Source organism: Doryrhamphus excisus, linkage group LG17 (genome assembly GCF_037039965.1).
Source record: "Doryrhamphus excisus strain RoL-2023G ecotype Guam linkage group LG17, RoL_Dexc_Guam_v1.1, whole genome shotgun sequence".
NCBI classification, from domain to species: domain Eukaryota; kingdom Metazoa; phylum Chordata; class Actinopteri; order Syngnathiformes; family Syngnathidae; genus Doryrhamphus; species Doryrhamphus excisus.
Genome location: NC_136373.1, coordinates 4,835,597 through 4,979,775, shown reverse-complemented (window position 1 = coordinate 4,979,775; position 144,179 = coordinate 4,835,597). Strand labels below are relative to the sequence as shown.

Here is a 144,179-nt window from a genome sequence, read left to right as displayed (position 1 = left end):
TATATTTCATATCAAAATAGAGTCGATTTAGACAAGTATTTCCAAACAAATGGCAGAATTTACTACTCACTACTTTCAGTGATAGATTCCTTTTCCTTCCAACACATAAATATTTATTTGCACAAATAAAAAAAAAATTCAGAATAAGAAAAGCTTCTTTCGTGCCTGATGGATGGAGAGTGTTCTACAAAGGAGAATTAGGGCCAAAACGAGGGCGGGGGGGGGGGGGGGGGCACAATTAATTTTTGTCTTAAGTATTTAAAAGGGAACTGCACTTTTTGTGGTGCATCATTGTGCGAAACATGAACACATTTCTTTCCCTTTTCTGTGCATTATGAAGCCAGTTAATATGAGCTAGCTAACAATGCATGTCATTGGGACACACCTAGTTTGACATTACGACGATATTCCCATTTTGTTTCGTTTGTTTTGTGTGTGACCCTAACACTCCTTTTGTAGCGTTTTGGTGTGAAATTGGATATGATTTATTTCAGTGTATCCGTAGATGCGCATACACACACACACACACACACACACACACACACACACACACAATGTGCTGCAGTAAATGCTGCTGATGTTGTAATGAAGAATGATCGCCATTGAAAAAAATGAGTCTAACAAGTAAAAAAAAACACTACCGACGTTATATACTGAGTCATTCAAAATGTCCACATTTGCAGAGTCAGCACATTGTTCACCTCAGCGAGTGAGTCCAGTAGACGTCCACATCTCGTACTGCCTCATAAGCTCAAAAAACAGAAACGGATGTTGAGCGAGGAGTCCATATCGAGTGATGTTTGTAAAATCACCTTGGAGGATGAAGACGTGAATCTTCCTCAATGTCCTCCAACATCTTGCAATAAATGTGTTTGCACTGTATTGTCACCTTCTGGTTACAAAAAAAAAAAAGTACTTGAAAGTGAAGGCATGGTGTTGAGTTTGTGAACCTTTTTGTTGTTGATGTCGTGATCAAGCACAGGTCATCTCCTAGCGTGGAGCCTGTGGAGGAAGAACAAGAAGATACAGACGAGTGAGCATCCTAACCTTGAAAGGGGATGTCTACTACTGCTTGATAGTTTGGTAATGGTAATGGTTTTATTTCATTTGAACATGCATCAGATTACAAGTGAATGCATCACATAATCAGTTCACAGTTCCACATGTCCAAAAGGAGTAGGAAGAAGCAAAGCTTATTAAATCCTACCCCTCCATCTGGTACTTTTACTTTCACTTCCTGTTTTCCTAATAAATTTTTGTATTGTTTTTTTAAATTTATTTTATTAATTTTCATTTTATTAATTTTTATTTTATACATTTTTATTTTATACATTTTTATTTTATACATTTTTATTAATTTAATTTTTATAAATTTTTATTAATTTAATTCAATTTTTTTGTCACGTAGCAAAGTATGAGGTGATATGAGCATCCAATGACATAATGGGTACCATAGTAAGTGTCAATATAGTGATATATATAGCACATCATGACTGGTTCAAGACTCTTCATCCTTGTATTTAGCAAACATCAACTGCTTGTATTGTTTCTTGAATTGGCTCATCGTTGTGCATTGTTTGACTTCCTTACTCAATCCATTCCATAGTTTGATTCCACATACTGAAATGCTATGGCTTTTTAACGTAGTCCTAGCATAGAAGTGTTTCAAATGTAGTTCTTCCCTGAGATCATATTTCTCCTCTCTAATTAATTCATTCATTTAATTATTTAATTATGAATTAATTAATTCATTCTGCTGATTGAGTTCACTGTATACAACAAGCAAACCAGTAGTTGTTGTGGTACATTTTAAAGTGCATGCAGAGGTAGATTAGCGTAACTCATTTAATTCCAGTCAAAAGCCGTCCCTTTTGGTACGGGCCACTTTCAATGATTTTGACTGGCACATGGGCTTCATTCTTTAGCCAAAATGTCTAAACAACGATGCCACAACATAAACAATGCATGCTGGATGCTGACTGCTAATGATACTTCAAATCTATTCCACTTCCTGTGAAGTTAATTAAAAAAAAAAGATATGAGAGGGTTGACTATATCCACGGTTGTCAATTATTTCTGATGTGGGGCGGCATGGCGGTCTAGTGGTTAGCGCATGAATGTGAATATATAATATAAAATATAATATATGAATGTGAGTGTGAATGGTTGTTCGTCTATATGTGCCCTGTGATTGGCTGGCCACCAGTCCAGGGTGTACCCCTCGCCTCTTGTCCGAAGACAGCTGGGATAGGCTCCAGGGTACAGGCTACAGGCTTGCACGGTGGGCGAGTGGTTAGTGCACAGGCCTCACAGCGAGGAGACCCGAGTTCGATTCCACCCTCGGCCATCTTTGTGTGGAGTTTATGCGTGGGTTTTCTCCGGGTACTCCGGTTTCCTCCCACATTCCAAAAACATGCTAGGTTAATTGGCAACTCCAAATTGTCCATAGGTATGAATGTGAGTGTGAATGGTTGTTTGTCTCTATGTGCCCTGTGATTGGCTGGCTGGCCAAGTGAACTGGTGAATTTCTGATGTGACGCTAATTAGAGACCCCATGGGTTATTTGTTTTTGTAGACCGCTATAGGACGACTTAAGTTCATTCCACAAAGGATGTGCTTCAGTGGTCAGCTAATAACTTCATTTAGCCAATCAAGAACGTCATCTCAATGATAATAGAACTCTGTCATGTAATATAGATAAATCTATAAACGGCTGACGAGTGTGACGTTCTGGATCGCCGTCTATAAATCATCACGACATCTAAAAATGTGTTGGCAAATCCATGTAGAATGATACAAATTCCCAGTGCTGGTAAAATACATATTTATGGTGCCCCCGGCTTCCCTTCTCTTTGTGTGTGTCCTTGGTAATTGTGCCTGATTCAGTTTTGTTTTCTCAGCACAAGAAAGGCCAATCAATCTTCAGAGGCAGCCACACACATTCTAATAGCCTCTGGATTTGCCCAAAATAATCTAAAAACTTCACAGACACACACAACACTAAATGTCTAATGTGTTTTTTTTTATGTAAAGCTTCCAGCAAAGTCAAGCTGAGTGAGTATAGAGACTATTTCGATATGACTTTCAGTTATATGATGAATTATGTGTCTGGGAGGAATGTGAGATGGACGATGAGAACAGTGGAACCTGTTGACGGTCGTTGGACTGGCTGATTTACGTACGTCGACATCAGCATTTGTTGACATTCATTCATTCATTCATTTTCTACCGCTTATCCCAGCTGTCTTCAGGCGAGAGGCGGGGTACACCCTGGACTGGTGGCCAGCCAATCACAGGGCACATATAGACAAACAACCATTCACACTCACATTCATACCTATGGACAATTTGGAGTCGCCAATTAACCTAGCATGTTTTTGGAATGTGGGAGGAAACCGGAGTCCCACAAACTCCACACAGAGATGGCCGAGGGTGGAATTGAACTCGGGTCTCCTAGCTGTGAGGCCTGCGCGCTAACCACTCGGCAGCTGTGCAACCCTGGACTGGTCGCCAGCCAATCACAGGGCACATATAGACAAACAACTGCATTTGTTGACATAACATCAACTAATGATTACTTAGCACATCTACTTGGAACCAGTGGCGGGGTAAGGGTCCTTCGGGGCTCAAAGCAAGAAATTCATGGGGCCCGTGTGAACAATAAACAGACCTTGTGGCTGATTGACGCGCTGAAGGCAGATATAATCGTGTAGAAGGCCCCCTGTTGACTTGGGGGAACCAGTCTTTCAGTCTTTAGGAGGACCCCCCATTGTTGTTGTTTCGTTGACTTGGTGAAGCCGGTCTTTCAGTCTTTAGGAGGACCCCTATTGTCGTTGTTTTGTTGACTTGGGGAAGCCAGTCTCTCAGTCTTTAGGAGGACCCCCCCATTGTCGTTGTTTTGTTGACTTGGGGAAGCCAGTCTCTCAGTCTTTAGGAGGACCCCCCCATTGTCGTTGTTTTGTTGACTTGGGGAAGCCAGTTTCTCAGTCTTTAGGAGGACTCCCCCCAATGTCGTTGTTTCGTCGACTTGGGGCAGCCAGTCTTTCAGTCTTTAGGAGGACCCGCCCATTATCATTGTTTCGTTGACTGAGAGACCGGCTGCCCCAAGTCATGGAAACAACGACGACTTGGGGCAGCCAGTCTCTCAGTCTTTAGGAGGACCCCCCCATTGTCGTTGTTTCGTTGACTTGGGGCAGCCAGTCTCTCAGTCTTCAGGAGACCCCCCCATTGTCGTTGTTTCGTTGACTTGGGGCAGCCAGTCTCTCAGTCTTTAGGAGGACCCCCCATTGTCGTTGTTTCGTTGACTTGGGGCAGCCAGTCTCTCAGTCTTCAGGAGACCCCCCCATTGTCGTTGTTTCGTTGACTTGGGGCAGCCAGTCTCTCGATCTTCAGGAGACCCCCCCATTTTCGTTGTTTCGTTGACTTGGGGCAGCCAGTCTCTCGATCTTTAGGATGATCCCCCCATTGTCGTTGTTTCGTTGACTTGACTTGGGGCAGCCAGTCTCTCAGTCTTCAGGAAGACACCCCCATTGTCGTTGTTTCGTTGATTTGGGGCAGCCAGTCTTTCGGTCTTTAGGAGGACCCCCATTGTAATTTTTTCGTTGACTTGGGGCAGCTAGACTTTCAGTCTTTAGGAGGACCCTCCATTGTTGTTGTTTTGTTGACTAGGGGCAGCCAGTCTCTCAGTCTTTAGGAAGACCCCCGCCCCCCATTGTTGTTGTTTCGTTGAATTGGGGCAGCCAGTCTCTCAGTCTTTAGGAAGACCCCCCCCCCCCATTGTTGTTGTTTCGGTGACTTGTCGTTGTTTCGTTGACTTGGGGCAGCCAGTCTCTCAGTCTTTCGGAGGTTCCCCGAAGGGGGCCCCTCCTAAAAGCTGAGGCTCCCCCTAGGGGGGCCCCTCCTAAAAGCTGAGGCCCCACTCAAATGCCCGGTTTGTCTGCTTGTAACTTTGCATGGTTCAATGTTGTCTAACTTGATAGTCGTTATATTGCTGTTGTTTCACGCTGTTTATCCATAATGATGAAATTATAATTCTACAGCACATCCTGACATAATCTGACAGATTTTCCGTACAAACATTCACCTTATTGCCCCAAAAGCTGTCAACCATTTATGCTGATGTCGACTTGTCCACTTTTTAGTAATAAAACCTTGACGTAACGCATAGACGTGTTGTTGACATACACTGGTTTTCACTGTTTACACTTGATGAATAAATGATAATAAAAAATAACTTACTATATAGTTTTGGTGTTCTGCCGCAGCGTCCTACGATGGCTCCTTGGGCAAAGGCTACAAAAGACAAACAGTAGAGAAAGCTTTTATTGAATGTTTTCTTCAACATATTGGCCTTTTTCTGCCTTTAAAAAGGACAATGTCATCCGAGGTAGCAAGATGAAGGTTACTAAGTAGTACTTATCTTTACAAGAACATGCTTTTTTTTCTTCCCCTTGACAAGTGGTAAAAAAGCAGCTTCCTTGTCGTCTTAATGTTGGTGAATGAGCCACTTTTGTGTAGATAATGGCTCTGCTAATCATAATCAGGAAGCTAATGGGGTGTTCAGGAAATCAGACGAGCTGCAGCATTGACAGTCCGCTGCTTCCCCAATGCTTGGGTTGTCTAGCGGGGAATCAGACACGTGTTGTCGCCCTTACGATCCGTCACTCGGACCGTCTATGGCAGGGGTCTCAAACTCAATTTACTTGGGGGCCACTGGAGCTAGGGTCTAGGCGAGACTGGGCCGCACATCAGGTTTTCCCCAAAAAACGCATTTATTAAAAACAGAAAAATGAATAAACTTTGCTTTGGTTTCGATTTTCTACAATAAAAGCTCTGATAAAACATTCCACTGTTCTCAAATATCTTACTTTTTTTTTTTTTACTAATTTTTTTGCACAAAATAAGATGAAAAATAAATAAACAAATCAATCAATCAGTAATAAATAAATAAATATAATAATAACAATAAAACGGCAAATAATAAAAACTTAAGAAACCACATATAGTTGGTGGGTAGACAAATTATTTTTTTCAGATTAAAATGAACAAAGCATTATTAGAGCCCTGTAGACATGACAAAACACGACTATAGTCACATTTATACTTTTTTTATTTACAACATATTGCGCAACTGCAGGGTCTTGAGACACATGCTAACTCGCAAACTAGAGAGCTAGCGACCTAAATGGCAGCCTTCAAGTTATTTCCTTTAAACTTAAATTGCCAAAAACTTACCACTTCCACACTGATAGGGAGGATAACTATTAACAGTTATTTAACCTTTAACATGAACATTAATCAAATGTAATAATTTTTTCTGGGTACATGATACCATACAGCATGCGGGCCGACTAACATTAAACTTTCATATCAAACTACTGTCCTGCGGGCCACATTTGGCCCGGGGCTGTGTGTTTGAGACCCCTGGTCTATGGCGACGAACGCCTGGCTGCTGACGGAATTCAGTCTTCTTAAGAGCCATTGATCTATCACACCTCTCTGGCGGCGTGTCATCTAAATGCTAAGTACTTCCACCGCATCTTTAAATCAAAACAAGGAAAAGAAATGAGGTCCGCCCAAAGGGATGCGGGCCGTCGAGGCCACAATGGAATCTTGCAAAGCAAACCTCGGCTTTATTATTACATTCATTTCCGAGGAGGACATGCTTGGAAAAACAAAAGCTGAGCAAGAAAATCAAACATGATAAGGTTTCGGGACCTTGATCTCCCTTATCCTGTGCATCAGGGGTCTCAAACACGCGGCCCGCTGGCCAAATGTGGCCCGCAGGACATTAGTTTGAGGCCCCCGCCTTGATATGAAAGTTTAATGTTAGTGCGGCCCGCGCAAGTTTGATATGGATGCTGTATGGTATCATGTACCCAGAAAAAATTATTACGTTTGATTAATGTTCATGTTAAAGGTTAGTTATCCTCCCTATACGTGTGGAAGTGGTAAGTTTTTGGCCATTTAAGTTTAAAGGAAATAACTTGAAGGCTACCGTTTAGGTCGCTAGCTCTCTAGTTTGCGAGTTAGCATGTGTCTCAAGACCCTGCAGTTGCGCAATATGTTGTAAATAAAAAGACTATAAATGTGACTATAGTCGTGTTTTGTCATGTCTACAGGGCTCTAATAATGCTTTGTTCATTTTAATCTGAAAAAAATTATTTGTCTACCCACCAACTATATGTGGTTTCTTAAGTTTTTTATTTTTATTTGCCGTTTTATTATTATTATTATATTTATTTATTACTGATTGATTGATTTTCTTTATTCTTGATTTGTTTATTTATTTGTCATCGGAGTTGGGCAATATGCACTAAAACTAATATCCCGATATATTCAGATATCAATATATGATATATATCTCGATTTTTAGTCTTTACTTAAAACAAAAATCTGAAACAAAATCACAGCCAGCCTGAAACGGATTCTGTTGGGCTTCGGCGGTTCTGCTAGTCTGACAATAGAAGGTCTGAAGCCTTGGCTATCGACCGATACTCCTTGAAGTAGTCTCAGAGTGCTGAATCAGCAGAAGAGGGCACCACTATGAAGTGGTCCCACTCATTAAAAGGCTAACAAGGTGAGCGTGGCCCCATAGGACGAGCGCACAACCGTAGCTCATGGCCCATGGCTGCTAACGAGAGACGGGAATTCAAGGACGTGGAAGACATATTTATTTCTAGGGGAGTGCAATGGTAAGCACTTTTTGCAGTGTGATGCAACAGACCTCCCCTCTGGAACTGGACGTGCCCCAAATTGTAACATGACTTGTAAACACGGCGCGGCGTTAATAGATGATAATGCCTTGCAGTTCAAATGAGGTGTGTTGATAGGAACTTTCACAGGGCTCAAAAACAAAGATATTGAATTACATGCAGACGAACGAGTACAACGTTCTGGAATGGCCGCCTCAGTCCCCAGACCTGAATATTATTGATGATATTATTGTGATTTAAAGTGGGCTGTCCGTGCTCGGAAACCCAAGTATTACTCATTCATTTTGTACTGCTTATCCTCATGAGGGTCGCGGAGGTTGCTGGAGCCTATCCCAGCTGTCTTCAGGCGAGAGGCGGGGTACACCCTGGACTGGTCACCAGCCAGCCAATCACAGGGCACATATAGACAAACAACCATTCACACTCACATTCATACCTATGGATAATTTGGAGTCGCCAATTAACCTAGCATGTTTTTGGAATGTGGGAGGAAACCGGAGTACCCGGAGAAAACCCACGCATGCACGGGGAGAACATGCAAACTCCACACAGAGATGTCCGAGGGTGGAATTGAACTCGGGTCTCCTAGCTGTGAGACCCTTGTGCTAACCACTTGTCCGCCGAGCAGTCTTACACATTTATTTTTTTGGATAAATTTGTTATGTAAGTCATAAAAATAACAAAATAGTCATATTCTCACATATAATAACTTAATAATTTATTTTGTTAATATGCAGGTAGATGACTATAATTTAGGATTGTTCATTTTAATTTTGGAATGTGGGAGGAAACCGGAGTACCCGGAGAAAACCCACACATGCACAGGGAGAACATGCAAACTCCACACAGAGATGGCCGAGGGTGGGTGGAATTGAACTTGGGTCTCCTAGCTGTGAGGCCTGCATGCTAACTCCAAGTATTACTGAAAACAACAAACTTCAAAGCTTATTAAATCCTACCCCTCCATCTGGTACTTTTACAATCAGTAACTGTTACATTTGATCACTTCCTGCTTTCCTAATATAGTTTAAGGTTTTCTTAATTTGTATTTTTTATTTTTATTTTTTTGTCCTGTACCGAAGTACGAGGTGATATGACCATACAATGACCATTGACCATACAATATGTGTAAATAAATCATTAAAACAACATTTTGAGGTGTCATAAAAGCCAAAAAAATGTGTCAACATGAAAGTTACGCTTTAACTTTTTTTAAATTTTTTTGTACTTTTTTATTTTAATTTTATTTTTTGTCACGTACCAAAGTAGGAGGTGATATGACCATCCAATGACATAATGGTTACCATAGTAACTGTCAATATAGTGATATATATACGTATATAGCACATCATGACTGGTTCAAGTATTTTACAAACTACTTGACCAAAACAGACATTACGTCATCTTGGAAGGCAAGTTCTAACAATAAAAACAAAAAAATAAGAACAGGCTGAATAGGTGTAAGATATGCTAACACAATGGTTATTCAGCTACACAAAAAATAAACATAACCAGAAAAGGTATCCAGTGTTTATGTAACATATACAGTTTTTTCATTTATAAGTCGCTCTGGAGTATAAGTCGCAGGAACAGCCAACCTATGAAAAAAAAGTGCGACTTATAGTCGGGAAAATATGGTACATATATTAACTGCTGCATTATAAAGTGGACATAAAGTGGAGCTTGGTCAAAGTCAAGCTTGCCTGCACCAAAGAAAACATGACAAAGGAGAAAGTGTAGCATGTTTCAACCTTTTTTTCCCTCAACCGTGATAAAGAGTCAGTGTTGAAATGTGGCCTTTTGGCTCCAACAATTTCACACCAGATGAAGCGCCGGAGACAAGCTACAACACAAATGGTGGTTCGGGGCTGCTGATGACAGGGCTTAAAAAAAAAAAAAGAAGAGGAAAGTGCACTCCATCGCTTGGGAGCACATACATCCTCACTAGACACGCTAGCTCCAGGGAAAAAGGACAGAAAATAACAACAAAAATATGTAAATAAAGAGAAAAACTGAACATTTTGTCATAGTTGCTTTTTCTCAACACACGGTATCTATCACTGGATCTTATTTGAATTTATTTTCCACACGGCTACACACGCTGTCTTGCCGAGAATGACGAGCACGCCACAGCATCGTGCAAATGGATGAGAGGAAACCTGACAGCGTATTTTTCCTTTGTGTGTGATAAACAACAACAGAAGGCTTGGATATTGTTTACATATTATCCGATACCGGTGCCAGATCGCTACTTTTGAAATGATACTGGTGCTCGCATCAATCATTCATTCATTCATTTTCTACCGCTTTTCCTCACGAGGGTCGCGGGGGGTGCTGGAGCCTATCCCAGCTGTCTTCGGGCGAGAGGCGGGGTACACCCTGGACTGGTGGCCAGCCAATCACAGGGCACATATAGACAAACAACCATTCACACTCACATTCATACCTATGGACAATTTGGAGTCGCTAATTAACCTAGCATGTTTTTGGAATTGTGGGAGGAAACCGGAGTACCCGGAGAAAACCCACGCATGCACGGGGAGAACATGCAAACTCCACACAGAGATGGCCGAGGGTGGAATTGAACCCTGGTCTCCTAGCTGTGAGGTCTGTGCGCTCGCATCAATCAATAACAAAAAAAAAACAACATACAAATGTGATCTATTCAAGCATCCGATATTGTCGTGTCGTGATGGTGCTTAGATTCTGACTCCAAAAATAACTTGAGCTCATCATCACCATTGCTGATGTGAATGGAATCATTTGTGCGCTGCTGTTAAAATAACTCGCACAAAATGGAATAATTCCATCTGCAAATGAGACTGAAACTCGGCCGAGCAGAGCGTTCGGAGGACGCGATGCATAACATACATATCTAATATTGCAGGCCTGACTTTTTTCCTCCATTCATTGCATTTTAAATACATAAAAATTCTTCTAATGACTTCCGGTGCAAATCTTTTGAGAAAACTAACTGACCCACGGGACTGCTTTGATCGTGTCTCATTGATTTCAAACAATGGACTGAACTCATGAACCTCGATGTTGATTATTGGCCCTGCTAAACAGAGTTGAAATACAGCTGAATAGGTGCAGATTCTGGAAGAACTAGAAAGCCTTCTGAGCTGGTTATTGTGTGTAGCTGCTCTATAGGAGTCCACAACTCAATACTTCTTCTTTCTGTTTGGGCTTTTCTCCTCTGGACATGTACAAACCATCTCAGTCTGGCCGATATGACTTTATCCCTAACATGTAATGTCCTTCTGATGGATTGGTTCCTGATCCTATCCATCCTGGTCACTCCCAATGAGAACCTCGGCATCCTCATCTCTGTACTCCAACATGTACTGTGACTCTGGACATGTCCCAACCATCTCAGTCTGGCCTCTCTGACTTTATCTCTAACATGTAATGTCCTTCTGATGGATTCATTCCTGATCCTATCCATCCTGGTCACTCCCAATGAGAACCTCTGCATCCTCATCTCTGTACTCCAACATGTACTGTGACTTTGGACATGTCCCAACCATCTCAGTCTGGCCTCTCTGACTTTATCTCTAACATGTATTGTCCTTCTGATGGATTCATTCCTGATCCTATCCATCCTGGTCACTCCCAGTGAGAACCTCGGCATCCTCATCTCTGTACTCCAACATGTACTGTGACTCTGGACATGTCCCAACCATCTCAGTCTGGCCTCTCTGACTTTATCTCTAACATGTAATGTCCTTCTGATGGATTCATTCCTGATCCTATCCATCCTGGTCACTCCCAATGAGAACCTCAGCATCCTCATCTCTATACTCCAACATGTCCTGTGACTCTGGACATGTCCCAACCATCTCAGGCTGGCCTCTCTGACTTGATCTCTAACATGTAATGTCCTTCTGATGGATTCGTTCCTGATCCTATCCATCCTAGCCACTCCCAATGAGAACCTCAGCATCCTCATCTCTATACTCCAACATGTCCTGTGACTCTGGACATGTCCCAACCATCTCAGTCTGGCCTCTCTGACTTTATCTCCAAGGCCTATAACATGTAATAGCTCTATGATGTACTCGTTCCGGATCCTATCCATCCTAGTCACTCCCAATGAGAACCTCAGCATCCTCATCTCTATACTCCAACATGTCCTGTGACTCTGGACGTGCTCCAACCATCTCAGTCTGGCCTCTCTGACTTTATCTCTAACATGTAATGTCCTTCTGATGGATTTGTTCCTGATCCTATCCATCCTGGTCACTCCACTCCACTCCACTCCACAACTCCATACAAAGGGCCGAAAAATGAGCATAATAGGTCCCCTTTAAGGGCTATATAAATAAACTTGACTTCAACGCTAGCACGTCGCAGTAGCTGCTGGTTAGCTATATACAACATTGCTTGTACTGTACAGTTAATAAAGGTTGTATGCTGGCAACAGACTGGATTTGAAACAGAATAGTTCTATTTCGGTTATTTCCATTAATAGATTTGTTGTGAACATTTTATCAAAGTCAATCAGCATCCTGGAAGGGCTTTGGTAAATTCTTCCAAATGAAAAGTCATTTATTAGCCTCCTTAGTGCATCACATAATGTGTTTAATCAAAGTGAGTGATACATTTCATTTGCTCACAAAAGCCGTAAATCATCTTCCAAGGAAGCTTGCGGACATTAATTCAAAGGCTGGCTGCACGTAACAGATGCCGGCGTGAATGAGGAACGTGCTCATTAACATCTTTCACAAGTCGACATTGTCCTCCCGAAGGCTGCCATGTCATTTGATGGGGTTCATTCCAGGATAGGCTCTTTATCAGACAGATGCTGACGCTCGTCATTTTGCTTTAACAGGCCCGTGTCCTAACACACCCGGCAGATAGCGTAGTGTAGTAACACACACATCCATTTGATTCCTTCTTCTTCTCGAAATTGGGATGCTTTATTACTGTCACTGTTAGTGTGTAACAGGAATTGACTCGATTTTCCACCTTGATTTTGGTGTGTAGATGCATTGGTATACCATATGATGGTCTCCCCCTCAACTCTAAATCCATGATTTGTCAATCATCTTTCCTCTCAAATATGTATCAATGTTGTTTTAATGTCAACATGTTAAGTTTGGTTTGGTTTAATTTCATGGAATTTAACTCGGGTCTCCTAGCTGTGAGGCCCGTGTGCTAACCACTTGTTCGCCGTGCAGTCTTACACATTTATTTTTTTGGTATAAATTTATTATTTCTCCTGGCACTCTGGTTTCCTCCCACGGCTTTCCTAATATACTTTAAGTTTTTTTTTCACGTAAAGGAAGTCTATCTATCTATCTATCTATCTATCTATCTATCTATCTATCTATCTATCTATCTATCATCCATCCATCTATCTTCCATCCATTTATCTATCTATCTATTTATCATCTATCATCTATCTTCCATCCATTTATCTATCTATCTATTTATCATCTATCATCTATCTTCCATCCATTTATCTATCTATCTATTTATCATCTATCATCCATCCATTTATCTACATATCTATCTACATATCTATCTACATATCTATCTACATATCTATCTACATATCTATCTATTTATCATCTGTCTATCATCTGTCTATCATCTGTCTATCAATCTTATCTGTCTATCTATCTATCTATCTATCTATCTATCTATCTATCTATCTATCTATCTATCTATCTATCTATCTATCTATCTATCTATCTATCTATCTATCTATCTATCTATCTATCTATCTATCTATCTATCTATCTATCTATCTTCCATCCATTTATCTATCTATCTATTTATCATCTATCATCTATCTTCCATCCATTTATCTATCTATCTATTTATCATCTATCTATCATCTGTCTATCATCTGTCTATCATCTGTCTATCTATCTTATCTATTTATCATCTGTCTATCATCTGTCTATCTATCTTATCTATTTATCATCTGTCTATCATCTGTCTATCTATCTTATCTATTTATCATCTGTCTATCATCTGTCTATCATCTGTCTATCATCTGTCTATCATCTGTCTATCTATCTATCTATCTATCTATCTATCTATCTATCTATCTATCTATCTATCATCAATCTATCTATCATCAATCTATCTATCATCAATCTATCTATCATCTATCTATCATCTATCTATCATCATCTATCTATCTATCATCTATCTATCATCATCTATCTATCTATCTATCATCATCTATCTATCATCTCTCATCTATCATCTATCTATCATAATCAGTTCACAGTTCCACATGTCCAAAAGGAGTAGGAAGAAGCAAAGCTTATTAAATCCTACCCCTCCATCTGGTACTTTTACAATTAGTAACTGTTACATTTATTCGCTTCCTGTAGTTTCACTACTTTGAAAATGTTGATTCAGCATGTTTTGCACTGAATGTCAATGTCAACCATTGTGATGGAAAATCAACAACAATCAAAACTGTTTCAATGTTATTCAGTGTTGATTTAAATAGCCTGCAATATATTAACATACTTGGATTGGTTTTAGCATCTGTAATGCCCCCCCCCCCCCCATACTCAAATTCCTTCTTGTAGACGGCCCTCGACGGAAAAAGTTTGGACACCCGTGATGTCGCCTATTTCTGGCTTCCGACAGTTGCAGTTTCTAACCTCATTTCCCTGAAAACAGCACCAGCATCATTTGTTATTAAGTGAACCCGTCCTCGGCCATGCTAATTGAAAAGATGCAAAGGAGCACACAGTCTGCATGATTAGAAATGTAGCGTACACACACATACACACACACACACACACACACACACACACACACTTGGCTGAAGCTAAGTATGCTGTCAGCAGAGATTACGCCACAAGTGCAAAGCATGCGTGAAATGTGCGGCAGACGCCTGAGGCGGCCGAGCGAAAGACGCGACCGGACAGCAAGTGAGAGAGAAATGAAGAGAGAGAGATGATAAAGCACGAGAGCGATAAAGAGAGAGAGAGAAATGTAGCTTGACCTTTGACCTTGTGCACCTGTCTGCAGCTTCCATCATGTCAAATCTCGTCATGACACCAATTTGTTGCTAAATCATCACAGACCGTATCCTGTTGTTGTAATTCAACTGTATTGTGATTGTAGTCAACAATAATAATGGATTGGATTTCATGTGGGCGGCACGGCGGTCGAGTGGTTAAGCGCGCAGACCTCACAGCTAGGAGACCAGGGTTCAATTCCACCCTATTCATTGTCATGGAGCTATGTGAATAAAAATTAAAAACAATTACTTCCTAACACTCACAAATACGAGTGGAACTGAAGGAGAAGAGCAGTAAGAAGACGGAGCATGAAGGCATGCATTGCTCTTTGTGGATCGTAAAAAAATAAGTTTGGACAAATGTGTTTTTTGTATAGCACTTTTGTGGGGTTGCTAACGAGTGGTTAGCACGCAGACCTCACAGCTAGGAGACCCGAGTTCAATCCCACCCTCGGCCATCTCTGTGTAGCGTTTCCATGTTCTCCCCATGTATGCGTGGGTTTTCTCCGGGTACTCCGGTTTCCTCCCACATTCTAAAAACATGCTAGGTTAATTGGTGACTCCAAATTGTCCATAGGTATGAATGTGAGTGTGAATGGTTGTTTGTCTATATGTGCCCTGTGATTGGCTGGCCACCAGTCCAGGGTGTACCCCGCCTCTCGCCCAAAGACAGCTGGATTTCATGTTGTGTTTTTCAAGGCAGCCGCAGCGCTTCGCAATTAAGGTGAACCCATCATTATGTGGTAAACTACATCCGTAGCCTCAGCTGCAGAAATTCGTGCCGACAGCCTCTCTAAATGCAAACACCACCAAACATTCATTCATATTCATACACCATTGTAAGCAAAAATGGACAGTTCTGGATGACCTGTTATGTTGTATACATGCCTTACAAGTGGCCTGCAAGCTAACAAGGTAAGAAATGACATCATGTATTGATTTAATGTAAGCCTTAAACACACAACGCCATCTTGGCCAATCTATGAAACAGACATGGTTTTAATGTGCGCTGTAAATTTACCGTGACAGTCTTGATGCGTCCGCTGCCTCGGGTGCAGGTCCAACCCGAGCGGTTGAAGAGGAGGCTGCAGACCTCGCCGTCCATGCAGGGTGTCATCTCACACCACTGACGACTCCGCACGATTCGAGCTGAGAGAATGTAAGAATATAGCAGTGAGAGACAGCATCTCTGACCTCTGACCTCCCACAAACTCATAGCGGTTAACACAGTGTTGTTATAATGTTGTATTCGTGTGTTAAAGGGGACCTATTATGCTCATTTTTCGGCCCTTTGTATTGAGTTGTGGACTCCTATAGAGCAGCTACACACAATAACCAGCACAGAAAGCTTTCTAGTTCTTCCAGAATCTGCACCTATTCAACTGTCTTTCTTTGGATTCCGTGCTTCCTGCAAAAATTGTGTGTTTTTAACTGTATTTAACGGTATTCCACCTATGGGCCGCCTCCAGGCACGCCCACTCCGCTGTGGTTGGTAATAGGACTTGCTGCTAGCTGCGAACCCATTATAGTAGTAGTAGTAGTTCATTCATTCATTTTCTACCGCTTACCCTCACGAGGGTTGCAGGGGGTGCTGGAGCCTATCCCAGCTGTCTTCGGGTGAGAGGCGGGGTACACCCTGGACCGGTGGCCAGCCAATCACAGGGCACATATAGACAAACAACCATTCACACTCACATTCATATTCAATTTGGCGTCGCCAATTAACCTAGCATGTTTTTGGAATGTGGGAGGAAACCGGAGTACCCGGAGAAAACCCACGCATGCACAGGGATAAACATGCAAACTCCACACAGAGATGGCCGAGGGTGGAATTGACCCCTCGTCTCCTAGCTGTGAGGTCTGCGCGCTAACCACTCGTCCGCTGTGCCGCCCCATTATAGTAGTTGATAAACGGTATTAGAGTTGAAAATAAACGCTGATTCAGATCCCAAATCAGATCTGGACAGTCTGACGTTTCTCAAGAAAAGAGGTTACTCCAAGACTTCTCTCAATGGCAAGTAGCTTTAGCATTTTAGCATTAGGTTTTCTTCAGCATCGGCAACGTCACATTTTTGCGGGACTACCAGTGTTTAAAAAACTATTAGCAACCCCGTAACAACGAGTTTGACGCAGTGGTGAGTTGTGCCGCCCTAACTAGAACAAATACCAGAAAAGTCCCAAAAGTCAAAGAAAAAGCAAAAAGGTGTTAATGGTTAGCAGCAATTTCTGATCATACATTGTTGACATTTGTCATCTGGAAAACTATTTACATTCGTTAGTAATTTTTTTGTTAAAGATAACTTTTTTTTTTTACAAACAGTTCCCATGTGTGTCATGGCAAAAGTAGCAGATTAGAAAAAAAGCCGTAATGGAAAGACGGAATTCCAGCTATCAGTCCGCCGCAGATGTCGAGTTTGGCTATCATCTCTCCAGCGACTGTCTGTGTATGACATTGAATTAGCATCCACCTGTGGTTCACCACGATAAGCGGTAATTATTCTTTACACAGTGTGCTAAAGCAACACGCTAAAGGTTATCGGCTCTCAAAGGACCTGGTCAGGGCCAATACTACTGCCATCATACCTGTCACTAACACTGCTAGCTCCTGGCTATTGGCAGGATGTTACTAATGTTACTAATCTACAACTTTATTTACCTCTGCGTGCACAAGTTTCTGCGGAGTTGTTGTTGTGAAACTCATGCATGTCACACGGTTTGTTGAACATAATTTCATTATTCTAAGAGGTTGCACAAAATAATTTGATCTGAAACTATATATTTTTATTACGTATGTTGACTGAACTAATATGTTTTAACTAATAGTTAGCCAAGTTAGCCAAGTTAGCCAAGTTAGCCGAGGGTGGTAACTATTGTCAAATAAATTATATTATACTTACTCAAACTCGGGCTGCACGACGGCCGCGCAGGCCTGACAGCTAGCAAACCCGAGTTCAATTCCACCCTCGGCCATCTCTGTGTGGAGTTTGCATGTTCTCCCCGTGCATGCGTGGGTTTTCTCCAGGTACTCCGGTTTCCTCCCACATTCCAAAAACATGCTAGGTTACTATAAAAATTTTGAATAATTCAGTCACAGGGCTGTACGGTGGATGAGTGGTTTGCACTCAGGCCTCACAGCTAAGAGACCCGAGTTCAATTCCACCCTTGGCCATCTATGTGTGGATTCTGTGGGACTCCGGTTTCCTCCCGGAGTTTGAAGTTTGTTGTTTTCATTAATTGAGTAATACTTGGGGTTAGCGTGACGGCCTCACAGCTAGGAGACCTGAGTTCAATTCCACCCTCGGCCATCTCTGTGTGGAGTTTGCATGTTCTCCCCGTGCGTGCGTGGGTTTTCTCCGGGTACTCCGGTTTCCTCCCACATTCCAAAAACATGCTAGGTTAATTGGCGACTCCAAATTATCCATAGGTATGAATGTGAGTGTGAATGGTTGTTTGTCTATATGTGCCCTGCGATTGGCTGGCCACCAGTCCAGGGTGTACCCCGCCTCTCGCCGGAAGACAGCTGGGATAGGCTCCAGCATCCCCGCAACCCTTGTGATGATAAGCAGTAGAAAATGAATGAATGAATTACTCAAACTCAACTATTTTGAGTAGATTTTACTAATTTTACTAAATCAAATTAAACCAATTTTAAATGTATTTAAATAAGCTAAATGGGACCTATTATACTCATTTTCCGGCCTTTTCTTTGGATTCTGTGGTTTCGGGAACCATGATTTATAGATATTGCTATGTTTTGCTTTATTTACAGTATGTTACCATCTGCTCGCTAATTTGATTTTGGGCACATAATTTGTTGCTCATATTGCCCCCGTAATAGAAGAAGAATAAATCCATCAAAAGACGGGTCATCTCATCAAACTTTTCTTAACAGGATGTAAATGTGCACGAAACATTTTCGCAGAGCAAAAAAACTCAGTGACCTTCCTTCTCTCTGACTTCTATACTCCACTGTGACTTCTCATTTTCACACATCAGAGCGCAAATTTAGTCAGTGGCACATGCAGTTTAGTATAGAAAAAAAACTCAGTGTGCAGGTTATACGCTAAGTAAAAAAAAAAAAATGGCTGAGTTGGCAAAGCAACAGAGTGCTGACTAACAATGGAGTACTCGTGACTCACTGCCACTGAGTGGCGGAGGTCAGATTAAATAAATGTGTCTTCAAGCGGCTGCCGCTGTGCGTTGACCTTGTTACTTCCACCGTGCCAAAGCGAGACATTTGATCCAGGTTGGAAGCTGTGAAACACTGGACAAGTTTAGTGGTGCTGTTATAGGAACAAACAAATGGGAAAGGGAGGTAGAGAAAGAAAGATGGCTCTCACATTTCGGCCAACATTTTTAGGACGGTACATCTTTTTCAATGGACAAGACTATAAACATTTGGGATAATTTAGTTACAGGGCTGCACGGTGGACTAGTGGTTAGTGTGCAGGCCTCACAGCTAGGAGACCTGAGTTTGATTCCACCATCGGTCATGTCTGTGTGGAGTTTGCATGTTCTCCCCGTGCATGCGTGGGTTTTCTCCGGGTACTCCGGTTTCCTCCCACATTCCAAAAACATGCTAGGTTAATTGGCGACTCCAAATTGTCCATAGGTATGAATGTGAGTGTGAATGGTTGTTTGTCTATATGTGCCCTGTGATTGGCTGGCCACCAGTCCAGGGTGTACCCCGCCTCTCACCCGAAGACCGCTGGGATAGGCTCCAGAACCCCCCGCAACCTTTGTGAGGATAAGCGGTAGAAATTAATGAATTACAGGGTTGCACGGCGGTTGAGTGGTTAGCGTGCAGGCCTCACAGTGAGGAGACCTGAGTTCAATTCCACTCTCGGCCATCTCTGTGTGGAGTTTGTGGGAATCTGGCTTCCTCCCACATTCCAAAAACATGCTAGGTTAATTGGCGACTCCAAATTGTCCATAGGTATGAATGTGAGTGTGAATGGTTGTTTGTCTATATGTGCCCTGTGATTGGCTGGCTGGCCACCAGTCCAGGGTGTACCCTGCCTGTTGCCTGAGGGCATCTGGGATAGGCTCCAGCACCACCGTGACGCTCGTGAGGATAAGCGGTTGAAAATTAATGAATGAATTTAGTTACAGGGTTGCACGGCGAACGAGTGGTTAGCACACAGGCTTCACAGCTAGGAGACCCGAGTTCGATTCCACCCTGGGCCATCTCTGTGTGGAGTTTCTGGGACTCTGGTTTCCTCCCACATTCCAAAAACATGCTAGGTTTATTGGCGACTCCAAATTGTCCATAGGTATGAATGTGAGTGTGAATGGTTGTTTGTCTATATGTGCCCTGTGATTGGCTGGCCACCAGTCCAGGGTGTACCCCGCCTCTCGCTCGAAGATAGCTGGGATAGGCTCCAGCACCCCCTGCGACCCTTGTGAGGACAAGCGGTAGAAAATGAATGAATGAATGAATTTAGTTACAGTCAAGCAAGGTGGTGGCATGAGTGCTGCTAGTATTGGTGTAGCTGCGGTTCATTCATTTTTCAAGTTCAAGCAAAGTTTCATTTCTATATTATTGTACTTGAGAAGATACTCTGTCTTTGTTGATACTTTGTTTGATAACCCAAATTAATTTTCTTACTCTGTTTGAGAAATTACAAGAAACAAAAAGTAATATAGTCACATCATATTTTGGATGAATTATAAATACAACAGATGAGCACCAACAGGAACATAAAAGCAGCATTCAAGCAAGAAGAACCTCTTGTATCTCGCACCGTTGGGCTTAAGTAGTCTTGTGCATGTGCCGTTAAACGTGAACAGAATGTTAACGCAGATTAAATGTATTAGTCAACTTCTCTTACATTAAACCATCAGCTGTTGCTACAAAACAGTTCCCAAGGTGATACTTTCAGGAAGTAAGACTTCCTGTTCATTACAGCATCCCAGAGTAGACGTGACCTCTTCCTAGATGAGGAACGCTGAGGAACACTCCTACTGTTTCTTTAATAAGAAGACCTGTGAAAAAATACAGGTGGAATATTTATAAATGATTTAAAATTGGGTTTGGAATAAGAAATTAGCAGTGGGGCAAAATGGCGGCCGAGTCGGTCTTACCGCCATGATCGTTATTGCTTACCCAATTAAATAGCTGTCAGTGCCTCTCCCCATTAGGCTCATTTTTTGGGCCTTTGTATTGTTTTTGTTGTGGACTCCTACAGAGCAGCGACACACAATAACCAGCACAGAAAGCTTTCTAGTTCTTCCAGAATCTGCACCTATTCAGCTCTTTGGATTCCGTGCTTCCTGCGAAAACGGTGTGTTTTAAACCAAGCTGTGCGGACCGCATGCGGCGCCCAGGCTATTAGAAGTCGTGAGTCATGACATGTCGTTGTGATGCCGCCGTAAAGCCCTGTCTGTCAACCTTCCTGTCAGATACCGACTGATTGTTCCGACAGGCCGGCCGGTATTAAACCTTATCGAGCTCGCCTTGCGCTGTGCAATAAGGGGGGCTTTATTTAGATGCTAGACGGTATTATTAAACGGTGATTTAACACAGCACTGAAGACCATCAAAGAGAATGAATAGAGAATGAAACTCTGATATAAGGAATGTATTGGACTACGGACTAAACTGAAAATGTCAGAACTGGTCTCAGTCAAAGCTTTTCGTTCCATTTTACACACTAGGCATCAAAAACTGATCTTTTTTCATTCATTAATTTTCTACCGCTTATCCTCATGAGGGCTGCAGGGGGTGCTGGAGCCTATCCCAGCTGTCTTTGTACACCCTGGACTGGTGGCCAGCCAATCACAGGGCACATATAGACAAACAACCATTCACACTCACATTCATACCTATGGACAATTTGGAGGCGCTAATTAAACTAGCATGTTTTCGGAATGTGGGAGGAAACCGAAGTACCCGGAGAAAACCCAAGCATGTACGGGGAAACTCCACACAGAGATGGCCGAGGGTGGAATTGAACTCAGGTTTCCTAGCTGTGAGGCCTGCACACTAACCCCAAGTATTACTCGATTAATGAAAACAACAAACTTCAAACTCCAGGAGGAAACCGGAGTTCCACAAACTCCACACAGAGATGGCCGAGGGTGGAATTTAACTCAGGTTTCCTAGCTGTGAGGCCTGCACACTAACCCCAAGTATTACTCGATTAATGAAAACAACAAACTTCAAACTCCAGGAGGAAACCGGAGTTCCACAAACTCCACACATAGATGGCCGAGGGTGGAATTGAACTCGCTGTGAGGCCTGTGCGCTAACCACTCATCCGCTGTGCAGCCCTGTGACTGAATTATTCAAAATTTGGAGTCGCTAATTAAACGAGCATGTTTTCGGAATGTGGGAGGAAACCGAAGTACCCGGAGAAAACCCACGCATGTACGGGGAGAACATGCAAACTCCACATAGTAGAGATGGCCGAGTGTGGAATTGAACTCAGGTTTCCTAGGTGTGAGGCATGTGTGCAAACCACTCGCCCACTGTGCAGCCTAAAGAGCGTTTAATTACTCGATATTTTTTGGTCATTGAGTGTACAATGTTGATAAATATTGTCCAAATTGTCAATGTATCCGTTTCTTGTATTGATATGATCCGGCGGAGTGTGAGCTACAACAGGGATTTTAATCGGAACTGCGACTGATTCAGGGTGAGCCCAGTCTGATGTTGACAGTTGACAGGTTGGGGTTCCAAGCACAAAAAACAGGTTTACTATCAATCTTGAGTTGTTCATCTACCGAACCGTTTCAGTTTTAAGAGTCCGCAGTGCACTGCGATGACATCAGCCACTCATTCGTACAATAATCTCGGAAATTCAGTCTGTTGTTTTACGCTCCAAAACAGAGCAGAAATGTTTCATCAACATACCGTCGACACAGGCCGGCCTTGCCCGTGTGGTTCCGGCAATCTGACCTCTCCGGCAGGCGCAGCGGGCTGTCTGCCTGGCAATAGTCCGTCTGGGAAAGCTGCTGTCCCTGTTGAGCATCACAATCTCGCAGGTTCCCACTGCCAACTGGCCTGTGAAAACAAACACAAAAGCACAAAGTTCATTAGCATAATGATGAGCCTGTAATGGCCACATTGCAGAGTGCTGATGAAAAGCCAACTGTGGCGTCTTGTCGAATGGAAACAAGTGGAAAAAAAAGGGCTCCAGAAACACATTTTGAAGACCTCTTCAGCATCAGTGTATGGATACTACTATATGTGTAATGCGTACATATATGTATACGTACATATGCGTTTTTTTTCTGGTTATTTATTCATTCATCCATTTTCTACCACTTATCCTCACAAGGGTCGCGGTGCTGGAGCCTATCCCAGCTGTCTTCGGGCAAGAGGCGGGGTACATTCTGGACTGGTGGCCAGCCAATCACAGGGCACATATAGACAAACAACCATTCACACTCACATTCATACCTATGGACAATTTGGAATGTGGGAGGAAACCGGAGTACCCGGAGAAAACCCACGCATGCACGGGGGAGAACATGCAAACTCCACACAGAGATGGCCGAGGGTGGAATTGATCCCCGGACTCCTAGCTGTGAGGTCTGCGCGCTAACCACTCGAACACCATGCAGCCTTGACATTCATTCATTCATTCATTTTCTACCGCTTTTCCTCACTGGAGCCTATCCCAGCTGTCTTCGGGCAAGAGGCGGGGTACATTCTGGACTGGTGGCCAGCCAATCACAGGGCACATATAGACAAACAACCATTCACACTCACATTCATACCTATGGACAATTTGGAGTCGTAAATTAACCTAGCATGTTTTTGGAATGTGGGGGGAAACCGGAGTAATTATTATTATTATTATTATTCATTCATTTTCTACCGTTTTTCCTCAAAAAAGGAAAGGACTGGTCGCCAGCCAATCACAGGGCACATATAGACAAACAACCATTCACACTCACATTCATACATATAGACAATTTGGAGTCGCCAATTAACCTAGCATGTTTTTGGAATGTGGGAGGAAACCGGAGTACCCGGAGAAAACCCACGCATGCACGGGGAGAACATGCAAACTCCACACAGAGATGGCCGAGGTTGGAATTGAACTCGGGTCTCCTAGCTGCGAGGCCTGCGTGCTAACCACTCCAGCGCCGTGCAGGTGCAGGTTATTTATGGCTCATTCAAAAAATGTTCTGTATGAATGTTCCGTGTCCCTCCTATCTGAACCTGTGGTTACATGACAAAGCTGCCACAATGGTGAAAGCGTTGTCTACACACCGACAGTGCACTGACACTTTCCGTCTCCCAAACGTGACAGCGGGAGGGGAGGCGGCAGCCGAGAGTCATTTCGTGTAATTACATGTTTATTCATAGAACGCCATGCCCATTAGCGACTAATCGTTCTCTTCAACGCACCGGCATGACTACATAAAAAGACAATTAAATGTCTTCCCTCTGGTTTTCACCACTCATTCCATTGACAGAACAAATGCTGCCTCCATGTTTTAATGCTTACTGAATTAAAACACAACAGAAAAACATTGCTTATGTCTGTTAAATAGATCCTCCACTATTTTAGCTATGGGTTAGGTTTTTCTTTGGCTTTCTAATTCCTAAATTATATGTATATTATTTTATGCAGGCACTGTTCAGGGCGGACTTCATAATTTTATGCCAGGCACCTTGCAGAGCAGCTAAGGGTCCTTCTTAGGACCAATGACACATCCAGGTAGCTACTGTTAAAATCGGCATAAAGTATATATTTATGTTTGCCTGTGTTGAAGATTAAAAGATACCACACAATATATTGAACATTATATCAATAAGCCAGGATGAAAATATGAACTGCTTTAATAAGGCCCTTTGTATTGAGTTATGGAAAAAAGCTTTCTAGATCTTCCTGAATCTGCACCTATTCCCTTGGATTTGTGATTCCCGCCAAAATGGTCAGTTTTGGTTGATTATTTTGAATTGTCACTTAAAGGGGACCTATTATGCTTTGTTGTATGGAGTTGTGGACTCCTATAGAGCAGCCACACACAATAACCCGCACTGTAAACTTTCTACATCTTCCAGAATCTGCACCTATTCCAGCTGTATTTCCTTGGATTTGTGATTCCCGCCAAAACTCTCTTTTTTAATTGATTATTTTGAAGTGTCACATAAAGGGGACCTATTATGCTTTGTATGAAGATATGGACTCCTATAGCGCAGCCACACACAATAACCCGCACTGCAAACTTTCTAGATCTTTCAGAATCTGCACCTATTCCAGCTGTATTTCCTTGGATTTGTGATTCCCGCCAAAACGGTCTGTTTTAGTTGATTATTTTGAAGGGTCACTTAAAGGGGACTTATTATGCTTTGTATGGAGTTGTGGATTCCTATAGAGCAGCCACACACAATAACCCGCACTGTAAACTTTCTACATCTTCCAGAATCTGCACCTATTCCAAATGTATTCCCTTGGATTTGTGATTCCCGCCAAAATTATCTGTTTTAATTGATTATTTTCAAGTGTCACTTAAAGAGGACCTATTATGCTTGGTATGGAGTTGTGGACTCCTATAGAGCAGCCACACACAATAACCTGTATTCCAGCTGTATTTCCTTGAATTTGTGATTCCCGCCAAAATGGTCTGTTTTAATTGATTAGCTTGAAGTGTCACTTAAAGGGGACCTATTATGCTTTGTATGAGGTTGTGGACTCCTACAGAGCAGCCACGCACAATAACGCGCAGTGTACTGTTGAGATCTTCCAGAATCTGCACCTATTCCAGCTGTATTTCTTTGGATTTTGTGTGTTCTGCAAAAACCGTGTTCTGTTTTAATTTATTCCCATTTTAATTTATTCCCATTCCCCAATTTATTCACTCCCAAGTGATTAGGTGGACTTCCGATGTTGATAAAAGGTATAGAGTTAATAATAAACAATGATTTATCTTTTAAAATGTCCGATTTAAAAATCCAGCCGTCTCTACTTCCTTTTCGGAAGTAGAATGAGTGTGACAAAATGCTAATTAATAAGAAATCAGGAAGGGAGCAAACACTACCTGCTTGCTTATAAGGGTGCCTGTAACTTCATGTAAAGGGTTGAATATTGAGGTTATTATCTCCGGAAGGGTGGTCGTGATTACATGATCTTAACTGCCATTGGCTTTAACTGCACAGTGAGGTTTAATGTCGTTCAAAAATATATAACATAAAATAAATAACATGGTTTTATGTTTTCATCTGATACATTTCAGCCATTTATACAAATAAACAATCAGGAGCAGTATCTCTCTCTCGCTCTATCTATGGAAATGTGTTGTATTTAATATTCTACTCACTCACTATACACCATCATCACAACCACTCAGCCCACCCGGTGATCTTTTTTTTTTTTTTTTTTTTCGGAAGGCGAGCCCTTTATACATGGTGCGTGCCGAGTAGGGCGGAGGTGATGTGAGATATCACTGCTGTCTGTTTCTCTACTGAACACATGAACGGGCCCGAAGGCACAGACTGCTACAGCAAGGCCAGGAGGATGGCGGAGGGAGGGGATTGGAGTGGGTTGCAAAAGTGCCCTCTTTGCCACCGCCTCCACTCCAGCAATACAAACGCATGTGATTCATGTGAAAGGAAGGGTTTGGCATCTTCGATCATTCAATAGCAAAAATGCACTTGGGATGTCAGCTCGGCTTCACATGACAAAATGTGCACATTTCCGAATTTCTGATTCACATCACTTAGCATCTAAAAGGACGAACGGCCCATAAAACATACCTCAAAATCTTTTGGTTCCTGCTTTTTACGGTATTACGCTAGTAGTTAGAACAGAGTGTGGAAAAGCTGTTTGCGTGGCTGAATAGATTTTTTCCCTCCGTTTGGTACGGTCGTGACCAGACTTGTTATTGAAAATCAGGACTGATTTCAGCACAAAATGTTTTACTGCTTTCCTAATGCTTATTTTTTTAAATCTGGATTGATTTAGAGCCGTTTTAGTTTAAAATAGGTGGCGGTTTATGGTCTGCTGTCTGCTAATTTGGAATATGGATGATCTAAATTAGATAGTTATGTGTACTAAAATGCATTGACTGATGATTTAATGCTCAAATACGACAATCATGGTTTTTTTTGCATTTTGCAGGTAAAAGATATTTTTTGGAAAAAGTATGAGGGCAGCAAATCTTTTCAGGGGTGTCCCGGGGGCCATTTGCGGCACATGGCTGATGGCTTTTAATCAGTCCTTGTCACATTCTAATAATAGAATTGAATAAGAAAACTAACAAAAACCAAAAAAGTTGCAAAATATTACAACAAAGTCATAAAATTAATTAAAAATATAAAATAATATTAATGTTAAGTAATTATTCATTCATTCATTTTCTACCACTTATATTCACGAGGGTCGCGGGTATGCTGGAGCCTATCCCAGCTGTCTTTGGGCGAGAGGCGGGGTACACCCTGGACTGGTCGCCAGCCGGAGAACGTGCAAACTCCACACAGAAATGTCCAAGGGTGGAATCGAACTTGGGTCTTCTTGCTGTGAGACCCGCGGGCTAACCACTCACCGTGCAGCCAATTGTATTATTATTCATTCATTTTCTACCTAGGGTTGCGGGGGGTGCTGGAGCCTATACCAGCTGTCTTCGGGCGAGAGGCGGGGTACACCCTGGACAGGTCGCCAGCCAACCAATCACAGGGCACATATAGACAAACAACCATTCACACTCACATTCATACCTATGGACAATTTGGAGTCGCCAATTAACCTAGCATGTTTTTGGAATGTGGGATGAAACCGGAGTACCCGGAGAAAACCCACGCATGCACGGGGAGAACATGCAAACTCCACACAGAGATGGCAGAGTGTGGAATCGAACTTGGGTCTCCTAGCTGTGAGGCCTGTGTGCTAACCACTCGACCACCGTGTAGCCTTTATGATAATGTTCATTCATTCATTTTCTACCGCTTATCCTCACGAGGGTCGCGGACATGCTGGAGCCTATCCCAGCTATCTTTGGCCGAGAGGCGGGGTACACCCTGGACTGGTGGCCAGCCAATCACAGGGCACATATAGACAAACAACCATTCACACTCACATTCATACCTATGGACAATTTGGAGTCGCCAATTAACCTAGCATGTTTTTGGAATGTGGGAGGAAACCGGAGTACCCGGAGAAAACCCACGCATGCACGGGGAGAACATGCAAACTCCGCACAGAGATGGCCGAGGGTGGAATCGAACCCTGGTCTCCCAACTGTGAGGTCTGCGCGCTAACCAATTGTAATATTATGAGGAAAAAAATGGAACTTTGAATTGATTTTAAAGTCGGAATGTTAGTATGTAATGTAATGCTGTTTTAGTGGCTCACCATATTTTTCTGCTGTATAAATGCTTATTTTTCAAACTCAGCATTGCTTTATGTGCTGCATGTTGCTACAAATGAGAAAATATGAGTCGATTCAGAAGTACAGAGACTCATGACCTTATCACCGCATCACAAGACCAAACCAGTGCAAAGTAGCAGCACACACACACACACACACACACACACACAGGGGTTCAAACACACGGCTGAGGGCAAAGATGTGTCTGAGCGCTACATATCAGCACTGTCATCAGAATGCGGGGCGGATCGGCAAAGCCGTGCAGCACAAATACATAATAATACATAATATCTGCGTCTGAAATAAGCTGCGGGAGCTCATGGTCACACACAATTTTTGCACTGATTCAATATGCAGCATGGAGGACAAGTGGCCATGATGAGGTTATTAAAGCAACAATATGCAGTCACTGTGGCTTAAAATAGCAGCTGGCTTGTGTTGTAGGGAGGGTAACTTCTGCTGTCGTCACCATGGTGATCACGCATCACCTACTTTAGTGGTCCATAATGCAGGTTCTGTTAGTACTTAGGAGGTACTGTATGTTCACTGACTTCTGCTCATGTATTTGTAGCTTTCCCATTATATATATATATATATTCTCAGATTGTGACTTATACTTTTATAATTAATGAGGGCTGTTAAGTGCACTCCAATGCAACAGGTGGTGCTGTAACTGCTAACCAGAATGCTATTGTCGTCATTCAGAGCTGAAGCAAGTCATATCTCATAAGGCAATTGAGGAAGTGGACAAAATTTGTACAAAAAAGTATTTTGATGACACTGGAATAGTCAAGAAAGTGCATGATATGCTGCTTGTGGCTGGGGTACTATGAAATTTTTATTTCTTTACTCACATTTTTTAAACTCTTGTGTATTTTTGTGATAGTAAACAAAATGTCCACTCCAGTAACGGCCATTTTAGAGGATTTTGACAAATCACATACAGTAGAATATTACGTTCTAGGGCTATAGAAACATTTAACATGCCAAAAAAAATTAGACTCATCTTTCATCCAAAAAAGTTTCTACCCTTTTCTGGTCTTTAGTAATCAGTAGTAGAACATACGTAATTTTCAGCAAAATATCAGTTCACAATTTGCCAAAAGGCTTTTTGCGAAAAGATAAATTTCAATGAAAACTTTCACTTTGACACAAATTTAGCCGAAATATCCAAACAAAAATGCCAAAATGTTTGTTCATTCATTCATTCATTTTCTACCGCTTATCCTAATGAGGTGCTGGAGCCTATCCCAGAGGCGTGGTACACCCTGGACTGGTCACCAGCCAATCACAGGGCACATATAGACAAACAACCATTCACACTCACATTCATACCTATGGACAATTTGGAGTCGCTAATTAACCTAGCATGTTTTTGGAATGTGGGAGGAAACCGGAGTACCCGGAGAAAACCCACACATGCACGGGGAGAACATGCAAACTCCACACAGAGATGGCCGAGGGTTTGATTGAACTCGGGTCTCCTAGCTGTGAGGTCTGCGCGCTAACCACTTGCAACCGTGCAGCCCCCAATGATAACAATAGAATTCAAACAGTATTTATCACCAGCAAGCAGCACCAAAACAACTTCTTCTTCCCAAATGAGTCAGAGCTTTTTTTCCTGTCACTCACACACACACACACACACACACAGTGTCTTTTAATATGCCATCCTATAGTCAAAGTCAATACGTTAATTTCTTGTTATGTGTTATAATCTTCTCTGCTTTGTCGCTAGCCCCCCATTTTATATCCTGGAGAAGAACACACAAAGCAATGGAGATAATCACTCTGACTTGTTATTGTATGTCAGTGTTTGGTGATTAGCGCATGATTGTCTCTCTCTTGGGGGTGGGGTGTGTGTGTGGGGGGGGAGGGGTTGTAGATATGAAAAGCCTAGTTGTTCTTTTGCAGAGGAAAAACAAACACATTGTGATAAATAATGAAGTGCGCTAGATTTACAAGAAGTGTAATTTTTAATCAATTACGGTTGGCTCGCTGCTGTCTTTAGCAGCATGTAATTAGAATATAGTGTGTAAAGGATTTTAATTATTATGGAAATGCAGTCGTTCAAACAATACGATCTATGATAACATCTTATGGTACATTTCCCCAAGGAAGATTCTTAATAGAGTCCCCTCGTTTCATTGTGCAATGCGTCACATTGCACCCTTTGATAGTTTTACTGGTGAAGGAATTCAGGTGATATCGTATTGAGGCATATTGTAATATAATACACGTTTATCCACGTTAACAAAATAATGGAATTGGCCAATAAAAACGTCATCGACTGTTAAATGTGGAATCTGTTCAAAATCGATTTAACGTGAATGAAACGCTGCTATAATGAGGAGAAAGAATATTTATGTGGGGAAGTATTTCTCCAGCAGACCCGCTCAGTCGTGGCAGAATCTAATTAGCTAGCTAACACTCGCCCGTGCCCTCCTGAACTTAACATGTCGACACAAGGACCTGAAACACCAGCAAAAGTTGACGGAAAAAACTCTGAAACGCCTCTATTTTGGAACGTGAATGCAAGCTAGCTGGGTTAGCTTAGGTTAGCAGAGAATGCTAATGCATGCATACACGTGCACATGCATAGTTCAGTTCCAAATATGAAAATTGTAAGTAGTTCATCGTGATATATTTGTAAAGAAATTATTTTGATGCATAACAAACATTTTGGGGGCTGCACGGCGGCAAAAACATGCTAGGTTAATTGGCGACTCCAAATTTTCCATAGGTATGAATGTGAGTGTGAATGGTTGTTTGTCTATATGTATGTGCCCTGTGATTGGCTGGCCACCAGTCCAGGGTGTACCCCAGCCTCTGTACAGCTGGGATAGGCTCCAGCACCCCAGTGACCCTCGTGAGGATAAGCGGTAGAAAATGAATGAATGAATAATGCACACCATTATGGTAGTGCTGTTAAACAATTTTAAATCAGATAAAATACAGTTTTCAAATTAATTAGTTAATCATGATTAATCACCATTTGCAACTATATCTGAATTCTTTACTGAATTTTTTTTTTTAAAGGATAAATAATCTATATGTCTATATGTGCCCTGTGATTGGCTGGCCACCAGTCCAGGGTGTACCCCGCCTCTCGCCCGAAGACAGCTGGGATAGGCTCCAGCACCCCAGCGACCCTTGTGAGGATAAGCGGTAGAAAATGAATGAATGAATAATGCACACCATTATGGTAGTGCTGTTAAACAATTTTAAATCAGATAAATCACAGTTTTCAAATTAATGAATTAATCATGATTAATCACCATTTGCAACTATATCTGAATTCTTTACTGAATTTTTTTTTTAAAGGATAAATAATCGACATATCTATATGTGCCCTGTGATTGGCTGGCGACCAGTCCAGGGTGTATCCCGCCTCTCGCCCGAAGACAGCTGGGATAGGCTCCAGCACCCTCCGTGACCCTCATGAGGATAAGCGGTAGAAAATGAATGAATGAATGTTGCACAAGTCCTTCACTTGTTGCCTGCTACACTTCTCCATTGCATACCATTAAAGTTTATTAATATTGCTCATGCTGCTGTATAATATTTAAATAGCATCTGAACTCAAGCACCAGTGTGAAAATAGAATGCTTGTTTTTCCACTACGGCGCCTCTGCCCGTCTTTACGTCTCTACAGAAGAGGATCACGGACATGGTCAAGAACATCTTCAGACATAAACATCTGGCTCCTTCACCTGGTTTCTGATGCACCAGGTAATGAGAAGCGCCTCTTGGCTACCGTGACAAGCATATGCTCGCTAGAACAAGACGGACGTTTGATGTCGAGAGCAGGTTGTGAAGTGGAGACTCAAGGCTACAGTGGAGGATACGTCGGGATAATACATTTAATACATCAAATACCACAATTTAGACACAAGTATTGGGACATATCAGGAGGAGGAAATAGAGTAGTGTTGTAGCTTCAGACAAAGCTTTGGAGTGGATATATCTTGTTCAACCCCTGATTAATTGATTTATTTTCCCTAAAAATGTGTCAATTTATTAAAAAAAAATTCAATATTCTATACCCATCCATCCATTTTCTATGCCGCTTATCCTCACATATATTCCATTGTACCTCTTTCATAATTGTTTTAATACATAGTATGAATACGGCTAATATAATGAATAGCCAAAAATCAGTGCAGCTGTACGCAACTGGAAGCTACCTTAAAACATAAATTACCGTCCTGACCGGAATATGAAACCACTCTGAATATAACACGACCATTTTTTAAGACAATATCAAAACACAAAAAAGACAATCAGGCAAACGGACCTGGTTTTGGCAAAAAAAATAGTTTTTTATAGACAAAATCAAAGATTTTCATCTCCAACTTCGGTACGGGAAAAAAAAAAATAATAATAATTTTTTTAATATTTATCCCAAAAAAAACAACTCTTACATTGTGCAGCCATGATCTGAAACAAACTTATAAAACACTTTTTCACTCCACTGTAGTTGGATAAAGTATACCATTTATATAGTATTACCAGTATTTGATGTCATCTATTTATTCTCCACATTATTATTTATTATTATACGGGAGCCAGGCAACAATATTTCGTTGGCAATGTCACTGCTGTGTTATTGTGCAATGACAATAAAGAAAGTCTATCTATCTATCTATCTATCTATAGTATTTACCATTTAATAAAAAGATCATAAATGCTAAAATACATTTTGAGAATTTTTTATAATTTTTTTAAAAAATTGTTAACTTTCTATATTGTGTATATCTATATTGTGATTCAACTAGCTAAACCTCGTACTTCGGTATGTGACAAAAATAAAATAAAATAAAAAAAACTATATTAGGAAAGCAGGAAGTGAACAAATGTAACAGTTACTGATTGTAAAAGTACCAGATGGAGGGGTAGGATTTAATAAGCTTTGATTCTTCCTACTCCTTTTGGACATGTGGAACTGCGAACTGATTATGTGAAAGCAGGAAGTGAACAAATGTAACAGTTACTGATTGTAAAAGTACCAGATGGAGGGGTAGGATTTAATAAGCTTTGATTCTTCCTACTCCTTTTGGACATGTGGAACTGTGAACTGATTATGTGATGCATTCAATTGTAATCTGATGCATGTTCAAATGAAATAAAACCATGACCAAAATAATGTTTTTTCAGTTTTCAGTTAGAATTGTTGGTAAAAAGGCCCCAGAAAGGGACTGTGGAATATGATGGAGAAAAAGCCTGGTGTGGAAAGTAGAGCTGGAGTATGATGCAGCGAAGACTACAACAGTCAGTGACTCACTTCAGCCCTCCAGGATCTCCTTCCCCTTTTATTTAATGCAAAGACAGAGACAGCAATGAGCAACAGAAGACTATTAAAACCCCGGAGAGTACAGTACAATGACACATTGACGGTGTCAGGCCTTGATATTCAAGTCCCTCTCTCTCGCAGACAATATAAGCACAGTACCAGGCATAAAATGGAATCGGACATAAGACAGAGGGAACATAACTCAAGTCAAGCTGATGGAGCCGCTTCAAGCTGGGATGCTTTCTTCAGCCGTGAGTATAACAATGCCGAAATACACTCAACGTTACACTCATCCACCAGGGAGGTCAAAGCTGACAGCTGCAGAGAATTCATATTCAGTGGGGGGCGGGGGCGGGGGGAGGGCGGGGGGTCGGGGCACTGAAATATGAGCTTTGTGGACTGCCAAATTGATTTAGCTGTAAAAATTCTTTTCATTTTCTTCTATAAAGATGCTCGTACTTTTACGGCTCCTCCGCCTGTAGCGGCCTTGATGATTTGCTTCCATTTTACAGCCAAGGTCACAATCAAAGCAGCTCCCGCTCTGCATATGGAACGCCGCCGCCGTCAAGATGATTTGCAAGAGCAACGATCCCTTTCACTCGGAAAAGATGGATAGATCCTTGCGACTTTTAACGCTCGGATGCCTTGCAGTTAAATGTCATTCAGTACTATTACATTATTGGGACAATACCGAATCGTTATTGCTGAAATTAGGGACGGACTACATTACTTTCATTCGCTATGGTGAATATTAACAGTCCATTATTATGTCTTTCATTCATCTCTGAATGTTCTGAACTTGTGTTTCCCATGCCATTGTTAAATTGAGCAATTGCCGAAACGGAGGTCTGTATTGATGGAGCTCAACTTCATATAGTTGACGTCATGTCCCCCTTCTTTCGACAGCAAATTAACGATAAAATGAGAGGGGATGGGGAAAAAATAAAATTCAAACTAAATGGTGTAGGACTGTTAAAAAAATTCTGCATACATTTGCACAAGTAAACATATTTTTACACAACAGGAACACTAGACTAGTGCCACGAACGGGAAAGGGAAGGTGGTGAACCCACCGTGGCCAGCAGCCAGCCACAGCTACCTGCAGCCAATTACAGCGCAAGCCGTGGTCCCTGCCACGCCCACCCCAAAGGGGGGGGTAGATATGGAGGCAAAGGCGTTGGATAAGGAATGCGCATATGCATGGGTGTAAGGCCCGAGGAAGTCCGCCCCAACAGGTGCCCATTCTTGGAGCTCAGTTCGCAGGGTGTCATTGCGATAACACAGCAGTCACCATGGAGACGTCTGTGACTGAGGGTCAGATGGAGGGTCTAATGGAGGGTCAGAGCATCCTGCTGCGGCAAATCTTTTGTCACAACATGACCTTGGTTAGCCATGGGGAAGAAGGGGGGGTTGGCTGAAATCCAGATGGAGTACTGTATATTGGTTGGGTTAGTGCAGCTCTCCGTCTCCATTAACGCCGGACAGGGGAGCTGAGACGCTCGACTGACTCGACATGGCTGACCAGATCTATGCACAGCAGGAGATCACAGGCTAACGACCAATTAACCAAAATGAACGGATCTTTTAACTGAATGAAGCGAAATGATCCGGTTCATCGAAATAAACGGTTTTACCCACAAGAAGCTTTTGCCAGAAGCAGCGTGCTTTCTCCGAGAAAGATGCATCACGTCCGGTTTCTGAGCTCCATCACACCGACGGCGCCTCTGACAAATCCAAGGAAATACAGCTGGAATAGGTGCAGATTCTGGAAGAACTAGAAAGCTTTGTGTGCTGGTTTATCGTTGCTCTATAGGAGTCCACAACTCAAAACAAAAGGGTCAAAAAATGAGCAAAATAGGTCTTCTTTAAGGGCTTAGAAACGCGCCCATATAAGGAAGTATGTCCCTCTGTGACATCACAAAGGGGCAGTTTTACCACGCCTTTAGAAACCAAGCATTTTGACAAATCCAAGAAAATACAGCTGGAATAGGCGCAGATTCTGGAAGAACTAGAAAGCTTTGTGTGCTGGTTTATCGTTGATCTATAGGAGTCCACAACTCAATACAAAAGGGTAAAAAAATTAGCATAATAGGTCTCCTTTAAGGGCAGAGCTCTTATCTGGCTTAGAGACACGCCCATATAAGGAAGTACGCCCCTCTGTGACATCACAAAGGGGCAGTTTTACCACGCCTTTTGAAACCGAGCGTTTTGACAAATCAAAAAAAAATACAGCTGGAATAGGTGCAGATTCTGGAAGAACTCGAAAGCTTTGTGTGCTGGTTTATCGTTGCTCTACAGGAGTCCACAACTCAATACAAGAGGGTAAAAAAATTAGCATAATAGGTCTCTTTTAAGGGCAGAGCTCTTATCTGGCTTAGAGACAAACCCATATAAGGTAGTCTGTCCCTCTGTGACATCACAAAGGGGCAATTTAACCACGCCTTCTGAAACTGAGCGTTTTGAACCATCTCAAACTTCTTTCAGGGCTCACTTCCAAATGCAAAAACCTCATTATCTGAAACTTTGGCATGGTTTAACATGAGAAATCATATATGTACAAAAAAAATATCTCAATTTCCTTGTAGTGTGAATGTACTGCAGCCTTAGTTTCCAATCTTCAGAGACCCCATCTCAATTTAAAGCAGCAGTATTTCTCCAGCTTTGATGAGGCCTACAGCAGAGACCAACTGTTTGTCCAACTCCTAATTAATGCGCTTAAAAAAAAAACAAAACAAACAGCCATAGCTTGCAACAAATAACCTCTCTAGCCTCAAAGCTGTGATGGGCAGTCACAGCTCAGACTGTGTGCTGCTCGCGCTGGGAGTGTGGTCCGCTGAGGGAATCCAGACATTTCCAAATTTATCGTTGCATAAATTGGTGGCGAGGAGAGCAGCTGACAGGCCATTCATCGTGACGGGCGCTGGCTGGATGCCGTGCGCAGACAGGGCTGCTGCGCTTTGATTTCCTGTCCTGGCTGGCCTGACAAATGAACTACAGAGAGGACGCAGGCAAAACGACGTCGCGCTGCAACACTGCTCCTCTCTGTCAATGACTAGCCTCCAGCTACTGTTTTGCGTAAAATAGAGTTCTAGGTTATTTGTGTAATCTTCCAAACTACTTAAAAAGGGGCCCATTATGCTAATTTTTTGACACGTTGTATTGAGATATTTTTTGTACATTATTTATCGGGTTAAACCATGCCAAAGTTTTAGATAATGAAGTTTGTGCATTTAGAAGTGAGCCCTTGTAATGGCGCAAAACGCTCTGTTTCAAAAGGCATGGTAAAACTGCTCCTTTGTGATGTCACAGAGGGACAGACTTCCTTATATGGGCGTGTCTCTAAGCCAGATAAGAGCACTGCCCTTAAACTTCTTATGCTAAATTTTCGACCTGTTGAATTGAGATATTTTTGTACATGATTTATCGTTTTCAACCATGCCAAAGTTTCAGATAATGACGTTTGTGCATTTGAAGTGAACCCGAAAAGAAGTTTGTGATGGTGCAAAACGCTCGGTTTCAAAAGGCGTGGTAAAACTGCCTCTTTGTGATGTCACAGAGGGACAGACTTCCTTATATGGGCGTGTCTCTAAGCCAGATAAGAGCACTGCACTTAAACACTTGACACTTTGGATTGAGTTGTAGACTCCTATAGAGCACCTACACACAATAACCCACACAAACATTTTAGATTTTCCAGAATCTGCACCTATTCCAGCTGTATTTTGATTTGTGCTTCCTGCCAAAACAGTACAATTGATTCCACCCACCGCCCGCCTTCAGGGCATACCCACTCCACTGTGATTGGTCACACACCGAAAGTGCTTCCTAACTATGAACCATATAAGGAAGTCTGCCCCTCTGTGATGTCACAAACAAACAGTTTTACCATGCCTTTTGAAATTTTATATCATTTTATATCGTCATATCGTGATACATCCTAAAAATATTGTGAAATATGCTAAGGTCCATATCGCCCAACCCTAGTACAGAATTACAGTATATTTAAAAGGTAAACAAAGTGCACAATTGCACTTTTTGGAGACGCACAGCAACAAATACAAAAGCACTTTTAAACTGTTTAAATTACAGCATCACAAATAGGTTTTGGAACATCTGTTGTAAATGTAATTTACTGTAATTATGTGAAATATTAATGACTGAATGACTTTTTGAACAATTTTTAAAACAATAAAACGCCTCTAGGTTTCAGCTATAATCGCACTAGAAGCTCAAAACAATAAGATTTCAGCATTGATTTAAAATCAGGCTTAGTTGTCACACAAAGATAGTCGAGGCTAAAAAGTCATGCTCTATTTACTCTCCAATACGAGTGTGAGCAAAGTTCACAGAGATTGATTAAACAATTTTTTTTTTGCGGCATAAAGACACTAACGAGATGAAAACGAGTACAGTATAAATAGCTGCAGGCCCAACAAGAGCTCTTCACTCGAACACGAGTGCGTTTGACAGCAGCATATTAGATGCCATGGTGTAAATTAGAGGCAAAAGGGAGCACATTTTCCACGCTCAGCTTGCGGTTCATTTTTTCACATCACTATCTTTTCACTTTTTTTTTGCTGCCCCTCAGGCACGCTGCCAAAGACTCCCTCCACCCTCCATAGCGGTAATTACACTGCTGACCACAGCTTGATTAAAAGATCTAATCTAAAAACTTAGTGTTCAACATCTGCCAACAAGATCCGGTGTGTGTGTGTGTGTGTGTGTGTATGTTCTGTTTTCTTTATGTATTTCCAAGCATGGAACAGTGAAATGGGAGAGCACAGCGAGCTACGAAGTGCAGAGAAAACATCATTTTGCTTTTTCCTCTGTGTCAGGGTGAGAGTGTAATTGCACCAGAGGATGTTTTATTCAAGGAGGGAAGCACTGCGGGATCACAGACATTATGCAGGATGAAATTATAACTTGTTCTGAAAGGCACCAGGCCAGCCTTCTTCCTGTCTGAATTAAAATAAGCTCTGTTTCACCTGAAGCCTCGCTGCAGACGATATAATAACAGTAAGAGTGCGCTGCGTGTGCCAAAATGTAACTTTTAATAATTACTTGGAGTGCATGAGAAAGTGGAATGGAAAAAAAACGTAGCACGGTATTGCACAACACAAAAGATACAGACTGGCGAGTGTACCATGCATGACAACAACTTTTTTTCTTAACTTAAAAAAATATTAAAAAAAAAACAGGCGGTTGCCTACAGCCACATCTGTTAACGCCAGTGTTTTTGACATAAATAAATACAAATACTGATTTTTTGGCTTTTTTTTTTATCCAATACAATTCATTGATAGTCCAGCACAGATACGTTTCATTCATTTTCTACCGCTTATCCTCACGAGGGTCGCAGGGGGTGCTGGAGCCTATCCCAGCTGTCTTTGGACGAGAGGCGGGATACACCCTGGACTGGTGGCCAGCCAATCACAGGGCACATATAGACAAACAACTTAAAAAATTATAAATAAAAAAAACAGGTGGTTGCCTACAGCCACATCTGTTAATGTCAGTGTTTTTGACTTGGCGATAAATACAAATACTGATTTTTTGGCTTCTGATCCAATTTAATTTATTTATAGTCCAGCACAGATACTTTTCATTCATTCATTTTCTACCGCTTATCCTCACGAGGGTTGCGGGGGTGATGGAGCCTATCCCAGCTGTCTTTGGACGAGAGGCGGGATACACCCTGGACTGGTGGCCAGCCAATCACAGTGCACATATAGACAAACAACTTTTTTTTCTTGACTTAAAAAATGATTTAAAAAAACAGGTGGTTGCCTACAGCCACATCTGTTAATGTCAGTATACAGATTTTTTGGCTTCTGATCCAATTTAATTTATTTATTGTCCAGCACAGATACTTTTCGTTCATTCATTTTCTATCGCTTATCCATATGAGGGTCGCAAGGGGTGCTGGAGCCTATCCCAGCTGTCTTTGGACGAGATGCGGGATACACCCTGGACTGGTGGCCAGCCAATCACAGGGCACATATAGACAAACAACCATTCACATTCACATTCATGCCTATGGACAATTTGGAGTCGCTAATTAACCTAGCATGTTTTTGGAATGTGTGAGGAAAACACATGCACGGGGAGAACATACAAACTCCACACAGAGATGGCCGAGGGTGGGATTGAACTCGGGTCTCCTAGCTGTGAGGTCTGTGCGCTAACCACTGCCGCCGTGCAGCCCCCAATGATAACAATAGAATTTAAACAGTATAAAAAAAGTATTTTTCCCCACAGAAAGCAGTGTGTAAAATCAATTTACACTATACATGCAAACACCAGCAGGCGGCACCAAAACACTTTTCTTCTTCCCAAATGAGTCACAGCTTTTTTTCTTGGCACTCACACACACACACACAGTGTCTTTGGCTGGCCACCTGTCCAAGGTGTACCCCACCTCTCACCCAAAGACAGCTGGGATAGGCTCCAGCACATTCCAAAAACATGCTAGGTTAATTAGCAACTCCAAATTGTCCATATGAATGAATGTGAGTGTGAATGGTTGTTTGTCTATATGTGCCCTGTGATTGGCTGGCCACCAGTCCAGGGTGTACCCCGCCTCCCGCCTGAAGACAGCTGGGATAGGCTCCATCATACCAGTGACCCTAGTGAGGATAAACAGTATAGAAAATGGATGGAGGGATGTCATGTGGATTGACATATACTTCCAATACCAATACCCAACAACAGCTGTTTAAGAGGAGTAAACCAACATCTCACAGGCTACACAACAAACGTCACACCAGATATGGCAAAACTTTGTATTTTGGAGTGCATTAATCATGCTGTTTAATTAGCATGATATGCTAATTAGGAATATCAGGGCTCACTAACACAAGTTTTTTTTTTTTAAACAATATTTGTAAGAAATAGGCCTTTTGTGTACATAAAAACAACTTTACTGTTTGGAGTTCTACTCATGAAAAATGTAATTGTTGCATTTATATTTTTGTTGACTTGTTCCAAGTCATAATTAACAACTGCTTATTGTTTGCTAGCTAGCTATCTAGTATCTATCTAGTTAGCTAGAAATTGCTAGCTAGAAATAGCTCGAAATAAGAAATAGGCCTTTTGTGTACATAAAAACAATTTTACTGATTGGAGTTCTACTCATGAAAAATGTAATTGTTGCATTTTTATTTTTGTTGACTTGTTCCAAGTCATAATTAACAACTGCTTATTGTTTGCTAGCTAGCTATCTAGTATCTATCTAGTTAGCTAGAAATTGCTAGCTAGAAATAGCTCGAAATAAGAAATAGGCCTTTTGCGTACATAAAAACAATTTTACTGATTGAAGTTCTACTCATGAAAGACGTAAATGTTGCATTTATATTTTTCTTGACTTGTTTCAAGTCATAATTAACAACGGTTTATTGTTAGCTAGCTAGCTAGATATCGAGCTAGCTAGCAGGGGTACAAACACAGATTACCACTTGTTGCTCAGCAGAATTTGTGGGCAAAATTCGACTTAAACATAACCTCCTCATTAAATAATGACCTTTAAGGGACTGAAAAGCATGTGTGTAAAGTTTGAATAAAACTGATACAACTTTATATATAACTTTGTATCTTATATACGCATTACAAGTATGCTAGCATGTCTTGTGAGTACAACACATTAGGGGCGTGCTACATTCACTGCCCCGTCACAGTAGTAAAAACGAAATGTGCTTTGGGATGCAATCATGCATTGAATACAGGATTATTATTATTATTATTATTATTATTAAGATTATTAAACAAGGTCAACTAAGAACATGAGAAGACTTAAAGACGCAGACTCACCCTCTCGTAGCAGATGTGAATAGATAAGCCAAAGGAGCAGCAGGCAGCAGAGGGACGCACCTCCACCTGCCGAGAGCGTCTTGACTCCGGACTGCATCCCGTGCTTCTCCTCCTCCTCCTCCTGGATGATTGAGGGAAAAAAAAACAAAACAAAAAAAAAAAACTTTGTGCACCCTCCCCTCCTCTTCCCAGCTGTCAATTACATGAGCTGCTAATCCAGGAACGCTTCCACATCCTGTCGACGGCATCCATTTTGCAATGAGGTGAAGATAAAGATTAAGAAACAAACAAAAAAAAATCCTGTTTTTAACCCCCCCGCCCCACCCCCAACTCCTCCTGCAAGATTTTCCTCAGTGATGCAAATCCAATGTAACAATATCGTTGTCCAAGTTGAGGCATGCGTCCGCGTGGGGGTCCAGTTTGGTGGGATCAAGTGGTTCCGATGAAAGCTGGGCTTTGAGGAAGAACAGGATGAAGCGTGTGTAGCGCACTCCTCCTCATCCAAGCGCGGGAATGATGATGATGATGATGATGTGGATGAAGAGGAGGAGGAGGAGGAGGAGGCGAAGGAGGCTGGTGGTAAATAAAGGCATCCTCCCTCACTCCCTCAGCGAGTACATTGCTAATTCACTTCACACTTGGGGTGTCACCATACACTCAAGAGGCAGGACGTATTGGATGCAGTCAAAACAATATTTTCACATTACTTGTTTTTTTTTTTTTTAAAGCTACAGTGACAAAATATAGGACTGTAACAACCTAAACAAAATAAGAAAACCCACACTCTGATTATTTCTATTACACTGAGTTAGCAAAGTTAGCAAATATGGTCTCAAGAAAGTTACACTGTAATACATTGCAGGGGCGTCGCTAGGTTCTGAAGAGTGTGTGTGTGTGGGAGGGGGGGGGGGGCATGCACAGGATATGAATGACATTAAAAAAATCCAAAAAAACAAATAACGAACAAGAACTGGGATATAACTTTCCCACTTTTTGGGCAGATTTAGTAAAGATACTCAATTATTTTAGGCCACCATTACAGTTAATTGACAGTGATCAATTATATAATAATCATAATATTATTATTATTATTAATTAATTATTATCACTATCATCATTCTTCTTGTTCTGATAATTACTACTACTACTACTAGTAGTAGTAGTAGGCTAGTATTAGCCTGCTTATTGCCTTGCTTATTAGCCTGCTTTTGCCCTATTATATGAAATTTGTCAGACATTGTTTTGTAAAAAAAAAAAATCTATAAAAAAATCTATAAAAAATATCAAATTATTTAGCGGGGTCTTAAGAACACTGCTAGTATTAGCCTGCTTATTGGCCTGCTTTTGCCCTATTATACGAAATTTGTCGGACATTTTTTTGTAAAAAAAAAAATATATATAAAAAATATATAAAAAATATCAAATTATTTTGCGGGGTCTTAAGAACACTACTACTACTAGTAGTAGTAGTACTAGGCTAGTATTAGCCTGCTTATTGGCCTGCTTTTGCCCTATTATATGAAATTTGTCAGACATTTTTTTGTAAAAAAAAAAATCTATAAAAAATCTATAAAAAAATATCAAATTATTTTGCGGGGTCTTAAGAACACTACTACTACTAGTAGTAGTAGTAGTAGGCTAGTATTAGCCTGCTTATTGGCCTGCTTTTGCCCTATTATATGAAATTTGTCAGACATTTTTTTGTAAAAAAAAAAAATCTATAAAAAAATCTACTACTAAAATCTACTACTACTACTACTATTAGTAGTAGTAGTAGGCTAGTATTAGCCTGCTTATTGGCCTGATTTTGCCCTATTATATGAAATTTGTCTGACAATTTTTTTTGTAAAAACAAATCTGACAAAAAATCTGCATTTCTTTGTAAAAAAAAAAAAAAATCTAGTCACATTTACACTCTTTTTATTTACAACATATTGCGCAACTGCAGGGTCTTGAGACACAAGCTAACTCGCAAACTAGAGAGCTAGCGACCTAAATGGTAGCCTTCAAGTTATTTCCTTTAAAAAGCCAAAAACTTACCACTTCCACACGGATAGGGAGGATAACTATTAACAGTTATTTAACCTTTAACATTAACATGAATCAAACGTAATAATTTTTTCTGGGTACATGATACCATACAGCATCCATATCAAACTTGCGCGGGCCGCACTAACATTAAACTTTCATATCAAGGCGGGGGGCCTTAACTAGCGTCCTGCGGGCCACATTTGGCCCGTGGGCCGTGTGTTTGAGACCCCTGGTATATACATATTGAATCCCTGTTTTTTTTAAGCACATACAGTATATGCTGATACTGACTACACACTGAACGTACTCCATTTTGTTGCACGTTACACCTTGGAAGCTTCAGGCCTATAAGGTTCGATCCTATTTGTGAGCCTCGGAGTGTCTCAGTGCCATCTAGAAGCTTGTGTGGACACCATGACAAAGTGTATGGTTTGCGCCGCTATCCATCTTCCAGCTGTGTCGGCCACAGACAGACAGGAAATGAAAAGAAGGCGAAGCAGCAGTAGCCGAAGGCATTCTTACTTTATCCGCCAAGAGACTTGGCTTATCCCACACTTGTGTGGGCCTTTGAATGCAAACAATGGTCTTGCTGCAGAACTTTTTCCCGTGAAGGATTAAGAAGTTGCGGAGATGTTTAACCGTCTTCTTGTGAAGTTTGAAAAAGAGAGCAAAGCGTGAATTAACAAGAGTGATGAATGACGCCGCGCCGCCGTAGAGCTGTACACCTGACTTCCTCGTTTTTCTGCAATACCGCTCCATGAATAAATTAGACATTTTCAAATGAATCTTCATTTACGGCAACTATTCCATTTTTGTATGCACTCTCAGTTAGTTATGTCAACCGTTCCTTTTCACTGCTATTATCCACATGCACTCAATTCCACGGGTCCATTTTTAAACCCCCCACACAACTATAGCTAAGTGTGTGTGCTTGTGACATCTTCACTCAGGTGAAATTGGGTATTTAACCTCCAATATTGGTGGCCACAGCTCTAATAAACGCCATGCTCAATTTAATATCCACGTGAATAAATTACACCCCCCTCCCCACACACACAAAATAGTATGATGGAGGCTGTAACATAACATAGTATGGATTGCTATTAATACTGTATATAATTGAATTATATTTATAGTATTGTAGATAATTTGCATTATTTTTGTTCAAATCAGAAATACAAGAAAACTAAATTAAATGATATTTATTTTATTTGAGTAATTATAATAAAATATTGACAATTTATATATATTATGTTCATTTTGCATATTTTTATGTTTTACAAATAATTTAATAATTTAATTTTAGCAAAAAAAAAATTCTCTCCCTATGACGTTTTTACCAAAACACATTGTAAAGTTTACAGTGATGTTTAAAGAGAAAGTACTGTTATATTAAAAAATAAAAAAAAATCAAGAAATTTTAATACTATATTAGATATATATAATAATATATATTTCACAACATAACATAGTATGTATTGCTATTAATACAGTATATAATTGCATTATATTTATAGTACTGGAAATAATTTGCATTATTTTTGTTCAAATCAGAAATACAAGAAAACCAAAAAAAGTTATTTATAATAATGTCCATTAATTTTAAGTATATATTATTTTAAATGTATATAATATATATACGTATAAAAGAAACAAGTGTTGCTATATGCATAATAGGGTTACTGTTCCATTTTATATTTTATTTAATATAATAAAAAATATTAAAATGTAATAAAATATTGAAAATTTACATATATTATGTCCATTGTGCAGATTTGTATATGTTTTACAAATAATTTAATTTTAGCAAAAAAATTACAGAAAAAATTTTTTAAATATTACATTTTAACAAATAAACACTCCCTTAGTGATCTTTGATGTTTTTACCAAAACACATTGTAAAGTTTACAGTAATATTTAAAGAGAAAGTGCTGCTGTATTAAAAAATTCTCAAAAAAAAATCAAGCAATTTTAGCATTAAAATTGTGTGATTTTTTGGGATTTTTTTCCCATTTTTTATTCGATTTATAATAATATATATTTCAATATGCAGTATTGGGGGTATTGTCTTGTAATTATACAATTATACACCGTGTTTGGTATACATCATAGTCCATGATCATTCGTTAAGTGGTAAGTGATACCAGACAAATGACTGCAGAGGACAAATAGATTGAATCTTGCACCGAGCTCTCGGACGAGAGCTGTCCTATCTAGTCTTTGAGCATGAAGTAAACGTCTCCTCAGTGTTTCTGACATGGCGTCCGTCTTTGTCATGTACTGCTGCCCGTCCAACAAACTACCTATCTAGCTAGCTGTCAATAAAAGCCGGCTGATAAAAATCTGATGAAATATCGACCCAGACGAGATTCATTTGGCCACCATATTGGCATAAATTAACTGACGAGGCTTTTTAGTATTCGGACAACGATTAAAAATGATCAGACCCCCCCCCCCACACACACGCAACATGGTTTTACCAGAGTATAAACAACAATCATTTGCAGTCATCAAACATCAACGCCCACAATGCATTGCCCACAAGATCAGATTCTGCTGACTCTCAACGCCCAACAGCGCCATGGTTGCCATCTTTCAGGATAAGTAACTTGTTGACACGGCCCTGTCCTCAAGCTGCCCCCCCCCCTTTTAGATTTACACACCCCCGTGGGTGAATGGCTATTACATGTGCTGTTATTATTTGTCATAAAAGCGACGCAGTGAACGGTGACCAAGTGTGAGGCGGCTATAAAAAGCAGCGGGGCTGTGAGCGTCATCAATCAGACACGGTGGTGAAACAGCGGGCCCCTCCGCCGGGTGCTGGAAATTGATTTTTCTTTTAAGTCTTAGCGATTAGGGTGTGGAAGAGGCAGCGAGGGGAACAGGCTGAGATTAGATGGAGGAGGGGCGGAGCATTGTGCTGAGAGAAAATACAGCAAAAAGCTTGATGACTCCGACCGGAAAATTCATAAACTGACCTTTGCTTGTTTTAACGAAGTGACAAGAACGCTCTGGATCAATTGCAAAAAAAAAAAAGTCAAAAATTATAAATATCAATAGACCCGAAAAACCCGTGGAAACTTTCAGGCACAGGTTTGATGACCTCCATAATCAGGAAAAAGCCACACACAGAATGTACTCAGTGAACTGGGATAGGCTCCAGCATAAGAAAATGGATGGATGATTTTGTAAACATGATATGGAGTGGGGCAAAAATGATGACTAGTAAAATGACTAGTACTTATTGTGTGGAAAATATGGGCTAATAACTATAAAAGCAATCTTCACTCGCTAAATGTACTGCAAAAAAAGGTCAGTAAGGATAATTCATAATGCCGCCTACAGACAACATACTAACTCCTTATTTCTAAAATCACAAATACTTCAACTTGCTGATATAGTTCATTTTCAAACAACTAAAATAATGCATAAGGTTAAAAATAACCAATTCCCTAAAAATGTCATCCAATACTTCTCTACAAGAGAGGAGAAATATGATCTCAGGGAAGAACTACATTTGAAACACTTCTATGCTAGGACTACGTTAAAAAGCCATAGCATTTCAGTATGTGGAATCAAACTATGGAATGGATTGAGTAAGGAAGTCAAACAATGCACAACGATGAGCCAATTCAAGAAACAATACAAGCAGTTGATGTTTGCTAAATACAAGGATGAAGAGTCTTGAACCAGTCATGATGTGCTATATATATCACTATATTGACACTTACTATGGTACCCATTATGTCATTGGATGCTCATATCACCTCCTACTTTGGTATGTGACAAAAAATAAAAATTAAAAAATAAATATATAAATAAATAATACAAAATAAAATAAATATTAATAAACTAAAGTAAAAAAATGTTTTTTTTTTTAAATCACCTCGTACTTCGGTATGGGACAAAAAATTACATTTTTAAAATTTTAATTTTTAAACCTATTCCAGTTGTATTTCTTTGGATTTCATGCTTCCCTGTGAAAGTTGAATGAAAGAAACAATTAATTCCCAATCTGGGGGATCTCAGACAAAATAAGACGGACTGCAGGACTTTTCTTTTTCTTTCTTTTTTTTTTTTGTCTTCAGCTTGAGGCCTGTGCAGCGGATTTAATTAAGATGTCATGAAAATGTATGGCTCTTGTAGGACGGCATAAATCAGGTGTGAAGGTGTAGAGCTGGGAGGAAAGTAAAAAAAAAAAAAAAAAAAAAAGAACATTTAAGTACTACTTTCAAAGTTGCTCACCGACAACCTGAGAGACAACACGCACACACACACACCATCCCTGAAACAGAAAGACAGCTGGAGGAGTTGAAAAAGTCTGCAGTATCAGTATGAGGCAGGAAAGCCTCCACTGATGAGGTGGACAGCACTTTAGGATATCGGAGACGTGCTGGTCTCTTTAAAGACGCTTTGGAAACCGGCTTTGTTTCCCTAAATGCTGGTCTTCTCTGCAACTTTCAAACCAAAACTAATAACTAGTACAATAAGTATAAATATAATATAATGGTGTCAAGGCTGCATGGTGGAAAGTGGTTAGCACACAGGCCTCACAGCTAGGAGACCCAAGTTCGATTCCGCCCTCAGCCATTTGTGTGTGTTGAGTTTGTATGTTCTCCCAGTGTACGTGTCGCCAGGTAGTATGTTAAGTTCAATATACGGGCCGTATTCACACACTTGGCGGGCCAGGTGTGGCCCCCGAGCTGCAGTTTACACACCCCTGCACTACACAGTAACCAGGAAAATGAAGTTGCAAAAGTGAAAACTGTAAATAGTTCATGGTGTGTTATTTATGTTTTGGCATCATTGTTTACACATTTTGCCTAAATATAATACATGGCTAAATTTGTGTCAAAGTGGTAATGGTAATATTTCATTTGAACATGCATCAGATGACAATTGAATGCATCACATAATCAGTTCACAGTTCCACATGTCCAAAAGGAGTAGGAAGAAGCAAAGCTTATTAAATCCTACCCCTCCATCTGGTACTTTTGCAATCAGTAACTGTTACATTTGTTCACTTCCTGCTTTCCTAATATATATATATATATATATATATTGTTTTTTTTTGTCACGTACCGAAGTACAAGGTTCAGCTAGTTGAGTCACAATATAGAACATAAACACACCCTTTTTTGTGACAATTTGTCATTAAAAAAATAATAAAAAATTCTCAAAATGTATATTAGCATTTATGATCTTTTTATTAAATTGTAAATACTATAAATACTGGTAATACTATATAAATGGTATACTATATACAAATTACACAAAAAAATTAGAGCAAAAAAGTGTTTTATAAGTTTGTTTCAGATCATGGCTGCAATGTGTCCAAGTGGTTAGCATGCATGCCTCACAGCTAGAAGACCCAAGTTCAATTCCACCCTCACCTATCTCTGTGTGGAGTTTGCATGCGTGGGTTTTCTCCGTGTACTCCGAAATGGTACTCCCACATTCCGAAAACATGCTAGGTTAATAGGCAACTCCAAATTGTCCATAGGTATGAATGTGAGTGTGAATGGTTGTTTGTCTATATGTGCCCTGTGATTGGCTGGCCACCAGTCCGGGGTGTCAAATGTGAAATGGCAAGTGTGAAATGGCAGGAGGTCGTTATATATATAACAGTATAACAACTGCATGTTTGTATATTTATTAGGTATAGTTGCTGTGTGATGAATTCAGTGTTCTTAGCGACCCTCGTGAGGATAAGAATGGACTGTCCAAAAAAGGGGAGTTAATTCTCCTTTGACTTTGAGAGAATAGCGCAGGGGCATTTATCAAATCTATGTCTAATAAAACTTCACGGATCGATTTTTATTTATATATTTTTTAATTATATCTTCTCCCTTTTTTTTGGTTGAGAACTAATATGATATGATAATATGATGGCACATAAATGTGCTGCACAGCGGTATTGTCTTATATGAGCCTAAAGAGTGACCATATCATCATTATTATCATAATAGAGTCTGAAAGTGCCCCCCCCCCAAAAAGGTTAAATATAGTGCAGGAGCTGCTGTCATCGCCATTATTATGTGTCACCATCGACTTTACTTCCTGTAACCCCCCCACCCTCCCCCACCCTCCGCGCTAAGTCCATCTCCACAGTGGGTAAACAGCTAATCCCTGCTTCAATCAATGCAAGCCATTTAACATGAGCTATTGACTCCCTTGGCCCCTCAACAGCCTTGGAAGGGATGCTGCAAAAAAAAAAACAAAAAAACAAATTAGATGAAGCAGGAAGAATAAGCGTAACAATGTCGGCGTATAAAAATAAATAAATAAATAAAACAAATTTTTCCCCGACTAATGAGGTTGAAAGGAGTGACATAGGATAAGCAAGAGGAGGAACAGATCGATGGGAACAGATAATCACCTGGGCTCAGTCCTGATATGTACAGAGTGTGACATTGCAGGGAAGAGATCAATGGGCTGCTTTTTTTTTTTTTTTTTGGTGATCTGTAATCCTTAACTATCTCCAAGTAATTAACCTTCAAAAGGAGGAACACAGGAGAGCGTAAGAGAGAGGAGAATAACAATGAGCACAAGCACATTTGCTGTTAGGATGAGAGTCAACACATTTGGGACAAATCGTCTCAGTTCATTTCCAGGACTAATTCAAACACTGTTTTCATTCATTCATTCATTCAGGGGATGCTGGAGCCTATTCCAGCTGTCTTCAAGCGAGAGGCAGGGTACACCCTGGACTGGTCGCCAGCCAATCACAGGGCACATATAGACAAACAACCATTCACACTCACATTCATACCTATGGACAATTTGGAGTCGCTAATTAACCTAGCATGTTTTTGGAATGTGGGAGGAAACCGGAGTACCCGGAGAAAACCCACGCATGCACGGGGAATGCGTGGATGGAATTGAACTCAGGTCTCCTAGCTGTGAGGCCTGCGATTTAACCACTCGTCTGCCGTAGGATTACTTATTTATAAATGGAATATTTTACGAGTAGAGCATCAAAAATGTGTTTACAACCTCCTAACACTATTAGAACCCTCTAGACATGAAATAACACCCCTATAGTCACATTTCGACTTAATTCATTCATTTTCTACCGCTTATCTTCATGATGGTCACGGGGGGAGCTGGAGCCTATCCCAGCTGTCTTCAAGCGAAAGGCGGGGTACACCCTGGACTGGTCGCCAGCCAGCCAATCACAGGGCACATATAGACAAACAACCATTCACACTCACATTCATACCTAATGGACAATTTGGAGTCGCTAATTAACCTAGCATGTTTTTGGAATGTGGGAGGAAAACCGGAGTACCCGGAGAAAACCCACGCATGCACGGGGAGAACATGCAAACTCCACACAGAGATGGCCGAGGGTGGAATTGAACTCAGGTCTCCTAGCTGTGAGGTCTGCGCGCTAACCACTCGAACACCGTGCAGCCTAAACACTGTTTTCCTTTAAGTGAAATAATGGAACAGATTATGCATTATCCTGAACACATGTCATTATTATTATATAGAATATAGTATTTTATGTGTTTATTGATAATATTTTAACACTTACCTTTTTGTTTCCCTTTTCTTTCATCACTGCATAGGCTGTGTATGTCTTGTTACACATTCTCCATTCTCCAAGCTGCTTCTTCCTACTACTTTTTGGACATGTTGAATTGTAAACACATGATGTTCCATCATGTAATGTGAATAAAAAAATATAAATGATAAAATTACCTTTAGATTATGTATGTTCAGAATGAGTTAAACCATTACCGTCCTCTGCCACCGAAGATGCTGCTATTAGGAGTCAGAGTGCCCTCTGTGGGCAATAGAGGAAAAGAGGAAAAATAAATGTAGCAAATAAACGCACTGTGTGTATCTGTACAGGGTTTAATGGCACACGGCGCATCGTCAAACTTCATTCATACCGTGTCACGGATTACAACGCGGAGCTGGAGTTAGTAAAAGGCTTCCTGTGTTACTGGAATATGTGGCAGTAATACACAATGACACAATGAGACAGCTGTGTGACAACTACAATGTTTGCCAACACGGCTACAGTAGAGTTCAAATGCTGCAAGTGGGCGGGTGTGTCTTAAATTAGGCTGGGAAATCCAAGAACTTAAAAAGAAAAATAAAACAAAAAAAAATGCATCTATGCAAAATGCAAAAAAAAAAAAAAACTCCATAAGTTGTATCTTGTGCAAAAAAAACCAAAACAAAGAGATAACATTTTCCACACGTTGGAATGAGTGTCTGTGAGTCAAGTGTTCAACGTTGGCAGACAAAAATATGCTTCTTCACCAAAACGGACACCTAAAAAAAAAAAAAAGCAAAATTGACAGTCATAAAAGGTGGACAAAATATGAACTTTCATGTAAATTCTAACTTACCAGACTGCAGAAGAAAATAAAATAAAATGCACAATAAAGTCAAATGGAATACAAACTACATTTACAACAAACTAAAAATGAAATAAAGCAAAAAAAAAAGAATAAAACAAAAATTCAGAATAAATTCAAACAAAATAATAAAATAAATAAATATATAAAAAATATATATAATATATAAAAATAAAATATTTTTGTCAAATTCAAACTAAATTAAATTAAAATAAAAAAATTTCAATAAAACATAAAAAACTAAATAAAACTAAATAATAAAAATAAAGTAAAAGTAACAAACATATACAATATAATATATATATACACACATATATATATACACACATATATATATATACACACATACCATATTTTCTGGAGTATAAGTTACATTTTTAGCGAGTAACTTATTTTACAAACTACTTGACCAAAACAGACATTACGTCATCTTGGAAGGCAAGTTCTAACAATCATAAAAGATAAATTCAAACTAAATAATAAAATAAATAAATATATAAAAATATATATAAAAATAAAATATTTTTGTCAAATTCAAACTAAATTTAATTAAAATAAAAAAAATTCAATAAAACAAAAAACTAAATAAAACTAAATAATAAAAATAAAGTAAAAGTAACAAACATATACAATATATATATATATATATATATATATATACATATACCATATTTTCTGGAGTATGAGTCGCACTGGAGTATAAGTCACATTTTTTGCGAGTAACTTATTTTACAAACTACTTGACCAAAACAGACATTACGTCATTATGGAGGGCAAGTTCTAAGATTAACAAAAGAATTGAGAAAGCGCTGAATAGGTGTAAGATATGCTAACACAATGGTTATTCAGCTTGAACAACATGAACAGAAAAGGTGTTTATGTAACAAAACAAACAGTTTTAAGTACACTAACTCTTTTGTTTTCTTCATGGTAGTAAGCCTAGCCTCCGCTTTATGCCAGTCCTGAACAAGTTTCTCACTTTCTTTCTAAAACTCACTAAAATGACTGTTTTCAGCTGCAGAATATGATTTTCTATTAGGGGTCATTTGTTTTCTGTCGTTCTCAGTTGTCTTAGTACGCTAATATCTGTTTAAATATTGAACTGTTCAGGAGTAGGAGATATCGGTGCGAAAGTCGAGAGTGCCCTCTTGTGGCTGTCTATGAAATTATATATATTTTTTTTCATTTATAAGTCGCTCTGGAGTATAAGTCGCAGGGACAGCCAACCTATGACAAAAAGTATGACTTATAGTCCGCAAAATACAGTATATGCATATATATAAATATATATATATATATACACAGTATATTGACATATATAAGCAGAAGAAGCAGTTACACTGACCATCCGATGTAACACTGACACAGGTTCTCATGGGAGGTGGCCTGCTTTATCAACAGCTCCACTTGCGTTGGCACGTCCAGCGTCTCGTCGTGAGAGAAGTCTCGACCTGCGGGTCGCAACAACGCTTGTATCACAATACTTCACAGCGGAAACGGGAACACAGCAGAAGAACTATTGCTATATATATATATATATATATATATATACCTGTAAGTTTATCTCGCACTCTGTTGATGATCTGAATGGCTTTCTTGTTGAGGGCCTCGGGTTGTACCAAGCCATCTCCAACTGAAAGACACGTACATATAGTATACGGTATCTTAAAAAATAACTGAAAACCAGTTAAGAACCACTGGTCTAAATCTACACAGCATGTGGACTATGACTATGACAGAAGTGGGCTTCTTTAAGCAGCAGAAAAACTTACTAAAAGAATGGATAGATTCCGGCACTGTGGTCCCTGGTTTCTTGTGGGTGGTCTCTCCCAGGTCCATTGCCTCAAGGGCTTCTAGAAGAGGACAGGGCACAATTAGGAGGGGCAGTTTTTCCTCTTTCCGAAAACAATGGTATACATGAAAAGGAATATTCCAATCTCTTGTTTACATGCGGCGCTATAATCAACCAGAATAGTCAATGGGGCATACGCAGTAAAACGTAAACATCAACATCACGTGATACCGACTTCCCGGAGTTTTTCTTTCACTTGTTGGAATAACTCCATATTGACAGTTTTTCCGTTCGTCCAGTCTTGGAATTTAGTTTGGATCAAAAACAAACTTTCCGCAGCAGTCCAGTGCCGATTGCTCGCCTCCATTTTTAAAACCGAAGACGTCATATCTGAGCATGTGCTGAAAGAACGCACCCGGGATACATTTAAACAGAATCTTGATAATATTTTATAATTAAACTCGGGACATGTTTTATATAGATATATATTTTCTTTTTTCATAAAAACTGAAGGGTGAGGAGCTCAGTCATCCGGGAAGGGCTAAAGGTAGAGCCGCTTCTCCTTCACATTGAGAGGAATCAGTTGAGGTGGCTCGGGCATCTAGTCCGGATGCCTCCCGGACGCCTCCCTGGTGAGGTGTTCTGGGCATGCCCAGCCGGGAAAAGACCCCGACACGCTATGTCTCACAGCTGGCCTGGGAACACCTTGGTGTCCTGCCGTTGGAACTGGAGGAGGTGGTTGGGGACCGGGAAGTCTGGGCTTCCCTACTGAGACTGCTGCCCCCTACAACCCGTACCCGGATAAGCGGAGGAAAATGGATGTATGGATAAAAACTGGACTTGTGAATGCGGTATAGAAGGGTTTAGATTCTGTTCCACAGATGGCGGTAATGCACACAAAAACTGCTGACCAACCGCCAATAAACAACAGAAGAAGAAAAACACCACGAAGAAGTACGCACCCTGACAACTTTCCGTTTGAGCGGGTACAAGATACCTCAATCGGATTGGGGAAAGGAATATTCCACCCCTGGGAATCCCATTATATATTCATTCGGATTGGCACTTTTCTTTTGGTATGAGGTGTATACAAAGGTTACATTCTTTCCGATTGAGCAAATAAACAGAATCCAATTGGAATATTTGGGTCCACTGTTGACTCACCCACAGACTGTCCCGCTGTGTAGGAATCGGTCCTCGTGCGGGAGCGCTTGTTGCCTTTGGTGTTTGCTGCAGGGGAAGACGACACAAGTCGGGTTTGTTAGAATATTAAACATAACATACTATTTGTTTTTTTTTTGCTCGTATGGTTCCTTTGGTCAAGCCTGTACTGGAATGATGTAAACCTGACTTCTCGAAGTCCTGAGACTCTTTGCTCAAAGGCTAGTGTTCTCGACTTAGTATTTTGGACTTGGTCTGGGTCAGGCAGAATGCGGGGCTGGTTGGTCCAGGCAGTTTATTCATTCATTTTCTACCGCTTTTCCTCACGAGGGTCGCGGGGGTGCTGGAGCCTATCCCAGCTGTCTTCGGGCGTGAGGCGGGGTACACCCTGGACTGGTGGCCAGCCAGCCAATCACAGGGCACATATAGTCAAACAACCATTCACACTCACATTCATACCTATGGACAATTTGGAGTCGCCAATTAACCTAGCATGTTTTTGGAATGTGGGAGGAAACCGGAGTACCCGGAGAAAACCCACGCATGCACGGGGGAGAACATGTAAACTACACACAGAGATAGCCGAGGGTGGAATTGAACCCTGGTCTCCTAGCTATGAAGTCTGCGCGCTAACCACTAGACCGCTGTGCCGCCCCCCGAGGCAGTTTATATTATTGTTATTATTGTGATCATTTTTTTTTTTTTTTTTACTTTGCTGCCACTTTGCCAGATTGTCACGGCAAAATGTTCTCAATTGCCTTCCCTGGCTAAATATAAATGAAGGATCCTACAACGTACCTCCTGATGACGCCACATCAAGACCAACTCGAGGTTCAGTATCTTGCCCAAGGATACTTTCGACCTGATCACGGAGTATCGAACCTGCAACCCTCAGCCATCTGCTCATAAGTGGTGCATATGAACACTAAGCATACTAAGCACACAGTATGCTTCTCTTTTTTTTTTTTTTTTTTTTTTAATGGTCCAAAGCCTTTGAGACTATAACAGGGGTGGGCAAACTTTTTGACTCGCGGGCCGCATTGATATGACAAAATGTACGGGGGGGCAGACTATATATTTTACACAAAACAGTCCACCTGGTATTATTGTATCTGTAAAATTGTCATGCAATCTGCTATTATTATTTATTATTTTATATTTATATTTAAATATTTTTAAAATAATAAAATATTATAATAATTACAATAAAATTAAAAAATAACTATTATATTATTATTATGTAAAATATGCAAATATAACAATATTATATATAATTAATATAATAATTAGCATTAATATAATAATTATAATAATCATAGTAGTTCTAATAATAATTATAATAATCTAATAATCTAATAATAATAATAATTATTATTATGTGCTTGTGTCCCTTTTTTCAGGAGCACTTTGTAAACAACAGACCATGTCAAAAAACAAAATTGATAAAACCATCAAAAGGTTGGCTCAGGCCATGATGCCAGGTTGTATGTTGAGTTTAAATGAAATACTTTGGAAAGATTGGGCGGGCCGTATTCAAACACTTGGCGGGCCGGATGTGGCCCCCGGGCCGTAGTTTGCCCACCCCTGGACTATAACATTATTTTAATTTTCTATTTTGTCTACAACTGCGTTCCCATCTGCTCTCTCCTGTGTGTTGTGGTGCTTGAAATAACCTTGAAATGGAGAATTAGAAATTGATACTTCTGCCTCCTGGCCTTGCATTAAACCACCTACATTATTACTTGGTCTTTGGTCCGGTCATGCTCCTGGAGACGTTATTCCATAAAGTAATAACATGTCACTCTATCACGGACGTAGTAAACAGTCACGCCGAGCCACAGACCGCAGCGGCTACGTGTTCATTCTTCTAGTAAGAACACAATTGGCCCCGACAACCAAACCCTGATGGCTTCTATGATATTACATTTTTCTCCAAGCGGTACATTATATTGGTACACAAACTGGGGGGTGCTAGAATGTGGTTTCCCTTTTTTTTTGTTTTTGGTATTGTCCAACATGAAAACAATTATTGTCATGTTCTGTCATTTGTGCAGTGGCGGGTAGGCGCTGTGTTGAGGGACACCCAGCCTGCACAATTTATGGGTGGTGCAAAATCTCAAAAACAGAAAAATATACTGTAATGTTGGTCATTATTAAAGATATATATATGTGTATAGATAGCGCACAGGCCACGCAGATAGGAAACCTGGGTTTGAGTCCCCCCTCAAGCATCTCTGTGTGGAGTTTGCATGGTCGTACATTCCAAAAACATGCTAGGTTAATTGGCGACTCCAAATTGTCCATAGGTATGAATGTGAGTGTGAATGGTTGTTTGTCTATATGTGCCCTGTGATTGGCTGGCTGGCAACCAGTCCAGGGTGTATCCCGCCTCTCACCCGAAGACAGCTGGGATAGGCTCCAGCACCCTCGCCACCCTGGTGAAGATTAGAGGTAGAAAATGAATGAATGAATAATGCACACCATTATGGTAGTGCTGTTAAACTATTTTTAATCAGATTAATCACAGTTTTTCCCTAATTATTTAATCATGATTAATCACCATTTCCAACTATATCTGAAATTTTTACTGATTTTGTGAGGCATACATATTCAAGATGCCGCCACCGCTGTTGTGTTTTATTTTTCACTTTGTTAAGTTAACGCTAGGGGTTCGTTTGTATGCTGATTTGTGAAATCAACAAAGTTCTGGTAACAAACAGAATACGCAAAATACTGTAAGTATTAGAGTACATGTCATCATAAATGTAACTGTCGATTATTTGTCCTTTTTTTTTCAGAAAAAAATCAGTAAGAAATTCTGATATAGTTGAAAATGGTGATTAATCATGATTAATTAGAAAAACTGTGATTAATCTGATTAAAAATAGTAAAAACAGCACTACCATAATGGTGTGCATTATTCATTCATTCATTTTCTACCGCTGATCTTCACCAGGGTGGCGAGGGTGCTGGAGCCTATCCCAGCTGTCTTCGGGCGAGAGGCGGGCTACACCCTGGACTGGTGGCCAGCCAATCACAGGGCACATATAGACAAACAACCATTCACACTCACATTCATACCTATGGACAATTTGGAGTCGCTAATTAACCTAGCATGTTTTTGGAATGTGGGAGGAAACCGGAGTACCCGGAGAAAACCCACGCATGCACGGGGAGAACATGCAAACTCCACACAGAGATGGCCGAGGGTGGAATCGAACTCAGGTCTCCAGGCTGTGTGGCCTACGTGCTAACCACTTGTCCCATAAATAACATCAATATTAAAAAAAAAAAAAAAGACATTCCATAACACAGACATAATTCAAAGTTCCCTTACTGTCCATGAGCCTCCAGTTGAGCAGCGGGTCGTAGACAAAGGCCTCCAGCACGGCCATGACGCTGTCTCTGTGCTCCCTCAGAACCTCCATCACAGTGTGGCATGTGATACGGTAGTTGCCGTCCAGGCCTGTCACCTGACACGTACACAAACACAGCCACGTATTAATTAGCATTTGCTGACATCTCCTGGTGGCTTGTGTGCAGTTTATGAAGGTTTTTGAAGGTTCCACTGTAATATTGTGCCACCTACCTCCATGGCGTTGGTCAGCATCCTTGTTAACCTGAAGGGAATCTTCTCAGGGAATTTTTCTCTCGTCATGGCAACCTGTTCAATAATGTCACCCTGGTTAATCTTGGGCAAAATTAAATATGACTAAAAGCTTTAGTATAAATTTGTACATATTGGTAGATTACTACTGTGTGGGATGAAGTTCTTATCCTAACCATGTGAGAAGATGACATTGTTTTTGGTGCCAGATTGTTCCCAATTGTTAGTGTGTTTGTGTCTCTCACCTCAAAACAATCTCCAAAGTCAATATGGAGGATTTTCCCGCTTAAACGATCCAGCATCAAATTGGACGGATGCCTTTAAAGGGGGAAAAAACATTAAAAAAAACAAGAACATAATCTCCCTATAAACAGTCGCCGTCATGTGACAATACTGTGTGACATCACCGACCTGTCGCCCAGTCCCAGGATGTAGCCCACCATTGACATCACAGCCAGGGAGCGAGTGTAATTGGTCCTCCTGTCAAACCACACCTATAGAAGAAATAATCATGATAGTCTGTATAAAGAGAGGGCTGCACGGTGGTCAAGTGGTTAGCATCTCTGTACGACTCCAAATTGTCCATAGGTATGAATGTGAGTGTGAATGGTTGTTTGTCTACTATATGTGCCCTGTGATTGGCTGGCCACCAGTCCAGGGTGTACCCCGCCTCTCGCTTGAAGACAGCTGGGATAGGCTCCAGCATACCTGCGACTGATTATTTCTTTGTATTCGCCAATGAGTCAACATTAGCATTGCATGGTGATTTCATGGCAGATGTTTGTGACTGGGGCTGCACGGTGGACGAGTGGTTAGCGCGCAGGTCTCACAGCTAGGAGACCCGAGTTCAATCCCACCCTCGGCCATCTGTGTGTGGAGTTTGCATGTTCTCCGATTTCCTCCCACATTCCAAAAACATGCTAGGTTAATTGGCGACTCCAAATTGTCCATAGGTATGAATGTGAGTGTGAATGGTTGTTTGTCTATATGTGCCCTGTGATTGGCTGGCCACCAGTCCAGGGTGTACCCCGCCTCTCGCCCAAAGACAGCTGGGATAGGCTCCAGCACCCCCGTCACCCTTGTAAGGATTAGCGGTAGAAAATGAATATTAATTTTTAATCAGATTAATCACAGTTTTCTAATTAATTCATTAATCATGATTAATCGCCATTTGCAACAATATCGGAATTCTTTACTGATTTTTTTTTCTTTAAAAAAAGGATAGATAATCGGACAGATGATGACATGTACTCTAATACTTACAGTATTTTGCGTATTCTGTTTGTTACCAGTTAACAATTCACCTCTCCTCCATTGTATTCCTGTCTGTGTTTTAGCTTGTAACCAAGTGTCCTCGACATACTTTTACACTTTTTCAAGTTCACTCATTCGTTCTCAAAGAGTGGGAGAGCAGAGCACCTCACCTCAGAACTTGGACTCTTTAGCCACAAGAGTTTGGCCAGATCGTCTCCGGCTGTGTTGTTCACAGCGTGCTCAAACACCTCCACCTTCTCCATCAGCGTCAGGTGATCATAGTCAGGCGCCATCTGAAAGAAAGTGCGGGAAACATATTATACATATAACTTCATAATTTGCACTGCATGAGAAAATGAAAAAGAGAATAACTACGTCGTACCCTGAGCATGATGCGATGTTCAATGTTCAGGAGTATCTTCTTCTTCTCTCGGTAGTCTCTAATGAGGGCGTGTAGCGTGTCACAGTGGGGAACCCAGCCGATCAGGCCCGAGTTAGTGGACAGGGGGATCACGGCGTAGCGTTGGATGCTGAAATGTGTAACACAAAATAAAGCATCAATAACGTCTAATTCGTATGATGCACACTCACAGCTGTGAGGGTACCTTAGGTTCTTGCGTAAAGACGCAGGGTCGTTAGCCAGCAGAGTGTTGACGAGACCAAAGAGCTGCATGACTCTCTCGTCCTGCCTGAGGTCCTCGTGGCCCTTCAACAGGAACATGAACTCATGGCCGTTACTGCCTGCAGGGGGAGCCACAAAAAAAAACACCACCACTGTAATTTGCATACAACCTTTAATGTTGTTGACATAGTAAAGACGTTGATGTTTTATAGTTCTCGTACGCTCCTTGAAGACCATCCAAGTACAAGCAATGTGTTTCCTGTTGCCATAGAAGTCCGCCGGTAAATCTAAGTGAGGGGGCCTGGCAAGTGGGTGACGGGTCTTAATCTCAAGTCCTGCTCCACAGGTCACTTGATTTATTGCCTTTCATTTTTTACAGCCGATGTTGTGTATCACTGATGGGGAAACATGAGAAGAGGTACGACCACGACGCTGGCCCCAGTGGGGGAAAAAAGTGGGAGGTAAAGCAAACCGTTTGTGATTAATGGCAGCGTGATTTGGCTCGGAGACAAGGTGACTTTACGGTGAGCGTGACGTTTTTAAAAAGGCGTTGTGTTGTATTTCAAAGTCCTCCGTGTAGCGGAATGTTGCTATTATTTATTTATTTGGGTCTTCAAAATTATTGTCAAAAGATTGGGATGGTTTATGTACGCATGCAAATTGTCATCACTAGTACGACTGGAGCGGCACCGGAAAGGTCCACCATATCAACATAAGCTGTTTTTGATGATAAAATAACAGAAATGGAATGAATCTGTTTAAAGGTTGCAATCACAAAACATTGATTAATGTAATAACTGTCATACAAGTGTAAAAAGAAGACAATCACTAGCACATACATCGCTAGTTTTATGTTCGGGACGATGCCTATCGACGATATCTACATTAAAAAAAAAGACTGGTAATGCACGCAAAGCCGCAGACCTCACAGCTTGGAGACGCGGGTTCGATTCCACCCTAGGCCATCTCTGTGTGGAGTTTGCATGTTCTCCCCGTGCATGCGTGGGTTTTCTCCGGGTACTCCGGTTTTCATCCCACATTCCAAAAACATGCTAGGTTAATTGGCGACTCCAAATTGTCCATAGGTATGAATGTGAGTGTGAATGGTTGTTTGTCTATATGTGCCCTGTGATTGGCTGGCGACCAGTCCAGGGTGTACCCCACCTCTCGCCCGAAGACACCTAGGATAGGCTCCAGCATGCCCGTGACCCTCATGAGGAAAAGTGGTACAAAATGAATGAATGAATGTTTCAGTCTAGGCAGCACGGTGGTCAAGTGGTTAGTGCGCAGGCCTCACAGCTAGGTGACCCGAGTTCGATTCCACCCTCGACCATCTCTGTGTGGAGTTTGCATGTTCTCCCCGTGCATGCGTGGGTTTTCTCCGGGTACTCCGGTTTCCTCCCACATTCCAAAAAACATGCTAGGTTAATTGGCGACTCCAAATTGTCCATAGGTATGAATGTGAATGGTTGTTTGTCTATATGTGCCCTGTGATTGGCTGAGCGACCAGTCCAGGGTGTACCCCGCCTCAATAAACCCAATAAAACATAAAATACTATATTCTATATAATAATAATACAATGTTTTCAAGATAAATGGTATCAGAGACGGCTGTGTTCACCATTCTTCCATATTCCTTATAAACACGATGTACTACATTGTTTGAGTTCCTTGCATAATCTGTTCCATTATTTCACTTGTGTGATTAGGCTGCACGGTGATCGAGTGGTTAGCGTGCAGACCTCACAGCTAGGAGACCAGGGTTCGATTCCACCTCTCTCTGTGTGGAGTTTGCGTGTTCTCCCCGTGCATGCGTGGGTTTTCTCCGGGTACTCCGGTTTCCTCCCACATTCCAAAAACATGCTAGGTTAATTGGCGACTCCAAATTGTCCATAGGTATGAATGTGAGTGTGAATGGTTGTTTGTCTATATGTGCCCTGTGATTGGCTGGCGACCAGTCAAGGGTGTAGGGATAGGCTCCAGCACCCCCGCGACCCACGTGAGGACAAGCGGTAGAAAAAGAATAAATGAATGAATGCACGCAAAGCAATGAACAACTTCATGCTTTGTCTCCTTTTTGCGTGATGCATTCAGGTGCACTCGTAATTGTGAGTGTTCGCTGCTAATTATGTTTTTGTTTTATTCACGTACCCCCCCCATATGACAATGGATGTGCCCCACTTTGGGACAAAACTTTATGAATCTTTTCAAAGATTCATAACAACCTGCCGCTCATCCTTACCCATGATGGTGAGTTTGCGAGGGCGCTGCTTGGAGGTGATGACCTGCAGGGAGGGTGCAATGGACTGGATTCGGATGATGGGCTGATTGGGGTCGTAAGTTCCTGGCACGGCCAATTCCAGGTCGCGACACATCAGCAGCTTGGGAGAAACGTACTGCAGCTCCAGGGAAGTCAGCTAGTATGCAATTTTGAAGAGGAGAAAAAAGTTAATGAGATGAGGTTGACGATGCGGTAGAGGAAAATGAAATAAAAGTAGAGATATATGCAGTTTGTGACGAATTTTGCACACCAATAAATACACACTCTGTCTCATTAAACGATCACATTTTACATCTTATCACACCCAATGTGCATCATGAAGCACATCTTATGCTTTTTCCACACTTGTGGATGCTGATGTAATTTCATCCCTGCATCAACCAGCAGCCTGGCTGTACCCTGGAGTGGGTTTATTTCTGTGGATACCTCGCAGGCACATATTTGCAGCAATCCCAGCACCTTATTATGTCGCTGTGCATTTCATAATATCGCAGCGGGGAGAATCCCACCTCCCTGAAGGCAGCACCCTTGTCACAGTCTGTTATTTATGTTGGGGGTTTATGCTGTGGTTTATTCTCCGTGTGCACTTTGTGGTTCTTTCTGATTTGTACGTGTCTGATCCTTGTCTCGGGGCTGCACGGTGTTCAAGTGGTTAGCGTGCAGGCCACGCAGCTTGGAGACCCGAGTTCGATTCCACCCTCGACCATCTCTGTGTGGAGTTTTAGGTATGAATGTGAGTGTGAATGGTTGTTTGTCTATATGTGCCCTGTGATTGGCTGGCCACCAGTCCAGGGTGTACCAAGACAACTGGGATAGGCTCCAGCACTCCCGCAACCTTTGGGAGGAAAAGCGGTAAAAAATGAATGAATGAATGAATCCTTGTCTCTTTTGTCAGGAGCCAATCACGACCAGCTTGTCAACCCACTGGAAATCAACTGCATATTTGTATATTTATTAGGTATACTTTTTGAGTGTTAAGTTGCTGTGTGATGAATTCAGTATTCTTATTTCCGGGTTCAGTGTGACTATATAGTTCCCTGGTGAGTCTGCTCCATGCTAGTTGTAGTCTCCTGTTTTGGACAGGAAAAGTTTAGTTGTATATTTTGTCTTTTTGCCCAGTGTTGTCTCTTTTGTCAGGAGCCAATCATGACCAATCATGAGCTGTCAGTGCACTCACAACCAGCTTGTCAACCCACTGGGAATCGCAGGAGGTTGTTATATATAACAGTGTAACAACTGCATGTTTGTATATTTATTAGGTATACTTTTTGAGTGTTAAGTTGCTGTGTGATGAATTCAGTCTTCTTATTTCCGGGTTCAGTGTGAGTATATAGTTCCCTGGTGAGTCTGCTCCATGCTAGTTGTAGTCTCCTAGGTTGTCATGCCCTTATGTTTCATATGTTTTGGACAGTGAAAAGTTTGGTTGTATATTTTGTCTTTTTGCCCAGTGTTGTCTCTTTTGTCAAGAGCCAATCACAAGCTGTCAGGGCACTCACAACCAGTTTGTCAACCCACTGGAAATCGCAGGAGGTTGTTATATATAACAGTATAACAACTGCATGTTTGTATATTTATTAGGTATACTATTTGAGTGTTAAGTTGCTGTGTGATGAATTCAGTGTTCTTATTTCCAGGTTCAGTGTGAGTATATTAGTTCTCTGGTGAGTCTGCTCCATGCTAGTTGTAGTCTTCTTGGTTGTCATGCCCTTATTTTTCAGTGAAAAGTTTGGTTGTATATTTTGTCTTTTTGCCCAATGTTAAACCTTTTTTTTTAAAGCTGCAGTCTACGATTGCGACCCCCTTTTGGGCCCACCTCGCCTTGCCACCAAACCCCAACCTTAACAGCTGAATCCTTAAGTGTACAGTAAAAATAGGTGACATTCTTTAACGTTTAAATGTGAGATACTTGAGGTGCGTTCAATGACCTAAAATTAAAAGAGGATGGGGAATTTAACCAGAGCTTACATACCTGTGGCAACTGTTTGGAGATGCGTCTGAACACGTGGTAGTAAAGGTCCCAGGCCTGGGTCAAGTCTTTCACGTTTCCAGAGCGCATGTACTTCCTGCACCAATCCTGAGCCTCCATCAGATCCCGACCATAAGCCTTGAGCATGAAGAAATAAATGAAAGATTTAGTGCTTGTAAAAAAAAAAAAAATAAATAAAAAAAAAAATCATTCTATATAATCCTGGTCAGAACCAGCTGTACCTTCCTGAGAACGGTTTAACACCAATCTGCCAGAGACGCACCTGATTGAACGAGGTCTCTTTCAGGGTCTGCGGCCCCCTCTCCATCATGGCGTGTAGAGGCTCCAGGACAGCGAACATGCCCTTGACATTGCGCTCCCCAAAGTAGAGTCGAGACGCCTCCTCCAGGCCCTCGTGCCACATTTCGTGCCACAGGATGGCCACTCTGATAAGCTCCTCGCTCACCTGAGACCAATGACGCAGGAGAAGACCTCAAAAACTTGTAAAACTCAAAACTTTGGGTAGTTTATAGCGGTCTAGCAGTACATGTATTTGGGCCCGTAGAGCCCACAATTGGGTCTAGAGAAAAATCCAAAACTTGATAACCCTCTTCTGTCAAAGTTTGGCAAGCAGTGTGTGTACTAGTACTACTAAAAGTTTGTACCATGATGGCTTGCTGAACCAGAGTGTTGCAGTGTTCACACATGTTCTTCAGGATCTTGTTAGCGGCATTGTGGCGAGCGGTGGTGGTGGATTTGGAGGCCACGGTCAGCGGGTAGATCAATGCCTGGAGACGAGCAGTTCAAATGTAATCGGTGCTTACCAGTTAGGATGATAGATTTCGGTTTCGGTCGCAGGCTTACTTGGGGGTGATAGCGGCCGATGTCGGTTAGCAGCTGGTGGATGAGGCGACCCACCAGAGCACGAGGAGTGTCGATTCGAGCTATGAGCTGCGGGATCACCTAAAACGGCACAAACGTTGAAGTTGAAATGTAAAAAAAAAAAATGCTAATAATCAATTTTTACATTTCTAGTTTAAAAAAATATGCTAAATTATAGTTATCTACCTTATCTACCAAGTTATTATATGTGAGAATATGACTACTTTGTTTATTTGTGAAATAAAGATAGCTTTTGTTTGACAGAATTCTAAATATTTATGCTAATAATCAGGGCTGCATGGTGTACGAGTGGTTAGTATGCAGGCCACACAGCTAGTTCGATTCCATGGGAGGAAACCGGAGTGCCCGGAGAAAACCCACGCATGCACGTGCAGCCCACATAATAAATTTGTATCAAAAAAATAAATGTAAATGTAAATAAACGGCGGACAAGTGGTTACCACACAGGCCTCACAACTAGGAGACCCGAGTTCAATTCCAACCTCGGCCATCTCCGTGTGTTCTCCCCGTGCATGTGTGGGTTTTCTCCGGTTTCCTCCCACATTCCAAAAACATGCTAGGTTAATTGGCGACTCCAAATTGTCCATAGGTATGAATGTGAGTGTGAATGGTTGTTTGTCTATATGTGCCCTGTGATTGGCTGGCTGACAACCAGTCCAGGGTGTACCCTGCCTCTAACTTGAAGACAGCTGGGATAGGCTCCAGCACCACCCGCAACCCTTGTGAGGATAAGCGGTAAAAAATGAATGAATAAATGTGTATTTTCTATATTACAGTTTTCTCCCTTTAAGAGGATTTATATTTATTTATATATTTATATTTATTTTAGATAACTTAATTGTGTGTTTTTTTGCCTGTAGTAAAATAGCGGAATTATAACCAGTGTTGCTTCCCATTATGAGAAAATGCTAATTAAGACTAGCTTATGTGCATGTCTTACCTGCAGCCAGGTGTCTATTTGAATGGTCTTGATGCCCTCCACCAGGGCCTCATTCACCTCAGGCCAATGCCCATAGTCGAACCACAGAGTCAAAACCCTGAAAAGCACAACCAACAAAATAGACTGTTATGTTCCCAGCAAGCAAGCGACCACTAGAGGTCGCCCTACACCAACATTCTAAGTCTACATGGTGAAACGTGTTGCAGTCATTTCAGTCACCTCAGAGTGTCCTGCAGGTTGTTGCCTCTGGACAGAGAGATGGAGCGGAAGAAGCCTTGAACGGCAGGAACCGTGTACATGAGCAATGTCTTGGAGAGGTCCTGTGTGGACAAGCACATGTGTGGAATTGATTGATTGATTGGTGTCTTCCTGTAGCAACCTGTACTGTGCTGTTGATTACTAGTTTAGACTGAATAGCGCCTCTGCTGGTTGAAGTCAAGTAGTGCATGCCATTTTGCTGTATTCATTCATTTTCTACCGCATTTCCTCACAAGGGTTGCGGGGGTGCTGGAGTCTATCCCAGCTGTCTTCGGGCGTGAGGCGGGGTACACCCTGGACTGGTGGCCAGCCAATCACAGGGCACATATAGACAAACAACCATTCACACTCACATTCATACCTATGGACAATTTGGAGTGGCCAATTAACCTAGCATGTTTTTGGAATGTGGGAGGAAAACCGGAGTACCCGGAGAAAACCCACGCATGCACGGGGAGAACATGCAAACTCCACACAGAGATAGCCGAGGGTGGAATTGAACCCTGGTCTCCTAGCTGTGAGGTCTGCGCGCTAACCACTAGTCCAACGTGCCGCCCGTACTGCCAACCAGTCCCAATGAATGCTAATATGATGGTGTAGATCTTAGTTGACTATTTGAATAAAGGCGTTCAATTCCGTCCGTCCGTCCGTCTCACACCTCATTGACTTTTTTCTGTCCCGGACTGTGGTCGCTGCAGTCCATCTCGCTGTCGCTGTTACTAGCCTCGCTGTTAGCGCTGGCGCCGCTGGCGTGCCTCAGCTTCTTCTTCTCGTCGCGGGCCTGGTTTTGGTGCTTGTAGTGCAGCACCGCCTCAAAGTTCATCACTGCCCAAGCGTGCCAGGCCTGTAAAGAAAGTCGGGGTGGGGGTGAGTGGAAATGACGGCTCATGATGTCATTTTTCCAAATTTAAGGTAGGACACGATGTCCCCACGGGGGTTGATCCACGTGTGCGGTGTTATGCAACCAAGCTAATAAAAGGTTAAAAGCTTAAGGGAGTTGGCGAGGACGGATGAGTAGGAAGTTGGGTAGGTGAGTAAAATATAAACATCCCAGTAGGTCCGCAGGACTGGATTGGATTAAATAAAGAATAAAAAAAAAACATCCCTTAAAATCGTTGATATCATCAGACCAGGCATAATTTACCGACTTGACATAAATTAGCCATGCAGCCACTAAACAACATTCCCGACAATGAAGGACAAGCTTTCTTCTTGTCAGGAAAACCTCCTGCTGACACAGCTGGAATTTTTTTACTGTGGTCAGTGAAGTTGAAAGGTTAGAGTGTAAAGGGTGACATGTGTGTGTGTGTGTGTGTGTGTGTGTGTGTTGAGGGTGCGTTTAAGGGGGCTGACCTTGTACCAGTTGCGGTCGTGCTCTGTGGAATGGCTGTAATACTGCAAGACCTTGGGAATGGTGCTCTCATTGATGCCCTGCAGACTGAGCTGCCACTCTCCCAGCTTCAGGAAGCATCTGTGCAGAGGACAAACGCAGACAAGTCATTATCATCGGAAGACGGCGAAATCAAAATGAAAACAGTAAATTGTTACAGGAGGTCAGAGGTCATCCCCTTCTGTTTGAAGCTCTGCATTAGAAAAGTCAAAGTTATGGTAATGGTTTAATTTTCATCTGAACATGCATCAGATTACAATTGAATGCATCACATAATCAGTTCACAGTTCCACATGTCCAAAAGGAGTAGGAAGAAGCAAAGCTTATTAAATCCTACCCCTCCATCTGGTACTTTTACAATCAGTAACTGGTACATTTGTTCACTTCCTGCTTTCCTAATATATTTTATTTCATTTTGTTTTATGTACATTTGTTCACTTCCTGCTTTCAAAATATAGTTTTTTTTAATTAATTTATTTTATTTTATTTTTGTCACATTACGAAGTACGAGGTTCAGCTTGTTGAGTCACAATATAGATATACACAATAAAGAACATTAACACACCCGATTTTTTGTCTTTAAAAAAATAATAAAAAAAAATTTAGCATTTATGATCTTTTTATTAAATGGTAAATACTATAAATACTGGTAATACTATATAAATGGTATACTATATACAAATACAGTGGAGTGAAAAAGTTTTATAAGTTTGTTTCAGATCATGGCTGCACGGTGTACGAGTGGTTAGCACGCAGGCCTCACAGCTAAGAGACCCGAGTTCAATTCCACCCTCGGCCATCTCTGTGTAGAGTTTGCATGTGTGGGTTTTCTCCGTGTACTCCGGAATAGTACTCCACATTCCAAAAACATGCTAGGTTAATAAGCGACTCCAAATTGTCCATAGGTATGAATGTGAGTGTGAATGGTTGTTTGTCTATATGTGCCCCGCCTCTCGCCTGAAGACAGCTGGGATAGGCTCCAGCACCCCCGACCTTCGTGAGGATAATCGCAGGAAGTCGTTATATATAACAGTATAACAACTGCATGTTTGTATATTTATTAGGTATAGTTTTTGAGTGTTAAGTTGCTGTGTGATGAATTCAGTGTTCTTAGCGACTCTCGTGAGGATAGGCGGTAGAAAATGAATGAATGAATGAAGTAAAGTTCAATACACCGAGGACTGTTTGTCCAAAAAAAAAAAAAAGGGGAGTTAATTCTCCTTTGACTTTGAGAGAATAACGCAGGCGCATTTATCAAATCTATGTCTAATAAAACTTCACGTATCGACTAAAAAAGGTTTCACAAGCACATTTTTAATGACTTTTTCTACAGTTACACCCAGCGCCGCACTTTTGACTCCACTTAATCCATCAAACCGCTGGATGATAAGACGCTTCTCACAGGCGATCGTCTAGCATGGTCTGCACAGAAACACTGACATATGTTTAACCCAAGTCGAGTGCTTGGCACACATGGTGTTGTCATCTCATCCATCAGCTGTCCAACAGCCCAAGCCCCATTTGCAGAATACCTAAACTAAATTGTTTTTTGGGAGATTATGTAATTTCTCTTGAGCGCTTTTCCATGCAAGGAGACATTCACGTGTAGGTGCTTTAAAAAAAAAAAAAAAAGGTTTTCCCTCAAAGTACTTCAAACTGCAAACAGGTTGAGGGAGTAAAATAGTTGTTTGTGGGAACAATGTGTCATTTGGACAGAAAACGCCGCCAGGCTTACCGAGCTTAGTCACACACACTACATACTGTAGGATTCTTCAAGGGTGGCGAGACGTTCATGTGACGGCGGAAAAACGGCATCGTTGGGAATACAGGTGTAACTCTATACTATGGCATGACGATTGTGTGCACTCCAAAGTGTGTCACAGCACGTCTGGAGGTAGACGGTCCTTGTCGGACAAGATACAGGTGTTGTCGCTAACATTCCTCAGGAAGGATGGAAGCAGTTTTCCAAAATAGACACATGTCACGCTTCTTTGTTGTCATGTGTAACTCATTAGAAACAATAAAGCATTTGTTTGAAGTAGACGTCCGCCGAGGCAGAATAATCATGTTCATGTGTTACAGATCTATAACTTTTTAAATGACAATTTACAGTATAGGGCGGCACGGCGGTCGAGTGGTTAGCGCGCAGACCTCACAGCTAGGAGACCAGGGTTCAATTCCACCCTCGGCTATCACTGTGTGCAGTTTGCATGTTCTCCCCGTGCATGCGTGGGTTTTCTCCGGGTACTCCGGTTTCCGCCCACACTCCAAATTGTCCATAGGTATGAATGTGAGTGTGAATGGTTGTTTGTCTATATGTGCCCTGTGATTGGCTGGCCACCAGTCCAGGGTGTACCCCGCCTCTCGCCCAAAGACAGCTGGGATAGGCTCCAGCAATAAATGAAGACATCCGACTTGCAAGTCATGTTTGTAGTTTGTATGTTAAAAGTTGAAATACTTAGAAAGCAACTGGCCGGACGGATTCAAACACTTGGTGGGCCGCATGTGGCCCCCAGACCACAGTTTGCCCACCCCTGAACTAGTTGCTTGTTCTGGTCTTACGGCATGATAAATGGATAATTCTCGCCTCCAGTCAAGAATAGTGGCGGTCTAAGGATGCACGAGTGCTGCCGGTACTGGGAAGCTACACATCATGGCGGTTTTCCAAGATGATGATGAGCTCAAACACATTCCAAGATTCCAAGTGGAGGAAGCTGAAGGTGACTGCCAAATGTCTAATCCAGTCCTGAACCCTACTGAGTACCTCAAATAGAAGGAAGAGGGAGGCGGGTTGGGTGTGTAATAATGCTAAGAGCCCCAGTTGGTGCCAATAAGGTGCCTAGTGGCGTGCAGTGGCTCAAACTGCCTCCCAAGTGGCTCGTGGTGGCCCGTAACAGTGGCAAAAATTGAGTTTGGCGGCAAGAAAATTTCAAAATGTTTAAAATCTTTGTCGTGCCAATTGTTTGATATGCAAGTGTCCACCACGTGGAACCAAATGTCACAAACCTATCGCCTATTGGAATCCACTGGAATGTAATGGCATGAGCCAAGTTGCACCAATGATGCTAGGATTCCAATGGGTCGGCAGCAGTTGGTGCCAGTTTGCGCCTAAGATTATGTGATTGGTGCGTTGTGGCGCCGAATAACGGCAACATGGCAACATGCCGAGCCAACTGGCACCAAGTGGCACCAACTGGCGCCGGTCCAGTGGATTCCTAGCATAACATCCACCAGTTCCACCAATGGGTGTGGTGAACTATTCTATTTGAAGATTAGCAGCAACGTCGGAAATGAATGTATGGATTGATCCCGGCTAGCAAACAAACCATTTTAGCTCATTTTGAGTGAAGTCGATGCATTTGCTGTCACGTTAACCGTAACAGTTCAAGTAATTATGCCCAAAAGCATGATAATATGTTATATGGTTATTTCCCATTCACTTGAATTGGTCACGGGTCTGTAAAAGGCCATCAACCGGGTACGGATTCAGACCTAGGTTCGCCATTTGTTGCTGGCTGTCCTAAAATAATTAAGAATGAAATGAAAGTACTGCAGTCACTTTTTGGAGACAATGTCATCCATTTAATCCGGTGTTTGACAGCTTTTTGAATAGCTGACAAGGTTTTTGAAAGCGGCTTCATGGTTTTCCCACATTGGGGCTGCATCATTCTGCCAGAGCTGTCAAGGCAAGCATTCAGTGGGAGGGGTGCGTGCGTAGGAAAATAAAATAAAATAAAATATGGAAGCGTCGGTGTGGAGGCAGCAACTTTTTTTTTAGGTGTTTAATGAGTAGCTGAGTGCTAAAGTTGTTTTTCTTTCATTCAGTGAATCTGGCAAGCCTTGAGAAGGCTGTTGGTATTTATAAGATGGCGACATAAAGACCATTTCTCAGTTTCTCAGTCATTAGTATCATCAGTAATTGTAGAAAAAGAAAAACAAACCTGGCCATCAGTTTGTGGAGCTCCAACTTGTGTTGTTGGTCCTCGGCCGCAATGGCATGCTGGGCCTGCTGCTGCATCCCTTGCACAAAGTGCTGCATGTGCTGGAAGGCATCGATCTGAAGAAGAGGAACAAAGCAATCTATGAGAAATACATAATTATATTATATATGTATATATTATATTATATCTGTGGCTTCACTTTGTGGGTGGGTCCGCTAAGGGGTGAAATTACAATCATTTGAAACACATATGGGCTGCACAGTGGAGGAGTGGTTAGTGCGCAGGCCTCACAGCGAGGAGACCCGTGTTCAATTCCACCCTTGGCCATCTCTGTGTGGAGTTTGCATGAAAAAAAAAATTATAAGTTCATTCATTCATTCATTTTCTACCGCTTTTTCCTCACGAGGGGTGCTGGAGCCTATCCCACCTGGCGGGGTACAACCTGGACTGGTGGCCAGCCAATCACAGGGCACATATAGACAAACAACCATTCACACTCACATTCATACCTATGGACAATTTGGAGTCGCCAATTAACCTAGCATGTTTTTTGGAATGTGGGAGGAAACCGGAGTACCCGGAGAAAACCTACGCATGCACGGGGAGAACATGCAAACTCCACACAGAGATGGCTGAGGGTGGGATTGAACCCTGGTCTCCTAGCTGTGAGGTCTGCGTGCTAACCACTAGACCGCCATGCAGCCAAATTTATAAGTTATTATATCTATATATGTTTATATTATATGACTATTTTGTTTATTTGTGAAATAAAGATAGCTTTTGTTTATAAAATATTTATACATAATCAGGGCTGCATGGTGTACGAGTGGTTAGCATGCAGGCCACACAGCTAGTTCAATTCCGTGGGAGGAAACCGGAGTGCCCGGAGAAAACCCACGCATGCACATGCAGCCCACATAATAAATGTATACCTAAAAATAAATGTGTAAGGCTGCACGGCGGACTAGTGGTTATCACACAGGTCTCACAGGTAGGAGACCCAAGTTCAATTCTACCCTCAGCCATCTCTGTGTGGAGTTTGCATGTTTTCCCCGTGCATGCGTGGGTTTTCTGAGACATCTGAGAGGCTGAAATCAGAATATATTTACATCATGAAATCCAAAAAATGATTAATTCTAATACCAAAATAGTTGTTGATTAATTTGATAATTGATTAATCATCATCAATCAACATTAGCGCATTCCCCCATTTCTAGTTGGTTCTTGCTATTAGTTAACACATGTTTATGGGTATCTGCAGTAAAGTGGGATGAACGGTTAGCGCGCAGGCCTCACAGCTAGGAGACCCAAGTTCAATTCCACCCTCAGCCATCTCTGTGTGGAGTTTGCATGTTCTCCCCGTGCATACGTGGGTTTTCTCCGGGTACTCCGGTTTCCTCCCACATTCCAAAAACATGCTAGGTTAATTGGCGACTCCAAATTGTCCATAGGTATGAATGTGAGTGTGAATGGTTGTTTGTCTATATGTGCCCTGTGATTGGCTGGCCACCAGTCCAGGGTGTACCCTGCCTCTCGCCTAAAGACAGCTGGGATAGGCTCCAGCACCCCTCGTGAGGATAAGCGGTAGAAAATAAATGAATGAACGAATGAAACACATATTCTATATTTTTGACACTTAAAATGATGACATGTGAATCAAAGTTGTGTTTCTCACTAAAAAAAAAATGTAAATCTGACATTTTTCTTGCAGCACTTAATGTTTACCGTGCATGGCGGCGGACTTTAATTGTGCACAAATTTATTGGAAACATAAAGTGATTTGATCCACGCATCAATCATTAACCACCGCCGTTGAACAACTGACTCATACCCGTCTAACGTTACAGACACTCTTTTAGTGTTGTGATGGAAATATAAATGTCTGCGGCACTGGCTCCGCCGACATGCCGACTCGATCCCTTTCGAGGCCCAGACAGGAAGTGTGAAAATCCTATCAAGTGATATTACTGTATTATTCCCCATCAAGGCGGGGTGGAGTCCTACCTTGCGGGTGCTCTTCCACATGTACTTCATATAAGCGTAGGTGACATGCGGGTGGGCTGTGGGCAGAGGGTGGTCCAGTTGCTTGGAGGGGTCAACGCCCAGGAGGAGCACCAGGGTCTTATGGGCTAAAGCCTGGAGGGAGGAGAACAAGGAAGTCAAAGTTGGCCAAATGCATGACAGCAGGAGGAAGAGCACTGTCAAGAGAATTTTACAGACCATGAACACCGACCCCCCCCCCCCGTGACCCATTGTTATTATGGGGGGGCGGGGGGGACTAAAAAAAAACCTCCTTGAGCCCTTACAGAGCTTCATTATATAAGCACCATGACACATCCTTAGCCAGGAGGGCATGCATAAGTAATTAGGAAGGGAAAGGAAAAGAGGTATCTTACAGGGTCATTTTTTCCAACACCTTGTATTCACATTCACCCCAACAGGCTTCCACTGCTTTCACTTTCAGTTACATCACTGTTAGCATTTTGTGTGTGTCTGACCGGCCGCCACGCTTAGCAATCAATGAGCGTAACGAGGGCGCTGAAAGATGGAAAACCACTGGAATCGAGCAGATACACAAATATTACTTTTCAAATGCTGATTAAGTATGTGCCATTACTTCATAATATAACACTGCACAAAAACAATATCCAAAACCAGGGGTTGGCAACCCGCGGCTCCGGAGCCCCACTTTGTTACGTATGTGCTTGAATATTTTTTAATACCCAAATGGGGAAAAAGTGCATCTTTGTAATGAGTTAATTTTCTGTGAGACAGTGAATGCATCCTGGCTGAGTTCTGGCTGGTGATTGGATAAGCTGGTGAAGGAATGAGGGTGTTTGGTAGGCATGGACAGATGCCTTTGTCTTCCCTGGCTAAGGTTTATACCTTACATGTGGCGAGAAACAGCACAAAACGCAAAAAAGGACCAATCAGCAGGGGTTCTATTGACCGACCAATGAGCAGACAGGATGCTAGGTTATCGCAGGTAACATATATAAAATATATATAAAGAAAAACAGTGGCCTGGGAAAAGACTTGAAGCAGAACTGGAGGTAGCAGAGATGTGGATGCTGAGGTTCTCACTGGGAGTGACCAGGATGGATAGGATCAGGAACAAGTACATCATAGAGATATTACATGTTAGAGGCCTTGGAGATAAAGTCCAGAGAGGCCAGACTGAGATGGTTGGGACATGTCCAGAGTCACAGTACATGTTGGAGTACAGAGATGAGGATGCTGAGGTTCTCACTGGGAGTGACCAGGATGGATAGGATCAGGAACAAGTACATCATAGAAACATTACATGTTAGAGGCCTTGGAAATAAAGTCACAGAGGTCAGACTGAGATGGTTGGGCCATGTCCAGAGTCACAGTACATGCTGGAGTACAGAGATGAGGATGCTGAGGTTCTCACTGGGAGTGACCAGGATGGATAGGATCAGGAAGAAGTACATCATAGAGACATTACATGTTAGAGGCCTTGGAAATAAAGTCAGAGAGGCCAGATTGAGATGGTTGGGACATGTCCAGAGTCACAGTACATGTTGGAGTACAGAGATGAGGATGCGGAGGTTCTCACTGGGAGTGACCAGGATGGATAGGATCAGGAAAAAGTACATCATAGAGACATTACATGTTAGAGGCCTTGGAGATAAAGTCAGAGAGGCCAGACTGAGATGGTTGGGACATGTCCAGAGTCACAGTACATGTTGGAGTACAGAGATGAGGATGCTGAGGTTCTCATTGAGAGTGACCAGGATAGATAGGATCAGGAAGGAGTACATCATAGAGACATTACATGTTAGACGCCTTGGAGATAAAGTAAGACTAGTTTCCCTCCAAAACCGTGATAGACTCATGCAATCGAACATTTAATTCAAATATGTGAAATATTGTGCCTGTTTGCATGACCTCTGTTGGCTTAAATTTGCCTGATTATTAACAATAAATACACTGACCAGACGTCCACTCTTTCCACAGAGGCTGGCGTACTTCAACCACGTTCTCATGTCCTCGTGGGGGCTGATCACCAGAGACCGGACCATCAGGATCCTTTGCCAGTCTTCCACAATACGCTGACAACCCTGACGGAGAAAACACACACACACACACAAAATAAAGCAAACGACAGATGAAATACTGTCTTGTTAACGTCATCAAAGAGAGGCAACTACTCCTGACATTTACGAGATGGTGCACATGAGGGCCATATCGTTAAAAGCCCTGAGGGCTATTATTGCTGTTTCAACCCCCCCCCTCACGTGAAGACTGTCCCACGTGCCAGAAAAAAAACACACATATATATAGGTCATTTTTTATGTATTTTCAAGAAGTAATCACTGGCATTCTGTGCATGGATATGATTTACACGAGGAAGACAGTATTATGAATTCAACTTGAGCGTGTAACATAATATTTTAAGTCTTTTTGCATTGAGGCGATTGAAATAAGGTATTTCAAGACGTTTTGGCCAAAAATGACATCTCATTGTGGGGAACGTTTCTGAGAGGGATCTCAATTTTTTTTACAATGTTCAGTCAATTTGACAGAGAGAAAAGACTGGAAAAATAGTGGTGGACGACATCAGCCTACAGGTTTTCGACACATGACACGATTAAATAAAATAAAAGGCATAGCGAAGAAGTAGGACAGGGCCTTTAGGCCAGTTAAAAAAAAAAATCAAAAGAGCTCATCTTTTATTATTGGGGAAAAAGTCTGGTCAAGGTTACCTTAATTTCACTACAGAGGGAATTTTGTGAGTTGGGAATTTTTTTGTTTCCAACTCTTATTCCACTTTTCGGACCTATAAATATAATTAGAATGTTATATTCTCATGTTAAACAATGCCAAAGTTTACGGTTTGAGCATTTGGAAGTGAGTCCTGAATGGCTTAAAACGCTCTGTTTCAAAAGGCGTGGTAAAACTGGCCATTTGTGACATCACAACGGGGTGGACTTGTTTTGCTTTTTGTGTTTTACAAGAAGAATCAAATGAACTGTTGACATCTAATTGTGGGGAACGTTTCTGAGAGGGATCTCAATTTTTTTTTACAATGTTCAGTCAATTTGACAGAAAGAAAAGACTGGAAAAATAGTAGTGGACGACATCAGCCTACAGGTTTTCGACACATGAAACGATTAAATAAAATAAAAGGCACAGCAAAGAAGTAGGACAGGGACTTTAGGCTAATTTCCAACTCTTATTCCACTTTTCTGACCTATAAATATAATTAGAATGTTGTATACTTGGGCTGCACGGTGGTCGTGTGGTTAGTCCGCAGACCTCACAGCTTGGAGACCCAAGTTCAATTCCACCCTCGGCCATCTCTGTGTGGAGTTTGCATGTTCTCCCCGTGCATGTGTGGGTTTTCTCCGGGTATTCCGGTTTCCTCCCACATTCCAAAAAAAAACATGCTAGGTTAATTAGCGACTCCAAATTGTCCATAGGTATGAATGTGAGTGTGAATGGTTGTTTGTCTATATGTGCCCTGTGATTGGCTGGCCACCAGTCCAGGGTGTACCCCGCCTCTCGCCCGAAGACAACTGGGATAGGCTCCAGCACCCCCGCAACCCTTGTGAGGATAAGTGGTAGAAAATGAATGAATGAATGTTGTATTCTAATGTTAAACTATGCCAAAGTTTGAGGTTTGAGCATTTGGAAATGAGTCCTGAATGGCTTAAAACGCTCTGTTTCAAAAGGCGTGGTAAAACTGGCCATTTGTGACATCACAGTGGGGTGGACTTGTCCTGCTTTTTGTGTTTTATAAGAAGAATCAAATGAACTGTTGAAAAAAAACAGTAAGTTATGTAACTTCAGGTGTGGGTATTAAGTACAGTACATTGGCCCAAGAATCAGACATTTTTGGAGGGAAACTACTCACATTTCCGGAAAAAAAAAAAAAACAAACAAAAAAAAAAACAGCACAATACAGTATATGCTTTGAAGGGGCAATTCTATACTGATTCTAAGGAATCTGAAGGTCCGCAAGAAAAAAGTGGAGGAGTGCAAGATGTAACATCCACCACCTCCACCAGTGATATTATCATAACAACATATGCAGCTATGCTCAATTCCACATCCAAGAGGATTAAGGCCTCTGCTAGATCACAACAGTGCTCACAAAAATTGCTAACACTTCGGAAGCAATTTGAACAAATTCATCGTGACGTAAGCTACAAAGAGGTGGACGGACATGATGGATGATGAACCTCCTTGAGGCGGAGGTCGGAGTACAGTGGAAGCAGACGGCAAGGCCAAGTCTAACCCCCTTGACATGGGCGTGATGGGAGGAAGAGGAGGATGATGACTCCACTTTTCCTGCTCACTAATCCAGGTCCCCCCCCCCCCCAGTGCAGCAAAGGCCGACTCCCAGGGGCGCAGCCATGTATATGATGTTTACAGACGAGCCGCAGTCATGCTTGGAAGTCCGTGGCCAGATGCTCTGGATGTGGAAGGGGACCATGAGGGACCTGGATGATGGCAAAAGGCTTCCTCCAGCCCAGTACCTCCCTGCAGTACCGGTGTACTTAATTGACATTTATGTTTTTTAAGTGGGCCTCACAGCTAGGAGAACAAGGTTCAATTCCACCCTCGGCCATCTCTGTGTGGAGTTTGCATGTTCTCCCCCGCGCATGCTCCGGGTACTCCGGTTTCCTCCCACATTCCAAAAACATGCTAGGTTAATTGGCGACTCCAAATTGTCCATAGGTATGAATGTGAGTGTGAATGGTTGTTTGTCTATATGTGCCCTGTGATTGGCTGGTGACCCTTGTGAGGCCTACATATTGAAGATGCCGCCACCGCTGTTGTGTTTTATTTTTCACTTTGTTAAGTTAACGTTAGGTGTTTGTTCATATGCTGATTTGTGAAATCAACAAAGTAACGAACAGAATACACAAAATACTGTAAGTATTAGAGTATATGTCATTATATAACTGTAACTGTCAATTATTTGTCCTTTTTTTCAGAGAAAAATCATTAAGAAATTCAGATATAGTTGAAAATGGTGATTAATCATGATTAATTAATTAGAAAAACTGTGATTAATCTGATTAAAAATAATAAAAACAGCACTACCATAATGGTGTGCATTATTCATTCATTCATTTTCTACCGCTGATCTTCACCATGATTGGCTGGCCACCAGTCCAGGGTGTACCCCGCCTCTCGCCGAAAGACAGCTGGGATAGGCTCCAGCACCCCCGCGACCCTTGTGAGGATAATGAATGAATGAATGAACATTTGGTATAGTACAGAGGTACGTGAGGAAAAAGCGGTAGAAAATGAATGAATGTTTTTAAGTGTGCAGAAGTAGGGGGTACATCAGCTTCAGGTCAAAATAACTGAGGGGTGCATGACTGTAAAAGGTTTGGGAACCACTTCTCTAAAGTATATCCACATTTCATTTCTTTAGTCTTGTCCCTAGTGAAGATATAATAAAATGGTTCATCCATCCATCCATTTCCAGTACAAAACATTAGAATCAGGAAATAGAAGAGTTCTCCACGCTTCTCTGATAAAACTGCGACTCTGAGGCTGTGCTAGGAAAGCACTCGTGCACTCACGTCTGCACAAACTGTATGATGTTCGCCTTACAAAGCCTCCCTTGAGCAACAGTCGACCTTTCAACATCTGCTTTTAAGCTGCATTTACGCTTTTCACACGTGAGTTCAAGTCCGTGTGTGCTCGCCTTCATACATCATACTTGAAGGGTTGAGGTTTACCTGAAGCCTCTCCCACCACGTTTCTCGAATAATGTCCCTCCTCTCGGGCACAAGCTTGTACTGGATCACCTCCTCCAGCTCTGACAGCATCTGGCATGACACCATGGCCTGGAAAACACATGAAGGCGTCGGGGGTTGTGATTCCAAATATTACGATTTACGGGGAGACGATATACTGTAAATGTACACGGCTTGTACACGTGAACATGTGGTGGTGGTGGTGGCGAAGAATTGTACATACAAGACACAGTGGAAACTCTGGGAAAGTCAAACAAAAAGAGTTTGTACAGATAATTTAGACTGAATTTGACTGTTTACCCCGTAGGCTCGACTGTAGCTTTCTCCAGCCATGGCTGTCAGCTCAGCATCCAGTAGGTCTCTTGCTTTGTCAATGCACTGAAAAACAAATAAAGGGATAGCTGTGACTCAAGTGTGATTATTTAATTTCAGGTATTTTGAAGAATATTTTTCTTTTTTCTCTCATATTTATTTTTCAATTTTACTGAAACAATACCATAACATTTTTTTCATTTTTTTTAATATCCATGTTAGCTTGTGATGACTGGTGTGGTGACTGTATAGTTGGAGTGGTTTCATTCTTTCTTTTGTACTGGACGATGTACGATACGATGACGAGTAATGAACTGGTAGCTTTTGGCACGTAGTTGGGTGCCTCAATCTGGGTGAGGGTGGTTGGATGTGGGGTTTTCATTCCGGTAGACAAGGAATAATATATGTTTTGTTGGGATGAGGTTGGAATCTGGGTGGGAATAGATAAGTCTTGACTTCTTCCCATTCCCTTTCGAACATGTGTATGTTTATATGTACATAGGTATTTTTATTGTGTTGATTTATGTTTGGTTTGTTGCGCTTTGGATGATGTTCGAAATAAAGAAGGAAAAAATAAATCAGTAACTGTCACATTTGTTCACTTCCTGCTTTCCATAATACAGTTTTTTTTAAATAATGCACCTCGTACCGAAGTAGGAGGTGATATGAGCATCCAGTGACATAATGGGTACCATAGTAAGTGTCAATATAGTGATATATATAGCACATCATGACTGGTTCAAGACTCTTCATCCTTGTATTTAGCATAGCCCTCAGGGCTTTTAGTATTTAACATCAACTTCCTTACTCAATACATTTCATAGTTTGAGTAAGGACCTCAAACAATGCACAACGATGAGCCAATTCAAGAAACAATACAAGCAGTTGATGTTTGCTAAATACAAGGATGAAGAGTCTTGAACCAGTCATGATGTGCTATACATATCACTATATTGACACTTACTATGGTACCCATTATGTCATTGGATGCTCATATCATCTTGTGCTTCGGTACAAGGTGCATTATTAAAAAAAAAACAAAAAAAAAAACTTAAATTGTATTACGGAAAGCAGGAAGTGAACAAATGTAACAGTTACTGATTGTAAAAGTACCAGATGGAGGGGTAGGATTTTCAAACAATGCACAACGATGAGCGTAAACGATGATGTATGTTCTCTGTACGGGGTCTCCTTGAAACAGTCCAGTTCAAGTTTAGAGTGATGATCATGTCCATCACTAATCATTGTAAATGGGAGATGAAAAAGTCAATGTAAAAGTCACCCTTAAAAAGGTCCTAGTTCAAGATGCGGCTTGTTGTTGTTGGGTAAACAACGATGAGTACATTTCCACTGCTATGCAAGCTTTACCTCCGACGCACATCCAAGCTAACTTCCTATAGCACTGTTCCTTGAGAAGATATAATAAAAATGCGAGAGGTGACCGAGACGTCCTTGTAGGCCAGGGGCACACAGCTGTTTCAGTCCGACGACCAGTAATTATTATTCCACAGGGAGTGGGTGTAGGCATGGCGTGCCGAAACACCTATGCAGGCATGCACAACAAGAGGACGAGGTTACAATGAAGCTAGCTTTTTTTTTACGACCACAGTTAGAGCTCTGTTTACTGGGGAGTCCTCCTCGGTGGAAATGTGCAGCCCAGACGACTCCTGATAAATTGTAGTGTCTGTATGTATTCTCATGCTTAAATATCGGGCTTATATATATCATTAAAGTACGGTATGTAAGCTGCCGTGTGAATGGTGTCTGCAGAGACAAACATTGGTGTCGAGTCTGTCTGGTGAATAAAACAAGGTTTTGCTGCATGTAGACATTCAACACAGATCCCTCAAACCATTGGCGGGACAGACAAAACACGTCAAATTATTCCAAAAAAACACAGCGATGCGCTCTCGGTTTTGGTGGAGCACATGTCTCCATGTTGAGTGTATCGCACGAGGCCAGAAGCAAACATTTGTGAAATCAAAAGAAGTTAAGTGTGAAGATTAGGAACCACATTTGGGAAGACCAGACTGAGCTCATGTTGACATCTAAGCCTTTGCCCGTGCTCCCATCTGCTTTTCATTCCTCATTATTCATTTTGAGTGGCTTGGTGTCAACTAGAATCAGAAGTCTGCTTTCCCGATTCGGTCCTACTGGCCACACCTGGATCTAATCTCTCGCCTAAGAGGATAGATAGGGGGAGTGGGGGGGCGAGGTTGAGGATGGAGCACAGAGAGTAAGGTTTGTCGTGAAAAGGGGATGCGGTAGATGAATCCCAGGAAATTGGACAAGCAGGCGTTTGGTAATGCTAATGTTAATGCTCAAGCTTGTATTCATTAAAAGTGTTGGCATCCAAGATATGAGATCATCTCAGCTGTATAGGAAGGGCTCACACCGTTAGGATCTAGGCGGTCAATGGCGTCATAGGTTGCCATTTTGGTTTTTAATCAGGCAATAGTCCAGGACAATACACTTATTTTAGCTAAACTAATCTGTCTTAAGACACATTTTTGACACTTTTACCATTCAAAGACAGGACTATAAGACATTTTTGGACAAATATATGATGTTTGTACTGTTGGTACCTCACTATAACCTCGACTATAAGTCGCTCCGGAGTATAAGTCGCACAAGGCCAAAAATACATAATTAGATACAAAAAACAAAATTATTAAAAATTATTACTACAGTAAAGTCTCATTATATCGATATCGGTTAAAACAAATTACTACTTATTACGATACTATTTTCATTTCCCGGCAAATTTCTAGTCTTTTATGATATAATTAGCTCCGCTAGTACGATACACGGTTATTATGATAATCCGGTTACTACGATGCCCTTTTCATTTCCCGCCAGCCAATTTGGTCTGCTTATATCGATACAAAAGCAGCTTAAATCAATCTTTGCTTAAGGATTTCAATACCAAAAAAGAACACGGCGAACGGCTGCTTCCAGTCAACTTTATTTTTCACACTTCCACCACCAGAGTGCAGCACACACAGCGGAAAACACCCGTCCCTCGCGCCTACCCCTCCGGGTGGCAACACCTTCCCTATCGATAGTTCCGGGGTGAATTATGTCCCGGTAACCGGTAATCACTACAGCGTAAGTTTATTTTTATTTACTGTAGTACAAAATTTATTGTAGTACAAAAGCATGCTAGATACGCAATCCATGATCTCAAGGAGAAAATTACATGCCATAACAAAGATCCGCCCACTTTTAATGCAGTTTGGCGCAGGATCGGATATATGGATAGTCCGGTTATATCGGTATTTTTTCCGACTCCCGAGAATATCGATATAACGAGACTTTACTGTATTATTTATTATACTATTATATACTATTATACTATTAGTATACTAATAGTACTACTACTATACTATTATAATAATTATTATTATTATAATAATTACTAATTAAAAATTAGTTGCACTGGAGTATAGGTTGCATTTTTTGCGGGTAATTTATTTTACAAACTACTTCACCAAAACAGACATTACGTCCTCTTGGATGGCAAATTCTAACAATAAAAGAATAGAGAACAGGCTGAATCGGAGTAAGATATGCTAACACAATGGTTATTCAGCTACACAAAATAATAAACATAAACAGAAAAGGTGTCCAATGTTTATGTAATATTAAGAGTTTTTTCATTTCAGGAACAGGAACAGCCAACCTATGAAAAAAGTGCAACTTATAGACGGAAAATACAGTATTTAACACACACACACACTATTTTACGCTTATAATTCTAACAGTCCGCCTTGAATTATTATTTGTAAAAGTAAATTATTAAAAAGTAAATTATTGCAAAACTAATTTTATTTGTAAAAGTGTCATACTATTAGCTATATGTTCTCATTTCCCTTTTTTCAGGAGCACTTTAAACATCACCCAACATCAAACTATGAAATTGAATTTTAAATTTTTTTTGTTAAAAGTTGAAATACTCTGAAAGTAACTAGCGGGCCGGATTCAAACGCTTGGTGGGCCGCATGTGGGCCCCCGGCCCGTAGTTTGCCCACCCCTGGTATAAACAGAAGACATTCGTTAGCGGCCTATGCACCCAAGTCAAAATAAGCCACTCCGGTAATGGTGCAATATCACATTTCTTAGCCTTTAGCATCTTTAGCATCATATATGCAGTAAAAAGCCAGGCCTTAATTGTGTGACCTTGAAAACTTATAATTTTATACTTGAAAAGTGAGTTACATAACTCTTACAGTACCGAATAGGGATCACATTATAAAAAAATGCAAACAGAATGAGGCAATAAGGGAATTAAATGATGTCTGGGATATACATAGAGACATTTTTACATGTCTTTACAGTGTCCAATGAGGTGAATGCATTGCTCCAAAGACTAATGAAAATTCCAGACCACTGAGAGACTATAACATATTCCCATGGCCTGCTTTTTATGAGATGTTTTCTAAAAATATAGCTGGTAAATGGGGGTGGCGGGTGGACGTCCATTCCGTACCTGCTGAGCCAACGAGAACAGATCCTGATGGAGGGCTAGCACTGCTCTATAGAAGGCTCCATCGTGGGTATCTCTCGGGATCATGCATGTATATTCCTCCATGCTGTCCCAATGCCCTGAAAAAGACAAAAAAATAAAAATAAAAATAAAGGACACGATGATCTTTTGAACTTTGATGAGCGTAATATAATGTAGATACCACATGGACAACAAACACGACATGTAAGAGAGAGTTCTCATATAGAAAAGTCAAAGCCACAGACCACAAAGCTCGGAGGGATGCTCTTTGACTGGCTTGTTTTCCCTCCACCAGGAGGCCGTAGAGGGAGGCGGTTTTTTTTGGACAATATTTTTTTTAGGGGGCTGCACGGCGGTCGAGTGTTTAGCACGCAGGCCTCACAGATCGGAGACCCGAGTTCAATTCCACCCTCGGCCATCTCTGTGTGGAGTTTGCATGTTCTCCCCGTGCATGCGTGGGTTTTCTCCGGGTACTCCGGTTTCCTCCCACATTCCAAAAACATGCTAGGTTAATTAGCGACTCCAAATTGTCCATAGGTATGAATGTGAGTGTGAATGGTTGTTTGTCTATATGTGCCCTGTGATTGGCTGGCCAACAGTCCAGGGTGTACCCCGCCTCTCGTCCGAAAAACATTATTAAATTGTAAATACTATAAGTACTGGTAATACTATATAAATGGTATACTATATACAAATACAGTGGCGTGAAAAAGTGTTTGTTTCAAATCATGGCTGCACGGTGCACACGTGGTTAGCATGCAGGCCTCACAGCTAGGAGACCCGAGTTCAATTCCACCCTCAAGCCATCTCTGTGTGGAGTTTGTACGCATAGGTTTTCTCCGTGTACTCCGGAATGGTACTCCATATTCCGAAAACATGCTAGGTTAATTAGCGATTCCAAATTGTCCATAGGTATGAATGTGAGTGTGAATGGTTGTTTGTCTATATGTGCCCTGTGATTGGCTGGCCACCCGTCCAGGGTGTACCCCGCCTTTCTCCTGAGGAAAGCTGGGATAGGCTCCATCACCCTCCGCCATGAATGAAGTAGAGGGCTGCACGGCGTAAAGTGGTTAGCACGCAGGCCTCACAGCTAGGAAACCCGAGTTCAATTCCACCCTGGGCCATCTCTGTGTGGAGTTTGCATGTTCTCCCCGTGCATGCGTGGGTTTTCTAGGTACCCCGCCTCTCTCCTGAAGAAAGCTGGGATAGGCTCCAGCACCCCCGTGACCCTTGTGAGGATAAGCAGTAGAAAAATGAATGAATGTTTCCCAGTTATTAAAGGGGACCTATTATGCTCATTTTTGGCCCTTCGTATTGAGTTGCGGACTCCTATAGAGCAGCTACACACAATAACCCGCACAGAAAGCATTCTAGATCTTCCAGAATCTGCACCTATTCCAACTGTATATCCTTGGATTTCCAAAACGGTCCACCTCCGGGCACACTCACTCCACTGTGATTGGTCCCACTCAGCTTATACAGCTAATAGCTTGTGCAGCTTGTACCCGGTTATGCTAGGTTAATTAGCGACTCCAAATTGTCCATAGGTATGAATGTGAGTGTGAATGGTTGTTTGTCCATATGTGCCCTGTGATTGGCTGGCAACCAGCCCAGGGTGTACCCCACCTCTCGCCCAAAGATAGCTGGGATAGGCTCCAGCACCCCCCTGACCCTTGTGAGTGAATGAATGAATGAACATTTGGTATAGTACAGAGGTACACATACAGCCCCATTATCACACATCCGCTTGATAAACAAAGGCAGTGTAATTGATTGATATAACACCAATTCCCCTGCAAAAATATGATTTGTTGCCTTACTATACACAAAAATGTACCCAAACCGCAACCTTAAAACTGAGGTACATTCCCAACTGTGATTAAGGAGTACCGTTACAGCCTTAAGTCATCCATTTAGTTACCTAGGCCCCAAGCAGCTGCAGCAGCCATACGAGCCATCTTGGCCTGGGTTTCTTCATTCACGAGAGTCCATTCCTCGCAGCATTGCTGGTGTAACTGGCCCCTGAGGGAAAAAGAACACCCAATAAAAATTAGCACGTGCGTGAAATGCATATGCACAAAATATTCCCATTTGTGAGTTTCCATCGTTTTTTCAGCAGCATTGAAAAAAGTATTGAACAAAAAGTGTGAGGCAGTATATGTTATAGTGATAACATGTAATAGTTGCAGTATCTTGACGTATTTGGATACAAATGAATGAATATTTTTTTTATTATATGAAGTAGGGGGCTGCACGGCGGTCGAGTGTTTAGCACGCAGGCCTCATAGATCGGAGACCCGAGTTCAATTCCACCCTCTGCCATCTCTGTGTGGAGTTTGCATGTTCTCCCCGTGCATGCGTGGGTTTTCTCCGGGTACTCCGGTTCCCTCCCACATTCCAAAAACATGCTAGTTTTAATTTAATTGCCGACTCCAAATTGTCCATAGGTATGAATGTGAGTGTGAATGGTTGTTTGTCTATATGTGCCCTGTGATTGGCTGGCCACCAGTCCAGGGTGTACCCTGCCTCTCGCCTGAAGACAGCTGGGATAGGCTCCAGCACCCCCGCGACCCTGATGAGGATAAGCGGCAGAAATTGAATGAATGAAGGGTGAGTGGTTAGCACGCAGGCCACACAGCTAGGAGACCCGAGTTCAATTCCACCCTCTGTGTGGAGTTTGCATGTTCTCCCCGTGTATGCGTGAGTTTTCTCCGGGTACTCCGGTTTCCTCCCACATTCCAAAATCATGCATTACAAAAACATTATTAAATTGTAAATACTATAAATACTGGTAATACTATATAAATGGTATACTATATGCAAATACAGTGGCGTGAAAAAGTGTTTTATAAGTTTGTTTCAAATCATGGCTGCTCGGTGTACAAGTGGTTAGCATGCAGGCCTCACAGCTAGGAGACCCGAGTTCAATTCCACCCTCGGCCATCTCTGTGTGGAGTTTGTATGCATGGGTTTTCTCCGTGTATTCCGGAATGGTACTTCATATTCCGAAAACATGCTAGGTTAACTGGCGACTCCAAATTGTCCATAGGTATGAATGTGAGTGTGAATGGTTGTTTGTCTATATGTGCCCTGTGAATTGGTTGGCAACCAGTCCAGTGTGTACCCCGCCTCTTGCCCGAAGACAGCCATGATAGGCTCCAGCACCCCCGCGACCCTCGTGAGGATAAGCGGTAGAAAATGCTTCCGTTGTGGTTTAAACGTCTAAGAAATAAAACAGACTTGATTTGACTTGACACCGACGTGTATTATTATTAGTTTTTTTTTTTAACTGTATTTAAGCGCTTTGACACCAGTTTTGGGTTAACACAGCAAGGTTCTGTACAATATCCTTTTTATCCTGACAGGAAACTATGTGTTCTTAAAAATCTGATCTCCTTTGACTCGTGACCCTGTCAAGCGTTACGTAACAGACAGTTACTGTTCCGAACACAAACATTAAAACACACCTTCAGCAAAATCATTTTGTTCCAAAAAATATATATATATATTATATCATTTACCCAAATGACACTGTTGACAACAATGACACAAGACAGTTACATAAGTAGAACGGCATCTGCTTAGCGTCAGGATTTCTGTAACTGTCCACGTCATTGGATCTTTTTGACGTGACTGTCCCCCCCCCCCCAAGAATACTCTTTGAATGTGAGCCTTCAGAGTGGAGTGGCTGCACCCTCGAAGTCAAAGTCGGCCGCTGGTTCATTCTTTCCGGATTGAATTACTTTGGTCAACTCGGGAGAAAACCATTTTTGTCAATTTTTTCACCCCCCTTCAAAAAAAAAGTGACTTTTGTCAGGACGAGTTAGGAAAAGGCACCATACACTTCAACTTTGCCAAGTGAAGATTCGAACCCGGGTCTTCCCGATCTCCTGACTGTGTGGTCAATAGGCTAACCACTCCACCATCATGCATCATATACTAATACTTATATAGTATGTACCTTGAGAACTGATGTAATCACTTCTGTAAATTACTGTACTGTACATAAGTCCATCCATCCATCCATCGTCTATCACCTATCCAATAACTCCATAACATACCATTCTCCCAGGGCTTCTAAGCAGCGCATCCTGCCCAGGATGAGCTCTGGATCTTCTTTGTTCATGTCGATCTTCTTGTCGTATGCCACCAAAGCATCTTCCCACTCATGGAGCTTCTCGTACCAGGTGGCTTGGATTTCCTAGGCAGAAAGTGACACGTTCTTTATTGCGCAACATTTTTTTCTCCATGATTAAAAAAAGTGCACACCATGTATGTGTTTTTTTTTATTTTTGTGAAGTGTAATGGTATTATTTCATTTGAACATGCATCAGATTACAATTGAATGCATCACATAATCAGCTCACAGTTCCACATGTCCAAAAGGAGTAGGAAGAAGCAAAGCTTATTAAATCCTACCCCTCAATTCTGGTACTTTTACAATCAGTAACTGTTACATTTGTTCACTTCCTGCTTTCCTAATATGTTTTGTTTTGTTTAATGTAATTTTATTTAATTTTATTTATTTTCATTAAATTGTATTTAATTTTATTGTATTTAATTTTATTTAATTTTACCTTACCTTACTTTACTTTTTTAACTTGACTTGACCTTTTTAACTTGACTTGACCTTTTTAACTTGACATTGACTTGACTTTAGTTTCACATACGGAAGTAATGTTATTTTATTGTATTGTTTTATATGTGTATAGGTGTAAAAAAGGTACAAGTAACACATAATATATTTTTTAAATTAACAATGGTGATGGTTGTTGACCGTTTCATGAATCCTTAGGTCACTGATGTGCGTCAGTCTCTTTACGGGAAAAACACTTAATTCTGCCTTCTGCCACTTCCTAATTTGCCTAACTGCTCCGTGAGTCACATACCAATCAGTAACTGTTACATTTGTTCACTTCCTGCTTTCATAATATAGTTTGTGTTTTTTTTATTATTTTTTTTTATTTTTTGTCAGGTACCGAAGTATTTAGCAAACATCAACTGCTTGTATTGTTTCTTGAATTGGCTCATCGTTGTGCATTGTTTGACTTCCTTACTCAATCCATTCCATAGTTTGATTCCACATACTGAAATGCTATGGCTTTTTAACGTAGTCCTAGCATAGAAGTGTTTCAAATGTAGTTCTTCCCTGAGATCATATTTATCCTCTCTTGTAGAGAAGTATTGGATGACATTTTTAGGTAATTGGTTATTTTTAGCCTTATGCATTATTTTAGCTGTTTGAAGATGAACTATATCAGCAAGTTGAAGTATTTGTGATTTTAGAAATAAGGAGTTAGTATGTTCTCTGTAGGCGGCATTATGAATTATCCTTACTGACCTTTTTTGCAGTACATTTAGCGAGTTTAGATTGCTTTTGGAGTCACCAATGAACCTAATATTAAGAGTCCACTTGGTCGGCGCCAGTTGGCGCCAATGCAATTTGCTAGTGGCGCCAATAAGGTGCCTAGTGGCGTGCAGTGGCTCAAACTGCCTCCCAACTGGCTCGTGGTGGCCCGTAACAACGGCAAAAATTGAGTTTGGCGGCAAGAAAATTTCAAAATGTTTAAAATCTTCAATTTGTCCACCAAGTGGAACCAAATATCACAAACAATCCACCTATTGGAATCCACTGGAATGTAATGGGGCGAGCCAAGTTGCGCCAATGATGCTCGGAGTCTACTGGGTCAATGCCAGTTGGCGCCAATGCAATTTGCTATGGCGCCTAGTGTCGCCAATAAGGTGCCTAGTGGCGTGCAGTGGCTCAAACTGTCTCCCAAGTGGCTCGTTGTGGCCCGTAAGAGCGGCAAAAATTTAGTTTGGCGGCAAGAACATTTCAAAATGTTTAAAACCTTCCATTTTTCCACCAAGTGGAACCAAATCTCGCAAACAATCCGCTTATTGGAATCCACTGGAATGTAATGGCGCAAGCCAAGTTGCGGCAATGATGCTCGGAGTCTACTGGGTCAATGCCAGTTGGCGCCAATGCAATTTGCTGTGGCGCCTAGTGTCACCAATAAGGTGCCTAGTGACGTGCAGTGGCTCAAACTGCCTCCCAACTGGCTTGTGATAGCCTGTAACAGCGGCAAAAATTTTGTTTGGCAAATTTTGTTTTTAAACATTTCAAAATGTTTAAAATCTTCAAAGTGTCCACCAAGTGGAACCAAATGTCACAAACAATCCACCTACTGGAATCCACTGGAATGTAATGTAAGTTGCGCCAATGATGCTAGGAGTCCACTGGGCCGGTGCCAGTTGGTGCCAACATGCCGAGCGAACATTACTTCGGCACCACAGCGATCCACTATGCTCCAATCACATAATCTTTGGCGCGAACTGACACCAACTGGCGCCGGCCCAGTGGACTCCTAGCATAACGTGCATGTTTTTGGAATGTGGGAGGAAACCGGAGTACCCGGAGAAAACCCATGAATACTCCGGGGGAACATGCAAACACACAGAGATGCCAAGTGGAGAATCGAACCCGGGTCTTCCAGATTTCCTGAAATATTTCCACTTCACACATTTTTTTTTGTATATTGTATTTTGTACTATAGGACAAAAAGAAATCACAAGCATATAACATAAAATTATATTTGTAAATAGAGCTAGATTTGTTATTCTTACACCTTTTTTTCTTTTTCTAACAAGTCACACCAGCAAATGGGTTTCCCACATGCTGTGTCTTTAGAACAGGGTGTTCTGCGAGTAGGAGGCTCCAATGACCCTGTATATTAGGAGAAGGATACCCCATGAAGAGGTGTGTGTGTAAACATAAGACCACCCATGATACAGTTCATTAAGGTTGTATTATAACTGAAAACGGTCAAAGTACTCTGTACTTGTGTGTGTGTTGCTGTTGACAGATAGAATTACTAAGTCCAACACATTCAGAACCTAAGATAATATGGTTTCCATTTGGTAGACTCATTTTCTTGTCTAACTTGACATTTTTAAATATACATACAATTATAAAAGTGGTTTGACCGTGCTACAATGAATGAACTGTTTTGACTTATTAAAAAAGACAAATCCTGTGTATTTATGACTAATTACAGTTTAAGTATATGACAGTTTTAAATGACGTTAAAGAAGCAAAACACTTACCAGTTCACCAAAATGTTTCATGGCGTACTCCAACACACCTGACGCAGCTTCCGGCTGTTGCAGTTTATTGTTGATGCTGAAATATAACGAGACAAAAACAAGCTATTAGGACATGAGGAGCTGTGATGGAGAACAGTCTGACTCATGGTATGATCTAACAAAAAAAAAAAAAACTAAACTCATTACACAGCGACTTAACACTCAAAAAGGGACTGCATGCATGAGAAATATACAAACATGTACCAATACAAGTTTAAAATAAAAAGTTTTCCCATAATGCATTGCATCTGGGGCGGTGCATTGACATCAGCCTCCTTCAGCGCTGTGGATGGACAACATCTGTACTGCTTGTCTTCCAATTAAATGCTTTGCTCAAATGAAATGCATTATGGGAAAAGTAAAAAAAAAAGAAGCTAAGACTATGTTTTGAAGATTCCGGTTGTCTCGACTCTCAACTTTTGAAGATTCCAACCAACAACATTCCCAGGCGACAAAAGAATCTTGAGCAAATGCATTTTGGAAAATATACGGAAGTGTTTTTTCTCGGTGAGCAAAATTCATTACTGTTGAGGGAAACATTTGTCACACATTTCAAAGTGTGTTATCTGTCACAATCACACCCTGAACTCACAAACCCCCCTTTCCCGCCCCCCCACACACATCTGGAAACACTCCTGTGAAAGGCAACTGTACTTCCTCCACGGGTAAAGAATCGTGAGTGGAGTAGAAGAAAAGAAAAGTAGAGGCGGGTTTGCCCACGAGCCAGTCAAAAGGAAGCCGTTTGAAAAGCGCTGCTTCCTGAGGACAGTCGAATTCGCTTTCACGCACAGTCGAGGTTAGAATGTGATGAAACGGCTCAGCAGGTGTCCGCTGCGAGCTGCTGATGCTGCACTCAATATCTGACAGTTATGATTAATATTCATGCATGGAGTGGCTTGATAGGAACCAAATGTAATCTCTTTAGCAGGGTCTTGAAAAAACACATGAATCAATTTGTATTTGAATGAAATAAGTATGCCCTGTGATTGGCTGGCGACCAGTCCAGGGTGTACCCCGCCTCTCGCCCGAAGACAGCTGGGATAGGCTCCAGCAACCCCTGTGACCATCGTGAGGATGAATGAATGAATGAAATAAGTATTTGATGCCTTGTTGACAAGCATGGAGGTCACCGACATTGTTGTAGTTTGTCACCGGGGTTGCACAAATCTATTTATTAGAGCCTTGTAGACATGATATAGCAACCCTATAGTCGCCTAAACACTCCTAATGTTCACATTTTACACTGTGAATATTGCTCGCTAGCACGCTAACCAGTTAGGCTTTATTTGTTCTAAACCTAAGATTCCATGAACCTACCACTTCCACACAGGATGGGAGGATAACTTTTTTCGCTCTATCATAATTTGTCAGCTTTCGCTGTCCCACAGCGAAAGCCATCTGTTAAAAAGGAAAACCTATTTATTACTTTTTCAATATGGGTTTTAACATTATTAGAGCCTTGTAGACATGAAATAGCACCCCTACAGTCACCTAAACACTCCTAATGTTCACATTTTACACTGTGAATATTGCTAGCTAGCACGCTAACCAGTTAGGCTTTATTTGTTCTAAACCTAAGATTCCATGAACCTACCACTTCCACACAGGATGGGAGGATAACTTTTTCCGCTCTATCATAATTTGTCAGCTTTCGCTGTCCCACAGCGAAAGCCATCTGTTAAAAAGGAAAACCTATTTATGACTTTTTCAATATGGGTTTTAACATTATTAGAGCCTTGTAGACATGAAATAGCACCCCTATAGTCACCTAAACACTCCTAATGTTCAGAGTTTACACTGTAAATATTGCTAGCTAACAAGCTAACCAGTTAGGCTTTATTTGTTCTAAACTTAAGATTCCATGATGCCGACCACTTCCACACAGGATGGGGGGATTACTTTTTTCACTCTATCATCATTTGTCAGCTTTCGCTGTCCCACAGTGAAAGCCATCTGTTAAAAACTATAAAGGAAATATAATAGGAAAACCTATTTATGACTTTTTAAATATGGGTTTTAACATTATTAGAGCCTTGTAGACATGAAATAACATCCCTATAGTCACCTAAACACTCATAATATTCACAGTTTACATTGCTAGCTAGCCAGCTAACCAGTTGGGCTTTATTTGTTCTAAATTTAAGATTCCATGAACCTACCACTTCCACACAGGATGGGAGGATAACTTTTTTCACTCTATCCTGTCAGATATTCCATGGCTGACTTCATGACTTGGCAAAAATATGGGAGCTTGGACCCTGGCAAAAATACGGCAGCCATCTATCTATCTAAGCACTTCTAATATTCACAGTTTACGCTGCTAGCTAGCAAGCTAACCAGTTAGACTTCATTTTTTCTAAACTTAAGATTCCAAGAACCTACCACTTCCACACAGGATGGGAGGATAACTTTTTTCACTCTATCCTGTCAGATATTCGATGGCTGACTTCATGACTTGGCAAAAATATGGGAGCTTGGAACCTGGCAAAAATACGGGAGCCATCTATCTATCTATCTATCTATCTAAACACTCCTAATATTCACAGTTTACGCTGCTAGCTACCAGTTAGGCTTCATTTTTTCTAAAATTAAGATTCCAAGAACCTACCACTTCCACACAGGATGGGAGGATAACATTTTTCACTCTTGGGCTTGGCCGGTCAATTGCCTTTGTAATGTAAACAAGACAAAGTAACCCAGGCGACTATTAGACTCAAAAAAAGGACAATTTCATACCGTATAGCTACATATGTTAACTCATAGTGGGTTGAAGCTTTTAAGCTTGAATTAGAGAGAATATTTAGAACCATTTTGATTACAAAAACAGACTTTTGTTCTTCAAAATATCCAGAGGGAAACCCAAAAGTGCAGCATACTGTAAAGTGAAATCATTATGAATCACTATAAAGGATCTTGGCTTTCAACAACGAATGTGACTGCAAGCTCTTTTGAAAAGTGAATCTTTTCCATGAGGTAAGTAACATCCATGTTTATATGAAAGCCTATGATGGATTGATAGAGAACAATATACTTTACTATTTAAAAAAAAATGGAAGAAAGAAAGCCAACTCCCTGGTTTAATAATCTCTAATGTATGCAAAGCAAACAGAGAGGGAAACCAGGCCTTGCAACTGAAACTAATCTAATTATTAAGAAAAATCCACTTGATCCTGGATATTTGGGGCCAACTAGACCTTAATGTAAAACATAATATTTTTAGAAGGCGGACTGGCAATGTGCAGTTTACAAAATTAATATTGGTCCATGAAATGTATAGGGTTGACATCTGCAGAGACATTTACTACGTCGTGGTATTCTTCTAAGTCTCAGTCAAAAGTACAAAAGTGCTGGAGTGGTATCGGCAACACCAATATGGAATCACAAAGCTACAATAAGAATGGAATCACACAAAATAGCCACATCAGAGCCTTTGAAGAACGGACATTTATGCAACACTGCTTTCAATAAGGCGCCTGATACTACTGTTACTAATGTTGGATCATGAATAAGTATTACGGTTAGAACATTGTTATAGAAGTAACTTTTGCATAATAGGAGACCATTACTGCCAACGTCAATATAAGCTCATTCATTCATTTTCTACTGCTTTTCCTCACAAGGGTCGCGGGGGGTGCTGGAGCCTATCCCAGCTGTCTTCGGGCAAGAGGCGGGGTACACCCTGGACTTGGTGGCCAGCTAATCACAGGGCACATATAGACAAACAACCATTCACACTCACATTCATACCTATGGACAATTTGGAGTCGCCAATTAACCTAGCATGTTTTTGGAACGGGGGAGAAAACCGGAGTACCCGGAAAAAACCCATGCCACAACATGCAAACTCCACACAAAGATGGCCGAGGGTGGAACTGAACTTGGGTCTCCTAGCTGTGAGCCCTGCGCACTAACCACTCATACAAATTGGAGTCGCCAATTAACCTAGCATGTTTTTGGAACGGGGAAGAAAACCGGAGTACCCGGAAAAAACCCATGCCACAGCATGCAAACTCCACACAAAGATGGCCGAGGGTGGAATTGAACTCGGGTCTCCTAGCTGTGAGGCCTGCGCGCTAACCACTTTGTCACCGTGCAGCCAAAATAAGCACATTCATTCATTCATTTTCTACCGCTTATCCTCACAAGGGTTGCAGGGGGTTCTGGAGCCTATCCCAGCGGTCTTCGGGTGAGAGGCGGGGTACACCCTGGACTGGTGGCCAGCCAGCCAATCACAGGGCACATATAGACAAACAACCATTCACACTCACATTCATACCTATGGACAATTTGGAGTCGCTAATTAACCTACCATGTTTTTGGAATGTGGGAGGAAACCGGAGTACACGGAGAAAACCCACGCATGCACGGGGAGAACATGCAAACTCCACAAAGAGATAGCCAAGGGTGGAATTGAACCCTGGTCTCCTAGCTGTGAGCCCTGCGCACTAACCACTCATACAAATTGGAGTCGCCAATTAACCTAGCATGTTTTTGGAATGGGGGAGAAAACCGGAGTACCCGGAAAAAACCCATGCCACAACATGCAAACTCCACACAAAGATGGCCGAGGGTGGAATTGAACTTGGGTCTCCTAGATGTGAGCCCTGTGCACTAACCACTCATACAAATTGGAGTCGCCAATTAACCTAGCATGTTTTTGGAATGGGGAAGAAAACTGGAGTACCCGGAAAAATCCCATGCCACAACATGCAAACTCCACACAAAGATGGCCGAGGGTGGAATTGAACTCGGGTCTCCTAGCTGTGTGGCCTGCGTGCTAACCACTTTGTCACCGTGCAGCCAAAATAAGCACATTCATTCCTTCATTTTCTACCGCTTATCCTCACGAGGGTTGCGGGGGTGCTGGAGCCTATCCCAGCTGTCTTCGGGCGAGAGGCGGGGTACACCCTGGACTGGTGGCCAGCCAGCCAATCACAGGGCACATATAAACAAACAACCATTCACACTCACATTCATACCTATGGACAATTTGGAGTCGCCAATTAACCTAGCATGTTTTTGGAATGTGGGAGGAAACCGGAGTACCCGGAGAAAACCCACGCATGCACGGGGAGAACATGCAAACTCCACAAAGAGATAGCCGAGGGTGGAATTGAACCCTGGTCTCCTAGCTGTGAGGTCTGCGCGCTCACCACTCGGCCACCGTGCAGCCCTCAATATAAGCCGTCTAATATAAACCCAACCACAAACAAACCTATGTTCCAAAATTTCAATCTTTCTAACTATTTACTGAGCATTATATGACCATTACAATGCAGAGCTCAAACTGTCATGACGTAATCAACACACACATCCCCAACATGATTTCAACAGGAAAGTCAACTTGTAATACATGATCTCTGAGGGAAGTTTGGCACGAACGTGTTCTATGGTAACAATTAAGACTTAAGCGCCTTTTATCAAACGCAGACCTCAACCTCTGTGTGACGGAGAAAGCGACACATAGTTGGATGCGGGAAGCGTGGATGCAAAGGAAGTTACATCAATACTGGGTGACCTGTGTCCTAGCATATTATTTTTGGGATAAGAGTGGCTTAGTGGGGGGGGGGTTGTTTTGTTGCCTCAAGCAAGTTAAGAGTGTCTGGGCATCACATGGAAAAACGATTGAAACGTGATCACCAAATTGGGAGAAGACCAATGTAGACTAGTGTTTTCTGGGCCTCTTCACCTTTCCGGTCAAGAGGCCAAAAGAAAAGAACACCTCCCCACCAACACCCCCCCCTGAAAGCTGGAAATTACAATCATCATTGGAATGTTGTTGTTTCCATGTTAACAAACAAGTCCATAGTCAATAGCAACGTATACATGGACCCAAATATTCCAATTCCAAATTCCTTCTATACGCCATTCACAAGACCAGTTTTTAAAAAAAAAAATACATATCGATATAAAACATGTGCCGAGCTTAATTATAAAATATTAGCAAGATTGAACTTTATCTTTTAGTGTTCCCGGGTGCGTTCTTTCAGCGAATACGGAGATATGACGTAACACACAACTTGAGATGTTTTTCGATTTAAAAAAATGGAGGCGATCAATCGGCACTGGACTGCTGCGGAAAGTTTGGTTTTGAGTCAAACTAAATTTCAAGACTGGACAAACGGAAAAACTGGCAATACGGAGTTATTCCAACAAATGAAAGAAAACCTCGAGGAAGTCGGTATCACGTGATGTTGGTGTTTACATTTTACTGCGTATGCCCCATTGACTATTCTGGTTGATTATAGCGGAGCATGTAGACACGTAATTGGAATATTCCTTTCCATGTATACCATTGCTTTCGGAAAGATCATTCGGAAAGATTCCATTCGGAAAGAAAAAAACTACTCATGTAAACGTGGCTAATGTTTTTAGGCTGCATATTAACCTTCCGCTAGAGTAGACTTCAGAGCAGAAAGCTAGCCTTTACCTCAACGCCCCCCGTCGAAGAAGACAACATTCCCCGTGAGGTTTCACTCTCTTACACCGGATTGTCCGGCACCAAGAAGTTTGTCGTGGTGTTTATTAGGGATGAGCCGGATACTCGTTGTAAACAAGTATCCGTTATAGGTATAGTAGGGCGGCACGGTGGACAAGTGGTTAGCGCGCAGACCTCACAGCTAGGAGACCCGAGTTCAATCCCACTTTCGGCCATCTCTGTGTGGAGTTTGCATGTTCTCCCCGTGCATGTGTGGGTTTTCTCCGGGTACTCCGGTTTCCTCCCACATTCCAAAAACATGCTAGGTTAATTGGTGACTCCAAATTGTCCATAGGTATGAATGTGAGTGTGAATGGTTGTTTGTCTATATGTGCCCTGTGATTGGCTGGTGTGCAGTCTCGCCCGAAGACAGCTGGGATAGGCTCCAGCACCTTCCCGCGACACCTCTATTTTGGTTTATATCTAAAATTACTTGGTAAACTTGGTCCATAACGCGCTGTGCAGCGCTGTGCAGACCTGCATTGACTGGCCACAACATTTAGATACACTTGCACAAGGGCGGCATCAAGCAATCTGCATTCATGGCTGCCATAAAATATTACTCCTCTCTCAATATGTTGCAGTATACACCTTGCAATCTTCAACTTGTTTCATAAAATATGCTGTTTTTTTAACAGGACATCGGGCACGATCGTGCATCAGTCAAGGACTTTTTTTGTCTGCTTGTTTAGGCTGATGATGTAAAGTCAGTTGGTACAGTCAGTACTGAACTGAAAAATACAGTCATTGTTGTTATGTTTATTACCATGTTTGCAACTTGATGGTATAACTAAAATTGAACTTTTCCAAACAATATGCATTCAAAAGAGTAATACATTTGCATGACAAAAATGCTTGTAACTAAGTTATGTATACGCTGCGTATAAATTAGCAAAATCTATTAATGAAACCAATTAATACTCGATATTTCTGTCTGTTAAAGTCAAGGAACCGCAACATCCTCACATCTGGAAAGCAATGTCTCAAGTCATTATATGTACCCTGTCACTCCATTTATCTTCAAGTTATACTACACATAAAAGAAAAGAAAATAACAAACCACTTTGAATACTCTTGAGGATTGCGGCCAATCTATGGTCTATCCTTTCAGGATGTTTGTCTGAGCTACTGATTTTGGAAAGTGGCAAACCGTTAGCCGACCAAAGGTTGGCAATACGACGGATACCAGCTGGCAGTCATCACTAGCTTAAGCCACCAGAGTACCGGAGGGCCTGCCAAGACATGAAGTCAGCCAGTCAAAGGCTGCACAATACCCCCAGTGTATTCATATCGTCTCCGCTACATCATGGAACATAGTACAGAAAAGTATGTTAACCCCAAATCGGTAGGCTTAACCGGGTCGAAGGTCAACATTCATTGGATTATATTGTTCAGAATTCATGTCCAAAAGCTCGGACTATTTCATTTTTTGTTGTAGTGCGAATTGTTTTATTAATTAACATTTAGTAATGAGCTGCACGGTGGAGAAGTGGTTAGCGCGCAGACCTCACAGCTAGGAGACCCAGGTTCAATTCCACCCTCATTCCACCCATCAAACATGCTAGGTTAATTGGCGACTCCAAATTGTCCATAGGTGTGAATGTGAGTGTGAATGGTTGTTTGTCTATATGCGCCCTGTGATTGGCTGGCTGGTGACCAGTCCAGGGTGTACCCTGCCTCTCGCCAAAAGACAGCTGGGATAGACTCCAGCACTCCCCACGACAAGCGGTAGAAAATTAATGAATAATTTTTCTGAAAATATTATGTAATTGTCGAGTGTCCGTGGTGTAAAGACTGGCAGTGCAATGTAATATTCGTCCGTGTGGCAACACGTAGCCCAGGGATTTGCAAAGTGTGGGCCGCGGTCCCATTGTGGGCTGTGTTGGTAATACAGGTGGGCCATAAGCGGTCATTAAAAACATGATTCATTTTTGCAAATATCATTTTTTGCATTATTTTTACTGTAAAATATTTATTTCACGATTAAAAAAAATAATAATTATATGCCTAAGTAATGACCTATTGAGTGTTATTGGCCTGTCACAATATTTTAGGAACCTTATATAGTTTATGATTGGAACGTAGCTCTCTGGTCATCATGCTAAGGGGGTCAGTAACAAAGGAGCACGTAGTATGTCGTGGCGGGAAAATGCACAGTTGAGAAAAAAAAGTTGAAAATTAATTCTATCTTGCGTGTACAACACAGATTAAAAGTTTGGGCTTCCTTTATCCCCCTGCTTTCATTTCAATCCTGAATTTTTATTAAAAAAAAAAATAATAATAATAACAATAATTATGGTAAGGATAATTAAGGTATGAATGTGAGTGTGAATGGTTGTTTGTCTATATGTACCCTGTGATTGGCTGGCTGGCGACCAGTCCAGGGTGTAACCCGCCTCACGCCCGAAGACAGCTGGGATAGGCTCCAGCACCCCCGCGACCATCGTGAGGAAAAGCGGTAGAAAATGAATGAATGTATGAATAATTATGGTAAGGATAATTAAGGTATGAATGTGAGTGTGAATGGTTGTTTGTCTATATGTGCCCTATGATTGGCTGGCTGGCGACCAGTCCAGGGTGTACCCCGCCTCTTGCCTGAAGACAGCTGGGATAGGCTCCAGCACCCTCGGCGACCCTCGTGAGGATAAGCAGTAGAAAATGAATGAATGAATAATAATAATAATAATAACAAGTTAAGTGCGCTGAGAACACATCATTTCGTCTATGTACTTTTTATAGGTCAAAGGTGGGCCGCAGACATTTTTTTTTTATTTTCAAGTGGACCCTGAGTTGGTAAAGTTTGGGAACCCGTGACGTACCCGATTGCCTCGTTCCTCCAATAGACTTAGTGATGCACGTGAGGTGGTTAAGTGGTGTGCCGCAACATTTTTCCAATGTTAAAAAAAAAAAACGTGCCGTGGTTGAAAAAATCTGAATCACACTTGGGTGTCATGATTGGATCCAGTTCATAGACCAGATTTGGTTCACTTCAGTTGTTTACATGAAAGCAAAACAAAACAACCGATTCTGAACGGAAGTTACTATTCAAGGGTATTGTAGTATCTTGCACCACGCTACCTCTACCATTAGTACACTACCTTTTGACATTAGAAAACCGAACCTTACAGCTTATGGAATCAAGACTTTTGTAAGTTGATGCTGCAAAAGTTCACCATAGTACCAAGAATGTTGGTCTCCCTGTGTCTTAAACCACTATCCATCGACTGGAAATCTTGGAGCGTAATCTCCACCTCAATCTCCAACCTCAGGTTTAATAAAAAACATATTACTGCAGAGTCACGTCTACCTTTGATACGCAGCTTATCCCATACAGGAAGAAGGTCATACATTGGGAGCTGGAAGCAAGCCTACCTGATATTAGACATGAGGTCGTGGACCGGCTGGCTGCCAGTTAAGGACCGACTAGCGTAGATAAGTGTACATGTATAAAACTTAGCCTAATCTTGTGTTTTCTATGGGAAAGAGCAGGAGCACAGAGGCGTAGGAAAACCATGCGAACTCTCTAGAGAAGGATCCTGCGAGGAAACCATGCCTATTACAGAATGTCAGCACTTTATCCAAATACCTAAAAATAAACTGAAAGAACAGATTGGTACTAAAGGCAAAAAAAAAAAAAAAAAAAAACCAATGTCAGGAGGAAGATGTTAACAGTTAATACACATTATGTAATTCCGACATTTTGGAGAGACAAAGAATCTGCTGGTTTCAACTCAATGTAATTGAAGCCATGAATGCTTTGCTGACAGCTTGGCTCCAGCGGTTACTATTTAATACCGATGGAGATATAAGTGACATAAAAGCTCCTTTGGGCTTTTTGTAACGAAAGCATTATGTCAGCCACGATTCCACGTAAGGTAAATGCAATTAAGCACCACAGGGGGTCGAAAGTGACAGCACCTTGGGCCTAAAACAGGGGTCCCAAACATGCGGCCCGCGGGCCAAATGTGGCCCGCAGGACACTAGTTTGAGGCCCCTGCCTTGATATGAAAGTTTAATGTTAGTGCGGCCTGCACAAGTTTGATATGGATGCTGTATGGTATCATGTACCCAGAAAAAATTATTACGTTTTGATTAATGTTCATATTAAAGGTTAAATAACTGTTAATAGTTATCCTCCCTATCCGTGTGGAAGTCGTAAGTTTTTGGCTATTTACGTTTAAAGGAAATAACTTGAACGCTACCGTTTAGGTCGCAAGCTCTCTAGTTTGCGAGTTAGCATGTGTCTCAAGACCCTGCAGTTGCGCAATATGTTGTAAATAAAAAGAGTATAAATGTGACTATAGTTGTGTTTTGTCATGTCTACAGGGCTCTAATAATGCTTTGTTCATTTTAATCTGAAAAAAATAATTTGTCTACCCACCAACTATATGTGGTTTCTTAAGTTTTTATTATTTGCCATTTTATTATTATTATTATTATATTTATTTATTACTGATTGATTGATTTTCTTTATTCTTGATTTGTTTATTTATTTTTCATCTTATTTTGTGTAGAAAAATAAAAAGTAAGATATTTGAGAACAGTGGAATGTTTTATCAGAGCTTTTCTTGTAGAAAATTGGAACCAAAGCGAAGTTTTTACAAATTTTTTGTTTTTAATGAATTAGTTTTTTGTTTGTTTTTTTTGGGAAAACCTGATGCGGTGGCCAGTGGCCATCAAGTAAATTGAGTTTGAGACCCCTGGCCTAAACGAAGACAGTAGTTTAAAAAGGAGGTAGTTTCCAACAAGAAAAACAGCATGATGATGAACGTAGTACAAAAAAAAAAAAAAATCCTGCTGAGCTTTCCTGGGCTAGCACCGAATGACAGAGTCCAGGGCAAACGAATAAGGAAAAGTGATTCCTGGGATGTATTGTTGGCGAGTGGAATGTGACTCACGGAGCAGTTAGGCAAATGAGGAAATGGCAGAAGGCAGAATTAACAGTGTTTTTCCCGTAAAAAGAGACTGACGCACATCGGTGACATAAGGATTCATGAAACGGTCAAGAACCATCACCATCGTTAATTAAAAAAAAAATATTATGTGTTATTTGTACCTTTACACCTACCTTTTACACCTATACACACATAAAACAATACCATAAAATAACATAAAAAGTACAAAACGTTTCTTCATCTGTATTAATTATAAATACAATCTCAGGATCTCAGGGAAGAACTAAATTTGAAACACTTCTATGCTAGGACTACGTTAAAAAGCCATAGCATTTCAGTATGTGGAATCAAACTATGGAATGGATTGAGTAAGGAAGTCAAACAATGCACAACGATGAGCCAATTCAAGAAACAATACAATATCAATACAATATAATACAGTATATCACCTCGTACTTCCGTATGTGAAACTAAAGTCAAGTCAAGTCAAGTCACGTTAAAAAAGCAAAGTAAAGCAAGGTAAGGTAAAGCAAGGTAAGGTAAAGCAAGGTAAGGTAAAGCAAGGTAAGGTAAAGCAAGGTAAGGTAAAGCAAGGTAAGGTAAAGCAAAGTAAGGTAAAGCAAGGTAAGGTAAAGCAAGGTAAGGTAAAGCAAGGTAAGGTAAAGCAAAGCAAGGTAAGGTAAGGTGAAGTAGTAAAGTAAAGTAAAATAAAATTAAATAAAATTAAATTAAATACAATGAAATACAATTAAATAAAATTAAATACAATGAAATACAATTAAATAAAATTAAATATAATTAAATGAAAATTAAATAAAATTAAATAAAACAAAACTTGTTAGCAAAGCAGGAAGTGAACAAATGTAACAGTTACTGATTGTAAAAGATTTAATAAGCTTTGCTTCTTCCTACTCCTTTTGGACATGTGGAACTGTGAACTGATTATGTGATGCATTCAATTGTAATCTGATGCATGTTCAAATCAAATAAAACCATTACCATTACCAAATCTTCACATTATAGTACAATAAATGTGTAAATCATTCGATGCAGTTCAGAAAACTGTAAAACCTAAACCCTCCAAAGTGGCTTCAGAGGAATAGCACTCTAACCCTTCCAGCACTTCACATGTCTTGGCATGTGAGGACCACATTTATTGAACAAACGGTCCTCCCCCAGGATATCGTAAAAAAAAAAAAAAAAAAAAGTGCAACGTGTAAGTGAAGTGTAAACGCGATGAAGAGGAAATGACAAGTTGGCCATAAAACCATCAATAAGCATCAATAACAATACTCAAGAACATTTCATAGCTTTATCATGGAATTATTATTATAGCCTAAAAAGGTGATTTCAAAATGTCAGTAGACTTTCTTGACTTCTGTTGGTCCACATGTGGTCGTTTCTAAAAAATCCAAAAACTGAAAAACATAAGCTAACCTAACATGGGTCTACCATCTGTGGAATGAATGGGAATAAGTTGGGATGAAAAGGTAGCAGGGAAAGGGATAAGAAAGATCTCCACCCAGGGAGGGTTAGAGAGTCCACTGACGGGTGTGCACTGGGAGGGAAGGGGGGAGGGACCCATTTGTAAAATACTTAAGATGGTCTGAGAGAGGAGGTCTTCACTGAGGAAATCAGATTTGGGTCAAAGTAGAGCTACCGGGCAACCACGTCTTGACTGACTACTACAAACAAAATCTTTTCCCAAATATGTCGAAACTCAATGTGAACATTACGACTTTGTTTGTCGCCCTTCTTCTGGCAACGGTGACATGGGCCCAGAATCCTAGGAAGACTCTAAAACCACCGAAACCCTCCAAGGGCCAGTGCTGCGACGAGGTTCGTTCCCTTAAGGTCCAAGTGGCCAACCTGACCAGCCTTGTCGGGGAGCTGAATCGCAAGCAGGAAGCCGACCTGAGAAGCGTGGTGAGGCAAATCATGGATCTGGACAAGCAGAACCGGCAACAGGAAGCCCGGGTCACCGAAGCTGAGAGCAAGTACTCCGAAATTAATAACCGCGTTGAGATCATGCAGCTTCAGACTCTGCAGTCGGCGCCTCAGACGACATCGGGTAAGTAGCAGCAGTTTCTATATGAATTATTGTTATTAACTTTAAATTAAAAACCCTTCCAGAGGTCAAAGTTCTTGTCCATTATCGCATCTACTAAGTTCATTCATTCTGAGCTAAGTCCAATCTGCATGGCTATCAATCAAGTCCTCCATCACTTTAGTACTAACACAGTAATCAGCATGGCCTCCAATGGCAATGTTTATTATTTCAGTACCTCGACTGTGTGGTCTCACAGAATCACATTTGACTGACCGGCAAAACAAACAGAGAACTTTTGAGTGAAAGATAAAAAAAAAGTAGTAGATTTAGAAATTGGTTCTTTTCCAATCTTACTAACAATGTATAATTTTTTTATGGTTTTTTTTCCAGATGCTATATACGACTGTGCATCGCTCTACAGCAAAAGCTATAAGATATCCGGCGAGTACAAACTGCCAAAAGATGAGTTTCTGGGAACGCCTGAGTTGAGTGTGAGTATGAGTACTACTACGTTATCATAATACGGTCTATAATTATTAGACAAATTGGTCAATGAATTGTGCTCCCTATTTGATGGCATCCATGTTTTTTTCCCCAACCAACCCTGGTCAAATTTACAGACAGTTCCTCTAAAAATTTGTACAAAATTTTGCTGATGATTTAGTAAACCGATCTCGGGTATGTTGTGAGGAAATAATAGGAAAATAATTTCCATGGCCGCCATCAAGAAAAACGAAAAAAGTCATTGACAATTTCTATTGTGATGATACAACTCGGAGATCTGTATTATAAGCGATTCCGTAGCAACCAAAAGGGGGCGTGTCCGGATTTTTCCATTACTCTATATACCAGGGGTGGGCAAATATTTTGACTTGTGGGCCGTATTGAGTTAGAAAAATTATCCGGAAAATTATCCAGAACATATATTTCAACACACACACTATTTTATGCTTATAATTTTTCTTGAATTATTTGTCTAAATTTATTTAATTTTATCTATAAAAGTTCAGGAGCAATTTAAACATCAGACCACATCAAACTATGTAATTTAATTTTAGTTTTTTTTTTTACTAAATAAATAATAATAGTAATAAATAATAATAAATTAGTAATAGTAATAAATTACCGACTTGCCAGTTTGTATTATAAAAGTTGAAATACTTAGAAAACAACTGGCGGGCCGGATTCAAACGCTTGGTGTGCCGCATGTGGCCCCCGGGGCCGTAGTTTGCCCACCCCTGCTCCATATGATTGTGCATGGTGAGACATTTTTTGCAAATGCTTTGTAGGTGTTCTGTGACATGGACACAAATGGAGGCGGCTGGACTCTGATCCAGAGACGTAAAGTGGGCTTGACGTCATTTAACCGTGACTGGAAGCAGTACAAAAGCGGCTTTGGATCCATCCGCGGAGACTTCTGGCTTGGCAATGACCACATATTCCGTCTAACAAGGCGGCCCACTGTGCTCAGGATTGAGATGGAGGTACGTTTAAAAATAAAAAATAAAAATTCAAACGCATAAAAAGTAATCATTGAAAATATTCCTGAATACAGGACTGGGAAGGAGAAAGCCGTTATGCCGAGTACGGCTTTTTCACCGTGGCCAATGAGCTCAACAGCTACAAGCTCTTCCTTGCCCACTACAGCGGGAATGCCGGAGATTCCCTGCGCTACCACAACAACACCAACTTCAGCACACTCAACAAGGACAATGACAAGTGTGTTGACGACTGCGCTTCTTTACGTAAAGGTAATCATTTGGAACTCCAAAATTAATGCGTCTTTCAAGCTCTTATTATTATTATTATTTTTTTTTTTTTACAATTTTCCATGTGATTGTAGGTGGTTACTGGTACAACTGCTGCACCGACTCCAACCTGAATGGCATTTTCTACCGCTACGGTGAACACGTGAAGAGCACAGATGGGATCACTTGGTACGGATGGCATGGTCCCAACTACTCTCTGAAAAAGGTGGAGATGAAGATCCGGCCCGTGGGTTTCCAGCCTTAAGTTCTACAGCGCTATGTCCCGGATGCCATGATGAGGCTTTCCCTTGGCAGCCAAAGGAGGCCCTAATTAAATTTGTTTTTTTTTCATTTGTACCATGTTTAATTGTAAATTTTTTATGTGTGTGTTTAGTCTATTTATCAGTAAAATATTTCATTTCTTGAAATGCAATAATTATACCCAAATGTGGTTTTAAATTGCTGGAATGGGACCATATATGATTGAATTATGCCAACATTGTATTGTTGTAAAATGTGTACAGATGTGTTTTTATACGTGACAGAAAATAAACATATTTTTAAAAGAAAGTGACAATTTGACCACCCTCTGTGTCTACTTTGAGATGTAATTCCCACCGTTCATTGGCAGTATGATTGCTCCGGTCACTGACCTCTGACCCTTAGGTCACATCCCAAAGCGCTCCGAAGCGACGGCAGGAATGAAGACCACACACGAAACGTGCATGAAACACAACTTTGCTACAAACAATGTAGCAATGTGCCACATTAAGTCGCATTAAATATCTGGAAACATAATTGAGGAGCATGAGTGCTGCCACCATCGGGGAGCTGTGGTTCATTAAGGGGAAACATTAATACCGAAATGTGCCTTGACTAGGGATGCCCAAATGCAACTTTTTCATTTCTAAAACAATATCAATATTGCAACTTTTTTATTGTATCATCCGATACTGATATCAATTCGATACCATAGCAATGCATACTTTTCGTACTTATTTTGTACTGTTGAATGCTAGAAAAGGCTATATCAAGTGATTTGAGTCATACAGAGAATCGGCATGAAGTGTCCACCAAGTGGAACCAAATGTCACAAACAATCTGCCTAGTGCAGGGGTCAGCAACCTGCGGCTCCAGAGCCGCATGTGGCTCTTCAGCCTCTTTATTGTGGCTCCCTTTGCGATGCTTGAATATTTTTAACACCCGAGTGGGGAAAATGCACGTCTTTTGTAATGAGTTTTAAAAAATCCAACTTTGTCTGAGACCATGAATGCATCCTGAGTGAGTTCTGACTGCTATCCAGTTCAGTACATGAAGAAAAACAAGTAATACTTACCTACAAATCTAAAAAATAAATTCGAGATAATTTAAAAACAGCGGCATGGGAACTTGTTTTTACGTTTACAGTAGTTTACACATACATTTATGTAAGTTTATCTCCAAAACTAGCAAGAGTACTCCAACTCGTCTTTTCTTATCTGAACTACTTTGATACCCCCAAATTCCCTCCAATGTTGTTTTAAACATACTATATGTTTTGCGGCTCCAGGCTATTTTTCTTCAGTGGGCATTGGGTAAAATGGCTCTTTTCATAGTAAAGGTTGCCGACCCCTGGCCTAGTGGAATCCACTGGAATGTATTGGCGCAAGCCAAGTTGCGCCAATGATGCTAAAAGTCCACTGGGCCTCAAACTGCCTCCCAACTTACTCATTGTGGCCCGTAACGCCGGCAAGAAAAATTCAAAATTAAAAAAAAAAATTGTCACGCCACTTGCATCAAGCAATCAGCGAGAAGTGTCCACCAAGTGGAACCAAATGTCCCAAACAATCCGCCTAGTGGAATCCACTGGAATGTAATGGCGCGAGCCAAGTTACGTCAATGATGCTAGGAGTCCACTGGGCCGGCACCATTTGGTGCCAGTTCGCGCCAAAGATTATGTGATTGGAGTGTAGTGGCTCGGTGTGGCGCAGAATTAATGTTTGCTTGCTCATTATTCGGCGCCACAGCGAAGCCACTATGCGGCAATCACATAATATTTGCCGCCAATTGGCACCGGCCCAGTGGACTCCTAGCAAATTTTGAAATTTTCTTGCCGGCAAACAAAATTTTTGCGCCGTTTTGGGCCACCACGAGCCAGTTGGGAGGCAGTTTGAGCCACTGCACGCCACTATTGGCATCACTAGGCGCCACAGTGAATTGCATTGCCGCAAACTGGCATCAAGTAACGCCGGTCCAGTGGACTCTTAGCATAATTGGCACAACTTGGCTCGCGCCAATACATTCCAGTGGATTCCAATAGGCAGATTGTTCGCGACATTTGGTTCCACTTGGTGGACACTTCGCGCTGATTGCTTGATGCAAGTGGCGTGACAAAATGTTTTTTTTTTTTTTAATTTTGAAATTTTTTTGCCGCCAAACAAAATTTTTGCCGCCGTTTTGGGCCACCACGAGCCAGTTGGGAGGCAGTTTGAGCCACTGCACGCCACTATTGGCATCACTAGGCGCCACAGTGAATTGCATTGCCGCGAACTGGCACCAAGTAACGCCGGTCCAGTGGACTCCTAGCATCATTGGCGCAACTTGGCTCGCGCCAATACATTCCAGTGGATTCCAATAGGCAGATTGTTTGCGACATTTGGTTCCACTTGGTGGACACTTCACGCTGATTACTTGATGCAAGTGGCGTGACAAAATTTTTTTTTTTTATTTTGAAATTTTTTTGCCGCCAAACAAAATTTTTGCCGACGTTTTGGGCCACCACGAGCCAGTTGGGAGGCAGTTTGAGCCACTGCACGCCACTATTGGCATCACTAGGCGCGACAGTGAATTGCATTGCCGCGAACTGGCACCAAGTAACGCCGGTCCAGTGGACTCCTAGCATCATTGGCGCAACTTGGCTCGCGCCAATACATTCCAGTGGATTCCAATAGGCGGATTGTCTGCGACATTTGGTTCGACTTGGTGGACACTTCGCGCTGATTGCTTGATGCAAGTATCGTGACAAAAATTATTAAAACAATTTGAAATTTTCTTGCCGCCAAACTAAATTTTTGCCGCTGTTACGGGCCACCACGAGCCAGTTGGGAGGCAGTTTGAGCCACTGCTACAAAAAGCGGCAGTACCGTTTCTGTTGTTCTGTTTGTTTCTGTTTCACTACGATAACTATATTCTAAGGCTGCACAGCACCGAGTGGTTAGCGTGCAGGCCCCTACAGCTAGGAGACCCGAGTTCAATACCACTTTCAACCATCTGTGTGGAGTTTGCATGTTCTCCCCGTGCATGCGTGGGTTTTCTCCAGGTACTCCGGTTTCCTCCCACATTCCAAAAACATGCTAAGTTAATTGGCGTTTAAAAACAGTACAATAAAACTAAAACAAAGCAAAACTACACACAATGACTTGAAGTAAATACTATTTTAACCCTAAAAGTGAATGTACTTCTTGCTGACATAACTAAGTTTTGGCAAAATATCAGTTCTCAACAAAAAAAAGGGCGAAAAGGCCATATATATTTTAGCCATATATAAATTTAACCACTCTGGTTTCCTCCCACATTCCAAAAACATGCTAGGTTAATTGGCGACTCCAAATTGTCCATAGGTATGAATGTGAGTGTGAATGGTTGTTTGTCTATATGTGCCCTGTGATTGGCTGGCCACCAGTCCAGGGTGTACCCCAGCCCGAAGACAGCTATGATAGGCTCCAGCACCCCTGCGACCCTTGTGAGCATAAGCAGTAGAAAATGAATGAACTATATTCTAACAACTCTTGCAGTAATCAGAAGGTCATTAACACAAACCATGACTATTGACATATTCAAACAGCGGCGTGTTGCCTCCATTATTACCGCAATGAGGATCAGATACTGTATGAGAGCTATCAGAATCATTCCTTTTCATTTCAAATACAAGTCATGACTCATTAGAGTCAGGTTCACCATCGTGCATTTTGCACAGCGGCCCCAAAAACCTCTGAAAGGAGGTGAGAACCAGATGGGGAGAGTTGCCTTGCTCCCATCATTCATCATCATCAAGGCTCCCGACAAATTGAAAACAGGACCGCTGAGAAGTCCAGAAAACTCATCGTAGATGAAAATGAGGCAATCGTCCAATTAGATGCCTGGAAAACAGCTTTCAAAACGCCATTCTCCCAAAACACAGAAATAAGAAAAAAAAAAAACGGAGGAAGGAAAAGATGACGGATGTTATCAACAGGTCATGGGACAAGAGTGTAATAAGTCATTTAAAGTTGTAATTATTTGATTCAAAGTAAGCTGCCGGATGTTAGCTTATAATGCTAATCAGAGTCCCTTGTCAAACAGACGATAATCGGCCACGAGAAAGATGAATCAAAAAGACGTGAAAATGACCTCTAGTAACAATCAATTATGTTATGATCTTACTAAAATGATATTATTGGAACAAAATGTGCTATAAGCTAAGTCATTTAAATTAAGAAAAACATTGTTGAGATGCTTATAGCACGTCACTAAATATGTCAAGTATTATTACATTGTATTGTTTTGGATCCAGGAAAAAAAAATTGTGATTTTACCTCCTCTTAGCTATTAAGAAAGAAATGCTTGACTAATTATGTGACGGAAATTAAAGCAATAGAAATCCTAGATGTTAGTTCAGGTGACAAATTGGCGTTTTAAGCCTCGGTAGATTAGAATATGACGTATATATACATATTTATCAACAAAGGGTAGACTGTTGAATTTAATTACTGTCCACACAGGAGGCCGTTTCTGTAAAAGCTCGATTTGGCCGTCGATAGGGAAAACGACAAGCGAGCGTTTTCAGACTTACTATGGTACCCATTATGTTATTGGATGGTCATATCACCTCGTACTTCGGTACGTGACAGAAAAATTAAATTAAATTAAATTAAATTAAAATATTAGGAAAGCAGGAAGTGAACAAATGTAACAGTTACTGATTGTAAGGTTGCAAGGTAAGGTAAAGGTAAGGTAAGGTAAAGTAGTAAAGTAAAATAAAATTAAGTAAAATTAAATTAAATTAAATTAAATACAATTCAAACAATTAAATGAAAATTAAATTGAATTAAACAAAACAAAACATATTAGGAAAGCAGGAAGTGAACAAATGTAACAGTTACTGATTGTAAGGTTGCAAGGTAAGGTAAAGGTAAGGTAAGGTAAAGTAGTAAAGTAAAATAACATTAAGTAAAATTAAATTAAATTAAATACAATTCAAACAATTAAATACAATTAAATGAAAATTAAATTGAATTAAACAAAACAAAACATATTAGGAAAGCAGGAAGTGAACAAATGTAACAGTTACTGATTGTAAGGTTGCAAAGTAAGGTAAAGGTAAGGTAAGGTAAAGTAGTAAAGTAAAATAAAATTAAGTAAAATTACATTAAATTAAATTAAATACAATTCAATACAATTAAATACAATTAAATGAAAATTAAATTGAATTAAACAAAACAAAACTTATTAGGAAAGCAGGAAGTGAACAAATGTAACAGTTACTGATTGTAAGGTTGCAAGGTAAGGTAAAGGTAAGGTAAGGTAAAGTAGTAAAGTAAAATAAAATTAAGTAAAATAAATTAAATTAAATACAATTCAATACAATTAAATACAATTAAATGAAAATTAAATTAAATTAAACAAAACAAAACATATTAGGAAAGCAGGAAGTGAACAAATGTAAGTTACTGATTGTAAGGTTGCAAGGTAAGGTAAAGGTAAGGTAAGGTAAAGTAGTAAAGTAAAATTAAATTAAATACAATTCAATACAATTAAATACAATTAAATGAAAATTAAATTAAATTAAACAAAACAAAACATATTAGGAAAGCAGGAAGTGAACAAATGTAACAGTTACTGATTTGTAAAAGTACCAGATGGAGGGGTAGGATTTAATAAGCTTTGCTTCTTCCTACTCCTTTTGGACATGTGGAACTGTGAACTGATTATGTGATGCATTCAATTGTAATCTGATGCATGTTCAAATGAAATAAAACCATGACCAAAATGAAACCTCTTACCTGATTAGAGACTCCAAGATGAGCGGGGAAGCCCCTTTCTGGAACTCCAGCTCTTTATAATGCAAAGCTTTGGCGTAGGCACGACATTTGGCAGCCCTCTCACCAAGCAGCACGATGCCATTGTCGTCTCTCAGGGGCAGAGGGCCCTAGACAGGCAAGAAGATGGTATAAAACACTATGATGTACATTGTAGGTAAATACGTACATTTCAACCTGAATGATTTTGATATTGTATTTAAGTGTATTTAAAAATTATAACTGACAATACATCAGGTGATGAATTATTTTTTTGCTAAATAAAATAAGAAAATGCATTTCATATGAAGCGCATTAAAGTGGGGAAAAACTGTTTTTTTTTATTATCATCTAAAATGAATAGAAAATATTTAATTGCATTTCAATTTATATTCAAATTGACAAAATGTAAATAAATCGTAAAGTATGGAATTTAAAAAATCTAATTTTTAAAGAAAAAAATGAATATATTAATAAAAAATATTCCCATATAAAAAAATGTTTGATAAGCTAGGACTTTAGTTAAATTTTCTTATTTTTTTTTATTGTTACAAAGCATTAAATATTTAATTGAAAAAGATTGACGAGAAAAAAAAAACTGTCATCATGGTCAAAATTAAGACAAAAATCATATTTAAATTTTTAAATCTTGGAAAATAAACCACAAGACATATTTCTCTCCCCATTTCAAATAAAAAAAACTTATGAAAAATATTATATTTAATTGGAAAAAAATATCTATGTGGGAAAAGTGTTTTGTTTCTATAAATTAAATTATATGCAAAACAAGCAATGGAAAAAAGGTAATTTAAAATATTAAATTAAAGTTAACAAGTATTAAATATTTCATTTAAAATATACATTAATGTGGAAAAACAAAAACAAATAAGACAAAAATAATATAATTCAAAAAACCAATTTTACAAAGTAAATCAACAAAATAATATAATTAAAAAACAATCAACTATTTGAAATCCACAACATGGAAGGAGTGCTTTCACATTCAATGCCGACCTTGTCGCTGTGCTCCATGAACTCCGCCAGGTTGAGCAGCGTCTGCGTGACCTCGGCGATGTCCTGCGACGTCAGTGCCAACTCGATGCTGCGGATCAGCTCATCCTGCTGGTCTTCGCTTAGCTCGGACCAACAGGACAGGAAAGCAGCGTTGAAAAGATCCCTGTGGACGGAGACACACACCAGTATGAAACTGCGACATTGACTAGCTTAAGCTGAACAAGAACTGCAATATGCTTTACATTTGCAGTTACATAATTGCATTTGGGGCGGCACGGTGGCCTAGTGGTTAGCGCGCAGACCTCACAGCTGGGAGACCAGGGTTCAATTCCACCCTCGGCCGTCTCTGTGTGGAGTTTTCTCCGGGTACTCCGGTTTCCTCCCACATTCCAAAAACATGCTAGGTTAATTGGCGACTCCAAATTGTCCATAGGTATGAATGTGAGTGTGAATGGTTGTTTGTCTATATGTGCCCTGTGATTGGCTGGCGACCAGTCCAGGGTGTACCACGCCTCTCGCCCAAAGACAGCTGGGATAGGCTTCAGCACCTCCCACAATCCTTGTGAGGATAAGCGGAAGAAAATGACTGAATGTGCTTATTTTGGCTGCACGGTGATCTAGTGGTTAGCGCGCAGACCTCACAGCTGGGAGACCAGGGTTCAATTCCACCCTCGGCCGTCTCTGTGTGGAGTTTTCTCCGGTTACTTCGGTTTCCTCCCACATTCCAAAAACATGCTAGGTTAATTGGCGACTCCAAATTGTCCATAGGTATGAATGTGAGTGTGAATGGTTGTTTGTCTATATGTGCCCTGTGATTGGCTGGCCACCAGTCCAGGGTGTACCCCGCCTCTCGCCCGAAGACAGCTGGCATAGGCTCCAGCACCCCCCGCGACCCTCGTGAGAAAAAAGCAGTAGAAAATGAATGAATGAATAATTGCATTTGGATGATATTCGTGTTTGTTATTCACATCCATTGGGATCAATCCTAGTAGCCATGTGTCCTAATACTTGATATTGTGCGTGTATGACTGATGTGGTGGCGTACCTGGCCAATGGGATGTAGGTTTGGGCCAGCGACCAGCAGGATCGCAGCGCCGGGGAAGAAGACTCCTTGAGGAGGACCACGCTCAAGCGCCTCAGCCACTCCAGCCAATCGTCTTTGGAAACCTTTCGTGCAGCGCCCCAGGCCTGTGTGCAGGGGGGGGAAATACACCAGTACTGGTTGAGCCTTGTTGGAGGTCTTAATGTTGTTTTACATGCCATCGAGTCATTAATTTACCCACGATGCATCTGCTCATTTGGGTTTTTTCCCCCCCGTTTCTAATTTACTTGTTCCGAAACCACCACCCCGAGTAAATTATAAACAAGACTGCGGTTGGTTTGTTTGTTTACTTCCGTTTTAATCACATTGAAGTGAAAAACAAACCCAGATTTTGTTATTGTGTTATGATTCTTCTTCCTGACCTTCTGAAGAGCTGTGGTGCTGACGTGAAGTTTCTTCATGGGTCCCGCCTCCACCGGGCCGCTGACCAGGGTATCGCCTTGGTTACCTCGTAGCTGGCGGTGCTGGAAGATTAGAGGGTTCTCTTCCTCCTCTGCCAGAGTGTAGCCCTGTTATGAACACGCACGGACCACACACATATAGAAAAGTAAAACCTTGAACAGGCAACCTTTGAATTTTTTTTTTTTTTTTAAATGTGTGTGCGTGAGTGAACAAGTGCACATCCTTCCTGAGGGATAACTAATGATGAGCTAATTATTTGCTTATGTTGCATACGTGCAGAGAGACTATAATTATGCTTTTTCGGAGTCAGGCATGTGGCGCTGTGCAATGTCAAGAGGCCTTCATTAGCTTGGCTTTACATATGCGATCAATGCGATTTCAAACCGTGGACATGGAAATACAGAATTTGAACACAACACAAAGAATAATGAAAATTAATAAACGATCCGGTCCAAGGCTGAAATTAGTTTCCTAATGCCGCGGCACACTAGTGTACCTTGAGAAACCGTCAGGTGTGCCGTGAGGAATTATCCAATATCACTTTATATAGTTATACAACATTATATAACATTAGAGCGGCACGGTGGTCTAGTGGTTAGCGCGCAGACCTCACAGCTAGGAGTCCCGAGTTCAATTCCACCCTCGGCCATCTCTGTGTGGAGTTTGCATGTTCTCCCCGTGCATGCGTGGGTTTTCTCCGGGTACTCCGGTTTCCTCCCACATTCCAAAAACATGCTAGGTTAATTGTCCATAGGTATGAATGTGAGTGTGAATGGTTGTTTGTCTATATAACATTTAACATTTTTGGTTAGTGGCGTGCCACAAGATTTTTCCAATGTAAAAAAAAAAAAACGTTGAAAGGTTGAAAAACACTCTCCTAAGTGATTTCATACAGAAACATACCTTTACGATGCGACATATGAGTATGTCATAACGTTGGTGGTTGATCCGGTGCTTCAGCATCACTTTATTCACCATGGGGATGAAGATCTGGTACTGCAGATAAGACGATTAGAGGAAAAGCGACGGAAAGTAAATAAAAGGGTGTATACTGAATGTGTTTAATTACACAGTTTACTATAAATTCCTCTCCTCCTTTTACCGTACGCCAAATAAATGAGGATCTAACTAGTCTTTTACAGGAGATCAAAAGCTTCCATTTCGCATTGTTGCCAGATGTGGCTACAGAAGGAATGCTAACGATAGTGTTGATGAATGAGGAGGGGGTAATTGTGACCTCATCAACGCTCATAAATAGCAGCCCCCCTCCTGCTGACAAACATCAGTCCATGACATCAGCGGTCTGGCAGGAAGTAATAAAAGACCATGTAGCAGCCAGCAGTAGGCAGGATGGAATTGTTTCTAATGAATAAAAAGGCTACCTTTTTGCCCAGCTGGAACACGAGCGAGGACAACGTGTCCATGGAGGTGGAGCGCAGCTCCGCTGTACTATCCAACGTCCGGACGATGGGGTGGATGATGCGAGAGGCGTAGTCGGTGAAGTCCAGGGATTCGGTCAACCTGTCCAGAGTCTCCAAAGCAACCCTGACAATCAAGTCAACACAAAATAATTCAACTTTAAGATGTAGTATGATGTAGTATTAACTCAAAAACAAACACACAGCAGGAGAGGCCTGGAGCATTCTAAGCGAGTGTGTGGTGAAGCTAGTCACTAGCCGGTGTGGTGTGGTGTCACTACGCCAGTGAAGTAGTTCTTCGTGGTAACACTGTTAATAACAATAATAATGATTTTTTTTCTGTACTGGCTGCACAGTGACGAGTAGTTAGCGTGCACACAGCTCTGGCATCTCTGTGTGGAGTTAGCATGGATGTGCATGCATGGATTTTATCCGGGTACTCCGGTTTCCTCCCACATTCCAAAAACATGCTAGGTTAATTAGCGACTCCAAATTGTCCATAGGTATGAATGTGAGTGTGAATGGTTGTTTGTCTCTCTGTGCCCTGTGATTGGCTGGCCACCAGTCCAGGGTGTACCCCGCCTCCCGCCCAAAGACAGCTGGGATAGGCTCCAGCATGTCCGCGACCCTCATGAGGATAAGCGGTAGAAAATGAATGAATGAATGAATATTATCATAAAGGCTGCACAGTGGAAGAGTGGTTAGCACACAGGCCTCACAGCTAGGAGACCCAAGTTTGATTCCACCCTCGGCTATCTCTGTGTGGAGTTTGCATGTTCTCCCCGTGCATGCGTGGGTTTAAGCTGGACCCTTCATTTGGAATTACAACACCCATGACTGAATATTTCCCTATACATGTTGAACAACAAACTGCTCGGTGGGGGAGTGTTTAGTGCGCAGGCCTCACAGCTAGGGCACCCGAGTTCAATTCCACGTGGGGTTTCTCCGGGTATTCCGGTTTCCTCCCACATTCCAAAAACATGCTAGGTTAATTGGCGACTCCAAATTGTCCATAGGTATGAATGTGAGTGTGAATGGTTGTTTGTCTATATGTGCCCTGTGATTGGCTGGCCACCAGTCCAGGGTGTACCCTGCCCCTCTTCCCCGAAGACAGCTGGGATAGGCTCCAGCGTGAGGATAAGCGGTATAAAATGAATGAATGAATGAATGGGACGAAGCTAATATAACATCAGACCAATGAATGCATAGTACAATACTAACTTGCGGGCCTGCAGGGGAACATCGGGCGCATCAAACAGCTTGACAATAGGAGGCAGTAACAGGTGGAGGTAGTCGTCCAGGTTGGCGCCAAACAGCTGGATGGCGTTCAGCAGCTGGAGATGAAAGCATATAACACCTTCATTGATTTATTGTGATGACACAGAGCAAAAAGAGAAAATGGCGAGTGGATAGACGGTGTATTTTGCATCGAAAAGTCCACTCCAGACGCCAATATAACATCTTGCCCACAACTTTGTTTAAACGTGCACATGGCGCAACAGCTGGAAGCCGACGTGGAGGAGCTCTGCAAGATGACGGTAGCTGATGGAAGTATGTTTTTCTTTTTTGCTCTCCTTTGGATTAGCGGGTAACCCGAGTCCCATTTCCCTAAATTTTAATCCTCGGGAGGCTACACTCCAGACGCACAGCTGATTCATACGTGACCCGGTTCCATAGGCTGATGTTACCTAATACTCCAGTCTCAGACGCTAACCAGAAGCAGTGGGGGGGGGGGGGGGGGGGCAAATAATGATACCCTGAATCATAATTTATCATAACTAGTATTGGCAGTAACAGCAGCTGAAACAAGACGGGTTGCCATTTATATGACCTTTGACCTCTATTATACACATGTATGCTTTAAACCTGAATGGCCTTGAAGGAAACCGCAAAGAAAAAGCAGTGGTTCCCAACCCCTTAAGACATTTGACATGAATCTACGCACCCCCCCCCCCCTTTCAGTTCTGCACCTACCTTAATGGTAACACTGCGCCCGGTGCTGTTGTCGTGCATAAAGACGCGTAACATGTGCGGGATGAGCTGAGGCAGGTAAAGTTTGAACTCCCCGCCGAGTGCCACCACAATCTGCTCGATCAGAAGGATGATGGTGTTCTGCATGGGGTTGTTGGGGGTCCAGTACTCCTGTAACACACAGTGTAATATGGTGCCATGTTATAAATCAAGAACAGCTATACATATCTGTTATGTGTTCCAAATGCACAATTTTGGCATGGCATTTGAACGTGTCACTCGCTGTGTCTGCTGCGCTTTGTCACCAATTGGACTGAATTTCATCGCCAAGACGTCGAGGGAGTCCAGATAAAGGACCGGATGCTCTTGTCTCTGCCATTTTGAAGATGTAAAACTCATCAAGGGGCAGGTTGCCCAAATTGACCGGCATCTCACTTGTGCTGTAGTCGGCTGGGTTACATTTGTTCACTTCCTGCTTTCCTAATATAGTTTTATAGTTTAAGTTTTTTTTTTTAATATAATCAGTTCACAGTTCCACATGTCCAAAAGGAGTAGGAAGAAGCAAAGCTTATTAAATCCTACCACTCCATCTGGTACTTTTACAATCAGTAACTGTTACATTTGTTCACTTCCTGCTTTCCTAATAAAAAAAATTATTATTATTTTTTTAATTAAATTAAATTAAATTACGTACCGAAATAGGAGGTGATATGAGCATCCAATGACATAATGGGTACCATAGTAAGTGTCAATATAGTGATATATATAGCACATCATGACTGGTTCAAGACTCTTCATCCTTGTATTTAGCAAACATCAACTGCTTGTATTGTTTCTTGAATTCGCTCATCGTTGTGCATATTATCATTTTTTAAGCCCTTTGTATTGAGTTGTGGACTCCTATAGAGCAGCTACACACAATAACCAGCACACAAAGCTTTCTAGTTCTTCCAGAATCGACACCTATTCAGCTGTATTTATTTGGGTTTTGTGGTCCGTGACTTTCTTAAAGTCTGTGACTTTAAGAAAAATATGCCCAACATCAGAATGAGGCCCTTCTAGAATGAGGCCAGCCCTGCAAATCCAAATTTGACTTTATGTGGCCAATATGACGGCACATAAACCTAAAAAAAAAAAAACAGATGAGTGGGCTAAATACTTCATCCAAAATACAACTAGTCCAATTCCTGGAAATAAAGTAGGGTGATTCATGTTTATAAGATTTAAAAAGTGTGGGTTCCAAATCTATTAACCTGCTTGGGTCGAGTGCAGAGAAAATGGGACAAAATGTATTTCCACTAAATTTCAGAGCCAGGAACAGTGAGTGTCACAAAACTTGGGAGGAAAAAAATAACATTTTACCGGAAAATACGTCTATATAACACCTCTATGATGTTTACGACACTGGTTCGGGAGTAGACCCATCGTGTGCGTTGGAGATAATGGCCTCTGAGACACCTGAATGTGATGCCATATGACTTTTTGTAGAGGCGTATTTGGTCATGTGACAAGAGGTCCTGGATAGGTTCTGCCTGCCCGGTAACTACAAAGCAAAAATCCTGGATGGCTATTGCAGCCCACTCATCTGGATGCTGCAGTAGCTACGCTGAAGAAGAAGAAGAAGAAGAAGAAAAAAAAAAGTGAATAGATTCTTTGTTTCCCTTGACTTTTATTAACACAAGGGGGGGGGGGGCGGTTCTCTCAATTACACCCCTCTAGGATTTATCGCCCTTTGCAAACTTTAACGGCAAATGCGAGGACAGTCATGTGATACTTTGTGCCTTGCTATTTAATTATGTGCTCAGACAGATGGGTTTGTGCTGTATGGCTTTTGCAGTCATTCAGCATCATGTGAGAAGAGTCATTGTCGGGATTCGGCGCAAGAAAGAACTGGACGTTTGTTTTTTTTTGCATTGGAAAACAGACCTCAAGAGCTGTTAACTGTGGTTAAGCTGTGTGTAATTTGGTGTGTGTAAGTGGAAAGAATTTAATATCAACATAAAAACTTGATTGGATATTTGACATTTCCGATTCCTGTTAGTGGAGTGAGCACGTTGTGTACTAAACGATGCTATGTGATGCTCATTATTGCCCCCGAACGACTTACTAGCAGAGAACCCAACAGAGTTTACAGCTGTTTGCATGATTCATAGGAAAAAGAGCTAAAAAAAAAAAGAGACATTTGGGTTGTTCATCAACTTCGTACCAAATCACAAGAGCTGTGAACTCATTGGAATAGAGACAAAATGGACTGTGGATACAAAACAACAACTATGATGTATATAAAATGAAACAACACAATGAATCATTTTAAATCCAGCATAGAAGAAAAATGTGATGATAACCATAGAGCCAGAAATTGAGCAATCCAATAAATTAAACATGGTTTATATATGACTTAATAATACTGTGTATATCATATATGCTTTAATTAAATCCTCATCCGGAATCATCCGATGAGCAAAATTATTTTTCATTCATTCATTCATTCTCTACCGCTTATCCTCACGAGGGTCGCAGGGGTGCTGGAGCCTATCACAGGGCACATATAGACAAACAACCATTCACACTCACATTCATACCTATGGACAATTTGGAGTCGCCAATTAACCTAGCATGTTTTTGGAATGTGGGAGGAAACCGGAGTACCCGGAGAAAACCCACACATGCACGAGGAGAAGATACAAACCATCTTCTCCGAAGGTGGAATTGAACTCAGGTCTCCTAGCTGTGAGGCCTGCATGCTAACCACGCATATCTATGGACAATTTGGAGTCGCCAATTAACCTAGCATGTTTTTGGAATGGGGGAGGAAACCGGAGTACCCGGAAAAAATGCCACAACATGCAAACTCCACACAGAGATGGGTGGAGGGTGGAATTGAACTTGGGTCTCCTGGCTGTGTGGCCTGCGCGCTAACCACTTGGTCGCAGTGCAGCCAAAATAAGCACATTCATTTATTCATTCATTTTCTTCTGCTTATCCTCACAAGGATCATGGGAGGTGCTGGAGCCTATCCCAGCTGTCTTCCGGCAAGAGGCGGGGTACACCCTGGACTGGTGGCCAGCCAATCACAGGGCACATATAGACAAACAACCATTCACACTCACATTCATACCTGTGGACAATTTGGAGTCCCCAATTAACCTAGCATGTTTTTGGAATGTGGGAGGAAGCCGGAGTACCCGGAGAAACCCCACGTGGAATTGAACTCGGTTGTCCTAGCTGTGAGGTCTGCACACTAAACACTTCTCCACCGAGCAGTTTGTTGTTCAACATGTATAGGGAAATATTCAGTCATGGGTGTTGTAATTCCAAATGAAGGGTCCAGCTTAGGCAAGAAAAAACAATGCAAATAATGGATGGTATTTTTCTCCTACGTATCGTCAGACCATGTGACTAATCAATAAACAGGTTCCAAACGACAGAGTTTCCAAAAAAAAACATCTGTAACCAGCATTGCTCAGAGCTCCTCTCAAAGTCATCTCATGCATGACACATTAAATCATTGGAAGTTCCACAACGATGAGGAATGGGGGGTTGGGGGGGGGGGAGTTGGACATAATTAGCAGAACGGAAAGTAAACATAATTACTCACTCTGATGAGGGTGAAGATGTCATCCATGTAAGGCCGGATGTGGATCTTCACAAAGCACACCACCATTCCCATCTGCTGAAAGAGGAACTGGAAGACCACAGGGAGGAAATCGGCATCATTAACCGGTAACATAAACCGGTAAGTCTCCAGTCTGGATCACCGTGTACCTCTCGGATGCTGGCATCGCACACCCTGATCACGTTCAGGAAAGTAGGCATGACCTGTGGCAGGAACTGGACGCACTTGAGGCCCAGAGACTTGAAGATGAAGGTGACCGCCTGGACCACCATGGTGTGGTGGTTTGAGAGGGACGGGTCTCTCAGGATGCGCATCAGGGTGACGATGGCCACAGCCGGGTAAAACTCATCAAGGGGCAGGTTGCCCATGTTGACCAGCATCTCACTTGTGCTGTAGTCGGCTGGGGGAAGGACAGGAAAGAAAAGCTGACTTTGCAGTGTCAAAAGTTTGTAGACTTTGGATTTTTTGACATGAATGACACCCCCATGAAGTCCGTCAACAAAGACTCAATCCCCACTTTGTGTCCTGGGCAGAGTTCTGGTCGGATTTCAGTGCCGAGGAAAAGTAGTTCCAGCTAGTTGCTGGGGACAGTTAAAGGGGACTTATTATCATTTTTAAGGCCTTTGTATTGAATTGTGGACTTCTATAGAGCAGCTACACACAATAACCAGCACACAAAGCTTTCTAGTTCTTCCAGAATCAACACCTATTCAGCTGTATTTATTTGGATTTTGTGGTCCTGATGGCCTCATCGGGGTGTGACTTCAATGTTTACTACGCCGGTTTGTAGCTCCAAATCTGAGGCCATGGTTGTCATTCGGAAAAGGGTGTAAATAAAGTTGGTGACTTGAAAAATATGCCAAACATCAGAATGAGGCCTGCCGTGCAAATCCAAATTTTTCTTTATGTGACCAATATCACCAAAAAAAACAGATGAGTAAGCTAAATACTTTATCCAAAATACAACTAATCCAATTCCTTACAATAACCAGCACACTAATTGTTCTAGTTCCTCCAGGATCTGCACCTATTCAGCTGTATTTCTTTGGATTTCGTTGTTCCCACGGCCCGCCTCCAGGCACGCCCACTCTGCTGTGGTTGGTCACAATGCCGAGAATGCCATAGAAACACTTTCGGTTTGTGCCGTTAACAATTTAGAAGTTAATAAACGGTATGAGAGCTGATAATAAATAGCGATTTCAGTATATATAAAGACTTCCTGTTTGTGCCGCAAACTTTATAGGAGTTGATAAACGGCAAAGAAATACTTGTTTATGTTTTCACATAAGGATTGCGAATGATGGGCAGAATTCCATAAGAATTGCAGTTCCCCTTTTTATTCATTCATTAATTTCTCTACAGCTTATCCTCACGAGGGTCGCCGGGGGTGCTGGAGTCTATCCCAGCTGTCTTCGGGCGAGAGGCGGGGTACAGACTGGTCGCCAGCCAATCATAGGGCACATATAGACAAACAACCATTCACACTCACATTCATACCAATGGACAATTTGGAGTCGCCTTTTTTTTCATTAACTTAGCATGTTTTTGGAATGTGGGAGGAAACCGGAGTACCCGGAGAAAACCCATGCATGCACGGGGAGAACATTCAAACTCCACATAGAGAACCCTGGTCTCCTAGCTGTGAGGTCTGCACACTAACCACTCGAGCACCGTGCAGCCCAGTGCAAATTAAGATCTGAATATGACTAGAAATGGTGGCGTCACCCATCTAGCTAAAGATGCATTTTTATGCTAATTAGGCAACTAGGGTCACAGAAAAGGCTACAACCACATGAAAATGACTTAAAACAGGCTATACAAATTAAGCCACGAGTTTAATAAAAAACAACGGAGAATAGCTCATCCGTCCATCTGTTAAAATGGGCTAATGACACGAATGACAGCAAATGCTAATCGACCATGTGTTTTTGATTTGTTTTGACTTTGCCGCATTTTTTTAAACGCTTGTGTTCGGTATCCGCCTAAAAAGCCCCTTGATGGTGTCTTTTGAATGATACATTTCAAACACTAATGGTAGTTGGTGATGGGCTGTGTCCCGTTTCATCTTCTTCAAAGCCTTCCATGGAAAAGTAAGTGTGGTCCAATATAAACACAAGTTTCTCCGGCGTTCTGAGGTAATCATCGCAATATGGGGGAATCGGGGTCGACGGTATAGTTGGTATTATATAGGATCTTGCAGGGTTATTACAAGCTTACAACCTTACATACTTTACAGCTTTTGAGGTCATGGGTGAGCTGGAGCCTATCCCACCTAACCTGTGGGTACACCCTGGTCTGGTCACCAGTCAACCATAGGTCATATATAGACAAACAATCATTCCTATGGACAATTTACAGTCTTGTTTATGGGATGTGGGAGGAAGGCGGAGTTGCTGGTAGAGGGAGAACGATGCAAAAGATGCGACGACGATTCAAACCCGGGTCTCCTGACTATGCTAACCAGTAGATAAAACATCCTAAGAATGTGCAATATCTGTGCAATGTGCAATATCTGATCAAGCTCCACGTGCAATATTAAGGCTCTAAGTGCAATATATTGCACTATTAAGTTCTAAGTGAAGTATTTCTATAATGCCTCATATTAACTCACTAGCAAGATCTCATAGTGTATAGCAGGGGTCTCAAACTCAATTTACCTGGGGGCCACTGGAGCTAGGGTCTGGGTGAGACTGGGCCACATCAGGTTTTCAAAAAAAAAAAAAAACGCATTTATTAAAAACAGAAAAATGAATAAACTTTGGTTCCAATTTTCTACAAGAAAAGCTCTGATAAAACATTCCACTGTTCTCCAATATCTTAATTTGTATTTTTCTACACAAAATAAGATGAAAAATAAATAAACAAATCAAGAAAATCAATCAATCAGTAATAAATAAATAAATATAATAATAATAATAAAACGGCAAATAATAAAAACTTAAGAAACCACATATAGTTGGTGGGTAGACAAATTATTTTTTTCAGATTAAAATGAACAAAGCATTATTAGAGCCCTGTAGACATGACAAAACACGACTATAGTCACATTTATACTCTTTATTTACAACATATTGCGCAACTGCAGGGTCTTGAGACACATGCTAACTCGCAAACTAGAGAGCTAGTGACCTAAACGGTAGCCTTCAAGTTATTTCCTTTAAACTTAAATAGCCAAAAACTTACCACTTCCACACGGATAGGGAGGATAACTATTAACAGTTATTTAACCTTTAACATGAACATTAATCAAACGTAATCATTTTTTCTGGGTACATGATACCATACAGCATCCATATCAAACTTGCGCGGGCCGCACTAACATTAAACTTTCATATCAAGGCGGGGGCCTCAAACTAGTGTCCTGCGGGCCACATTTGGCCCGTGGGCCGCATGTTTGAGACCCCTGGTGTATAGACTGGTCATATATCTCATCTCATTTCATATTATCTGCAAACTGTATTTGTATATAACTCTGGGTAAAATTGTTGATTTGTTAATACTTGGGTTGTTTATATTGTTTATTTTTCTATATTGTGTATTTTGTACTGCTTAACTGAGTCTGTACTCTTGCTGCTGTGCAATGCAAATTTCCCCATTGAGGGACGAATAAAGGCATATCTTATCTCATCTTATGAACCGCAGTTCCCCCAGTGCTGGCAGCACTCATGCACCCGCGGACCATGTGGCTATATGTAATGAGTCATCATGGATGAACATTCATACCACATGTTCTCCTTAATTATTTTCACAAATGTTGTCTTTGACAGGTTATGCTTACAGGGGGTGGAGGGGGAGGGGGGGGGGGGGGTTAGTGTGTCCATTTAGCCACGCAGAACTAGTGAGTTCCACAGGCAATATGAGCCTACAGACGTCTGGTATTCAGAGTTTCGCCGACCTTCTCCCTGAAGACGCATGGCGTTGTAGACATAATAGACGGACACAGGCTTGCAGACTTAAGATCGAGAAAGATCATTACTGGGCTTTTTTATTAATACCATTTAAGTCTATCAGTATGGCTAAATAAAGATTTGAGCAGTTTTCTGCAAATGTAGGCAATAATAATCCATCAGGTTTTAAGACCTTGACTTTCAGACAAGAGAGATGTGCAGAACCGGTGACAAAATCTGTGCCCTAAAAACCTACACTCTCTCTCTCTCTCTCTCCACACAGTGACCCTAATAAATCCGCCAACACACACAACCTGATCCTACGGGTTTGGCTGGACGCCATTCAGTTGGAGAACAGATCTGGGAAAACTATTATCACTCAGACACTCAGCTTCCCTATTTGTGCGTATGGGTAAATGCAAATTACATGGCTCTGTAAATAAAGCTCTTCTATATCTGACAATTTCTTGGAAGTATGGTCGTGGATGAACATATATCATATATAATATATAAGGGTGGTGCCTTTCATACAGGAGGTAGAAAATTGCAGGCAAGTAGATTCTTTCACACGCCGATGCTGCACATCAGAGCCATACCAGTAGATGTGGAATTTATACGCATGTGCTTTCAATATAGAACCCGACAACGTGGGGTACTGTGTACTACCTCAGGAGGCGGAAAAATTGTCAGGTTAACTGTGTAACTCCCACCCCGTATTGAGGAGAAAAAAATTGCAGCTTTCACACAGAGATCCCGCTATTTTTTTGTACAAAATGTCCTGCCAAAATTACCTTTGTAATATGATTTAAGGGCTGCACAGTGGACGAGTGGTTAGCATGCATGCCTCACAGCTAGGAGACCCGAGTTCAATTCCACTCTCGGCCATCTCTGTGTGGAGTTTGCATTCTCCGGGTACTCCGGTTTCCTCCCACATTCCAAAAACATGCTAGGTTAATTAGCGATTCCAAATTGTCCATAGGTACGAATGTGAGTGTGAATGGTTGTTTGTCTATGTGTGCCCTGTGATTGGCTGGCCACCAGTCCAGGGTGTACCCCTGCCTCTCGGCCAAAGTCAGCTGGGATAGGCTCCAGCATACATCCATGACCCTTGTGAGGATAAGTGGTAGAAACTGAATGAATGAATGTATGTATGTTGCTTACATACATAGAGACCTGATCAGAATCTTAAATTATGCTCATTTTTTGTCCCTTTGTATTGAGTTGTGGAGTCCTATAGAGCAGCTATACACAATAACCAGCACACAAAGCTTTCTAGTTCTTCCGGAAACTGCACCTATTCAGCTGTATTTCTTTGGACTTTGTGGTTCCCGTCAATGGTGGCACAAGTGGTTGGAATTGAGTGGTTAGTGTGTATGCCTCACAGCTAGGAGACCCGAGCTCAATTCCACGCTGTGTGGAGTTTGCATTCTCCGGGTACTCCGGTTTCCTCCCACATTCCAAAAACATGCTAGGTTAATTGGCGACTCCAAATTGTATGAACATTCATAGGTATGAATGTGAGTGTGAATGGTTGTTTGTCTATATGTGCCCTGTGATTGGCTGGCCACCAGTCCAGGGTGTACCCCACCTTTGTGAGGATAAGCAGTAGAAAGTAAATGAATGAATATTATTTCATATGAATAAAATGACATCTTAGACACATCTAGGACACGTTTCCTAAATGTCAGCTACCCAGATTTTACCGTCCATAAGCATTCGACCATCCACAGGAAGTTCACCCTAGTAAATGTACTGTGACTTCCATGCCTCATTGGAATATATATATTTTCTAATTCCTATCTAAATACTAAGTATTATTTCTGCAAATGTCCTGTGGTCATCACGCATGTTAAAATCTGGCAGACGTCATAAAATGACACCAATTTGTCTGTGTGTAACAGTGTCCATCCGGCTTATACACACACACACACACACACACAAGTCCCGAAAGGATAGCCCAAAATGGACGTGTGTGTAAATAATGACCATAGTCAGACACTTGGGATGTGGGCGTACAGACATTCCATCTGCTAAGACTGAGAGGTTTTAAAGAGAATAAAAAAGTAAAAATTATTCCAAAGCACAATGAAATGTATTCCCGATGCATAAAGTTTAGTCACGGTGATCCAGTGTTGGCATACCTGAGTCCTGACTGGACTTGGACTCTGAAAGGCTGACGGCAGAGGCATCCCGTGACTGGTCGATCATGCCGATGTTCACCTTGTGTTTGTATGGGTCCAGAGCGCCCAGCAGACCCAGCACACGGATGGCCTGTCGGAATTCCGGGAAAAAAAAAAATACAGTTATTATTGTTACACTCTAATTTCATAGAGTAAGGTATACAAGTTAGATAGATTTACCGTACATTGTCATTGTGTAGTTATACTAATTAAAATATTCATTCATTCATTTTCTACCGCTTATCCTCACGAGGGTCGCGGGGGTGCTGGAGCCTATCCCAGCTTTAGATTAAATACAATAAAACTAAAATAAATAACTTTTGTGTGTGTTTGTTTACATTGATTGAAATACTTTTTTAAAATTTCTTTGTGTAATATTCATTAATTCATTCATTTTCTCCCGCTTTTTCCTCACGAGGGTTGCGGGGGTGCTGGAGCCTATCCCAGCTTTAGATTAAATACAATAAAACTAAAATAAATAACTTTTGTGTGTGTTTGTTTACATTGATTGAAATACTTTTTTAAAATTTCTTTGTGTAATATTCATTAATTCATTCATTTTCTCCCGCTTTTTCCTCACGAGGGTTGCGGGGGTGCTGGAGCCTATCCCAGCTTTAGATTAAATACAATAAAACTAAAATAAATAACTTTTGTGTGTGTTTGTGTCCATTGATTGAAATACTTTTTAAAATGTCTTTGTGTAATATTCATTAATTCATTCATTTTCTACCACTTTTTTCTCACGAGGGTCGCGGGGGTGCTGGAGCCTATCCCAGCTTCAGATTAAATACAATAAAACTAAAATAAATAACTTTTGTGTGTGTTTGTTTACATTGATTGAAATTCATTAATTCATTTTCTACTGCTTTTTCCTCACGAGGGTCGCGGGGGTGCTGGAGCCTATCCCAGCTTTAGATTAAATACAATAAAACTAAAATAAATAACTTTTGCGTGTGTTTGTTTACATTGATTGAAATTCATTCATTCATTTTCTACCGCTTTTTCCTCACGAGGGTCGCGGGGGTGCTGGAGCCTATCCCAGCTTTAGATTAAATACAATAAAACTAAAATAAATAACTTTTGTGTGTGTTTGTTTACTTTGATTGAAATACTTTTAAAAAAATGTCTTTGTGTAATATTCATTCATTCATTTTCTACCGCTTTTTCCTCACGAGGGTCGCGGCGGTGCTGGAGCCTATCCCAGCTTTAGATTAAATACAATAAAACTAAAATAAATAACTTTTGTGTGTGTTTGTTTACATTGATTGAAATACTTTTTTAAAATGTCTTTGTGTAATATTCATTCATTCAGTCATTTTCTCCCGCTTTTTCCTCACAGGGGTTGCGGGGGTGCTGGAGCCTATCCCAGCTTTAGATTAAATACAATAAAACTAAAATAAATAACTTTTGTGTGTTTGTTTACATTGATTGAAATACTTTATAAAATTTCTTTGTGTAATATTATTTAATATAAATTAATTCAAACATTGAAATTAAATGGTATTATAGTCAATTAATTAAATATGTATACTAGGAGACCGGGGTTCGGTTCCCGCCCTCGGCCGTCTCTGTGTGGAGTTTGCATGTTCTCCCCGTGCATGCGTGGGTTTTCTCCAGGTACTCCGGTTTCCTCCCACATTCCAAAAAACATGCTAGGTTAATTGGCGACTCCAAATTGTCCATAGGTATGAATGTGAGTGTGAATGGTTGTTTGTCTATATGTGCCCTGTGATTGGCTGGCCACCAGTCCAGGGTGTACCCCGCCTCTCACCCGAAGACAGCTGGGATAGGCTCCAGCACCCCCGCGACCCTCGTGAGGAAAAAGCGGTAGAAAATGAATGAATGAATGAATAAATATGTATATATTTATTTATTTAGTTATTTACTTCCATAGCTACCTCTTACAGATTGAAATTTTAAAAAATTCTGGTTACTTTGTGTGGCTGTATTTTGCAATATAATTATTTTATAATTATAACATAATTATATATTATGTTTTATATGTTATAATTATAATAATAATAATAACAATAATTTCACAAATGTAAATTAAATACAATTAAAAGATTATTTTTGATTTATTTTATTCTTCAAATCTTTTTTAAATTGTTGTTTATTTATTCATTTATGTACTTTTTTTATGGATTCTCCAGTCCCAATTCGGTTTCATCTATGCGGCTGCTGTACTGTCATTATGTAACAGGTAAGGAAACAAACTATTTTCAATGACATCATGCTGAACAAATAAAAAAAAAAAAAAGGAAAGTTTCAGGTCTCTATGGAAAAGTGGAGTGTTTGTATTCATGCAATGACAATTCAGTGTTCCAAGTCCAAACAGACGGGCAAACCTTAATTTGTTTAGCATGTGTGTGTGTGCAGTCAGGCCTCATTAGAAGTTACTGAGCTCCCAAAGGCATGTCGCCTATAAGGAAAGCGTGAGAAACACACATGTGTGTGTGTGTGTGTGTGTGCGTATACCTCTCTCCTGATACCCTGGTTTTGCTCCGTCTTCAGGAAGTTGAGCAGCACCTCCAGCAGGGAAGGGTACTTCCGGTAGGGCTCCACCACATAACCCGTACTCGCCACCTGTTGACCCAAGGTCCACAACGCCACCTGGTGGAGAAACGCAGTATCAAGTAATCTTGATCTTTTATTATGTTGTGAAAAATGGTTATGGAATTGAACCCTGCACAGGTGGCTAAATACAAATCACATCACATACCTGTCGTTTGGCGAGTGAAGACGAGTCCTGCAGCATGTCCATGATGATTGGGAAAAGCTCGTCCATCCACTTCCTCATCTCCAGGCCGCTCACCTGACAGGAAAACAGAACATCACAACATTCAGTTGATCTATTCCTGCTTCCGGTTTCTTTCCACTTCCACTTTACCTGAGCCAGCTCGCCAATAGTGGCAAGTACGCTGATGACCACTCCGGGATTGGGGTCTGGGTCTTTCAGCTTGAGGATGAGAGCCTAGGAAAGCAAAGTTTAAGAAGCTAAGTAGCTCATCAAAAGGCATATGTATGACCACAATCGAGGTAGCACCTTGAGGATGGGTTCCATGTAGGGCCGTATGAGACGAGGGGCATTGGACACGAGGTGGCCCAGCATACGTGCACTCTGCTCCTTGTTTCTGCCCACTCCGCTGTGCTCCAACTCAGTTAAGATCTGCGACAAACAAAAAAAAGATGACTTTTCTCTTATAAGTGACTGGTCAAGTGCGGTTGCAGTGCATTATTGTATGTAAAAATTATAATAATAGCAGCTCTACACCCTCACGAGGGTGCTTGACGGTGCATAGGAGTTTGCCCAACCAGTCTACATGCGCTTTGTGGAACTTGTGGCGTCCTTTGGGGCAGTGTTTTTCAACCTTTTTTGAGCCACGGCACGTTTTTTTTTACATTGGAAAAATCTTGTGGCACACCACTAACCAAAAATGTTACAAAATGTCTCGCGTCTCGCGGGCTGCATTTGGCCCGCGGGGCGCGAGTTTGAGACCCCTGGGTTAAAGGAATATTCCATCCCTGTTCAATTCTTTCCGTTTGAGCAAATAAACAAAATGCAATTGGAATATTTGGGTCCATGTATACTATTGACATAATATTTGCAAATGATGATTAATAAATGTTAATTATAAAAAGTGATATTGGATAATTCCTCACGGCACACCTGACGGTTTCTCAAGGTACACTAGTGTGCCGCGGCACAGTGGTTGAAAATCACTGCTTTGGGGGGTGCTCCGGGAGTACGGGATTGGTGGCGCGCTACTACATGCTATCAGGTCCTTGTACAAACGAGGCAGGAGTCTGGTTCGCATTGCCAGTAGTAAGTCCAGCCTGTTTTCGGTAAACGTTGTCACCGATTCTGTTCACAGTTTTCATGGACAGAATTTCTAGGCGCAGCCAAAGTGTTGAGGGAGACCGGTTCGGGGGGGCCTTAGAATCTCATCTCTGCTATTTGCAGATGACGTGTTTCTTATGGCGTCTTCGGGCTGTGACCTTCAGCATTTACTGGGACGATTTGCGTGTGACGCATCTGGGATGAGACTCCAAAGTACCTCCAAATCAGAGGCCATGGGTCTCAGTCGGAAAAGGGTGGAGTGCTCCCTCCGGGTTGGGAATGAGGTGCTGCCCCAGGAGAAGGAGTTTAAGTATCTCTGGGTCTTGAGGGAAGGTGAGAGCGTGAGAGTCGACAGACGGATGGGCAGTAATGCGGTCTCAGTACCGGACCGTCATGGTGGTCGATCTACGTTCCCACCTTCACCAATGGTCATGAGCTTTGGGTAATGACCGAAAGAATGAGATCGCAGATACAGACGGCTGTAATGAGTTTCCTCTGTAGGGTAGCTGGACTTCTCCTTCACATCGAGAGGAGTCAGTTAAGGTGGCTCGGGCATCTAGTCCGAATGCCTCCCGGACACCTCCCTTGGTGAGGTGTTCCAGGCATGCGCAGCCGGGAAAAGGCAGACCTAGGACATGCTGGAGGGATTATGTCTCACAGCTGGCCTGGGAATGCCTTGGTTTCCTCCCGGTGGAGCTGGAGAAGGTGGCCGGGGACCGGGAAGTCTGGGCTTCCCGACTGAGACTGCTGCCCCCACGACCCGGATAAGCGAAGGAAAATGGATGGATGGCATAATAGTACTTCTTAGATAAACACAGCTCATTAGCATTAAAGCCAAAGTCACACATAGTATACATGTACTACCTGAATGAGCATCTTGCGTAAGAAGGGCATGACAAAGGCCGGGTTCATGCTGCTGAGACGTCCGATGGTGCAGATGGCCAGTTCTCTGATCTCGAATACTTCATCGTTCAAGGCTACAAAGAGCGCCTGCAGGTTCTCCGCCTGTGCCAGGTGAGCATCGAAACGCTCGTCGAGGGACGCCAACACACAGTATCTGATGTCGGGATCTGACGGTAAAATCATTCAGGTTAATGTATAATCAAATCAAATCAACTTTATTTGTAGAGCACTTTTCCTGCAAAGACATGCAACACAAAGTGCTTTACAGAATTAAAAACAATTACCACAATTATAAGGAAAAACAATTACAAAGAAAGCCCCTCCCTCACACCCTCCATACTAGACACACACACACACACACACACAGTAGGGAGACATGGCATGGCACTGAGGATCAAGGAAACGCCCCCTTTGGGGCCGTCCACACTGGGAGGACCCGCAGGCCGTGCCATCCGACTCCGACAGACAGGCAGACCCCCACATCAAAGGGAGGAACCCCCAGCCGGCCGGGTCGAAGGGACCCAAGGATGGCACACCCTCAGCAGACCCGACACAGCCCCCAGTGTGGAGGAAATACTGGAGTTAAAAGCTAAAGACTAAAAGCATAAAATAGGACTAAAAAGATTTAAAAATATTAGTTAAAAGCCTGATTAAAAAGTGTCTTTAATCTTTTTTTTTTTTTTTAAAAAGGTCACCCAGGATGGTTGTCCGTTTCTTGGTTACCTGGGTCTGTGATGCCGACCACCAGCAGCTTACTCAGCACGTCCGCAACCACTTGCACAGCTGTCTGGCTCACAACATGGCCGCTGATGGGGTGTATGGAGGGAGTGAGGAGGCGGGAGCAGGTTCTCGCCGCCTCCATTCGGATCTCCTTGTGCTCGCTGTTCAGGAAGTGGTCGGCACAGTGGCGCACAAACTGGGTGAGGGAGTGTCCTGATGAGAGACCACCGAGTTAGAACAACCTCAGTCGCATGTCACGGGAGTTGAAGTATTCACCACACAGGAGCTGAACAAATTGTGATGATTTATACTAGCCACGTTTACATGGACCCAAATATTTCAATTCCATTCGGGTTATTTGTTCAAACGGAATCTAACCTTTGTATACACCTCATTCCGAAAGAAAAGTGCTAATCCGAATGAATATATAATGGGATTCCCAGGGGTGGAATATTCCTTTCCCCAATCCGATTGAGGTATCTTGTACCCGCTCAAACAGGAAGTTGTCAGACTGCGTTCTTCTTCGTGGTGTTTTTCTACTTCTACTTCTACTTCTGTTGTTTATGGGCGGTTGGCAAGCAGCTTTCGTGTGCATTAGCGCCATCTGTGGAACAGAATCTAAACCCTTCTATACGCCATTCACAAGTCCAGTTTTCCATCTTTTCCTGTTCCCGGGTGCGTTCTTTCAGCGAATGATGAGATATGACGTAACACGCAGCTACAGACGTTCTTCGATTTTTAAAAAAATGGAGGCGAACAATCGGTATTGGACTGCTGCGGAAAGTTTGTTTTTGATTCAAACTAAATTTCAAGACTGGACGGATGAAAAATGGAAAAACTGGCAATACGGAGTTATTCCAACAACTGAAGGAAAAACTCGAGGAAGTCGGTATCACGTGATGTTGATGTTTACGTTTTACTCCGCATGCCCCATTGACTATTCTGGTTGATTATAGCGCCGCATGTAGACAAGAGAGGAGACCAGGGTTCAATTCCAAAAACATGCTAGGTTAATTGGCGACTCCAAATTGTCCAAAAGGTATGAATGTGAGTGTGAATGGTTGTTTGTCTGTATGTGCCCTGTGATTGGCTGGCGACCAGTCCAGGGTGTACCCCGCCTCTCGCCTGAAGATAGCTGGGATAGGCTCCAGCACCCCCACGACCCTCGTGAGGAAAAAGCGGTAGAAAATGAATGAATGAATGTAGACTATTCCTTTCCATGTATACCATTGCTTTCGGAAAGGTCATTCGGAAAGAGAAAAACTCCTCATGTAAACGTGGCTATTGCCATCATTTCCTATCGGATCAAAATGTCTTACCTTCAAACTCAAAGCTTCCCAATGTGCGAAGCGCCAGAGTGATGCTGCCAACGTCGCTGGCCTCAGGGATGTTGGTAAGGCTCGGTGACGCCAGCTGATGAGCCAAGCCTTTGGGCATGCCTGGGTGACGCAGCGGCTTGTGCATCAAAACCAACGACAGCATCTTGAGCAGCCCATCCTGGATGTCCTTCTTCAGCTGTGGGATCTGACGGCTCAAGTCGTGAAGCACCGCTGTCAACGCCGGGCTGGACACAAAAAAAAAAAAAGTCACAGGACATGTTGTAGAATAAAATTCTGGAATTGATATATGAATATATGATACCTGAGGCCCACAGCTAACATAGGCTCCAGCAACTCCTTGATGTCTGGTTGGATGCTCGGACCCATGGCCCTGGACAGCATGCTGATACAGGTAAACACTGTTGCATCCACCTGTATCGACTTCTGCCTCCTGTACACCAAACAAGAACATGTCAGGAAGCCAAATTCCAAGAATTGAACAGGAACGCGAAAATATCAACGATGACTGACTTGTGAGCAAAGTCTTTAGGTGGAAGAGCTGCCTTGATAATCTCCAGGATCTTAGACAGGTAGGGTTGGATTTCTACTCGGACCGCCACCACCAGCAAACCAAGAGCTTGGAAGGCTGCTGTCCTCTCCTTCTCTTTCTTGAGGCTGCCCAGTAGGTATCCCATGGTGTCTGACAGGTATTGGTCTATCCGACGACAACAGAGTGTTGGCTGAGGTCATCGACTTCCTTGTTCATCTTGTGTGGGTTACATTCAAAATGAACCACACTTACCAGTAAAGGTGTGCGGCTGGAAGGCGCCGAGCCGTGGAAGCAGATTGAGAATGGTCATCTGGATCAGAGGATTCTTACTGGTTCGGTATTTTAGCACCCATCGACACACCTGGAAAAAAAAAACAAGAGGTTTTGATTTTTTAAATAAAATGAGTGGTCTTTATCTCCACCATATTGTTTACAATGAACTCATTAGCACTATAAATGCTGACTGGGCAATTTCTATCCTTCTTGAAAATTACTAGGGTCACTTGTTTATCGCAACTTAATTGCTTACAGACTCAACCATCATTAGTGCATTTCAGTCAAGTAGAATGCAATATTAATTGTTATGGCTTTTAACATTACTAGAGCACACTCAATGAAATAACACCCCTATAGTCCACTTTGCATTTGTATTACTATATTTCTCTCTATTCATTCATTCATTTTGTACCGCTTATCCTCACGAGGGTCGCAGGGGTGCTGGAGTCTATCCCAGCTGTCTTCAAGCGAGAGGCGGGGTACACACTGGACTGGTCGCCAGCCAGCCAATCACAGGGCACATATAGACAAACAACCATTCACACTCACATTCATACCTATGGACAATTTGGAGTCGCCAATTAACCTAGCATGTTTTTGGAATGTGGGAGGAAACCGGAGTACCCGGAGAAAACCCACACAGAGATGGCCGAGAGTGGAATTGAACTCGGGTCTCCTAGCTGCCTGTACACTAAACACTCCACCGCTGTGCAGCCTGTTGTGACACATTTGTAGGTTAAATAAGAGTAAAATAAAGTAAAGAAACAAAAAAGTGAAAAATGAATGAATGAATATTATCATAAAGGCTTCACGGCGGGCTAGTGGTTAGCACAACAGGCCTCACGGCTGGGAGACCGAAGTTCAATCCCATCCTCAGCCATGTCTGTGTGGAGTTTGCATGTTCTCCCTGTGCATGCGTGGGTTTTTTCCGGGTACTCCGGTTTCCTCCCACATTCCAAAAACATGCTAGGTTAATTGGCGACTCCAAATTGTCCATAGGTATGAATGCGAGTGTGAATGGTTGTTTGTCTATATGTGCCCTGTGATTGGCTGGCCACCAGTCCAGGGTGTATGCCGCCTCTTGCCTGAAGACAGCTGAAGTAGGCTCCAGCATACCCCGTGACCCTCGTGAGGATAAGCGGTAGAAAATGAAGAAGAAGAAGGAACAAAAAGTACCTTTTTGGCCACCAATCGCTATGGGCCAAGTTCCATGAAAAAGCACAGTATCGGCATATGGGTTCGATTCTACGCTTGTTCGTGCCCGGGTTTTGTCCACGTACGCCGGTTTCCTCCCACATTCCAAAAACATGCTAGGTTAATTGGGGACTCCAAATTGTCCATAGGTATGAATGTGAGTGTGAATGGTTGTTTGTCTATATGTGCCCTGTGATTGGCTGGCCATCAGTCCAGGGTGTACCCCGCCTCTCGCCTGAAGACAGCTGGGATAGGCTCCAGCATACCCCGTGAGGATAAGCGGTAGAAAATGAATGAATGAATGGGCCTGCCAGCGAAGGAACAATGGATGACGACTCTATGATATTGCTTCTGGGGGTATGTGTACAATAAGGTATCTGGGAGGAGTAAAAACATCGGTGAACATTTACCTGGTCAAACCGCTCCTCCATGAGCTCCCGGCAGTATCTGCTCTCCACCAGCGAGGTCTTAGCAGGCACCGGCGTGGCCCCGAAGCTAAGGAAGCCCTGCGGTGTGCTGTATCCCAGCAGGCCCAAGAGAGCATTGGACTGCTGCGGCTGCACAGACTGAAAGCTGGTGAAAGGCGTGATGTGACGGGGCTTGGTTCCGAAGCCCATCAGCTCCTTGCAGTACTTGTCGTGGACCAGCTGCTGCTGCGTGATCTCCTCCATGTCCTCGCGCATGCGCTGGTGGATGGCAAGATAAGTCCGTACATTTATCTGGCATGGTATTATACTGGTTTTCGGGTGTGAGTGACGAGTGAAAAGCGAGCATCACCTCTCCTTCCATGCTGCTGATGCGAACCAACTCATTGAGGATGAGTAGAGCACCGTGGAACCTGTCGTCCCGATTCATCCCTTTCTCCTTGGCCAATGTTTCATCAAATCCCCGCTCCGCTTCCTCAAACGTTTGCTACAAAAACATAGGCATGTTTATACCCCGTCCGATGACGCACCGAAATAAGGATCGATGTCATTCGTACTTTGTACCACTGTGGTTTCTGCATTTCTTTGGTCTCCCTCTGCGTGGTTAGGATGAGGCAGGCCCGCAGCGCTGACACGGCGCCCTCTCGGATGGCTTGCTTGGGGTCCCATACGGCGTAGAAGATGTTGTCAAAAAAGGGCTGCACTTGCTGAAAAAAGAAGGTGGGGGCGCTCACGGCCAGCTCTCTTAGCACCAACACCTGGAAAGCAAAGAAAGCATTTTACGGTATCAGTATCGGTATCAGTATCAGATTCAAAAATAATATATTCCGCATCCTAAGTTACTAAACTTACTGCTGCATGGCGTCTGCCTTCATTCCGGTCTGCTCCCAGCCACTCCAGTGCCCTCTTCACCTCAAACTCCACATATTCAGCAGTGAAGGTATCCCCCGCCATGGATAGGTGGCCCATGGCTTTAGACGCCATCTCCATCACGACCGGGTCGCCAGACGGTAGCAGGTTACGGAGGTAGTTGGCAAAGCGACTAATCCTGGTGGCATTGCCTCCCTCCACTCCGATGAGACTCACTAAAAGGCAATAAAACATGTATTTATATCATATAATACATCACTTTGCTTGGTGGAGCACAATATGGCAGTAGCTGTGTTTTGAGTTGTGGACTCCTATAGAGCAGCTACACGCAATACCCAGCCCAGAAAGCGTTCAAGTTCTTCCAGAATCTGCACCTATTCAGCTGTATTTTTTTGGATTTCATGGTTAACGCGAAATCAGTCTGTTTTAATATATTCCACCCATGCCTCCGCCTCCAGGCACGCCCACTTTTCTGTGGGCGGTTTGTGCAGCCAACTGTATAGGAGTTGATAAAAAAAACGTGATTTTACATGACTGGACTGTCCGAAGTTTCTCAAGAAAAGAGGTTACTTCAGGACGTCTCTCAGTGGTGAGTAGCTTTAGCATTTTAGCATCTGTAACATGAAATATGTTTTACAGGACTACCAGTGTGTAAAAAAACACAGGAAGAGTCACTAATAATGGGGGAGTGGGGGGGGGGGCTATTAGCGACCCCGCTTCCTGTATGCTATAATGCTACACATACAAACGCTTCTGCTCCATGACTGACACAAAATAAACACACTTGGACACTGATAAATAGTTACTTAATAAGGAAGTCCGGCCCTTTGTGATGTCACAAAGAGGCAGTTTTACCACACCTTTTGAAACCAAGCGTTTTGAGCCATCCCAGGGCTCATTTCAAAAATGCTAAAACGTCATTATCTGACATTTTGGCATGTTTTACAGGACTACCAATGTGTAAAAAAACACAGGAAGAGTCACGAATCATGGGGGGGGGGGGCTATTAGCGACCCCGCTTCCTGTATGCTATAATGCTACACAGACGAACGCTTTTGCTCCATGACTTACACAAAATAAACACATTTAAGACACTGATATATTGTTACTTAATAAGGAAGTCCAGCCCTCTGTGATGTCACAAAGGGGCAGTTTTACCACGCCTTTTGAGACCGAGCATTTTGAGCCATGTCAGGGCTCATTTCAAAAATGCAAAAATGTAATTATCTGACATTTTGGCATCATTTAACACAAGAATTCTACATTATAACTACATTTATAGGTCAGAAACATAGAAAAAAAGCATAATAGGTACCCTTTAAGGGAAAAAGCAGACATATTAGAGGGGTGGTATGTATTTTTTTTTATATTTTCAGGCTGCATTCAGGGAAAGCAGTAAATCTAGAACAAAAGATACATCGATTATTGCTTACCTATGGCAAGAATCCCTCCTTTCTTCTCATTGACATCAGAGCTGGAGACCAGTTCAAATATGTGGTGATTCAATTCATCGTAGAATGTGGTGGCTTCATCTTGACTTAACTGTGACATAAAACAAACCATCGTTTAGGAAAAGTCAGGAACAAAATATGGTCCAATGTGCAAAAAAATTCAAAATTCAAAAGAGTTGGATTTATTGAGGCTGTCAAGTGGTTAGCGTGCAGACCTCACAGCTAGGAGACCCGAGTTCAATTCCACCCTCGGCCATCTCTGTGTGGAGTTTGCATGTTCTCTGGGTACTCGGGTTTCCTCCCACATTCCAAGAACATGCTAGGTTAATTGGCACCTCAAAATTGTCCATAGGTATGAATGTGAGTGTGAATGGTTGTTTGTCTATATGTGCCCTGTGATTGGCTGGCGACTAGTCCAGGATGTACCCCGCCTCTCGCCCCAAGACAGCTGCAACCCTTGTGAGGATAAGCGGTTGAAAATGAATGAATGGATTTATTGATAGTCTGTTTACTTCCTGTATTTGTTCACACTAACAATACAGGGTTTCTACACAAATTAATTTATTTGTGGCAGCCCGTCAAATTAATTACATTAATCTTGGACCACTACAGAATAATTTGTTGTTTAACACATTTGCAACTATAATACAACATCCCGATTGCCGCTGTTTTGCAATATGGTTAGAGTCCGTATAATGGATAGGAGCATAAACTGTATATTTACCTCTCTCAACTCTGTAGTCACATAGTGCTGCAGATCCTTGGCAGACTTTGCTCTGGTGTCTTCATTTCGACTCTTGAGCCCGCTGACAAACTGTTGCAGCACAGTAGCTGTGCCTGACATGATCACCATTTGGATGGCTTGGTCTGCATGCACATAAACATCATCAGCCACTGTAAATAAACTAAATACACTACTTACAGAAGAAGACCCTTTAAAGTGGGTTGGGTGTTTCATTAACCGGTGTGTTAGCTACACACCGGTTGACAGGACAGACTTCGCTTCTGGTGTCATGGTAACAATCCTATCCTATATACTAACAACTATATATAACCTATAAGCAAAAAAAATGCTTATTTCAGGACATACTACTTCAGGTGATGTTATGGCTAACTGTTTATGTTTAGCTAACGTCTGCTAGCGCTAACCAGAAGCTTACCTTAGCCATTATAGCACACATCTAACAGCACAAGCGCAATGCCATTGTATACTCACGTGTTCGCAGCTATATACAAGTTATCGATACACTATCCGACTTTTGCAATCGATCCCTCATGGTACGAAAGCCTTTAACAACTGGCACAAGGTTAGCAAGCTAATGCTGTTTAGAACGAGGTGATCGGCAGGCTTCTCGCGAGTCGTTCAGGAGGGTTGTCTTGCGCGGAAGCGGCGCATAATACGCAGATATGCACAATTTCATGATATTTTTAAAATGTTTTGTCTTTAAATGCTATAAATATACATCTGTATATTATCTGTATACGTATTATATTATCTGTATATCATTAGATCTAATTAATCAATTAGTAGTATGTATATATGTTATGATTTGATTGTGTTTATTTTGTTAGATTTTTAAAAATATATATTTTAAAATATTACAATAGGCCAAACTGACAAATTAATTTAGCATTATACTTATGAGGAAGCTAAATAATTGTTAAATTGTTTGTGTCCACAAGTGATTTATTTCGATGTATGTTACTTTTTAACCTGAAGAGGGAGACAAAGCACACCGCAATTGATTTTTTCCCCTCCCAATATACTGTAGCTTACTTTTTAGCCTGAAGGGGGAGACAAAGTAGAGGTTAACAACAGATACAATTGTGTCATCCAGAAACTGAAGTGTTTGAATCCTCCAGCCTCCGTTTCTAACCTTATGTGGCCCCTAAGCATCATGCAGTTTATGGCTTCTAGTTTGTGATGTGGTTTTTGTACAGGGAGGAGACATTATGACACTTAACATGGATAAAATAACAGGGTCCGGGAAACATGGTGAGAACATGTAATAATGGAGAAACGCGATCCTTTTTTTTTCATCCTCCATTTTGAACATTTTTAACTGATGAGACGTGGATGTATTCAATCAGTGAGACTCACCTTTCTCCTGAAGCCTTTTGCAAATAATGTGTGAGCAAGAGGCAAAGAATGACAGGCAAGATGAAACGTCCACATACTTGACTTCGACATGCTCTACACGTGTAGTCAGCTCTCCTGTCTCAACAAGCCTCCTCTGGACAGGATGTGTCCAACAAAATGTCAGCTGGAGACTTTGATTTCTCATGTCTTGTGTTTATTTTTGTTCAAATGTATTTTGGAAGCATTACGGTGGAGTTTTGTGTCTTTCAGTTTTTCATTGTCATTTGTCTATTGAATATATGAATATAGGTGAATATTTATTTGTAAAAACATTGAAAAATTATCATCTCTGTTCCTTAAATTAGCCTAAAATGACCCCAACGCAAAAAAAAATGACATGATTTCTTCTTTGGGACCAAACATGTCCAATTAAAAACAATAGAAAATATGATTTTTCCTTATAATGAACTAATGTAATCATTTGTGTTAACATTTAAATTTGAATTACTGTCTTTTAATTTTATATTTTTTATTGTTAATTAATTAATTAAATAAATAAATTAGAGGGATTAATTATTTATTTATATATTTATTTATTTTAAATTTTATCAATTTTTATATCTTTTTTCCATTTTCCCCCATTTGTTTTTTCTACTGAAAAACATTGTGGTTATGGAAACATACTTTGAAAGGGTTAAAAAGTGTTTTGTTTGAGTCGCAGATTCCTGAGCAAGAATTCATAAAGTAACATCTGGTTCTTCGGGATGTGGTGGGGGTGGTTGGGGGGGGGATCTCATCACCTACCTGGACACAGCCCAGAAGTACAGTACGTATATATCGCGCTGTGATACCGACCTGTCACAGTCTGTTGGTTACGTATTTGTTTATTTGTGTCATGGCTGCACGGCGGTCGAGTGGTTAGCGCGCAGACGTCACAGCTAGGAGACCGGGGTTCTTTTGCATGTTCTCCCAGGGCTAATTGGGCTCAGGTGTGTACAGGAGGGGGGGGGCTGCTGTCAATCAGGATGCACTGGAAGAGAAGAGCGATAAGACAGATGTCACTTTCCTCAAACATGAACCCAAGATGGGTTTGTGTTAAGCTAAGTCAGCACAGCCTGTCAAATACTGACGATGATGATGATGATGATGAAGAAGATGAAGATGATGATGATGATGGCACAAAGTGGTACAAAGACTGTGCAATTAGCTAATGCAACCATTTTAAGGTCAACGTATGCATAAGGGCGGAGTGATGATGAAACTGCACTTTTTTTTGGTCCTGCTGCTTAGTTCATCTCTGGCACTCTCTCAAGGGCAGTTCAAGGACACACACTGACTGTCAATGTCTTGGCGTTTACATCATCCGCCGCTACGTATTATAGAGAAAGATCAAACAATTTAGCTAATACATTAACGTGAATATTGCTTCAAATTAATGTGGACATTTCTTGAAACTCATTTCCTCGTCCGGGGTATGCCCACTCCGCTGTGATTGGTCACACGCCTAAAGTGCTTCCTTTTATTTATTTGTGTCCCGTCCAGCCATTGGGGCAGATAGTATTGTTGATCTAAATGCCGTTACATGCTAAATAGATTTGCTCTGTCAGGAAAAGTTTAAGCTACAACTTCTGTGTACTATGTAATTTTATTTGCCCTTATTTGAAGTTTTTGTTCTGCGAATTTGGAGCAAGAGCAAGAAGAAACACAGAAAAGAAAAAGAAGAGAAAAATTCCTAATGAACTATAGAAGGAATTCTGCCCCTCTGTGACATCACAAAGGAACAGTTTAACCACGCCTTTTGAAACCGAGCGTTTTGAGCCATCCTAAACTTTTTTCAGGTCTCACTTCCAAATGCTCAAACCTCATTTTCTGAAACTTTGGCATCATTTAACACGAGAATATAACATTCTAATTATATTTATAGGTCAGAAAAGTGAAAAAAGCATAAAAAAATCCCCTTTGATCACAGCAAAAATGGATGGCTGAACTGCTGACAAAGCGCTCCTTTGGCGCACCCACACTTCTGCACTGTCACGCCCATCTCAATGCGCCTCATTCTACCACATTACCAAATTGGTGGTGCGCTGGACAAAATTACCACTGTGAGGGTATATACCAACTATATTTCACAGTTGCAGCTGCACGGTGGTCGAGTGGTTATCATACAGGCCTCACAGGTAGAAGACCCAAGTTCAATTCCACTCTCGGCCATCTCTGTGTGGAGTTTGCATGTTCTCCCTGTGCATGTGTGGGTTTTCTCCGAGTACTCCGGTTTCCTCCCACATTCCAAAAACATGCTAGGTTAATTAGCGACTCCAAATTGTCCATAGGTATGAATGTGAGTGTGAATGGTTGTTTGTCTATATGTGCCCTGTGATTGGCTGGCTGGCCAC

At 41.6% G+C, this 144,179-nt stretch overlaps 3 protein-coding genes across 3 annotated transcripts in view; 1 reads left to right on the top strand and 2 right to left on the bottom strand.

Moving 5' to 3' along the window:
* Positions 1-41,442, bottom strand: part of tafa5l (TAFA chemokine like family member 5, like) — a 42,047-nt gene extending 605 nt beyond the window's left edge. The window contains exons 1-5 of the mRNA XM_058085613.2: positions 41,134-41,442; positions 22,567-22,716; positions 15,734-15,861; positions 5,239-5,292; positions 1-1,002 (exon numbers count right to left, since the gene is read on the bottom strand). The exon at positions 1-1,002 is cut by the window's left edge and continues 605 nt beyond it. Of these exons, the coding sequence (XP_057941596.1) occupies positions 5,269-5,292; positions 15,734-15,861; positions 22,567-22,716; positions 41,134-41,230 (399 nt within the window). The 5' untranslated portion in view covers positions 41,231-41,442 and the 3' untranslated portion in view covers positions 1-1,002; positions 5,239-5,268. The remainder of the gene's footprint in view (positions 1,003-5,238; positions 5,293-15,733; positions 15,862-22,566; positions 22,717-41,133) is intronic.
* Positions 41,443-50,859: 9,417 nt separating this feature from the next.
* Positions 50,860-141,068, bottom strand: mtor (mechanistic target of rapamycin kinase). Its single transcript, XM_058084201.2, has 58 exons — positions 140,923-141,068; positions 140,431-140,573; positions 139,689-139,797; positions 138,238-138,470; positions 137,943-138,143; positions 137,738-137,872; positions 137,371-137,646; positions 135,743-135,851; positions 135,472-135,655; positions 135,263-135,391; positions 134,941-135,185; positions 133,625-133,834; positions 132,863-133,068; positions 131,204-131,326; positions 131,048-131,131; positions 130,880-130,972; positions 130,636-130,770; positions 128,119-128,248; positions 122,240-122,490; positions 122,073-122,159; positions 118,478-118,645; positions 117,725-117,837; positions 116,468-116,630; positions 115,989-116,081; positions 115,046-115,192; positions 114,627-114,769; positions 113,582-113,744; positions 112,553-112,698; positions 91,323-91,398; positions 88,277-88,416; positions 86,137-86,237; positions 84,198-84,313; positions 79,697-79,774; positions 79,379-79,486; positions 75,614-75,739; positions 73,659-73,790; positions 71,655-71,770; positions 67,677-67,794; positions 66,982-67,167; positions 66,285-66,385; positions 66,066-66,162; positions 65,087-65,185; positions 64,888-65,010; positions 64,506-64,688; positions 64,226-64,360; positions 62,218-62,392; positions 59,959-60,094; positions 59,736-59,883; positions 59,524-59,646; positions 58,511-58,593; positions 58,345-58,417; positions 58,082-58,156; positions 57,830-57,965; positions 54,496-54,561; positions 53,312-53,392; positions 53,092-53,172; positions 52,885-52,990; positions 50,860-51,453 (listed from the first exon to the last, which is right to left on the bottom strand). The coding sequence occupies exons 2-58, from the start codon at positions 140,557-140,559 to the stop codon at positions 51,438-51,440; spliced, it is 7,539 nt and encodes a 2,512-aa protein (XP_057940184.2). The 5' UTR covers positions 140,560-140,573; positions 140,923-141,068; the 3' UTR covers positions 50,860-51,437.
* Positions 104,373-107,103, top strand: angptl7 (angiopoietin-like 7). Its single transcript, XM_058084202.2, has 5 exons — positions 104,373-104,805; positions 105,175-105,275; positions 106,074-106,268; positions 106,340-106,535; positions 106,628-107,103. Exons 1-5 carry the CDS (start codon positions 104,445-104,447, stop codon positions 106,795-106,797), a joined length of 1,023 nt encoding a protein of 340 aa, XP_057940185.2. The 5' UTR covers positions 104,373-104,444; the 3' UTR covers positions 106,798-107,103.
* Positions 141,069-144,179: the final 3,111 nt, after the last annotated feature.

Excerpts from the sequence above, each read along its gene's own strand:
- angptl7 (XM_058084202.2), top strand. The coding sequence starts at position 104,445 with ATGTCGAAACTCAATGTGAACATTACGACTTTGTTTGTCGCCCTTCTT. Across the intron at positions 104,806-105,174 it reads GGCGCCTCAGACGACATCGG|ATGCTATATACGACTGTGCA; the intron begins GTAAGTAGCAGC and ends TTTTTTTTCCAG. Across the intron at positions 106,269-106,339 it reads TGCTCAGGATTGAGATGGAG|GACTGGGAAGGAGAAAGCCG; the intron begins GTACGTTTAAAA and ends TCCTGAATACAG.
- mtor (XM_058084201.2), bottom strand. The coding sequence starts at position 140,559 with ATGGTGATCATGTCAGGCACAGCTACTGTGCTGCAACAGTTTGTCAGC. Across the intron at positions 128,249-130,635 it reads ACCAGGGTATCAGGAGAGAG|GCCATCCGTGTGCTGGGTCT; the intron begins GTATACGCACAC and ends GAATTCCGACAG. Across the intron at positions 59,647-59,735 it reads AACATCGCATCATGCTCAGG|ATGGCGCCTGACTATGATCA; the intron begins GTACGACGTAGT and ends ACTTTCTTTCAG.